Below are 114070 nucleotides of genomic sequence, written 5' to 3'. Positions count from 1 at the left end.
TGCTACATGCTCAACAAAACAAACACCTTCTCATAATCAGAAAATGGGGCAAATTAACCCAGGACAATGATCAGACAGAAAAACAGATCTCGAGGTCAATTGATGTGCCTGTTGGCAAATTACATTTTTAGGACTTTTCTCAGATAGCTCAACGAAACAACTCACAGAACAGTCAACTCAATCGGCAGTAAAGACGCAATCAAGCTTAAAGAGCAGCATCAGAGTCACAAATTGAAAAAAAAAATATAGTATCATTTCGATATCTAAGAGCATATTCTACCGGTCAACAAGTGCAATCCGATTTAATAAGCACTTGATCTAATCTGCCCCTATATTCTACCGGTCAACAAGTGCAATCCGATTTAATAAGCACTTGATCTAATCTGCCCCTAACCCTAGGAAGTGAGTAAAGGGGAGGGAAAGATAAATATGGATAAAAAGAATTTTTTATACTTATTTGAAAGAGAATGAGTCATGGAGGGAAAGGGGAGAGAAGGATAAAATTCCTCTTGCATGTTCGGAAATCAGTAAAATTTCTTACACCTGAATTTAAGGTGTAAGAAAAGGGAAAGAGAAATTATTCTAATTTTATTTTTATTTATTTATTCACATGTAGATTTATTAAAAACATAAGAGGATATTTTTATAAATTTCTATATTTAATCTTTATTTTCATCCCTTTCTTTTTAAATGAACTTTCTCTCCTTTCCAAATAGATAAAATAAATATATTACTTTTCCATTCTTCCCCTCCTTTCCCCTCTCTCTCTCTCTTCCTCTTCCATTACTAAACCTGGCCTCACCCATCCATCCAAACAGAGGGTAAATCGATGCCATAAATCCAGGTTGCAGGAGCGAAGAAGATGCATCAGAACACGATCCAAATCAAATAGATAGAAACCAGGAGACGAAGGAGGAGGAAGACCTGGAGGCACGGCGGGAGCTCAGGTTGGTACTCGGTTCGCTTCTTCTGCAGCTCCGACAGCTCCCTTAGTACTCCGTTATCCGAATCCATCGCTACCTTTCTCTCCTCCTCCTTTCTACTCCTCTTCCTCCTTCGATCTCAAGTCTCGTCGTCTTCTCCGATCTCTGTTTTTTTCTACCTTTTCGTCGACCCACTTTATCAATATCGCTTCCGATGTCGCGTCACCATTACCACATGGCGCAAGGTCGACGGCGGTAACCAAACCGGTGACAACGCCGCCGGTTTTAACGCTCCGTCGCAGTTTGACGCCCACGACAACGCTCCGTCAACCTGCGATCCGTCGACCTGCGACCACTTCCGATTGTTTCGCATGTTCATTCTCGGCCAAGTGCTGACTGGGCCTTATGTAATGGGCCTTTAGCGGCCCAAAACTTGTCCACGATTTTCCAAAATTACGAGGGCATTTTGACATTTCGAAACTAAAAGGTATGCAGTGAAAAAGTAAATTTCCCTATTAATTATAGTAATTTATTATTTTTAAAAAAATCAACATCTTAAATAAAAATTACTTTTAGTCAGCAAAGATATTTATTTATAACACATGCAGTCTCATTGCTAAACAAAATTGTATATATAATCTTTATTCATTACAAATTTTTATTTCCACTCCCTAATCAAATATATGGGTGGACATTTATGAACGCTTCCTTATTTATCTTATAAGTAATAGAAAATTTTTATGAGGCCCAATCGATTTCCTTCAGGATTAGGTCAAAATTTAGTACTAAGGTCAGTAAACAAAATTATTTGGAAAATTTTAAAATTATGGTTACTCTAATGATTTCCAGGTCACTTATCATAGCTTAGACGTTTATCCAAACAATGTTGTTTATTAAATCCAAAGATAAACTTAAATCTAACATAAATTAAACTAAATTTTAAAATTTAACTTAACTTATCTCATAAAATTATAAAATTCCACGATTAAAAATAAATAAATAAGGATTAGATTATAATTAAAATTAAATTAAAGTAAAATTAAATTAAATTAAATAAATTAAACCAAATTAAAATAAATTAATCAAAAAAATATTATAAGTTAAAATTTAAATCAAGTTAACACTTGAACTGGTCTTTTCTCCTACTCTTTGTAGAAATCTAAATAAATGTTAGACAGTGGTTACTCCCAACATATGATTGGAGATCAAACAATGTTCATAAAATTGACTTTCAAAAGAGTAGAAATAGTTGCCTTTGGAAATGACGCAAACTTAAGACAATTGGAATAGGTAACATTAAACTAGAATCTAATTTCATTATCCATAAAGTACTAAATATTAAAAACTTCAAATTCAACTTGTTGGGACTGAAATGTAGCTAGAGACGGGGGGGTGAATAGCTCTTCGCAATCTCGTGCTTGGCGTTGCTTGCTTCTTCAAAGATATGTGCAGTGGAAATACAAAGAAACAATCATAACGACGCTAACTCGAGGATTTACTTGGTATCCACCTCACAAGAGGTGACTAGTCCAAGGATCCACACACTCACGCACCCTCCACTAATAACACACTCCTTTATAGTAACTACCGAAGGCGCAGAAGCCCTACAAGCTCACAATAAAACAACAAGAAAAAAGGAAGCAAAATACAAATGAATCTTACAAGATTATAATAAAACTCTAACTCCTTCTTCTTGTTGTATTCTCGCCTCTTGACTTGGACGTACCTCCAAGAACCTTCAAGATCTGGCGGTGAAAGTTGAAAAATGCTGTGGAGAAGCTGCTGTGAAGATCGGAGCTGAACAGTGCAAGTGTTAGCGAAGAAAGAGCTCGACAACGGCTATATACGACGCCAACAGTTGAATCTCAATCGATTGGATTGCTCCCAATCGATTGGGGAGGCTTTGGATCGATTGGTCGATCGATTTAGAGCGCCTCTGTGCTCTCGGAAATTGCCTGGATCGATCGACCGATCGATCCAGGCCTTATTGCGCAGAATCGCGACTCCCAATCGATCGGCCGATCGATTGGGGGCTCTGAATCGATCGGCCGATCGATCCGAAGCCATTCTGTGTGATCAAAAACTTCTCCCCAATCGATCCACTGATCGATTGGGAGAAGACTTGTCGCAGGGACTCACCCAATCGATCAGCCGATCGATTGGGCATGAGCCAATCGCAAAACCGAGTCCAAAGTCTCCTAAACCAACATCCGGTCAATCATGACCTGTTGGTACATCATGCCTAGCATCCGGTCACCCTTCACCTGCTAGGACTCTCTCACCAAGTGTCCGATCAATCCCTTTGACCCACTTGGACTTTCCAACACCAGATGTCCGATCAGCCTTGATCTATCTGGATTTCCTCGTGCCTGGCTTCACTCACCAGGACTTTCCCAATTGCTTGGCTTCACTCACTAGGACTTTCTCTTCCTGGCTTTACTCACCAGGACTTTCACACTGCCTAGCTTCACTCACTAGGTCTTTCACCTGACTTCACTCACCAGGATTTTCCTTCTGCCTAGCTTCACTCACTAGGTCTTTCACCTGGCTTCACTCACCAGAATTTTCCATTTGCCGGGCTTCACTCACCAGGACTTTCACCTAGCTTCACTCACTAGGACTTTCACTTGGCTTCACTCACCAGGATTTTCCTTCTGCCTAGCTTCACTCACTAGGACTTTCACCTAACTTCCCTCACTAGGATTTCCCAGTCAGGTATCCAGTCAACCTTGACCTACTTGACTCTCCTTCACAATCTCCCCACATGAAACAATTGCACCTGCAATCATCATGTATTGTCTCCATGTATTGTCAAACATCGAAACTCAAACAACAAGACTCAAGCTTAAGCCAACTAAAGCTTAGTCAACCAAGTCAACCTTGACCTAGGGAATATTGCACCAACAATCTCTCCCTTTTTGATGTTTGACAATATCACTTTTAAGTTAGGCTAATCTCATAGCCTAAACTCCTTTCATGCCAATAAGAATGAGGGTTCCCTTCATTCTTCTCCTTTTCTAGAGGGCAAACTCCCTCTTAGGTAATATAGGCCTAACTTAACCACACATTCTCCCCCTATTGATACACATCAAAAACTCTCCCCCTGAAGAGTTACCCAACGTTGTTTACAACTTCACTCATTGTTCACAACACAATAACGAAGATCTCATACCCTTCATTATTCTTAATATTCATCCTTGATCATATACCACTTGGTATATTCACACACGATTCAAATGAAAGTCTTATACCCTTCATTATCTTCAAATGCTCATCCGTGAGCATACACCACTTGAATAATGAAGATATCCACTCTCCATTATATTCAAATGTCCAACTTTGAGCATTGTCACTAAAGAAGGTTAATCACCTTCCAAGGTGTATGAAAATTAAATTTTCATGTCCTTAAAGAGTAACTCCTCCTAAAGACATACACGTAACTTCTGTCATTGCACCAACAATGACTTGGAATTCCTAAACCTTTAGGAAACCCAAATTTAGAAGTTTTGATATTCAAAAATTCAATATTGAAACCAAATATCAACCTAAACCTCTACTTAGTCTTCCTTGACCAATTCATCCTTGTTTTTATCATAAAAACTCCCCCTAAATGTATACAAATATGTTTTAAGGGGTTAGGAATGGTTACCTAGACTAAAGGTGGTTCAAAATGTTAAAATCAGGCTTTCCCAGCCAAAATCAGCATTCCCAATCGATTGGAGTTGAGTCCTAGTTGATTGAACCTGCTTGAATCGATCCACTGATCGATTCAGCTAGTGTGGATCGATCCAGTGAGCTTCTGTTTGCGAGAAGCTCACTCTCAATCGATCGCCCGATCGATTGAGACACTTCCATCGATCGGGTGATAGATTGAAGGTCTGAAGTTGCTAAAATTTCATTTCAATCAACTTCAGAAACCCCTAGAAAATTCTAAAAAAATTTTAAAAATCATGAAAATTCATGTAGACATTCCTTAGGGCATATACTATCAAGGAAAAATAGTTTTCTATGAAAATACTTTCTATTTTCAAAGATTGACACAAACTTGAAAACTTGTAAAAAGTTTAGTGTTTTCTTCTAAGTTTGTGTCTAACTATTCAATGATGATTACTATTAAAAGATAGTTTTCACCAAGGTTTTCAAACGACATTTTAAAATCATTTTCAAAACCAATATCCAACCATATTCTTTGGGTTCAATGTACATGACTTGTACATTAGCTTTCCCAATGATTAGAAAACACATAACTATGTGCTTTAATGAACTTAAAACTCAAAAGAATGCACTAAATCAACATCTTGAGTTTTGTTCATCATCCTAACATCTCACTTGTATTTAATGTGTACGAAAACACATACAAGTCACCTTATAGTTCTTTAGTGAGATGTAAAATTTTGGTTTTGCCCTAAACTAGGGATCATACATATCTATCTAGACATTTGGAAATATGAACATCCATCAAGGATGTTACTTGTTGATAAATGTCATTTGTCCTTAATTGCAAGGAATTAAAAATAATGCATGATGTGCTGTGACATACATCAAAATAAATAATTTTCAAAAGAAAATTTCCTATAATTACATGATGTATGTATAGCATGACATAGTATTTTTTTTGTGTTTTTCATAATAAGGCATTAATGCAAAAATAAACATGATGCCATGACATATGATGGGCAAGCAAAATGTGGCAAATTTGCATAAATAAAATATCTAGATTATATATCTAAGTATTCTTAACATTACCAAACTTAAAATTGAATCCTAAATTGTCCACTATTTCCCAAGAGAATGCCAAAATCTAATTTTGACATTTCTTTTGTTTTTCCTAATTTATGCCAATTTAAATTTAGCATATTCATCAAATTTTGACACATTTTACTCTTTCAAGAGTAGCAAATTAAATTTAAGGCTTGAATTGTCTTTAATTCCTTAAGAACATACCACAATCCCAACTTGGTAGTTCTTATGATTTTCCCAAATGTGCCAATTTAATTTTAAGATTAAATTTCTCACATTATGGCACATCTTACGCTTTCCAAGAGTAAACTATTAATCCTTATCATTTTCAAAGGTTAACAATAACCTTGAAAATGCTCTTAGAGTGTCAACTTCATTATGATTGGGTTAACTACCCGTTCAATTAGAGTTGACCCTCTCTAACCCATCTAAGAGGTAGAGAAAATGCTCCTAGGAACCCAAATCCGATTGGTGCTCCTTGGATGCTCTAGGTACTCACTAGGGATAACCTCCCTAGATATCTTCATAGTGACCTTGTTAGGCTTCTCAGAGGCCTTGGTCACATTTTCTAGGCCAACCATAAGGATTGCTTCCCTTGTGACCTTTTTAGTGACTTTCTTAGACTTCTTAGAAGTCTTAGTCACGTTTGTTGCACTTAGGGATAACCTCCCTAGTATTTTTGGCTTGACCATTTGACCTAGGGTTGGTTCCATAATTATATGAAACCATATGGTAAGAAGGCACATCCCTTTTGGTTTTAGGTTTGTATCCCAAATCTCTATGGCCCTTGTATGACCCTTGTTGTGCTAAACCTAGGTTTTACTCATTTTGCCATTTTAGGATATTTTCCATCATTTTTAGGGGTTTTTCTAATTTATCAAGTTTTGACCTCAAGACTTGATTTTCTCTCATTAAATCTTTAGATTTTGATTTTTCCTTAAATCCTTGAGCATTTTTATTTCTAGGCTTATAACTATGGTCCTTAGTGTTATTGCCTAAACTTTTGCCTAACTTCCTAACCCTAGGTGTGGTAGTCTTAGCATGAAGAGTCATATGTTTTTCTTTAATGCTATCATGCTCCCTATTTTTATGGTAAATAGCATTAAAATGATAAAAATTGGAATTAGCATGCTTTCTACCATTATTTAAAGGGGTGGGCTCAATAAATGATACATTTCGTTTTACCTTGGAGGCTCCCTCTTGACTCATGCTTCCTCCCTTAGGTTTGGCCGTTTTCTTCCCCTTAGGACATTGACTTATATAATGTCCTTTTTGATTGCAAGAGAAGCACACAATGTGCTCATTGCTCTTCTTTGTTCCGGGAACGGTCTCCTTGGGCTTCTCCTTGCCCTTTAGTGCCACTTGACCCTTCTTCTTGGTCAATTTGGGGCACTTGCTTTTGTAGATTTGACTTGACTTGTGGAGGTGGAAGCTTCTTCATCCTCTTCTTCTCTTGACCCGGATATGGAGACTTCTCCTTTTTCTTGATCCGGTGTCACGAAAAGTTGCTCTCCCTCAATCCTAGAGGTGGAGGCTTCTTCATCTTCATCTTGTATATGGAACAAAGAGTATGCTCCCTCTTTGCCCTTTTCATTGTACTCCTTTGAAGATGAGGCTTCTTGGACTTCTTCTTTTGAAGTTGAGTATCTCTCAACCTCGTAGTCTTCCTCCTCTTGATCTTGCTCCAATGAGTCGCCCTCTTTGGATTTATCTTGACTTGGTACAGTGGAGGATTTTTCATGAAGCAATGCCAATTTGGTCCATAGCTCTTTGGCATCTTCAAATTCTCCAATTTTCTCCAAGATGTTTCTCGGCAATAGATTAACCAAAAGCTTGGTCACTTTGTCATTGGCCTCACATTTTTTGGATTTGTTCTTGGCTCCACTTGCTCCTCTTGAGAATTTTCCCTTTGAACTCTTTGGAGCTTCGAAGCCTTCTATGAGAGCAAACCATTGCTCTATCTCCACCATCAAGAAATTTTTGATCATTGATCTCCAAAGATCGAAGCTCATCATTGTGAATGGTGGAGGCACCCTTGTATCGAATCCAAGACCATCTTGGAATTCCATCTTGAAGTTGAGCCTTTTGATAAAGTCTTTGACTTGTAGAATTGCTCCAACTTCTTCACCCTCTAGCTTTTTGCCCCTTCAGGCGATGATTCCGGTGAAGAGCAACCTCGCTCTGATACCATTTGTTGGGACCGAAATGTAGCTAGAGGAGGGGGGGTGAATAGCTCTTCGCGATCTCATGCTTGGCGTTGCTTGCTTATTCAAAGATATGTACAACGGAAATACAAAGAAACAATCACAACGACGCTAACTCGAGGATTTACTTGGTATCCATCTCACAAGAGGTGACTAGTCTAAGGATCCACACACTCATGCACCCTCCACTAATAACACACTCCTTTACGGTAACTACCGAAGGCGGAGAAACCTTACAAGCTCACAATACAACAACAAGAAAAGAAGGAAGCAAAATACAAATGAATCTTATAAGATTACAATAAAACCCTAGCTCCTTCTTCTTGTTGTATTCTCACCTCTTGACTTGGACGTACCTCCAAGAACCTTCAAGATCTGGCGGTGAACGTTGAAAAATGCTGTGGAGAAGCTGCTGTGAAGATCGGAGCTAAACAGTGCAAGTGTTATCAAAGAAAGAGCTCGACAACGGCTATATACGACGCTAACGGTCGAATCCCAATCGATTGGATTGCTCTCAATCGATTGGGGAGGCTTTGAGTCGATTGGTCGATCGATCTAGAGCGCCTCTGTGCTCTCGGGAATTGCCTGGATCGATCGGCCAATCGATCCAAGCCTTATCACATAGAATCGCGACTCCCAATCGATCGGCAGATCGATTGGGGGCTCTGAATCGATCGATCGATCGATCCAGAGCCATTCTGTCTGATCGAAAACTTCTCCCCAATCGATCCACTGATCGATTGGGAGAAGACTTGTTGCAGGGACTCACCCAATCGATTAGCGGATCGATTGGGCATGAGCCAATCGATCGGCTGATCGATCCAGCTCAGGTTTTTTTCCAAAATCAAGTCTAAAGTCCCCTAAACCAATATCTGGTCAATCATGACTTGTTGGTACATCATGCCTAGCATCCGGTCACCCTTGACCTGCTAGGACTCTCTCACCAAGTGTCCGGTCAATCCCATTGACCACTTGGACTTTCCAACACCAGATGTCCGACCAACCTTGATCCATTTGGATTTCCTCGTGCCTGGTTTCACTCACCAGGACTTTCCCAATTGCCTGACTTCACTCACCAGGACTTTCTCTGCCTGGTTTTACTCACCAGGACTTCCACACTGCCTAGCTTCACTCACTAGGTCTATCACCTGACTTCACTCACCAGGATTTTCCTTCTGCATAGCTTCACTAACTAGGTCTTTCACCTGACTTCACTCACCAGAATTTCCCATTTGCCTGGCTTCACTCACCAGGACTTTCACCTAGCTTCACTCACTAGGACTTTCACTTGGCTTCACTCACCAGGATTTTCCTTCTGCCTAGCTTCACTCACTAGGACTTTCACCTAGCTTCACTCACTAGGATTTCTCAGTCAGGTATCCAGTCAACCTTGACCTACTTGACTCTCCTTCACAATCTCCCCACATGAAACAATTGCACCTGCAATCATCATGTATTGTCAAATATCGAAACCCAAACAACAAGACTCAAGCTTGAGCCAACTCATGCTTAGTCAACCAGGTCAACCTTGACCTAGGGAATATTGCACCAACACAACTTACTCAGTGTTAGTCAATTGTGTGATTTAGAGTATAAGGTTAGGTTTTAATCCACTAAGTGTTTAATTAAACATATAAAAGACCCTATAATAAAATTAAAAGGATTTAAGGATAATAACATTTATACAATTAACCTAGTTAACTCCAAACTTAAGTGTCACTTGACACAAAAGAAGGAAACATATCTATGACATAGAAGATTGTCTCACACTTATTTTAAAAATCTCACGAAACTAAATGGATTAGTTAGAGGACTACCAAAACTATCCAACTTAGACTCAACAATTTGTAATGCATGTCAACAGGGAAAATAGACCAAATCAACCCACAAATCAATAATCAAACTCAAATCAATTCAACACTTGAATTATTATACTTAAATTTATTCGACTCACATGGAATTAAATCCATTAATGAAAAATTATGTTGTCTAGTAATAATTGATGATTACTCAAGATTATCTTGGATAAAATTCTAAAAAATTAAAGATAAAATATTTAAAATATTCAGTAATTTTTGTAAACAAACTGAAAATGAAAAATACATAAAGATCAAAAGAATTAGGAGTGATAACGGTGGAAATTTTAAAAATCATAGGTTCACTAAATTTTACTTAAAAAATGGGTACCTTCAAGAATTCACGTGTCCTAATACACCTCAACAAAACGAAATAGTTGAAAGAAAAAATGAAACCCTCCAAGAAGCCACTAGGACAATGCTTAACGAATACCAACTACCTAACTATTTCTGGGTGGAAGCTATTAGTACAGCCTGCTATTAGAACAACAATAAACAAGAAACCTAAAAAAAACTCATTTGAAATTCACGATAATAAATTACCAAATATTAAATATTTTAAGATATTTAGATGCCCTGTTTACATATTAAACACAAGAGAATACTTAGGAAAATTTACTTCAAAAGTAGAAAATGAAATCTTTATATGGTATTCCCTAAACAGTAGAGGATATAGAGTTTACAATAAAATTACTCTAAGAATTGAGGAAACAACCAATGTAAAATTTGATGAAATTACTAAAAAATCTAATTCAACTCAACCTCAATACCAACCAATTGATTTCATTAGATCTAGCACTGATCTTTGGGGAGCAAGTGAAATCCAATAGACGAATACGAAGATGAACAAAATCAATCACAAGGAAATGAATAAACACAAACTTAGCCTAGAATAATAAAAGTTAACTAACCACCCAATTGACCAAATAATAAGTGACCCAGAACTAATGGTTCAAACTAGATCAATCATTTAGAAGCCTAAGCCAAATATCCTTAATTTCTAAGGTTAAACCCAAAGCAGTAGAAGAATCCCTTCTTGATCCAGACTAGGTTATTATCATGTAGGAAGAACTAGCCCAATTTAAAAGAAACCAAGTCTGAGACTTAGTTCCTCTACCCAAGAATAAAAAATTCATTGAGACTAAGTGGATATTTAGGAATAAGTTAAATGAAAAGGGGGAAATTGTCATAAATAAAGCTAGACTGGTAGCTAAAAATTTTAGTCAGGTAGAGAGACTTGACTATGATGAAATCTATGCCTCAATAGTCAGACTTGAATTCATTAGAATTCTACTAAATTATGCAACCCATAAAAGTCAAGCTCTACCAAATAGACCTCAAATGAACCTTCTTAAATGTATTAATAAAAGAAAATGTATATGTAGGTTAAGCACCTAGATTTTAAAACCTAGAACACCCTAATTATGTTTTCAAATTAAAGAAAGCCCTATATGGTCTAAAATAAGCACATAGAGCTTGGTATGAACGATTATCTACTCATCTAATTTCAAAAGAATTAAAAAAAGTCAAATTGATCCATGTTTGTAAAAACCTTTAAATCTGATATTTTCGTTGCCTAAGTTTACGTCGATGATATAATTTTTGGATCTATAAACTCAAACTTTTTACAAGAATTTATAAATCTAATGAAACAAGAATTTGAAATTAGTATAGTAGGTAAGTTAATTTTTTTCTTAGGATTATAAATTAAACAAACTAATGAAGGTAATTATGTATATCAAGAAAAATATACAGAGGAATTACTTAGAAAATTTGGAAATAAAAACACTCATGGAAATAAATGAAAACATAACTAGTGATCCAAATGAAACACCAGTAGACCTAAAGTATTATAGAAGTGTCATAGGCAGTATGTTATACCTAACTGTAAGCCGACCTGATATACTATTTGTAATTAGTATGTGTGCTAGATATCAAACCTGTGCTAAGGAATTCCATCTGAAAAATATTAAAAGAAGTTTTTTAGATATCTAAAAGTTACACAGAATATATGAATGTAGTACCCTAGAATACCTAAATTTGACCTTTTAGGATATTCTTACTCAAACTATGCTGACTATAAATTAAATAGAAAAAAATACAAGTGGTGAATGTCAGTTACTTGGACCATCACTTGTCAATTGATTTAGTAGAAAATAATATTGTATTGTTTTATCTACAACTGAGGCAAAATATATAGCTATGAGTGAGCGTGTAGCATAATTATTATGGATGATGCACACATAATTGATCATTGTTATATAGGTATGTATGTTTTACATTGCAATTGAGCTATTGACGAGCTATTTTGATTCCAAACTAATGTTGTTATCTTCAGGTGTGAGCATGTCTGCCCGTGTTAAGTGTGCTACCGAGCTATAATGAGACAGTAGAAGATGCACAATTTGTAGCATATCTTATTCCTAGCCCAGATTGATGGAGTAATAGCTTGAAGATATATAAGAAGAGACTACAAACATTTAATAGCTGAAGTGATTTGTTCCATTTCTCAGAACATCGAACCCTTATTAGAGAGAATCCATCAAATAGCATTAGGATTTAGATTAGATATCTAGTTAAGACGGTACAGAATGAGAAAGCATACTTAAATTGTACAACGGAACAACTAGTTCAGAGTGATCATATGACCTAACCACCGAAGAAAATCATAGTTCATCATCCATAGCTAGCTGACTATGATTTTCTTAGGTTACTAACAACATTTCACCTGTTGAAATTTGATTTCAATAATAATTATAATATTTTTTTTATGAATTGAGATAATCATTTAATATCTCTCATTGATTTAAAGATTTTAATAATTTTATCACTAACTTAAATTTTAAGTAAAATATCACACACTTTTAACTTTAACTTAATTTGTAATAACTCTATCACAATATTATTCTTGCCTTTACAAATTAAATGACACTCTTTTATGAATATAAACATAATTTGTGAAAATAAGTAATTTTTTTAAAAAAATCTCTTTGAAGAATTTATTAAATTTTTTCAATTTGTTTTCACAAATTTATTGTAAAATTAAAAGTATCTGACGTATTTGCTAAAAGTGAAAGTTCCTTAATTATAGATCGAGTGTGATGCTTTGTCTCAGTCATGGCTTCCTTGTTCCACACCATAATATAATATAGATAAGAAATATAAAATTGTATATCTCACCTCAACTTGACCCACATTAAATTTAATTTAAATTTCAAACCATGCAAGCAGTTTATAAAATATCATATTAATTTTTTACTGAGATTTTATTATTTAGACCCCAAGCGGCCAAGGCCCCAAGACCCCAAGTCCCCAACCCAACTCAAACAAGATGCAAGGCAAGGCAAGGCATAAGGATGGTGTCAAATAATACATCCTATGACCCACCCATCCCGCCTGGCTCTTTCTATAATTTTATATTTCCGATCGAAGACAAGTACCTCTAATGTGTCTGTCTTGTGCTTGGCCATGGTTTAACATAGTCGATATTTCATCAAATTAGAGAAGTGATAATTACATTCAAGTTGAAATATCATACACCTGAGAGGCTGATCTTGCTGAACAAGCAAATGATCGATGTAGAATGCAAATTTAGTTACCTCACTAGTTAGATATAATTGTTTAAATCTTGAAAAAACAGAAGCCGGGGATCAATGTTTAGCTGATGTGGATAATGTCAACCATAACTCTATAGAACCTCTCATAGCTGAGATGCAACCCCATGAGGATATAAACATTTCATCAGTTGCATGGGTGAAACCAGGATGTAATGTTCCCACTGCATGCATGTGACACTGGATTATAACAAGCAGTGCAATTTACATGATGATTTGAACAGCTATTAACAACTATTATTTCAGTCTGATTTTCAACTTATGATGTTCCCACTTACATGAACGATGAGGAACTTTTAACAGGCAGGCAGTGCTCCAATGGCTTGATGATTTGCAGGCATGATGGCAGTGCATAGTACTAGAGATAGATGACAAACGAGTATAGTAACTGCCATGATGATTTACAGGCATGTAGAGCTTCCTTGAATAGTGAGAGAAGTAATGGCTGCTGCTCAAGAAACTTGACTCACGGTGTACGTGAGGACATGTGTTTCTCCGACGTCCATGAGCTCCTCTCTTCCATTCCCTCTTGCACGGTCTTTCACTGCATATACTCCTCAGGCCCTGTTTTTGGGCGTTTCTTCTTCAACATCTATGGTGACACCCTTGATGCCATTCTCTTCTTATGGGGCCGCCGCCTTGATGGCAACCAACTCCTCACCCCTCTCATTAAAGTCGTCTTCGACGCTCCATATGATAAATCCGAGGAGGAGATTCTTTTAAAGACTCTATATTGTTAGTCACATTAGAGGACTTCTTTATTATATAGGAGTAAAATTTTCAGAGCAGAAGATCAGCGAGCTCTCAATGAAGATCAATAATATTTCAGCTCATCATACTACTCTTCTGAGGTTTAATGAACTGAGGAGCGAGAGAAAACACTTGAGAGATCAACTACGGAAGTTCAGGGCTGCCATGAGATGCCTTCTTGTTAAACTTGGGGAGCAAGTAAAGGACATTCACTTTGATTTGCATAAAGAGATGAACAATTGGGATGAACCAGTTGAAATTTTTTATCTTGGAGATGAGTTTGACTAGAATCAAATTCATCGATTGACGATGAGAGAGTGCCAACAGTTAGAGGATGGGTTACCTGTCTATGGATGTAGAAGGGAAATTCTTTCCTATATTTTTTCCAATTAGGTAATTCTTTTTGCTTGCCTTTTTATATATTACTTTTTAATATTCTTTTGATTTAATATATAAAAAGATGTACAATCGGACTTCACTCTGTTAATGCAAACCTAAGGTTCGATTGGATTGAGTAGGTTCAGGGGTTTGTAACTGCGTGCAACAGTTGTCCAACCATAATATGCATAGGAAATACTCAAAATGCTCCTGTCTACAACATTATTTCCCAGCCTTTTGAACCCCTATAGCACTCTTCTGAAAAAAAGTCACACCAGGCCTCTGAAATTGTTGATGTTGGATGTTATACAATTGATTACCACACCTCTGAGATAGGAAGATAGTGTTGTTGGATAGCTATATTGTATGAATATTTTCAATGTATCAGTAGCTAGCAAAGAGATGACATCAAAAAGACACCATTGAGAGGATAATCATGAAGTTCACAACCTTTGGTTTTCTAATACTGAAAGTTTCCTAACATTGTGCCAGCAAGGTAAGCATCTGGAATAGGGGAATATAATTATTAGTGCTGATGAATGAACAGATTGTTGATCAACTGGCAAGTGGAACAACTGATGTTGATCAAGATATCGCCAAAAGTAGGGGAAGATTTGACTGGCTTATTCACTTTAAATTTGAAAAGATGATTCATTGAAGTTCTTTCAGACTTTCAGTTACCAATTACCGTTTGTTTAGACCTTTTTTAGCTAGTGTGTGTTTGTAGATAAACTTGTTTTCTTTTATGCTCATTGAAGTTAACTGGAGGCATTTTTGTCCATCGATCCAATAGGGCCCTTGTCAATTATCATGGAGTAAGTTATTCAACCGTCTTTTGCATGCACAACATGATCAATTGAGCTACTAGCTTGGGTGATGATTTTATTCTTATCTTGCATAGCTAGTGCTAACTTTTGGTTTTCTAATTGTTCAATGAATGCGCTAGACTCTTATTTTAGTTATTGCCCATTATGTTCTTGCGGCTTTTAGGATTTATGGTACATTTATGCTTTTTGAGGTCCTCTTAACAATATAGTATCTTTAGAATCATGGTCTTCTTTGTCAGTGCATGTTGTGTAAAATAATTCATCCTATGACCCACCCGTCCCGCCTGGCTCTTTTTATAATTTTATATTTCCGATCGAAGACAAGCTACCTCTAACGTATCTATCTTATGCTTGGCCATGGTTTAACAAAGTCGATGTTTCATCAAATTAGAGAAGTGACAATTACATTCAAGTTGAAATATCAGACACCTGAGAGGCTGATCTTGCTGAAGAAGCAAATGATCGATGTCGAATGCAAATTTAGTTACTTCACTAGTTAGATATAATTGTTTAAATCTTGAAAAAATAGAAACCGGGGATCAAAGTTTAGCTGATGTGGATAATGTCAACCATAACTCTATAGAGCCTCTCGTAGCTAAGATGCAACCCCAAAAGGATATAAACATTTCATCAATTGAATGGGTGAAACCTGAACGTGATGTTCCCACTACATGCATGTGTCACTGGATTATAACAGGCAATGCAATTTACATGATGATTTGAACAGCTATTAACAACTATTATTTCAGTCTAATTGTTCAACTTATGATGTTCCCACTTATATGAACAACGAGGAACTTTTAACAGGCAGGCAGTGCTCCAATGCTGTGATGATTTGCAGGCATGATGGTCGTGCATAGTACTTGAGAGAGATGACAAACGAGTATAGTAACTGCCATGATGATTTACAGGTATGTAGAGCTTCCTTGAATGGTGATAGCAGTAATGGCTCCTATTCAAGAAATTCACATGTTGGTTGAAATATCAATTCATTTCTCTTTAGGTCACTCTTCTTTAATTATTGCACCCCGATCTTCTATCCAAAACAGGCGACCACAATTGCCACCGCAGACTAGCTCTTCATTTCATTTGCATGTGTTTGATCTCCAATAGCTAAACCATTATTGCTAACTAGACCTAAACCTATTTCTTTTTCTCTGGATAAGTTCTCAATCTTTTCTCGTGGCTGCTTCCCTCAATTGTAACTTTCCCTTCTTCAGTTTCCTACACATTTCTACGACTGAGGATAGAAAAATGTAGGGCAGCGACCTGCCATTTTTCCTGACATACCATAAGTAGGGAACTGGGGTTCTCCACGAGTTCCAAGTTCATTTCCCTGACACACCATAAGTATGAAAGGGAGGGCAACAACCTGCCATTTCCCCTTAAATTGTCATTTTTACTGGTCTAGTTAACCATTCATCAAAATTGCAAAAAAAAAAAAAAATACAGTGATCAATGTCCAGTTTGACAACATTGGCAATTCACTAAATCCATATAGGCATGACCATATATTATTTATATGATAATTTGAAGCAACCTACCTCACTCCTCTCCCTCCCTCTAGGTTCACCAACTTCCTCCACCAACATCATCAAATGGAGGATTATCCGCCGTGGCCACCCTTCGTCGTCGTTCTCTATTGCTCGACTCACAATGTACGTGAGGACATGTGTTTCTCTGACGTCCACGAGCTCATCTCTTCCATTCCCTCTTGCACGATCTTTCACTACATATACTCCTCAGGCCGTATTTTTGTGCGTCTCTTCTTCAACATCTATGGTGATGCCCTTGATGCCATTCTCTTATGGGACCGCCGCCTTGATGGCGCCCACCTCCTCACCCCTCTCATTGAAGTCGCCTTCGCCGCTCCATATGATAAATCCGAGGAGGAGATTCTTTTGAAGGCTCTATTTTGCGGTCACATTAGAGGACTTCTTTATTATATAGGAGTGCAATTCTTGGAGCATAAGATTAGCGACCTCTCAATGAAGATCAATAATATTTCATCTCGTCATACTACTCTGCTGAGGTTTAATGAACTGAGGAGCAAGAGAAAGCACTTGAGAGATCAACTACGGGAGTTCAGGGTTGCCATGAGATGTCTTCTTGTTAAACTTGGGGAACAAGTAGAGGACATTGTTGGAGTGTATACTGAAAGCCTAAGCTTTGTAAACATTCATTATGAATAAAGAATCACATTTGGTCTAATTATCTACATTTGTTTGTAGTTGTTCATTTAATTTATATTGTAGATAACATAGTATGTGGTGTCACATACAGAAGATGATGTTATCAGTACCTTATAAATTATAAACAGTAGCTCACGACCAGAATGGAAAGGAACAAACCATTAGAAGGTCGTAGTGTAATTAGGTATTAGTTTATCTTGACTATATAATTACACTAGTACACTCAGAGTATATTGAGTAGGACCATTTGAGGTCGTTTCTTTTATACTGACTTTATAAAGGAACAAAGACCTCGCTTATTATGGAAGTGTGTGCTTAATCCTAATATAATAACAAACACATATGTTTGATATTTATTTCTTTAATTTATCAATGGGTGAGATTTAGTTCGATGAATCAATAAACCCGATAAATTGGGAAATGGTATCACTCATAGTGTGTGTTGTTGATTATAGAAGGAAACTGTGTCCTAGTGATACTAGGTTGATAATGTCCTCAAGAGGAGCTCATAAAGATTGTCATGTTAAACCCTGCAGGTGGACTTAGTCCGACATGATAATAAGGTTGAGTGGTACTACTCTTGGACTTAGATATTAATTAAATGAGTTGTCAGTAACTCACTTAATTAGTGGACATTCGATATCTTAAACACAGGGAGACTAACACACTCATAATAAGAAGGAGCCCAAAAATGTAATTTGGGATTGGTGCGGTAGTTCAATGATAGTTCTCTAGTGGAATGAATTATCATTGATAAAATTAAGTTGTGTGTTCGGGGCGAACATGGGATGCTTAATTTTATCGGGAGACCAAAACCAATTCCTCCTCTCGGTCCCTATCGTTGTAAAGCCCGAAAATTCTCAAAACTGTTTTAGAAATATAGTATGATATTTCTGGGATTTTTAGATATTATTCCGGAATTTTTCGAGTAGCGGAAGTAGCAAAAATAATTAGAACCGTAAAATAGCTTAGGCGGGAATCGAACCCGAGACCTATGGTTTACGGATAAGTTTAGTAACCAGTGAACCCAGCAGGGCCGTGCTGAAAGAAAGAGGAATCAGTTATATTTATATTAGAATTGGGCCTAGTTACCCACTCAATATAAATAGAAGAACTTAAGTTGGGTTGGTTTATTTTAGGATTGGTTCGGCACCTCCTCACCTCACGCCACTTTTCCCTTCCAAAACCTCACCGCCGCCTCTCCCTCCTTCTCCTCTTCCTCACGCACGGCACACCAAGGCAAGGGTCCATAGGTTCAGCTTCCGGCGACGACTCCAACACGAAAGAGGTTCTTCTCCGCGAGAGGAACGCGAAGACGTGATCGGATCGTCGAGAGGATCATCTCCACCGGAACTCTAGCGAATAGAATCGTAAGAAATTACGATCAAGAGGTAAGAAACCCCTCACCTGCAGTATAATAGCTCCGGTTGGTTTCCTATGCATTAGTTTTAGCTATATGCAGGTTTTTCCGGCACATAGGGTATGTTAAACCCTCCTCGAGGATTTAGGGATCTAGTTGAACACCTCTAGACGGGCCGGACACGTTGTTCTCCTTTAGTTGGAGATTCTAGACGTTGTCGGGTGCCTAGAGGTGATCTCCCTATTAGAGGAGAGAGTTGGAGCACACCAAGTGTTCGGTAAAATGTTAGTGTAGCTAAATACCACCTCAGTTATGTTTAATAGCTCAATTAAATGCATTAGAGGCATTTAAACCAGCACATTAGTTTAGTTCAGTTTTTATGAGACTACGGTCCAATGGGTGGGCTCCCACAGTCGCCTCTGGGTTCAGACAACCTAGCTCTAGGTTCAGATAACCTAGAAACAGCAATTTAGAACAGTTTAGCTATATTCAGTATTTTATTTTCAGTGGCACTGTACTGGATTAGATATCCATTGGGTTGGACTCCCACAGTCGTCCCTAGGTTCAGATAGCCTAGACAACCCTACTAAATTCGGGACTTGCAACCCCGGGTCTAGTAGGGATGCGCGCACAGCAAGTACGGTTGCCGGGCCCAACAGCATGTTTAGTATTTTCACTTATTATGTATTAGATTTCAAAACTCAAAATCAGTTATGCTAGTTGAGTTTGTTTCCAATTACAGATTCAGTTTCGGTTAGTTAGACTATATTCAGTTCAGTGTTCATTTGGTTGCTTTGCCATGATTCAGTGCTTATGCCATGCTTATATGTTATGCCTTATGATTTCAGTATACCATGTTTTAGTAAGTTCAGTGCATGTTTTCAAATAGCATGATTTAAAAGCATACTGCATCTAATGCATGATTTTGTGAGGTAGATGGTTTCTTACTAAGCGTTAAGCTTACAGATTCTATTTTTCCTTATACTGCAGATAAAGGTAAAGGAAGGATGGACTAGCGGAGGCTGGAGGTCAATGCACTGATAAGGATGTGTGTGGATGGAACCTGGAAGAAGATCTTAGGGAACCTTAGCAAGCTTTATTTCAAACATTAGAACTTTTCAGTGTTTCTTTTTATCATCTTGCACTTTAGTATGTTATTCATTACGAATTAGTTAACCATGCACTTTATTATGCTTAGAACACCTCTTTTATGTTGTTAGAATGTTAGTTGTTGTCATTAGAGTGTTTCTTAGTCATTTTAGTACTTGTAATGTGGTTGAGGCACGAAACAGTGCTGAAATCAGACATTTGGCACGAAATCAGTAACTCGAATCGATCAGCTGATCGATTCGAGGGTTTCCAATCGATCAGCTGATCGATTGGGCAATCTGCTCCGCTAATCGATCACTGGATCGATTGATCAACCTGGATCGATCAGCCGATCGATCCAAATTATCGTCCCGGCCACAGTAGCATGCTGGATCGATCACTGGATCGATCCAACTTATGTCCCGCATACAGTTGCCGGCTGGATCGATCACTGGATCGATCCGACTATTCCAATCGATCCGTGGATCGATTGGGAGGTCTGGTATCAGCATGGAAGTGTCTAAGTCCAGTTCCTTGGCCATGGGGAAGGTAAGACATGTTATGAGTAGTTAGTTACCTTCCTTAGCATGTATAGAACCAAGAAATGTCAGTGTTTTAGTAAAATTTTAATTAGTACAGCTTCCGCATCTAGACTTACTGAATGGTCAGGGAATAGTTTAGCACAGCATAATGTGACGATCAGCCTTACAGCCTAGTGGTAGAAGGCGGGTCGTTACAGAGTGGTATCAGAGCAGTGTTCCATACTTCCTACACACACATCAGCATTGTACCTGCAGCTTCCAAGTAAGAACACCTCTACTTTATTTATGCTTCTTGTTCATTATTACAGTTCATGTTTATATACCTACTGCTTGTTAGTACGTGATAGTTTAAACATGATATCAGTAGTTAGATAACTGTGATAGTGTTAGTTATACCTATGTTCTCTATGTCTTTAGAAATGGCACGAGGACGCCCAGCTAGAAGGGCACTAGCTACTGAGCCCCAGCAAGAGGCAGGCAGTTCAGTGCCTTCCAGCATTGGTGGCTCGATTACAGCAGTAGCTAGCTGAACAGCAACAGGAAATAGCCACCTTAAAGGCTAATCAGCAGAGTACCCCCACAGTCACCCCGGAACCGAACCTGACGACTCCAGAAGTCTTAGAGGTTCCACCAGCTCAGCCTACAGCGCCAACACCAGCACCAGCAGCTGAGCCAAGAAAGGAAGCCTATCTGATCCAGTGGCAGCGAGTCAAGCCAGAGAACTTCTCAGGCGTTAGTGAACCATGGGATGCACAAGCCTGGTTCAAAACACTGGAGAGCACGATGGAGCTTCTGGACGAACACGAGAAGGTGAAGTGTGCCTCCTTCACCGACAGGAGACGCACGCATGTGGTGGGAATGAAAGGAAGCGCCCAGTGAACCGATGACATGGGCCGACTTTGAGAAAGAATTTTTGAGGAGTTCTTTCATATGCGGGTTACAAACCGCTACTATGACGAGTTCACCGAGTTTCGGCAACCTCTCGATTGAGGAAGCCGTGAAGAAATTCAACAGTTGGCTCTGCCTATGCCTAGAGCTAGTCGGCACGGAAAAGGAACGGATCAGTTGATGCTCAAGATGCCGAGGCCGGATAGAGATAGCAGGCATACATAGGCCACAAACCACAGAGGAGTTAGTGAGCGGTGCCTTGACCATAGAGCATTACCAGAACAGCATGCAAGCCTCCTCGAGTCCAAGGGCCAAGGAAACTCTCACACTCAAAACAGCAAGGCCACAGCTACTGGAAAGGGAACTCCAACAAGAAGCGCAAATCGGGAGTGACTCAAAGGAGGACCATCTAGCAAGCGACCCATTATCCAAAGTGTGCCACTTGTGGGAAATTCCACCTGTGGGTTTGTCGCAAGGGCACACGAGGATGCTTTGAATGTGGACAAGAAGGGCACATGGCCAAGCAATGGCCGAACAAGACCGGTCTTCCTCAACCACAGCAGATCCAAGCCAGCTCAGCTACATCACATGCAGGCCGCTCGAAGGTCCACTTATCAGCTAGGGCCGACTAGAAGCCCCTCCACTATGGCGAACGCGAGGATCTACTCACTCACCGGAGAGGACGAGCAAATGCCTCGACAACGTCACAGTGTCGATTAGCATTTTTCAAAGATACACTGCTCTATTTGACATCGGGCAACCCATTCATATATAGCCGTGGTGTTCTCCGAGAAATTAGAAATACCCCAGGTACTCAGTGGTCAGTTTCGACGGCACTACCTTCGGAGAGGTCATGGCATCCACGCATCGGCTCAGAACATTATAGCAGACAGAGAACTCTTCTGCGATCCGATCCTGAAAATGACCGACTACGACGTCATCCTTGGGATGGACTTCGATCAAATACGGTGCTTCCATAGAGTGCCGTAAATGGAAAGTCGTATTCCAACCAGTATAGTTCGAGTATATCGGAGAACCAAAGAGAAAAGCCGAAAAATTTCTCTCACATGAAGGCAGGTTGATGGATTCGGGATGTACGGGTACCTAGCACATGTAGTCAATACCAGCCATGAGACCAACAACTAGCAGAGGTCCGAGTTGTATGTGACTACCCACCATCTTCCCCGAAGAGTTACCAGCCTAGCACCACTGTGAGATTGAATTTGAGATAGAGCTCTTTCCCGGCACCAATCCTATATCCAAAGCGCCCTACCGCATGGCTCCAGCAGAACTGAAGGAACTTCATGAGCAGCTACAGGAGCTACTTGACAAGGGCTTCATACGCCCTAGTCACTCACCATGGGGAGCGCCTGTGCTATTCGTGAAGAAGAAGGATGGAAGCATGCGGCTATGTATAGACTACAGAGCACTGAATCAGGTCACGATCAAGAATAGGTATCCTCTTCCCAGAATAGATGACCTGTTCGACCAATTAAAGGGAGCAGCAGTGTTCTCAAAAATTGACCTCAGATCAGGATATCACCAAGTCAGAGTCAAGGAGGGTGATATATCGAAGACGACATTCAGGACCAGATACGGACATTACGAGTTCGTAGTTATGCCTTTTGGCGTGACAAATGCTCCAGCTACATTCATGGATCTCATGAACAGGGTATTCAGGGAGTATTTAGATAAGTTTGTTATTGTGTTTATCGATGACATTCTTATCTACTCAGAAACTCAGGAAGAACACTCGAGCACCTGAGACTAGTAACCCTTCAGCAGAACCAACTATACGCCAAGTTCACGAAATGTGAGTTTTGGCTAAATCGGTGTCCTTCCTGGGTCACGTAATCTCAAAGGATGGTATTATGGTAGATCCCAACAAGATAGAAGCAAGTAACTGGAGGAGACCTAGGAACGCCAGCGAGATCAGGATTAGCAGGATATTACGAAAGTTTGTAGAGGACTTCTCCAGATAGCCTCACCACCGATACCTCTCACCAGAAGAACAAGAAATTTCAAGTGATGAGGATCATGAGAATTTTCAAATAACTCAAGAGGAGATTGACTAGTGCACCTATTCGACTCTACCACAAATAGCTTTGATATATATAGTGACGCCTCTAAATTGGGATTAGGAGCATTACTGATGCGGTAATCGCCTATGCCTCCAGACAACTCAAGGATTATGAGAAGAACTACCCTACTCATGATCTTGAGCTTGCAGCAGTAGTGTTCACTCTCAAAATTTGGAGACATTATTTGTATAGAGCTCAGTGCAGAGTGTATACAGATCATCAGAGTCTGAAGTACTTCTTCACTCAGAAGGATCTGAATATGCGACAGCGCAGGTGGCTAGAGCTAGTCAAAGATTATGACATAGACATCCTCTACCACCCAGGGAAAGCCAATAGGGTAGCAGATGCACTTAGCAGAAAATCCAGCGCTACCTTATTATCTCTAGCAACCATGTCACCACCCCTACAGAAGGAGATCGCGGATTTTGGTCTCGAACTCATCATCGGACAGCTCTCTACTATGACCTTAGAGTCTACCTTGCTTGGTGATATTCAGTCAGCTCAGGACCAGGACCCTGAAATTCAGAAAATCAAGCAAGGGCTAACAGAATCAGAAAGTAGAGAATTCAGAGTGTCCGATAGCGGGGTGTTGTATTTTGGTGATAGACTCTGTGTTCCAGATCAGGAGGAGCTACGGAGACAGATTTTAGATGAGGCTCACAGGACTCCCTATGTGATGCATCCAGGCTCCACCAAAATATATCAAGACCTGAAGAAACGTTTTTGGTGGCCCAGGATGAAGCGAGACATCGCCAGATATGTTAGCATCTGCCTCACCTGTCAGAGGGTCAAGGCAGAACATCAGCGACCAGGAGGAGTTCTGCAGCCTATACAGATTCCAGAATGGACGTCATAGTGGGGCTACCCAGAACCACAAATGGTTTTGATGCCATCTGGGTAATAGTCGACAGGTTGACTAAATCAGCCCACTTTTTAGCTATCAAGATATCCTACTCCATGGAGAAGCTAGCTCAGTTGTATCTTCAGGAGATCGTCAGACTACATGGAGTCCCACGAACCATCATTTCAGACAGAGATAGCAGATTCACATCACACTTCTGGGAGTGTGTACAGTCAGCATTGGGCACCAAATTGAAATTCAGCACAGCCTTCCATCCTCAGACAGATGGTCAGACGGAGCGAGTAAATCAGGTACTCGAAGATATGCTCCGAGCATGTGCCCTAGACTTCAAGGGAAGTTGGTGCAAATATCTGAGCTTAGCAGAATTTGCATACAACAACAGTTATCAGGCCACTATCGGCATGGCACCTTATGAGGCACTCTATGGGCGGAGGTGCAGATCACCAATCTGTTGGTATGAGAGTGGTGAACAGAAGGAGCTAGAGCTTCAGACAGATCTAGTGGCAGATACCACAGCAGCCATACAGCAGATTCGCCAGAGGATAGAGACAGCACAGAGCCGCCAGAAAAGCTATGCTGATACACGACGCAGACCCCTAGAGTTTTCAGTTGGGGATACAGTAGCTCCCATGAAGGGAGTCATGCGTTTTGGGAAGAAGGGCAAGCTAGCTCCCAGATATGTGGGACCATACCCTATCACGAAGAGAGTGGGCAAGGTAGCATATGAGCTAGAGCTACCTCAGGAGATGTCAGCTGTCCACAACGTATTTCATGTCTCCATGCTGAAGAAGCATATCCCAGACGCCACCCAGGTGATTGAGCCCCAGTTGGTACAGGTCCGTGATGATCTCAGCTATGACAGTCGGCCTATTCAGATAATAGACCGAGCAGTAAAGAAATTACGGAACAAGGAAGTACCATTAGTCAAAGTCAGCTGGCAAAATCACACAACAGCAGAGGCGACTTGGGAGACAGAGGCCAGCATGAGACAGAAGTACCCAGAATTGTTTTAAGTTCGGGGATGAACTTTTTATAAGGTATGGGGGATTGTAAAGCCCGAAAATTCTCAAAACTGTTTTAGAAATATAGTATGATTTTTCTGGGATTTTTAGATATTATTCCGGAAGTTTCCGAGTAGCGGAAGTAGCAAAAATAATTAGAACCGTAAAATAGCTTAGGCGGGAATCGAACCCGAGACCTATGGTTTACGGATAAGTTTAGTAACCAGTGAACCCAGCAGGGCCGTGCTGAAAGAAAGAGGAATCAGTTATATTTATATTAGAATTGGGCCTAGTTACCCACTCAATATAAATAGAAGAACTTAAGTTGGGTTGGTTTATTTTAGGATTGGTTCGGCACCTCCTCACCTCACGCCACTTTTCCCTTCCAAAACCTCACCGCCGCCTCTCCCTCCTTCTCCTCTTCCTCACGCACGGCACACCAAGGCAAGGGTCCATAGGTTCAGCTTCCGGCGACGACTCCAACACGAAAGAGGTTCTTCTCCGCGAGAGGAACGCGAAGACGTGATCGGATCGTCGAGAGGATCATCTCCACCGGAACTCTAGCGAATAGAATCGTAAGAAATTACGATCAAGAGGTAAGAAACCCCTCACCTGCAGTATAATAGCTCCGTTTGGTTTCATACGCATTAGTTTTAGCTATATGCAAGTTTTCCAGCACATAGGGTATGTTTAAACCCTCCTCGAGGATTTAAGGATCTAGTTGAACACCTCTAGACGGGCCGGACACGTTGTTCTCCTTTAGTTGGAGATTCTAGACGTTGTCGGGTGCCTAGAGGTGATCTCCCAATTAGAGGAGAGAGTTGGAGCACACCAAGTGTTCGGTAAAATGTTAGTGTAGCTAAATACCACCTCAGTTATGTTTAATAGCTCAGTTAAATGCATTAGAGGCATTTAAACCAGCACATTAGTTTAGTTCAGTTTATGGGACTACGGTCCAATGGGTGGGCTCCCACAGTCGCCTCTAGGTTCAGATAACCTAGCTCTAGGTTCAGATAACCTAGAAACAGCATGTTATATCAGTTAGCTATAGATATCAGTATTTTATTTTCAGTGGCACTGTACTGGATTAGATATCCATTGGGTTGGACTCCCACAATCGTCCCTAGGTTCAGATAGCCTAGACAACCCTGCTAAATTCGGGACTTGCAACCCCGGGTCTAGTAGGGATGCGCGCACAGCAAGTACAGTTGCCGGGCCCAACAACATGTTTAGTATTTTCACTTATTATGTATTAGATTTCAAAACTCAAAATCAGTTATGCTAGTTGAGTTTGTTTCCAGTTACAGATTCAGTCTCAGTTAGTTTAGACTATATTCAGTTCAGTGTTCATTTGGTTGCTTTGCCATGATTCAGTGCTTATGCCATGCTTATATGTTATGCCTTATGATTTCAGTATACCATGTCTTAGTAAGTTCAGTGCATATTTTCAAATAGCATGATTTAAAAGCATACTGCATCGAATGCATGATTTTGTGAGGTAGATGGTTTCTTACTAAGCTTTAAACTTACAGATTCTATTTTTCCTTATACTGCAGATAAAGGTAAAGGAAAGATGGACTAGCGGAGGCTGGAAGTCAATGCACTGATAAGGATGTGTGTGGATGGAACCTGGAAGAAGATCTTAGGGAACCTTAGCAAGCTTTATTTCAAACATTAGAACTTTTCAGTGTTTCTTTTCATCATCTTGCACTTTAGTATGTTATTCATTACGAATTAGTTAACCATGCACTTTATTATGCTTAGAACACCTCTTTTATGTTGTTAGAATGTTAGTTGTTGTCATTAGAGTGTTTCTTAGTCATTTTAGTACTTGTAATGTGGTTGAGGCACGAAACAGTGCTGAAATCAGACATTTGGCACGAAATCAGTAACTCGAATCGATCAGCTGATCGATTGGGCAATCTGTTCCGCGAACAGTAGGCCTCTGGATCGATCAGCCGATCGATCCATCACCGATCGATCCAAGAAGACTGGATCGATCAGTCGATCGATCGATCATCGCTGGATCGATCAGCCGATCGATCCAAATTATCGTCCCGGCCACAGTAGCATGCTGGATCGATCACTGGATCGATCCAACTTATGTCCCGCATACAGTTGCCGGCTGGATCGATCACTGGATCGATCCGACTATTCCAATCGATCCGTGGATCGATTGGGAGGTCTGGTATCAGCATGGAAGTGTCTAAGTCCAGTTCCTTGGCCATGGGGAAGGTAAGACATGTTATGAGTAGTTAGTTACCTTCCTTAGCATGTATAGAACCAAGAAATGTCAGTGTTTTAGTAAAATTTTAATTAGTACAGCTTCCGCATCTAGACTTACTGAATGGTCAGGGAATATTTTAGCACAGCATAATGTGACGATCAGCCTTACAGCCTAGTGGTAGAAGGCGGGTCGTTACAATCGTAGCCTCTTATTTATAGAGTACTATACCCACATATACCCACCTTCTATACCCACCTAAAGGGGGCCGGCCAAGCTAGCTTGGGAACCAAGCTAGGGCCGGCCTAAGCTTGGGTTTAAGGTGGCCGGCCCTAGCTTGAACCCAAGCTAGTAGGGCCGGCCATAATTAATTAAAAAGAAAATTTAATTTTAATGTTTATTATTATGTGGAAGATTTAATTTAAAAGAGAATTAAAATTAAAATATCTCTCTTGTAAAAGATTTACAAAATATTAAAGAAAGAGATTAGATCTCTTTCCTTATTTGTAGATTGGAGAGATGTTTTATTTTCTCTTTAAAATTATTCACATGTTAATAAAATTAAAATTATAGATATTTCCTTTTATTAACCATGAAGAGATTTTAAAGAGAAATTTTATTTTTAAAATTTCCGGAAACAAATAAGGAAAATTTTAATTGTTGATTGAAACTTGTCCAATTTGCTTCCTATTGATTTGGCCGGCCATCATTGTTTAATTGGGGAAATATTATTTTATTTTTCTCAATTAAATCATGTCAAGGAAATTAAGGAAAATTTATTGTAATTAAATTTCCTAATTTACCTAGGCCAAGGAATATAAAAGAAGGGGTGAGGTGCCTTCACAAGATACAACATCTATTATTCTCTCCTCTTTTGTTCCTTGGTGTGGCCGGCCATCATCTCCTTCTCTTCCTCTTGTGGTGGCCGAACCTCTCTCTCTCCCTTGGAGTTCTTGTGGTGGCGGATACTACTGGAGAAGAAGAAGAAGAAGGAGAGAAAGCTAGCATCTCTTGGAGCTTGGTTAGTATTTTGGTTTTTCTCCTTGGTAAAGCTTTTCTTTTGTGGCCGAACCTTGCTTGGAGGAGAAGAAGGTGGTTGGTGGTTTCTCATCTTGGAAGATCGTTGCCCACACAACGTCCGAGGTTAGAAGAGGAATATGGTAGAAGATCAAGAGGTTTTTTCTACAAGGTATAACTAGTAATTTCTATTTCCGCATCATGCTAGTTATTTATGGAAATAATACCAAATACAAGAGGCTTACATTCTAGTATTTCGAATATGTTTTTTCGAAGTTGTGTTCTTTTGTTTCTTTCTTTTCCTTGTGATTTGATTGTTCTCTTTGGTTAACCTAAAGTTATTTTAGGAAATTAAATATTAGCTTTCTATTAAAGGTTTTGTCTAGTCGGTGGTGGTTGCTCCCATATCCAAGAAGGCCATGTGCCTCTCCACGTCAGTACTGGGAACCTTTTATGGAAATTAATATTTAATGGAATTAATAACTTAAGGAGACTTGGGTCGAACGTGTTAAGTTCCGCAGGAGATCCAAGTCAAAACCTAAAAGAACAAATAGATTAAGTTTTGGATCAAACGTGTTAAGTTCCGCAGGCGATCCAAAATTTAATTTAAAAGAACACATGGTAGCTAGGAAAAGGTTCAGACCTTTGTACAAAATTTTTGTACAGTGGAACCTATAGGTTTTCCGAGTAGCAACCAACACATTATCCCTTACACCATAGGTCTCGGGTTTGATTCCCGCCTAAGCTATTTTGCGGTTCTAATTATTTTTGCTACTTCCGGTACTCCAAAAATTATGTAAAAATATCCTAAAAATCTAGAGAAATCATAGGATATTTCTGAAATAAATTCGGGAATTTTTCGGGCTTTACAATCCCCCATACCTTATAAAAAGTTCGTCCCCGAACTTAAAACAATTCTGGGTACTTCTGTCTCATGCTGGCCTCTGTCTCCCAAGTCGCCTCTGCTGCTGTGTGATTTTGCCAGCTGACTTTGACTAATGGTACTTCCTTGTTCCGTAATTTCTTTACTGCTCGGTCTATTATCTGAGTAGGCCGACTGTCATAGTTGAGATCATCACGGACCTGTACCAACTGGGGCTCAATCACCTGGGTGGCGTCTGGAATATGCTTCTTCAGTATGGAGACATGAAATACGTTGTGGACAACTGACATCTCCTGAGGTAGCTCTAGCTCATATGCTACCTTGCCCACTCTCTTCGTGATAAGGTATGGTCCCACATATCTGGGAGCTAGCTTGCCCTTCTTCCCAAAACGCATGACTCCCTTCATGGGAGCTACTCTGAGGAAAACTGTATCCCCAACTGAAAACTCTAGGGGTCTGCGTCGTGTATCAGCATAGCTCTTCTGACGGCTCTGTGCTGTCTCTATCCTCTGGCGAATCTACTGTATGGCTGCTGTGGTATCTGCTACTAGATCTGTCTGAAGCTCTAGTTCCTTCTGTTCACCACTCTCATACCAGCAGATTGGTGATCTGCACCTCCGCCCATAGAGTGCCTCATAAGGTGCCATGCCGATAGTGGCCTGATAACTGTTGTTGTATGCAAATTCCGCTAGACTCGGATATTTGCACCAACTTCCTTGAAATCTAGGGCACAAGCCCGAGCATATCTTCAAGTACTGATTTACTCGCCCCGACCATCCGTCTGGGATGGAAGGTCTTGAATTTTAACCGGTGCCCATAGTGATCGTATACACTTCCGAAGTGTGAAGTAAATCTGTCTCTCGATATAATGGTTCGTGGGACTCCATGCACCGACAATCTCCTTGAGATACAACCGAGCTAGCCGCTCCATGGAATAGGATATTCGATAGCTAAGAAGTGGGCTGATTTAGTCAACCCGTCGACTATTACCCGATGGCATCAAAACCATTCGTGGTTCCGTAATCCCACTATGAAGTCCATAGAGATATCCTCCCACTTTCATTCGAACTGGATCGCAGAACTCCTCCCGTCGCCGATGTTCGCCTTAACCCTCCGACAAGTTAGACAGATGTTGACGATTCTGGCGATATCTCGCTCATCCTAGGCCACCAAAATCGTTTCTTTAGATCCCGATACATTTTGGTGGAACCAGAATGCATCGCATAGGAGTCCTGTGAGCCTCGTTTAGAATCTGTAGTTCCTCCCGATCCGAACACAAAGTCATCACCACAGTACACTACCCCACTCGCGGACACTCTGAACTCTCCACTTTCTGATTCTGCTAATCCTTGCTTGATTTTCTGGATTTCAGGATCCCGCTCCTGAGCTGTCTGGATATCATCAAGCAAGGTAGATGCTAAGGACATGGTGGAGAGCTGCCCGACTATAAGCTCGAGACTAAAAGCTGTGATCTCCTTCCTTAGGGGTGGTGACATAGCTGCTAAAGATAATAAGGTAGCACTGGACTTCCTGCTGAGTGCGTCTGCTACCTTATTGGCTTTCCCTGGATGGTAGAGGATATCTATGTCATAATCCTTGACCAGTTCTAACCATCTGCGCTGTCGCATATTCAGATCCTTCTGAGTAAAGAAATACTTCAGACTTTGATGATCTGTATACACTCTGCACTAAGCTCCGTACAAATAATGTCTCCAAATCTTGAGAGCGAACACCACTGCTGCAAGCTCAAGGTCGTGAGTAGGATAGTTCCTCTCATAATCCTTGAGTTGTCTGGAGGCATAGGCGATCACCTTGCCCTGCTGCATCAGTACTGCTCCTAATCCCAATTTAGAGGCGTCACTGTAGATGTCGAAGCTGTCTGTGTTTTCTGGTATGGCTAAAATAGGAGCACTGGTCAATCTCCGTTTTAGTTCACTGAAGCTCCTCTGTCCACTGAAATTTCTTGTTCTTCCTGGTGAGAGCTGTCAGTGGGGAGGCTATCCTGGAGAAGTCCTCTACGAATTTCCTGTAGTAGCTTGCTAATCCCAGAAAACTTCTGATTTCACTTGCGTTCCTGGGTCTCTTCCAGTTACTTACTGATTCTATTTTGCTGGGATCTACCATAACACCATCTTTGGAGATGATGTGGCCGAGAAAGGCTACCTGGTCTAGCCAGAATTCACATTTCGTGAATTTGGCGTACAGCTGGTTCTGCTGAAGGATCTGCAAAACTGTCTTCAGATGCTCTGCATGGTCCTCCTGAGTGCCTGAATAGATAAGAATGTCATCGATGAACACGATGACAAACTTGTCTAAGTATTCTCTGAATACTCTGTTCATGAGGTCCATGAAAGTAGCTGGAGCATTTGTCACGCCGAAAGACATGACTACGAACTCATAATGTCCGTATCTGGTCCTGAAGGCTGTTTTAGGTATATCACCTTCCTTGACTCTAACCTGGTGATATCCTGATCTGAGGTCAATCTTAGAGAACACTGTGGCTCCCTTTAGCTGGTCAAACAGGTCATCTATCCTGGGGAGAGGGTACCTGTTTTTAATTGTGACCTGGTTCAAGGCACGGTAGTCGATGCATAGGCGCATGCTTCCATCCTTCTTCTTCACGAACAACACAGGTGCTCCCCATGGTGAGTGACTAGGGCGTATGAAACCCTTGTCAAGAAGCTCCTGTAATTGCTCCTGAAGTTCCTTCAATTCTGCTGGAGCCATGCGGTACGGTGCCTTGGAAATTGGATTTGTGCCGGGAATGAGCTCTATCTCAAATTCAATCTCCCTGTCTGGTGCTAAGCCTGGTAACTCTTCAGGGAAGACTGCTGGGTAGTCACAAACGACTCGAACCTCTGATAGCTGTTGGCTCTTGTCTTGGCTAGTGTTGACTACATTTGCTAAAAATCCCATGCATCCTGAATCCATTAGCTGCTGTGCTTTCAATGCTGAGAGAAACTTCCTGGCTTTTCTCTTTGGTTTTCCCATGTACTCAAACTGTACTCCTGCTTCAGGTTGGAATATGACCTTCTATTTACGGCACTCTATAGAAGCGCCGTATCTGATCAGAAAATCCATTCCAAAGATGACATCGTAGTCCGTCATTTCTAGCACTATCAGATCACCAAAAAGTTCTCTGTCTGCTATAATGACTGGCACTGCTCTGAGCCAGTGTGTAGATGCCATAATGTCTCCTGAGGGTAGTGTTGTCAGAAACTGACTATTGAGTACCTCTGGAGGTGCTGCTAATTTCTCGGCAAATGCCCTGGATACATAAGAGTGGGTTGCCCCAGTATCGAATAATACAGTTGCATTATGCTGTAAAATGCTAATCTGACCTGTGACAACTGTCGAGGCATTTGCTACGTCCTCTCTGGTCAGTGAGAAAATCCTGGCATTTGGGATAGCTGTGGGGGCTTCTAATCTGCCCTGACTGATCTGTGGACCATCTAAGGCAGCATACATCTGGTGTAGTTGCGCTGGCTGAGCTCCATACTGTATCGGCTGAGGCTGAGGAAGACTGTTCTTGTTCGGGCACTGCTTAGCCATGTGCCCTTCCTGTCCACATTCAAAACAACCTCGCGTACCCTTGCGGCAAACTCCTGGATGATGTTTCCCACAAGTCACACACTTGGGATGTCTGGAATGTTTTCCAGCTGGTCCTCCTTTTGGGTCACTGCTTGCCTTGTGTTTCCCCTTCCAGTTGGAGCTATGTCCCTGTTGTTTCTGCTGAGTACCTGAGCTAGCTTGTCCCTTGGGCTCTGTGGAAACCTGCTTCTGCTGGATGATATTGTGCTGATAGTGCTCGGTGATCAGAGCACTACTCACTAACTCCTCTGTGGTTTGTGGCCTATGAACGCCACCAGCCACATTCACTGCGATCTCTGGTCTGAGCATCTTCAGCATCAAGCGTACTCGTTCCTTCTCTGAGCTGACTAGTTCTGGACACAGACGGACCAACCTGTTGAATTTCTTCACGGCCTCCTGAACTGATAGGTTGCCTTGACGAAATTCTGTAAACTCGTCATAGTGTCGGTTCGTGACTTGCATGTGAAAGAATTCCTCGAAGAATTCTTTCTCGAAGTTGGCCCATGTCATCTGATTTATTGGCCACTTCGATTTAATCCGCTCCCACCACATACGTGCGTCTCCTGTTAAGCAGAAGGAGGCACACTTCACCTTTTCGTGCTCTGGCCAGTCTAGAAGCTCCATCGTGCTTTCCAGTGTTTTAAACCATGCCTGAGCATTCCATGGTTCGCTGGTGCCTGAGAAGTTCTCGGGCTTAATTCTCTGCCACTGGATAAGGTAAGCTTCTCTCTTAGTCCCTGCTACTGGGACTGGTACTGCAGGCTGAGCTGGTACTACCTCTGTGATTACTGGAGTCGTGAGGTTTGGTACTGGAGTGACTGGGGGAGTAGTCTGCTGGTTAGCCTTTAAGGAGGCTATCACCTGCTGCTGTAGCTGAGCCACTAGTGCTGTAAGGTCTGGGGGAGGCACTGAACTGCCTGCCTCATGCTGGGGCTCAGCCGCTGATGCTTTCTTAGCTGGACGTCCTCGTACCATTTTCTAAATAGCAGAGAACACATATATATAACTAGGCTATCATGTTATAGTTAACTACTGGTAACATGTTAAATACTATCACTGTAAACATGAATTAATTAACTACCAACATGAGAGCAAACATGAAAGCACATATAACTGATATGAAAGCTGAAAACAAAACTGAGTGAGAGATGTTCTTACTTGGAAGCTGTAGGCACAATGCTGATGTGTGTGTAGGAAGTATGGAACACTGCTCTGATACCACTCTGTAACGACCCGCCTTCTACTGACTAGGCTGTAAGGCGAATCGCTACAATACTGCTGTACTGACTGTGCGGAAAACTGAGCAAATTTGAAATTTGCTAAACTAATTACTGTAAAGTCTTAACCTGACATTCTAAGAGTACCTAAGTGTTGTACACATGCTAGGAGAGACAATCTATGCCTCTTGGATGTCCTGCTAGCTGTAATTAGACATTTCAACCGATCCGTGAGTCGATTGAGCCATCGGAACGATTCACAGATCGTTCCAGCTGATACTGGCACGGAGGCACCCTCTGGATCGGTCGGAAGACCGATCAGTGAGCCTCCGTGCTTCTGCTGCGTTCTGTTACACAACTGGATCGGTCTACCGACAGATCCAGATGGTCCCTGATCGGTCAAGGAGACCGATCGGTGGCCATCTTTCGCGACCCAGCAATTCTGTACGCCACTGGACGTAGCTGGATCGGTCTACCGACCGATCCAGGGGTACCCTGATCGGTCGGTAGACCGATCAGTGCACTTCCTATGTTTCTGTTCGCCTCTGGATCGGTCGGCTGACCGATCCATAACTCTTGTCAACTCTCTGTTCGTGCCTGGGTCGGTCGACTGACCGATCCAGTGGCACCAACCCATTTCTGATCGGTCGACTGACCGATCAGGGTTTCTGATTTCGAACCTGACATTCTGAATTCAGAAACTGGGTCATGCCAACTCCACATATGAACTATCTAATGCCTAATAAAAATTCTAACCACTTGCAGTTAACATTCCAACTTGGTTACTGACATTTTAAAACATTCTTTCATAGTTCAATGCGTTCCAAATCTAAATTGCATGGAAATGAAAATATCAAAACTAATAAGCTGAAAGTGCTGAATGTAAATGCTAACGAGTTCTAATGCATAAATAAAGCTTGTTAGATCCCTGAGATCTTTCATTCCAGTTCCACACACACATTCTCATCTGCATTGACCTCCAGCCTCCACTGCTAGTCCATTTTCCTTTTTCCTGTATCTGCAGTATAAGGAAAATAGTATCTGTAAGCTTAAAGCTTAGTAAGAAACCATCTACCTCACTAAAACATGCAACGATGCGATTATGTTTTAAATCATGTTGTTTGAAACATACTGAATATGCAAGCATGGCATGGCATGGTATCATACAAAGCATAAACTGGAACTGAAACATAGCATAGCATATAACTGAACATGAAACTGAACTAATCATGCATATCTCTAAATCTGTACATGAACTCAACTCATGTAAACTGAACCTGAACTGAACTAAAAGCTAAATTAGTGTTCTCATCACTGGTTTCAAATTTGAAAACTATACATATAATAGATGAAAATACTAAACATGCTGCTGGGGCCCTGGCAACTGTACTTACTGTGCGCGCATCCCTACGAGACCCGGGATTGCAAGTTCCGAATCCAGCAGGGTTACTAGGTTATCTGAACCTAGGGACGACTGTGGGAGTCCAGCCCATGGATATCTGATCCGAGTACAGTGCCAACTGAATAAAAGTAAAATACTGAATACTGTTTTATTTTACTTTGCTGTTCTAGGTTATCTGAACCTAGAGCTAGGTTATCTGAACCTAGAGGCTACTGTGGGAGCCCACCCAATGGATATCTGATCCATATAGCTGTAATAACTGATAATAAACTGAATAAAATGTTTCTAATACATTTTACATGCTGTTAGGACGCCTACTAGTGCATCCTTCTGAACTGGGCATTCTACCGAATGCTTGGTGTGCACTGAAAGCACACCCTAAAACTGAAAACTGTAAAACTACTGAACTAACGCTAAAACTAACAAGCGAGAGCAATTATACTGCAGGTGAGGGGTTTCTTACCTCAATCGCAAGGTTTTCTTACGATTCTATTCGCTAGGTTTTCCGGAAAACTGCTCCGTTCGACGAACCGCTTACGTCCTCGCGTTCCTCTCGCGGAGAAGAACCTTTTTCGTGTTGGAGTCGTCGCCGGAAGATGTTCCCTTGACCCTTGGCTTGGTGTGTGGGTGCCGTGCGTGAGGAAGAGGGGAAGAAGAGAGGTGCGGCGGTTTTAGGTTTCGGGTGAGGAAAAGCTACGGTGAGAAATAATCTAAAACTTCTCACTTAAATCCTTATTTATATTTACTAATTACTTCATCCAAAATCAATTATAAATATAATTGATTCCTTCTTCCTTCAGCACGGCCCTGCTGGGTTCAACTGGTTACTAGCATTATCCCTTACACCATAGGTCTCGGGTTCGATTCCCGCCTAAGCTATTTTGCGGTTCTAATTATTTTTGCTACTTCCGGTACTCCAAAAATTATGTAAAAATATCCTAAAAATCTAGAGAAATCATAGGATATTTCTGAAATAAATTCGGGAATTTTTCGGGCTTTACAGCATGTGCTTTCAGCTTTGTATTTGTATTCAACTGTGTACTTATATTTATCTTCCTCTATATTCGTGGGAGACGGGAAATCGCTTATGTGGAAGTTTCATATTTTATTTATATATAATGTTTTTTAATATTTAACTTATTAACCTGGTTTAAGAAATCTCAATAATCATACTGTATTCACTGACTGTGTATACGTCCAAATGTACATTACCGAATGACGCGCTGATGCTTTGACATGTGATACAAGTGAGTTTATGAATTTAAGCTCGAGCTCGGCTTAAAATACTGAATTACAGCGGGAAAAAAAAGACAGTGCTAGAAATTCGAACCTTCATCCAGTAGGAGTACCATCTAATCACAAACACCTCCTCAACTAATTTATTAAATTTAAAATAATAATAATTTTAAATATTAAATTAACCTGGCTTGAATAAGATTATTAAATGGATTCGAGATCAGCTTGAATCTTAAATGAGCCGGTTCGAACTGATCAACTCCGAGCTCGAGCCAAGCTTTGATCAAGTCACTCGTAGGCAGCTCACGAATGACTTGACGTATTTCATGTGACAAAAGACGATGATAAATGACAAATTATTTAAATTTAGATTATATCGTGATCTAATTTTTTTTACTAAGTGTGTAGAATATGAGTTTGATGGGTCTAGAGGACCATACACCAAGCAACTTCAATTGGGTTAGGAGGACCATATGAAGATTGGTTGAGATCTGACAAGGAAGTCCTGGTGGGCTAACCTTATGATGTGGGAAAACCAAAGACTGTCAAATTTATTACTCATTTTTATATTATTCCTTGTCGGCTTAACCTTATGATGCAGGAAAGCCGAGCTCAAGCTCAAGAAAATTAAAGAGGCAAGTGAGTTTGTGAATTTAAGCTCGTGCTCAGCCATCTAATCATGGGCTCGAGCTCGGCTCGAAATATTGAATTAAAATGAAATAAAATAGTGCAAGCTCAGATTCAAACCTTCGACTATTGGCAAACCCAATGAGCCCTCAAGCCGTAAACACTTCCTCAACTTATTATTTAATTTTAAAATAGTAATTATTTTAAAATTACAACATTGAATTAGCTTGAACCATCGATCCAGTATTAAATGGGCTTTAGATCAACTCAAATATTAAATGAATCGGCTCAAGCTCAATCAACACCGAACTCGAATCGGGCTTGCTCATGACTGTTTAACTCATTTATACTCCTATCTCAGATGCCACACATTCCACGAAAACAAATGCGTGACGTTAACGACAACATATTATCTAATTTTAATACGAGACAACTTTAACATTAATGGTATAATATTACCATTGTACTCGCCATGTCATAAGACACAGTTTGGATATCTCACGCATTCCTCAAATGCATGACATGAAAACTATAGCATATTAACTCATTTTAATATGAGACAACCTTAACATCAATTGTAGAACTTTGTCATTGTATCGCAAGTGCTTGGATATCATGCATTCCTTTATTTGGATACCTGTGTACCTGCATGAACCTCCCTCCATATTCGTGGGGTCGGTACTAGGGGGGCCGCTAAGGTAGCGGATCTACCTTTTTTTGGATATCATGCATTCCTTTGGATCGCTGACCTAAACTACAACGTGCACTATTTTTAATATACGACAAAACTATGGTCACAACTAATATGCAATATATTGCAGGATCCTGAGCCCTTGCCATACTAATATTCAAGGCTTGCTCTATCCATCTATCTATTGATAACATACATTTTTTCCTTAAGGTCTGGATCAAGCCTGCTGGGCACGAACATCCTATGCTTGTCACATCTAGCAATTTCAGTAATATGTAAGAACAGTAAACTTTTGCTATATATATATATATATATATATATATATATATATATATATATATATATATATTTATATACATATCCAATCGTGTCACACGATATTGTTATTTTTTTGTCAATTCTGCTTTTGCGTGTTAATAACTGTGGAAATACCTTCGGGATTTGAGATCAACACTTTCAATTACATGATATTTGCTGAACCGTTCAGAAAGCAAATGTAATATCTTTTCTAAATACCTCTCTTGCAAGATCTATTACCCTGTTGTTGGAAAAACTATGATCTTTTTTGTGTGTTTACTAGTATTTGTTATGTTCTACAAACAATCTAGCCAAGCAGGGGATATGTAGCCGACCGGCCATCCCGCTCGGCCAGGCAGAGAGGTTGCGAACGTATCACAGCAGTCTCTTGGGAGATAGTGTCGCTGACACCAAACATGGTTAATAGGTAGATTGTACGACGAAAAGTTCCATTGTCACATCAGATATATGCTTGCCCTGTTAAGGTATAGTGTCAGGGATACTTTACTGACAAGTACTTGTTGTGCGGAAAGTATCCGACGATCGAACCCGAGTTTTGATAATAACAAATGGTTCAAAGTTCAGGTTATTTGTGATCTAACATGTGTGAATGAGTTTACAGGAAAGACCGAAATGTACTTAGGCAAAAGTTATTTATAATCTAACATGTGTCACTTGTTCTGTACTCTCATCACTAAAATATGGGAACATAAGTGAGCAAATTCACATTATAGATGTGATATCCACAACCCCCAATAGTGATATCTGATACTCATTGGTCTTATATGTGACATCAATAATAAACACAAATGAAAAGTTGACAGACAGCTCTAAACCTTTTGGATGAACCCAAAGAATATTTGTGATTTTGTTGGTGTCTGAATTCGTATGGTAATTATGGAGGTATTCTTTCTTGATTAATTGCTCCAAGACATACTGAATAAAATTTAGGTCGCCCCGTTTAGCGAATTTATTTATGAAAATGGCTTTATAATGCTTTCGATCCTTGTAGTATTTGACGAATCTCTTTCCTTCAAAATACTAAGAATTTCATAAGGTATGGTGCTTTTGGCCATGTCAAGTACAATTTTTTTTCTATTGGTTTTAACCTACACGAGTACTCATGGCCATCAATATATTTTGCTAATTGATGATTATGAAAATCATAGACTGTAACGACCCGCCTTCTACTGACTAGGCTGTAAGGCCGATCGCTACAGTTATGCTGAGCTAACTGTGCGGAAAACTGATCTAATTTAAATTTTAGTTGCTAACTGATAACTATTCTTGGTTCTACATGTACTGGTGGATGTAATCTAAGGTATACCTAACATATACTACATCCCCTATGGTCAAAGAACTGAAATATATGTTTCCCGGCTGTTATCAGACCTCCCAATCGATCTGTTGATCGATTGGAACGTCGGATCGATCCAGGGATCGATTCAGCCGGCTATTGTACGCGTGACGTAGGTTGGATCGATCCAGTGATCGATCCAGCACGCTACTGTGCCCGGGACGATATTCTGGATCGATCGGCTGATCGATCCAGACTGACCAATCGATCCAGTGATCGATTCCCGAACCTTCTGTTCGTGACAGAAATTGCTGGATCGATCGGACGATCGATCCAGAAACCTACTGTTCGCGGAGCAACTTGCCCGATCGATCAGCTGATCGATTGGGACCCTCCAATCGATCCACCGATCGATTGGGGTTTCTGATTTCGCACTGAAACTCTGATTTCAGCACTGGTTCGTGCCAAAACCTCACACTACAACTATCTAATGCATAATAAACATTCCAATAACATAGGACTAGCAATCTAACTTGTTATAGTGCATGGTTCTTTAATTTCTAGCATTGAACAACTTAAAATGCATAAAAAGCAAAATACTAAAAGTTCATATTTCTAAGCGAGAATGTTAAAGTCCTCTAAAGATCTTTGATTCCAGTTCCTGCCACACACATCATCTTTGCATTGCCCTCCAGCTTCCTCTGTTAGTCCATCTTTCCTTTACCTTTATCTGCAGTATAAGGAAAAGTAGGATCTGTAAGCTTAAAGCTTAGTAAGAAACCATCTACCTCACAAAAACATACATTCGATGCAATATGTTTTTAAAACATGCTGTTTGAAATATGTACTGATTGAACTAAAACATGACATATATCATACAATACATAGCAATCAAAGCTAGTCATGACATACTATCATCTAAAGCATGTGAACATGAACTGAACATAGAGCTATCATACCCAATCATAGAAAAACTGGTTGAACATATAATAAGCTAAACTGAAGCTAAACTGATACTGAATTCAAACTCAACTAACATAACTAATTTTGAGTTTTGAAAACTAATTCATAATAAGTGAAAATACATAATCATGTTGTTTGGGCCCGGCAACTGTACTTGCTGTGCGCGCATCCCTAACTAGACCCGGGTTTGCAAGTCCCGAATTTAGTAGGGTTAACTAGGTTATCTAAACCTAGGGACGACTGTGGGAGTCCAACCCAATGGATATCTGATCCAGTACAGTGCCACTGAAAATAAAATACTGAAATAGCTAATACCTGCTTATTCTATTGTTTCTAGGTTATCTGAACCTAGAGCTAGGTTATCTAAACCTAGAGGCGACTGTGGGAGCCCACCCATTGGATATCTGATCCATATAAGCTGTAATAAATTGAGAATACTGAATAGATACCTCTAAAGTATCTAACTGAGCTGTTAAAAATGCCTATGGTGCATTTTTACTAAACTAGCTATTCTATCGAACACCTGGGATGCTCTAACTCTTCTCCCTATTAGGGAGACCACCTCTAGGCACCCGACAACATCTAACCTCCTATCTGAAGAGGGAAGACATGCCCGGCCCATCTAAAGGTGCTCAACTAAGTCCCTAATCTGCGAAGAGAGTTAAATACACCCTAGATATCGATAAAAATCCGCATACATCCTAACTAAAGCATAAAAACTCAAACGGAAGCTATTATACTGCAGGTGAGGGGTTTCTTACCTCGTGTGCTAGATATCTTACAAATCTAATCGCTAGAAATTCCGGTGGAGACGACTTCTCGACGATTCGCTCGCGTCCACGTGCTCTACTCGCAGAGGGAAACGTCCTTGTGCTGAAATCGTCGCCGGAAAGTGACCTTAGGACCCTAGGGGTGGAGCCCTAGTGTAGGTTGGTGTTGGCACCGAGAGAAGGAGAAGAAAAGAGAGGTGTCGGCGTGAGGCTTTGGAGAGGAAGGATTTTGCCGAACCAAATTCTAAAATAAACCAAACCCAACTTAAATTTCCTATTTATACTAAGTAATTAATTCGGCCAAACTAATTATAAATATAATTGATTCCCTTTCCTTTCAGCACGGCCCTACTGGGTTCACTGGTTACTAGCATTATCCCTTACACCATAGGACTTGGGTTCGATTCCCGCCTAAGCTATTTTGCGGTTCTAATTATTTTTGCTACTTCCGCTACTCGGAAAATTTTGGAAAAATATCTAAAAATTCCAGAAAAATCATACTATATTTCTAAAACAGTTTTGAGAATTTTCGGGCGTTACACAGACAACCCTTAAATCTCACATCACACCATTTGGAGGTATAGGTATACCTCGCAGCTCAAATGGTTCACATTTTTTAGTCCAAGTTTTTTTAAGGATTGTGCATCAACTAGATATCATGACAGTTTGTACTTTCCACCTCTTTTACACATGTCACTTTGCAAGCTTGTCACCTTTTAAATTAGTAGAATTTTTAATAACCACTATAATATTATTCTTCAGACCAACTACCTTTACCCAATTTATCATATCTTCTCTACTTTTAAATATCTATATAAAAAAATATAACAAAGATGTATAAGTATGACATTATCCAATCTTAACATAATTTCTCTACTTATAAAATAAATAACGAATATGCATAAAACAATGATAATAACTAACCTAATTTGTGATAAATTCGATTGTCTAATCGCGACTGGTGTTGGAGATACTCTCTCCACTGGAAACATCATTCTTAATTGACCAACTATTTGAAAATAAACTCAAATAGTCATCCATAATGTTCTTCTATGAATTATGAAAGGTAATGGCTAAGAAGATAACTATGTTTCAGGAAGAGAGGAGAGGCTGAGAGGGAGATAGCAGTGGAGGGAGGTGTCACTAAAAATGAAGTGCGAGAGGAGGATTTAAAGGGGGAGGTTTTGACATGTGTCAAGAGTTGAAGTGCGAGTAATTTAAGGGGAGGGAATGTTTTAACATGTGTCAAGGATTTGAGGGGGTAATTTAAAGGGAGAGGGGTATTTTGACATGTGTCAAGGATTGAAAGGTCAATAATTTAAAGAGATTGAGAAGTTATGGCATGTGTCAAGAGTTGAAGGAGAGTAATTTAAATTGATGAGAGATTTTCACGTGTGTTAAGAGTTGGAAGGGGTAAATTCAAGGGATGAGAGATTTTGATATATGTCAAGGGTTGGAAGGAGGGTAATTTAAAGGGAGGAGAGATTTTGATATGTGTTAAGGGTTGGAGGGGGTAGTTTAAAGGGAGAGTGGTGTTTTGACATGTGTTAAGGATTGGAGGGTAGACAATTTAAAGGGAGGGAGGATTTGACATATGTTAAGCGTTGAAGAGGGGTAATTTAAAGGGGGGTGTTTTGACAGATGTCAATGGTTGAAGGATGGATAATTTAAAGAGAGTGAGAAGTTCTGACATGTGTCATGTGTCAAGGGTTGGAAGGAGGGATAATTTAAAGAGAGTGAGAAGTTCTAACATGTGTAGAGAGTTGGATGAGATAATTTAAGTGTTGAATTAGGAAGGTAATTTAAAGCAAAGAAGAGATTCTGACATATGTTAAAAATTATATAAAATAAAAAAATTTGATAAAAAATAATAAATAAAATTGTTTAAAAAAATAAAACTAAATAAAAATTAAATAAAATTGAAAAAATATTACAAAATAATAAATAAAATTAATTAAAAAAATAAAATTAAATAAAATTGAATAATAATAAAGTGTTGATAAAAAATAATAAACAAAATTGATTAAAAAAATAAAACTAAATAAAAATTAAATATTTTTTTTTTAAAAATACAAGTATTGGTGAAAAAATTAATAAACAAAATTGATTAAAAAAATAAAACTAAATAAAAAATTAAATAAAATTGGGAAAAAAAATCTAAGGAAGAAAGAGGATAGAAGTGTCATTTGAAAGGGAGAGAAAGAGGGGGAGCAATTTGCTTCACTGAAGGAGGGTATTTAAAAGAGATATTTCTCCGAATATCCTCCTAGTCTAAATATTCTTACTGTGGAAAAAAAGAAAATGTGGATATTATAAATCACTGCAGGGTGGGCCTTGTAGCGGGGCCCACCTACTGTAGCTCTTTTTATTTTATATTTTTTTATTATTTTAATTGTTTTTAATTGAAGAATTAAAAAAATATAATTAAGAATTAAAAAATATATTTAATTTTATTTAAAAGGTAAATTAATAAAATAATAATTATATTTTATGGGTGAGATATTTGATTATTAAATGTGAGATATTTAAAAGTGAGATATTTTATGGATAAAATCATAAGTATTTGGTTGGTAGAATATTTTATTATATGATTAGAAATATTTGAAAAGTGAAATATTTGATCGATGATGTGAATATGGAGGTGAAAAATATTTTGAAAAACTATTCAATACAGTCAGCATTGATTTGTGAGGTGTTAGGCATAATATTTAAAAAATAAAAATAAAAATATTATTTTTTAATAGGTAGTCATGACTAATTAGATCAAACAATAATTTTATCTTATCTTCATTTCCCACGGATTGACATAGTTAGTAATTATATGGGTCATTGTAGCAATAGGTCATGAGATCAATTTTCATTGAATGTAAAATGTCTCATTGAGTGTCATATCTTCCCTATGTAAAGAGCAATGTGCTAGAATAAAATATCCCATAATTTATCTGTTTATATCTAATCAGGGTATGCAGATATTGAGCCACTTTGTCCTCCAAAAGTTTACTTCTATACTTATTTACTAGTAAATTTAATAAAAAAATTATGTTAAATAATATTTGTTTGGTGAAAATTTTTAATTAAATAAATAAAGTTAAATTTTACTAATAAAATATTAATTAATTTGGGCAAATAATAAATTATTGAAATACTATTCATATATATTACTATTTTTTATTAATTAATAGTAACTCAAGGGAAGTCTTAATGGAAAAATAAAATTATTATTAATATGTGATCTAGAGTAGCAGATATAATCCGTTGTAAAGAAAGATAAGATTGTATATAATATACTTTTATCTAAGATGTTATATTGACAGAGCTTCATATACTGAATTATTTTTTTTTATCAAATTTAATTTTGATAAATTATCAATTAAATTTATTTAATAAAAAATATTTAGTGGATGAACCACATCGATGAATTATAACAAAAGTGCGCAGAATAACTTCTAATAATACAATATTAATATATTTTTATTTTTAAAAATATTTTTATAAAAAAATTACAAACAATAAATATTTCTTATTTATTAATCAAAATCAATAAAACATTAAAAATTATGAATCAAATTTTAATAAAAAAATACCAACCAAATCTATCTTCCACAATATAAAAAATTTATTGCCTTGGTGCACTAACAGATAACCAAGAGATTTAATATTCGAATTTCAACTATGGTGTATTACAAGGGATTTTTTTTCTAGTGAAAAATGGGTTTAAGAATGTTGACCATCTGGGTGGGTATTTATGAACGCTTCCTGATTTACCCTATAGCTGGTGGGAAATTTTTATGGGGTCCAACTGATTACCTTCAGGATTAGACCAAAATTTAGTACTAAGTTAGGACAAAACTATTTGGAAAATTTTGAAACCATGGTTATTTTAATGATGTCCAGGTGACTCATCACAACTTAAACGTTTATCTAAATAATGCTTGTTTGTTGAATCCAAAGATAAACTTAAATCTAACATAATTTAAATCAAACCTTGAAATTTAACTTAACTTATCTCATAAAATGATAGGATTCTATTATTGAAAATAGATAAATAAGGATTAGATTAAAATTAAAATTAAATTAAATTAAATTAAAATTAAAGTAAAATCAAATTAAAATAAAATAAATTAAACCAAATTAAAATAAAGTAATCAAAAAATTATTATAAGTTAAAATTTAAATCAAAATAAATCAAGTTAACACTTGAGCTAAAGTCTTTTCTCCTACTCTTGGTAGGAATCTAAATAGATGTTAGACAGTGGTTGCTCCGAACATATGATCGGAGATCAAACAATGTTCACAAAATTATCCTTCAAAAGACTAGAAATAGTTGCATTTAGAAATGACGTAAACTTAAGATAATTGGAATATGTAACATTAAACTAGAATCTAATTTTATTATCCATAAAGTATTACTTATTAAAAATTTCAAATTCAACTTACTCAGTGTTAGTCAATTGTGTGATTCAGAGTATAAGGTTAGGTTTTAATCCACTGAATGTTTAATTGAACATATAAAAGACCCTATAATAAAACTAAAAGGATTTAAGGATACTAACATTTATACAATTAACCTAGCTAACTCCACACTTAAGTGTCACTTGACACAAAAGGAGGAAACTTATCTATGGCATAGAAGACTGTCTCACACTCATTTTAGAAATCTCACCAAACTAAATGGATTAGTTAGAGGACTACCAAAACTATCCAACTTAGACTCAATAATTTGTAATACTTATCAACAAGAAAAATAAACTAAATCAACCCACAAATCAACTAATCAAACTCAAACTAATTAAACACTTGAATTATTACACTTAGATTTATTCAACTCATATGGAATTAAATCCATTAATGAAAAATTATGCTGTCTAGTAATAATTGATGATTACTCAAGATTCTCTTGGATAAATTCTAAACAAATAAAGATAAAATATTTAAAATATTCAGTAATTTTTATAACAAACTGAAAATGAAAAAGACTTACAGATCAAAAGAATTATAAGTGATAACGGTGAAAAATAAAAATCATAGGTTCACTAAATTTTGCTTAGAAAATGGGTACATTCAAGAATTCACGTGTCCTAATACACCTCAACAAAACAGAATAGTTGAAAGAAAAAATAAAACCCTCCAAGAAGCTACTAAGACAATGCTTAACGAATACCAGCTACCTAAATATTTCTGGGCAGAAACTATTAGTACAGCCTGCTATTAGAACAATAATAAACAAGAAACATAAAAAAAAAACCCATTTGAAATTCACGATAATAATACCAAATATTAAATTCTTTAAGATATTTAGATGTCCTGTTTACATATTAAACATAAGAAAATACTTAGGAAAATTTATCTCAAAAGTAGAAAATAGAATCTTTGTAGGGTATTCCCTAAACAGCAGAGGATATAGAGTTTACAATAAAACTACTCTAAGAATTGAGGAAACAACCAATGTAAAATTTAATGAAATTACTAAAGAATCTAATTCAACTCAACCTCAATACCAACCAATTGATTGCATTAGATCTAGCACTGATCTAAGGGGATCAAGTGAAAACCCAATCGACGAATACGAAGATGAACAAAATCCATCACAAGAAAATGAATAAACACAAACTTAGCCTAGAATAATAAAAGTTAACTCAAACCACTCAATTGACCAAATAATAAGTGACCCAGAACTAATGGTTCAAACTAGATCAATCATTTAGAAGCCTAAGCCAAATATCCTTAATTTCTAAGGTTAAATCCAAAGGACTAAAAGAATCCCTGCTTGATCCAGACTAGGTTATTATCATGCAGGAAGAACTAGCCCAATTTAAAAGAAACCAAGTCTAAGACTTAGTTCCTCTACCCAAGAATAAAAAATTCATTGAGACTAAGTGGGCATTTAGGAATAAGTTAAATGAAAAGGGGGAAATTGTCATAAATAAAGCTAGACTGGTAGGTAAAGATTTTAGTCAGATAGAGGGACTTGATTATGATGAAATTTATGCCCCAGTAGTCAGACTTGAATTCATTGGAATGCTACTAAATTATGCAACTCATAAGGTCAAGCTCTACCAAATAGACCTCAAATGAAGCTTCTTAAATGTATTAATAAAAGAAAAAGTATATGTAGGTTAACTACCTAGATTTAAAAACCTAGAACACCCTAATTATGTTTTCAAATTAAAGAAAGCCCTATATGATCTAAAATATGCACATAGAGCTTGGTATGAACGATTATCCACTCATCTGATTCCAAAAGAATTCAAAAAAAGTTGAATTGATCCATGTTTGTAAAAACCTTTAAATCCGATATTTTTGTCGCCTAAGTTTACATCGATGATATAATTTTTGGATTTATAAACTCAAACTTTTTACAAGAATTTATAAATCTAATGGAACAAGAATTTGAAATGAGTATAGTAGGTAAACTAACTTTCTTCTTAGGATTACAAATTAAATAACCTAATGAAGGTAATTATGTATATCAAGAAAAATACACAAAGGAATTACTTAGAAAATTTGGAAATAAAAACACACATGGCAATAAATGAAACATAGCTAGTGATCCAAATGAAACACCAATAGACCTAAAGTATTATAGAAGTGTCATAGGTAGTCTGTTATACCTAACTATAAGCCGACCTGATATATTATTTGTAGTTAGTATGTGTGCTAGATATCAAACCTGTGCTAAGGAATCCAATCTGAAAAATATTAAAAGAATTTTTTTAGATATCTAAAAGGTACACAGGATATATGAATGTAGTACCCTAGAACACCTAAATTTGACCTTTTAGGATATTCTGACTCAAACTATGCAGACTATAAATTAGATAGAAAAAGTACAAGTGGTGGATGCTAGTTACTCGGACCATCACTTGTAACTGATATAGTATAAAATAACATTGTATTACTTTATCTACAACTAAGGCAGAATATATAGCTATGAGTGAGTATGTAGCACAATTATTATTGATGATGCACACATAATTGATCATTGTTATATAGGTATGTATGTTTTACATTGCAATTGAGCTATTGACGAGCCATCTTGATTCTAAACTAATGTTGTTATCTTCAGGTGTGAGCATGTGTGCCTGTGTTGAGTGTGCTGCCAAGCTACAATGAGACAGCAGAAGATGCACAATTTGTAGCATATCTTATTCCTAGCCCAGATTGATGGAGTAATAGCTTGAAGATATATAAGAAGAGACTACAAACATTTAATAGCTGAAGTGATTTGTTCCATTTCTTAGAATAGCGAACCCTTATTAGAGAGAATCCATCCAATAACATTAGGATTTAGATTAGATATCTAGTTAAGACAATACAGAATGAGAAAGCATACTTAAATTGTACAACGGAACAACTAGTTCGGAGTGATCATATGACCTAACCACCGAAGAAAATCATAGTTCATCATCCATAGCTAACTGATAAACTATGATTTTCTTAGGTTACTAACAACATTTCACCTGTTGAAATTTGGTTTCAATAATAACTATAATATTTTTTTTATGAATTGAGATAATCATTTAATATCTCTCATTGATTTAAAGATTTTAATAATTTTAACACTAACTTAAATTTTAAGTAAAATATCACACACTTTTAACTTTAACTTAATTTGTAATAACTCTATCACAATATTATTCTTCCCTTTACAAATTAAATGACACTCTTTTATGAATATAAACATAATTTGTGAAAATAAGTATTTTTTTTAAAAAAACACTCTTTGAAGAATTTATTAAATTTTGTCAATTTGTTTTGAGAAATTTATTGTAAAATTAAAAGTATATGACGTATTTGCTAAAACTGAAAGTTCCTTAATTATAGATTGAGTGTGATGCTTTGTCTCAGTCGTGGCTTCCTTGTTCCACACCACAATATAATATAGATAAGAAATATAAAATTGTATATCTCACCTCAACTTGACCCACATTAAATTTAATTTAATTTTTGAACCATGCAAGCAGTTTATAAAATATCATATTAATTTTTTACTTAGATTTTATTATTTAGACCCCAAGAGGTCAAGAGCCCAAGTCCCCAACCCAACTCAAACAAGATGCAAGGCAAGGCAAAGAATAAGGATAGTGTAAAATAATGCATCCTATGACCCACCTGTCCCGCCTGGCTCTTTCTAGAATTTAATATTTCCTATCAAACACAAGTACCTCTAACGTGTCTGTCTTGTGCTTGGCCATGATTTAACAAAGTCGATGTTTCATCAAATTAGAGAAGTGACAATTACATTCAAGTTGAAATATCAGACACCTGAGAGGCTGATCTTGCTGAACAAGCAAATGATCGATGTCGAATGCAAATTTAGTTACTTCACTAGTTAGATATAATTGTTTAAATCTTGAAAAAACAGAAACAGGGAATCAAAGTTTAGCTGATGTGGATAATGTCAACCATAACTCTATAGAACCTCTCGTAGCTGAGATGAAACCCCATGAGGATATAAACATTTCATCAATTGCATGGGTGAAACCAGAACGTGATGTTCCTACTGCATGCATCTGACACTTGATTATAACAGGCAGTGCAATTTACATGATGATTTGAATAAATATTAACAACTATTATTTCAGTCTAATTGTTCAACTTATGATGTTCCCACTTACATGAATGACGAGGAACTTTTAACAGGCAGGCAGTGCTCCAATGTCGTGATGATTTGCAGGCATGATGGCAGTGCATAGTACTTCAGAGAGATGACATACGAGTATAGTAACTGCCATGATGATTTACGGCATGTAGAGCTTCCTTGAATGGTGATAGCAGTAATGGCTCCTACTCAAGAAACTCACGTGTTGGTTGAAATATCAATTCATTTCTCTTTAGATCACTTTTCTTTAATTATTGCACCCCGATCTTCCATAACAGGCGACCACAATTGCCACCGTAGACTAACTCTTCATTTCTTTTGCATGTGTTTGATCTCTAACAGCTAAACTATTATTGCTAACTAGACCTAAACCTGGTTCTCTTTCTCTGGATAAGTTCTTGATCTTTTCTTGTGGTTGCTTCTCTCAATTGTAACTTTCCCTTCTTCAGTGTCTCACACATTTCTACGACTGAGGACAGAAAAGTGGAGGGCAGTGACCTGCCATTTTTCCTGGCATACCATAAGTAGGGAACTGGGGTTCTCCACGTGTTCCAAGTTCATTTCCCTGACACACCTTAAGTATAAAAGGGAGGGAAACAACCTGCCATTTTTCCTCAAATTGCCATTTTCACAGGTCTGCTGAAGCTTTCATCAAAACTGCAAAAAAAAAAAAAAAAAAACAGTGATTGATGTCTAGTTTGACAACATTGGCAATTCACTAAATCCCTGTAGCCATGACCATATATTATTTATACGATAATTAGAAGCAACCTACCTCACTCCTCTCCCTCCCTATAGGTTCACCGACTTCCACCACCAACATCAACAAATGGAAGATTATTCATCATGGCAGCCCTTCATCGTCGTTCTCTATTGCTCGACTCATGGTGTATGTGAGGACATGTGTTTCTCCGACGTCCATGAGCTCATGTCTTCCATTCCCTCTTGCACGGTCTTTCATTGCATATACTCCTCAGACCCTGTTTTTGGGCGTCTCTTCTTCAACATCTATGGCGGCTCCCTTGATGCCATTCTCTTCTTATGGGGCCACCGCCTTGATGGCGCCCACCTCCTCACCCCTCTCATTGAAGTCTCCTTTGACGCTCCATATGATAAATCCAAAGAGGAGATTCTTTTGAAGGCTCTATTTTGCAGTCACATTAGAGGACTTCTTTATTATATAGGAGTGCAATTCTTGGAGCAGAAGATCAGCGAACTCTCAATGAAGATCAATAATATTTCAGCTCGTCATACTACTCTTATGAGGTTTAATGAATTGAGGAGCGAGAGAAAGCACTTGGGAGTCAACTACGGGAGTTTAGGGTTGCCATGAGATACCTTCTTGTTAAACTTAGGAAGCAAGTAGAGGACATTCACTTTGATTTGCATAAAGAGATGAACAATTGAGATGAACAAGTTGAAATTTTTTGTCTTGGAGATGAGTTTGACTGGAATCAAATTCATCGATTCATGATGAGAGAGCGTCGACGGTTACAGGATGGGTTACCCGTCTATGGATGTAGAAGGGAAATTCTTTCCAATATTTTTTCCAAACAGGTAATTCTTTTAGCTTGCCATTTTTTATATATTACTTTTTAATATTCTTTTGATTTAATATAAAAAAAGATGTACAATCGGACCTCACTCTGTTAATGCAAATCTGAGATCCGATTGGATTGAGTAGGTTCAGGGGTTTGTAACTGCGTGCAACAGTTGTCTAGCCAGAATATGCATAACAATTATTCAAAATGCTCCTGTCTCCAACATTATTTCCCAGCCTTTTGAACCCCCATAGCACTCATCTGAAAAAAAGTTACATCCGGCCTCTAAAATTATTGATGTTGGATGCTATACAATTGATTACCGCACCTCTGAGATAGGGAGATAGTATTGCCGGATAGCTGTATTGTATGAATATTTTCAATGCATCAGTAGCTAGCATAGAGATGACACCAAAAAGACACCATTGAGAGGATAATCATGAAGTTCACAACCTTTGGTTTTCTAACACTGAAAGTTTCCTAGCATTGTGCCAGCTGGGTTAGCATATGGAATATGGGAATATAATTATTAGTGCTGAAGAATGAACGGATTGTTGATCAACTGATAAGTGGAACAACTGATGTTGATTAAGATATTGCCAAAAGTAGTGGAAGATTTGACTGGCTGATTCACTTTAAATTTGAAAGGATGATTCATCCAAGGTGTTTCAGACTTTCACTTGCCAATTGCCTTTTGTTTAGACCTTTTCTAGCTAGTGTGTGTGTTTATAGATAAACTTGTTTTCTTTTATACTCATTGAAGTTAACTGGAGGCATTGTTGTCCATCGATCCAATTGGTCCCTTGTCAATTGTCATGGAGTAAGTTATTCAGTCGTCTTTTGCATGCACAACATGATCAATTGAGCTGCTAGCTTGGGTGATGATTTTATTCTTATCTTTCACAACTAGTGCTAACTTTTGACTTTCTAATTGTTCAATGAATGCGCTAGACTCTTATTTTAGCTATTGCCATTATGTTCTTGCGACTTCTAGGATTTCTGGTACATTTATGCTTTCTGAGGTCCTATTTACAATATAGTATCTTTAGAATCATGGACTTCTTTGTCAACGTATGTTGTGTAAAATAATTCATCCTATGACCCACCCGTCCCGCCTGGCTGTTTCTATAATTTTATATTTCCAATCGAAGACAAGTTACCTCTAACGTGTTTATCTTGTGCTTGGCCATGGTTTAACAAAGTCGATGTTTCATCAAATTAGAGAAGTGACAATTACATTCAAGTTTGAAATATCAGACACTCGAGAGGCAGATCTTGCTGAACAAGCAAATGATCGATGTCGAATGCAAATTTAGTTACTTCACTAGTTAGATATAATTGTTTAAATCTTAAGAAAATAGAAACCGGGGATCAAAGTTTAGCTGATGTGGATAATGTCAACCATAACTCTATAGAACCTCTCGAAGATGAGATGCAACCCCATGTGGATATAAATATTTCATTAGTTGCATGGGTGAAACCAGAACGTGATGTTCCCACAGCATGCATGTGACACTTGATTATAACATGCAGTGCAATTTACATGATGATTTGAACAACTATTAACAACTATTATTTTAGTCTAATTGTTCAACTTATGATGTTCCCACTTATATGAACGACGAGAAACTTTTAACAGGCAGGCAGTGCTCAAATGTTGTGATGATTTACAGGCATGATGGCAATGCATAGTACTTGAGAGAGATGACATGCGAGTATAGTAACTGCCATGATGATTTACAGGCATGTAGAGCTTCCTTGAATGGTGATAGCAGTAATGACTCCTGCTCAAGAAACTCACATGTTGGATGAAATATCAATTCATTTCTCTCTAGGTTACTCTTCATTAATTATTGCACCCTGATCTTCTATCCAAAATAGGCGACCACAATTGCAACCGCAGACTAACTCTTCATTTCTTTTGCATGTGTTTGATCTCCAACTGCTAAACCATTATTGCTAACTAGACATAAACTTGTTTCTTTTTCTCTAGATAAGTTCTCAATCTTTTCTCGTGGCTACTTCCCTCAATTGTAACTTTCCCTTCTTTAGTTTCCTACACATTCTACGGCTGAGGACAGAAAAAGTGGAGGGCAGCAATCTACCATTTTTCCTGGCATACCATAAGTAGGGAACTAGGGTTCTCCAGGAGTTCCAAGTTCATTTCCCTGACACACCATAATTATGAAAGGGAGGGCAACAACCTGCCATTTTCCCTCTAATTGCCATTTTCATAGGTCTGCTGAAGCTTTCATCAAAATTGCAAAAAAAAAAAAAATACAGTGATCGATGTCCAGTTTGACAACATTGGCAATTCACTAAATCCCTGTAGGCTTGACCATATATTATTTATACGATAATTAGAAGCAACTTACCTCACTCCTCTCCCTCCCTCTAGGTTCACCGACTTCCACCACCAACATCATCAAATGGAGGATTATCTGTCGTGGCCGCCCTTCATCGTCGTTCTCTATTGCTCGACTCACGGTGTACGCGAGGACATGTGTTTCTCTGATGTCCATGAGTTCATCTTTTCCATTCCCTCTTGCACGGTCTTTCAGTACATATACTCCTCAGACCCTGTTTTTGGGCGTCTCTTCTTCGACATCTATGGCGACGCCCTTAATGCCATTCTCTTCTTATGGGGTCGCCGCCTTGATGGCGCCCACCTCCTCACCCCTCTCATTAAAGTCACCTTCGATGCTCCATATGATAAATCCGAGTAGGAGATTCTTTTGAAGGCTCTATTTTGCGGTCACATTAGAGGACTTCTTTATTATATAGGAGTGCAATTCTTGGAGCAGAAGATCAGCGAGCTCTCAATGAAGAACAAAAATATTTTAGCTCGTCATACTACTCTTATGAGGTTTTATGAACTGAGGAGCGAGAGAAAGCACTTGAGAGATGAACTACGATAGTTCAGGGCTGCCATGAGATGCCTTATTGTTTAACTTGGGGAGCAAGTAGCGGATATTCACTTTGATTTGCATAAACAGATGAACAATTGGAATGAACAAGTTGAAATTTTTTGTCTTGGAGATGAGTTTGACTGGAATCAAATCCATCGATTCATGATGAGAGAGCGTCGACGGTTAGAGGATGGGTTACCGGTCTATGGATGTAGAAGGGAAATTCTTTCCTATATTTTTTCAATCAGGTAATTCTTTTAGCTTGCCATTTTTTATATATTACTTTTTAATATTCTTTTGATTTAATATATAAAAAGATGTACAATCGGACCTCACTCTATTAATGCAAATCTGAGGTCCGATTGGATTGAGTAGGTTCAGGGGTTTGTAACTGCGTGCAACAGTTGTCTAGCCAGAATATGCATAGCAAATATTCAAAATGCTCCTGCCCCCAACATTATTTCCCAGCCTTTTGAACCCCCATAGCACTCATCTGAAAAAAGTCACAGTAGGCCTCTGAAATTGTTGATGTTATATGCTATACAATTGATTACCGCACCTCTGAGATAGGGAGATAGTGTTGCCGGATAGCTGTATTGTATGAATATTTTCAATGCATCAGTAGCTAGCAGAGAGATGACACCAAAAAGACACCATTGAAAGGATAATCATGAAGTTCACAACCTTTGGTTTTCTAACACTGAAAGTTTCCTAGCATTGTGCTAGCTGGGTAAGCATCTGGAATATGGGAATATAATTAATAGTGATGAAGAATGAACAGATTGTTGATCAACTGGCAAGTGGAACAACTGATGTTGATCAAGATATTGCCAAAAGTAGGGGAAGATTTGACTGGCTGATTCACTTTAAATTTGAAAGAATGATTCATCCAAGGTCTTTCAGACTTTCACTTGCCAATTGCCTTTTGTTTAGACCTTTTCTAGCTAGTGTGTGTGATTGTAGATAAATTTGTTTTCTTTTATGCTCATTGAAGTTAACTGGAGGCATTGTTGTCCATTGATCCAATTGGTCCCTTGTCAATTGTCATGGAGTAAGTTATTCAGCCGTCTTCTGCATGCACAACATGATCAATTGAGCTGCTAGCTTGGGTGATGATTTTATTCTTATCTTTCACAACTAGTGCTAACTTTTGACTTTATAATTGTTCAATGAATGCGCTAGACTCTTATTTTAGCTATTGCTCATTATGTTCTTGCGACTTCTAGGATTTCCGGTACATTTATGCTTTCCGAGGTCCTCTTTACAATATAGTATCTTTAGAATCATGGACTTCTTTGCAGTGCATGTTGTGTAAAATAATTCATCCTATGACCCACCTATCCCGCCTGGCTCTTTTTATAATTTTATATTTTCGATCGAAGACAAGTTACCTCCAACGTGTCTGTCTTGTTCTTGGCCATGGTTTAACAAAGTCGATGTTTCATCAAATTAGAGAAGTGACAATTACATTCAAGTTTGAAATATCAGACACCCGAGAGGTAGAATTTGCTGAACAAGCAAATGATCGCGGTCAAATGCAAATTTAGTTACTTCACTAGTTATATATAATTGTTTAAATCATGAAAAAACAGAAACCGAGGATCAAAGTTTAGTTGATGTGGATAATTTCAACCGTAACTCTATAGAATCTCTCGTAGCTGAGATGCAACCCCATGAGGATATAAACATTTCATCAGTTGCATGGGTGAAACCAGAACGTGATATTCCCACTTCATGCATGTGACACTGAATTATAACAGGCAGTGCAATTAACATGATAATTTGAACAACCATTAACAACTATTATTTCAATCTAATTGTTCAACTTATGATGTTCCCACTTACATGAATGACGAGGAACTTTTAACAGGCAAGCAGTGCTCCAATGTCGTGATGATTTGCAGGCATGATGGCAATGCATAGTACTTGAGAGAGATGACATGCGAATATAGTAACTGCCATGATGATTTACCGGCATGTAGAGCTTCCTTGAATGGTGATAGTAGTAATGGCTCCTGCTCAAGAAACTCACATGTTGGTTGAAATATCAATTCATTTCTCTTTAGGTCACTCTTCTTTAATTATTGCACCCCGATCTACTATCCAAAACAGGCGACCACAATTGCCACCGCAGACTTGCTCTTCATTTCTTTTACATTTGTTTGATCTCCAACAGCTAAACCATTATTGCTAACTAGACCTAAACCTGTTTCTTTTTCTCTGGAATAGTTCTCAATCTTTTCTCACGGCTGCTTCCCTCAATTGTAACTTTCCCTTCTTCAGTTTCTTGCACATTTCTACGACTGAGGACAGAAAAAGTGGAGGGCAGCGATCTGCCATTTTTCCTGGCATACCATAAGTAGGGAACTAGGGTTCTCCAAGAGTTCCAAGTTCATTTTCCTGACACACCATAATTATGAAAGGGAGGGCAACAACCTGCCATTTTTCCTCTAATTGCCATTTTCACAGGTCTGCTGAAGCTTTCATCAAAATTACAAAAACAAAAAAAATAATCAAGTGATCGATGTCCAGTTTGACAACATTGGCATTTCACTAAATCCCTGTAGGCTTGACCATATATTATTTATACAATAATTAGAAGCAACTTACCTCACTCCTCTCCCTCCCTTTAGGTTCACTGACTTCCACCACCAACATCATCAAATGGAGGATTATCTGTCGTGGCCGCCCTTCGTCGTCGTTCTCTATTTCTCGACTCACGGTGTACGCGAGGACATGTGTTTCTCTGATGTCCATGAGCTCATCTTTTCCATTCCCTCTTGCACGGTCTTTCAGTACACATACTCCTCAGGCCCTATTTTTGGGCGTCTCTTCTTCGACATCTATGGCGACGCCCTTAATGCCATTCTCTTCTTATGGGGTCGCCGCCTTGATGGCACCCACCTCCTCACCCCTCTCATTGAAGTCACCTTCGACGCTCCATATGATAAATCCGAGTAGGAGATTCTTTTGAAGGCTCTATTTTGCGGTCACATTAGAGGACTTCTTTATTATAAAGGAGTGCAATTCTTGGAGCAGAAGATCAGCGAGCTCTCAATGAAGAACAAAAATATTTTAGCTCGTCATACTACTCTTCTGAGGTTTTATGAACTGAGGAGCGAGAGAAAGCACTTGAGAGATGAACTACGGTAGTTCAGGGCTGCCATGAGATGCCTTATTGTTTAACTTGGGGAGCAAGTAGCGGATATTGACTTTGATTTGCATAAACAAATGAACAATTGGAATGAACAAGTTGAAATTTTTTGTCTTGGAGATTAGTTTGACTGGAATCAAATCCATCGATTCATGATGAGAGAGCGTCGATGGTTAGAGGATGGGTTACCCGTTTATGGATGTAAAAGAGAAATTCTTTCCTATATTTTTTCAATCAGGTAATTCTTTTAGCTTGCCTTTTTTATATATTACTTTTTAATATTCTTTTGATTTAATATATAAAAAGATGTACAATCGGACCTCACTCTATTAATGCAGATCTGAGGTCCGATTGGATTGAGTAGGTTCAGGGGTTTGTAACTGCGTGCAACAGTTGTCTAGCCAGAATATGCATAGCAAATATTCAAAATGCTCCTGCCCCAACATTATTTCCCAGCCTTTTGAACCCCCATAGCACTCATCCGAAAAAAGTCACAGCAGGCCTCTGGAATTGTTGATGTTAGATGCTATACAATTGATTACCGCACCTCTGAGATATGGAGATAGTGTTGCCGGATAGCTGTATTGTATGAATATTTTCAATTCATTAGTAGCTAGCAGAGTGATGACACCAAAAAGACAACATTGAAAGGATAATCATGAAGTTCACAACCTTTGGTTTTCTAACACTGAAAGTTTCCTAACATTGTGCCAGCAATGTAAGCATCTAAAATAGGGAAATATAATTATTAGTGCTGATGAATGAACAGATTGTTGATCAACTGGCAAGTGGAACAACTGATGTTATGTTGATTAACATATTGCCAAAAATAGGGGAAGATTTGACTGGCTGATTCACTTTAAATTTGAAAAATGATTCATCCAAGTTCTTTCAGACTTTCAGTTGCTAATTGGCTTTTGTTTAGACCTTTTCTAGCTAGTGTGTATGTTTGTAGATAAATTGTTTTCTTTTATGCTCATTGAAGTTAACTGGAGGCATTGTTTGTTAGGACCAAAAGTAGCTAGAGGGGGGGTGAATAGCTCGTCGCGTTCTCTCGGTGCTCGGCGTTGCTTGTTTCTTCAAGAATATGCAGCGGAAAATACAGAAACAAATGCAACAACGCTAACACGGTTGGTTTACTTGGTATCCACCTCACAAGAGGTGACTAGTCCAAGGATCCACACCACGCACGCACCCTCCACTATGAAAACACTCCTTTTCGGTAACTACCGAGGGCGGAGAAGCCCTACAAGACTCTCAGTACAAGAAGAAAGGAAAGGGAAACAAAATACAAGCGCAAAGCTTACAATGAGTACAGAAAACCCTAACCCTAGCTTCTCTTCTTGCCTTTGATCCGCCTCTTGACTTGGAAAGCTTCCAAGATCCTTCAAGAACTGGCGACTGGGGAGGAGCTGTGAGGAATCTGGAGTGAATCGGTGAAGTTCTTTTTGCAGCCATCGAACGCCTGCAGCTATAAACGACGCCAACGGTCGGATCCCGATCGATTCGAATGTTCCCAATCGATCGGGGAGGTTTTGGATCGTCCACGGATCGATCCAGAGCGCCTCTGTGCTCTGGAAACGCGCCTGGATCGATCCACGGATCGATCCAGCGCTTATCGCGCGAAGCAGCCGCGTCCCAATCGATCCACTGATCGATTGGGACCTCTGGATCGATCCACTGATCGATCCAGAGCCTGGATCGATCCACTGATCGATCCAGAGCCTGGATCGATCCACTGATCGATCCAGAGCCTGGATCGATCCACTGATCGATCCAGCACTTGGTTTTTGTCCAAAACCAAGTCCTAAACCTCCCAAACCAACATCCGGTCAACCTTGACCTGTTGGTATGTCATGCCTAGCATCTAGTCACTCCCTTGACCTGCTAGGACTCCCTTACCAAGTGTCCGGTCAATCCCTTTGACCCACTTGGACTTTTCTCTGTGCCAAGTATCCGGTCAATCCCTTTGACCTACTAGGACTTTTCTCTGTGCCAAGTATCCGGTCAATCCCTTTGACCTACTTGGACTTTTCTTTCATGCCAAGTATCCAGTCAATCCTTTGACCTACTTGGACTTCTCAGCACCAGATGTCCGATCATCCTTGATCCATCTGGATTTTCCCTTGCCTGGCTTCACTCACCAGGACTTTCACCTAGCTTCACTCACTAGGGTTTTCATCTGCCTAGCTTCACTCACTAGGACTTTCACCTGGCTTCACTCACCAGGATTTCCATCTGCCTAGCTTCACTCACTAGGACTTCCACCTGGCTTCACTCACCAGGATTTCCATCTGCCTAGCTTCACTCACTAGGACTTCCTTCTGCCTGGCTTCACTCACCAGGACTTCCTTCTGCCTGGCTTCACTCACCAGGACTTTTCTTCTGCCTGGCTTCACTCACCAGGACTTTCATTTTGCCTAACATCCCAGTTAGGACTTCCCAGTCAAGTATCCAGTCAACCTTGACCTACTTGACTTTTTTTCAATCAATATCTTATTGTCAAACATCTAAACCCAAACCAAGACTCAGCTTGGTTACCCAGGTCAACCTTGACCTGAGGGATATTGCACCAACATTGTTGTCCATCGATCCAGTAGGACCCTTGTCAATTGTCATGGAGTAAGTTATTCAACCGTCTTCTGCATGCACAACATGATCAATTGAGCTGTTAGCTTGGGTGACAATTTTATTCTTATCTTGCACAACTAGTGCTAACTTTTGGTTTTCTAATTCTTCAATAAATGTGCTAGACTCTTATTTTAGCTATTGCCCATTATGTTCTTGCGACTTCTAGGATTTCTGGTACATTTATGCTTTCCGAGGTCCTCTTTACAATATAGTGTCTTTAGAATCATGGACTTCTTTGTCAAGTGCATGTTGTTTTCTCTTTTCTTTTAGCAGGTCGTAGTCTTGATTGGAGAGACTGGCTCAGGAAAAAGTACTCAATTGACACAGTATATTGCTGATTCGGGATTTGCCGCTCGCAAAGCTGTTGTGTGCACACAACCTCGCAAAATTGAGACAAACACATTGGCACAAAGGGTTAGAGAGGAAGCCAATGGGTGTTATCCTAACAACTTTGTGCGTTCTTATCCCAGTGATTCACCCTTTCAAGAATTTAAATCAGGCATAATATTTTTGACAGACCACTGTTTCCTTCAGCACTTTATGAATGGTACAAGTTGGGAGGGCGTTTCATGCATTATTATAGATGAAGCTCATGAAAGAAGTTTGAACACTGATCTTCTTCTGGCATTGATTAAAAAGGAGCTGCTTAAAAGGCCAGAATTACATGTTATAATCATATCTGCGACAGCTGATGCAACCAAATTCTCATATTATTTTTATGGTTGCAGCACCTATTATGTCATGGGAAGAAATTTTCCTGTGGAAATCAAATATGTAGCTGATGTATCTGCTAGCCCTTATGATTCTACTAATATAAAGGTCCCTTCTGAAAAATGTGCGTCATATGTCTTGGATGTCCTGAAAATGGTAAGTTATATTCACAAGACAGAAGAAGATGGTGCCATCCTAGCATTTTTGACTTCTCAGATTGAAGTAGAATGGGCTTGTGAAATCTTTACCGATCCTACTGCTTTGGTAATGCCTATGCATGGAAAACTTTCTGTTGAAGAGCAAAGAAAAGTTTTCCAGGTTTATCCTGGCAAGAGAAAAGTTATTTTCTGCACGAATATTGCTGAGACATCTCTTACTATCAAAGATATTAAATACATTGTCGATTCTGGAATGGTTAAAGAGAGCAGGTTTGAACCTAGCACCGGGACTAATGTGCTTAAGGTCAGTCCAGTCCGTCAAAGTTCTGCTAACCAACGAGCTGGCCGAGCAGGTCGAACAGAACCTGGCAAGTGTTACAGACTCTATTCAGAGTCCGATTTTCATGCAACGAAAATGCATCAGGAACCTGAAATCCGGAAATTCCACCTTGGTATTGCTGCTTTGCGAATCCTTGCTTTGGGTATTAAGAATGTTGATGACTTTGAGTTTGTTGATGCTCCGTGCCCTAGAGCAGTTGAAATAGCAATTCAGAATCTAATACATTTAGGCGCTGTCACACGGAAAGGTGAGGTCTTTGACCTTACAGAGATCGGTCAATATTTGGTGAAATTGGGCATTGAGCCACTGCTGGTGAAAATAATTCTTGATTGCTTTGACTGTGGTTTAAGGAAAGAGGGTGTTGTCCTTGCTGTTGTAATGGCTAATGCTAGCAGCATATTTTGTAGGGTGGGAACCGAAGAGAACAAACATAAAGCTGATTATCTTAGGGTTCAGTTCTGCCATCATGACGGAGACCTGTTCTCTCTTCTCTCAGTTTATAGAACATGGGAAGCTGAACGAGAAAGTAGGAACTGGTATTGGCAAAATAGCATCAATGCAAAGTCAATGAGGAGATGCAAGGAAGCAATATCAGAATTGGAAAGTTGTATCCAACATGAGCTCAATATTATCATTCCTAGTTATTGGCTGTGGAATCCTGATATACCTAATGCCTATGACAAATCGCTGAAGAAAGTCATTCTTTTTTCCCTTTCAGAGAATGTTGCAATGTTCTCTGGACGTGATCAACTTGGTTATGAAGTGGCTATTACTGGTTAGTGCATTGAACTTCATCCATCAAGCTCTTTGCTAGTATATGGGAGAAAGCCAGATTGGGTGGTATTTGGGGAGATATTGCCATTATCTAATGATTACTTAGTTTGTGTAACTACTGTGGACCTCGGTGATTTACTCATGATTCAGCCTCCTCTTTTTGATGTCTGCCAGCTTGAAAGTCGTAGGATCCAGGTGAATGTGATTACTGGAGTTAGCAATAACATTCTTAGAAGATTTATGGAAGGCTAAACCAAAACTTACAGAGGATGGTTTCACATCTTCAAAATGTTTGTTCGGACAACCGTATCAGCGTCGATATTGACTTTGTTAAAAATGAGGTTTATATATATTCCTCAAAAAAAGATACGAAGGAGGTGTCTGTTTTTGTTAAGGATGTCATGGAGTATGAAACAAGACTCATAAAAAATGAGTGCATTGAGAAACGTTTATTTTCCGGGCCGGTCAGATAGTTCTTCTTTGGTTCTCTTTGGCTCTGGTGCTGAAATTAAGCATCTAGAGCTTGAAGGACGATTTTTATCAGTGGAAATACTACATTCAAATTCACTTGCTCTAGATGATAAGGAACTTCTAATGATGGCTGACAACTGCGTCTGTAGAATAGCTAACTACCATAAGTATGTGGGAACAAGACAAGAGGGAGCAGATGAAACTAAGTGGGGAAGGATAACATTCCTTTCTCCTGACATGGCTGAATATGCTATTAAGAAGTTGAATTTGCTAGAGTTTGGTGGGTCTATCCTAAAAGCCCTGCCGATTAGGACAGCTGATCAGAAGATGAAACCTTTTTCTGGAGTTAGAGTAAAGCTTTGTTGGCCAAGGAAGCCCAGTAAGGGAATTGCACTTGTTACATGTGCACCCGGAGAGGCTGAATATGTTGTTGAGGACTGCTTTTCTTTAGCAATTGGAGGCGGATACATTGATCCTCAGGTCAGTGAGAAATTTAAAAACTGTGTGTTTGTTAAAGGAATTCCCATAGATGTATTAGAAGATGAACTTTATGATGCTTTTCAAAGTCTGGCAAAGAGGAAAATCTTCAACATTCACCTTCTTAGAAGAGAAGTAATTACTGACCTGTCAACTTCCACCTTTGAAGAAGCACTTATAAAGGAAATTTCTCCTTTTATGCACAACAAACATTTCTCTGACAATAGTTTCCGTGTCGAAATCTTCAGACCTGCACCCCAGGATTCAATCACAAGAGCTATGATTACATTTGATGGAAGTCTGCATCTTGAGGCTGCTAAAGCTTTGGAACACATTCAAGGGAAAAGTGCTGCCTGGTTGTCTCTCATGCAAAATTTTCCTTCCAAAAGCTAAATTTCTGAGCTTGCAAAAGGTCTGTTATAAACTTGTAGACAGGAGTTGTTGTATACAAGATCTTTCCTGCACGAAGTAGGCTATAGTGCATGTGCCTCTGTTACCAAATATTGCCCTCCTGTATCAATATTATAGTTGCAGATCTAATTGGTATTGGCCTCTTGCAACCATTCACAATTTCTAGTCATCTTAGTTGGATGATAGTGATGTAAATTATCTAGATATTTTCAAATAGCTAAAGTCAATCTCAAATAGTTGAGACTAACATGGCTATGAGGAAGATGATGATATTAATTGGATGATAGCTTCCTCATGCAAAACCTCGATATGGTTGTTATCTGCATCTGTTTTTAAGAACTTCTTACAACCTATTGCTATTTCAAATATTAATGCATCTTGGACATGGAAAATTTTTGTCAGCGACTTTTATAATATCCCCTGCAACCTTCTAGATTTCTCATGCTTGAAAATGGCGGAAAGAACAATCAACAATTTATCATCATCAAAAGATAACAATTTACCTACCATTTTTTATCAAGCATATTTTTTATCATGCAACCTTCTGTGCTAATGCAGTTACATTCTGTTATACAATCTTACTCATAAGTGAATAAATAACTATTGTTCTGAAGTTTTGACCATTTTATTAAATTATATGTGCCTGTCATTTTATGTTCATAGCTGGTTGTTTTTTTATCAGGTGTATAACTTAGAGAAGAATGATAATAGATTTTATCGTATAAAGATATCTGCAAATGCCACAAAAACCATTGCAGATTTGAGGAGACTTCTGGAGCAGTTGATAAGAGGCAAAATAATTTCTCACCCAAGCTTCACCCCGACAGTCCTACAGCTTATCTAGTCTCGTCATGGCATGACATGCATAAAAGCTCTCGAGCAGGAAATGGGAATTCATGTTTTATCTCACCTCAAATTGACCCACATTAAATTTAATTTAATTTTCAAACCATGCAACCAGTTTATAAAATATCGTATTAATTTTTTACTTAGATTTTATTGGTTAGACCCCAAGAGGCAAGACCCCTAGTCCCCAACCAACTCAAACAAGATGCAAGGCAAGGCAAGGCATAAGGATGGTGTAAAATAATTCAGCCTATAGCCCACCCTGTCCCGTTGGACTCTTTCTATAATTTTATATGTCCGATCGAAGATAAGTACCTCTAACGTGTCTGTCTTGTGCTTGGCCATGGTTTAACAAAGTCAATGTTTCATCAAATTAGAGAAGTGACAATTACATTCAAGTTGAAATATCATACACATGAGAGGCTGATCTTGCAGAACAAGCAAATGATCGATGTCGAATGCAAATTTAGTTACTTCACTAGTTAGATATAAACATTTCATCAGTTCCATGGGTGAAACCAGAACATGATGTTCCCACTACATGCATGTGACACTGGATTATATGTAAAATATTGAAAAATAGCGAATAATCATAAGGAAATTTTTAGAAATTTTCTGAAAATTTTTCGAAGATCGTATGGTGTAGGTTACGGGGATAATATTGTGTCAGGAAAACTTGTTTAATACACCTGACAAAAAAAAGTTTTGTTTTCTTTTATTTTTCTTTTTCCTTTATTTTCTCTTCCTTCGTCGTTTCTTCCCCCAATCCCTTCCTCCTCTCCTCTAAGCGACGCCGAACCGATCATCTCCCCCAAACCCGTCGACGCCTCGCTTCCCCTTCCCCACGAGTACAAAAGCTTTGAGCGCGAGCCTTCCCCTTTTGTCAATTCCTCTTTCGGAATCGCCGGTGGATCTAACCTAGGAGCTCCAAGGGTGAGCGATTCTTCTCTTTTCGGGTTCTCGCAAGTTTCAACGTCAAGTTCTTGGCTACCTAGCGGCCTATCCTTTCTCTTCCCCGACTCTCTCATTCTCTCTCGCGGACGAATCAAAGCCGACGGATCTTTGGCGATTGTCGACATCGCTAGAGGAGCTCGTCGTCGGAGGTAGCCAGAGGTCGAACAAGGAGGTCAGATCGTCCTGATCTCCTCTTCTCAAGCCTTCCCCGAGCCTTCCTCTCGCATTTGTCGACTCTTCTTCCCCGACGCTGACACCAAGGGAGCTGATCGCCACGTGAAGAGGCATTTAGGGCTCCGAGGGTAAGCAACAGAACCTTCTTCTCGTTGTGGTCTCGTTCTTATTGCGATTCGTACCCTAGATCCATTGTGTTCTTGTTACGATCCGTGCCCTAGCTGCGATCTTGGAGGTAAGGCATCGAGTTCTGGTGATTGTTGAGATATTGTGTGATCAAGTCCTCTTTTCCTTTATCATCCGAGATGTTTTCCTAATCTAATCGGAGGGGAAGAATTCCAGGAGGTGAGGTTCCGTGTACTGTGGGGTATTCGGTTGGTAGACAGCAGCTTGATCAAGGCAGAGAGGTAGATTCCAGCAGCGTCTCGTTTCCGGCAGCAACCTTTTCGGCTGTGACTTGAGGTAAGGAGTAGGTAATTGATCTTAGTTTTAGATCATAGTGAATTTGGATTATTAGACGGTTAGTATGATTGATTAGTTGAATTTAGATAATGGATCTTTGTGGTAGATCATGTTGTAATTTGGATTACATGATTAATTGTTCATGTGAAGTTGGATTTAGGTTTGGATTTTTAGTCTAATGGATGATTAGGGATTAGGTAACTAACCATAATTAACCATTAGATTTGACTAGGTAGAGTGATGTTTATGTTGATTAGGGTTTTCCCTAATTAGGTTAGGCATTTTCTCTAGCTACTTAATTCATTTGAATTTAGCTAAATAAAATTATACATGTACGATTGATTACAGGACTCTGATTTGCGACGAGTGGCCTTACGTGAGATTACCTTTGGCACGCGCGATATCAGAGGCGGGTACCTTGACTTATATTTTAAATAATGTCATGTTGATATACTTAGTAGATTTTTAATAAGTAGTAATAATTATGTTTATATCTACATCGATATGTCAATATTTGTTTCCGAGCATGTTTTGTTGTTACCTGTTTAACATTCATGCCCCTGTTTATTATTTATGTTATAGAGGTAGTGACATACCATGCCATGTGATATACCGGACTAGTCATTTACCATATCTGACCTGTATACCTAGATCTGATTATTTGATCCACGTATTTTGGTACATATTTTTGGAGGTAGATATGGTCAGGATTTTTCATGTTTAGTGTCATGCACCATCTCGCATGATTACATGCTGAGTGATTGACAACTCCATTATTGTTGAGGACATTGCAGTTACATGGATCTGCACACACAACCACTCATGGGTTAGTGGTTTTTATTTAGCCAGAGTGTGTTGCAGCAGGTTGCTCTGTCAATGCTCCGCTAGTCTGCTCATGGGTAGTGTGACTGCAGCATGGTAGCATGTCAGGGATCCCTCCTCTGGACTGACTTAGGGAGATGAGAGCATTGAGCTCCCCCACTTATGATTTGGAGTAGGAGGATAGGTGTACTCCGACAGCATTATGTCCACTCGGTCACTCATCAGGAGCAGTGATGGCAGAGTGCACAGTTGTCACAGCCCTACCAACTCGGTCTCACCATCGTGTGTGAGATGGTTGACTGGCGTCAGGGGTAACCAGGACATGTCATTGGCATCATATGCATGATGCATTTATTGCTTGTGTTTGTTGCACTTTATTAGTTGTATATTGGATGGATGCATTGTTAGGACCAAAAGTAGCTAGAGGGGGGGTGAATAGCTCGTCGCGTTCGCTCGTTGCTCGACGTTGCTTGATGTTGCTTGGCGTTGCTTGTTTCTTCAAAGATGTGCAGCGGAAATACAAAGAAACAATCACACAACGCTAACACGGTTGGTTTACTTGGTATCCACCTCACAAGAGGTGACTAATCCAAGGATTCACACCAACACACACACCCTCCACTAAGTAAAACTCTCCTTTATGGTAACTACCAAGGGCGGAGAAGCCCTACAAGACTCAATACAAGAAGAGAGGGAAAGGATACAAGAAATACAAGCTTACAAGCTTACAATGAGTATAAACCCTAACCCTAGCTTCTCTTCTTGGCTTTGATCCGCCTCTTGACTTGGAGAACTTCCAAGATCCTTCAAGAACTGGCGATCTGAGCTTTGTAAGTGCTGTGGAGGAGCTGGCGAGAGATCTGGAGTGAATCGGTGAAGAGATGCCGAAGGAAATGAACGCTTGCGGCTTAAATCGACGCTAACGGTCGAATCCCGATCGATTGGAATGCTCCCAATCGATCGGGGAGGCTTTGAATCGATCCACGGATCGATCCAGAGCGCCTCTGTGCTCTGGAAAAACTTCTGGATCGATCCACGGATCGATCCAGCGCTTATCGCGCGAAGCAGCAGCGTCCCAATCGATCCACTGATCGATTGGGACCTCTGGATCGATCCACGGATCGATCCAAAGAGGTTCTGTTCGCTGGATCGATCGGTGGATCGATCCAGATCTGCTGGATCGATCCACGGATCAATCCAAACCTGCTGGATCAATCCACGGATCAATCCAAACCTGCTGGATCAATCGGCTGATCAATCCAGATCTTGGTTTTTGCCCAAAACCAAGCCCAAAGCCCCCTAAACCAACATCTAGTCAACCATGACTTGTTGGTACATAAGACCTAGCATTCGGTCACCCTTGACCAGCTAGGACTCTCTCACCAAGTGTCTGGTCAATCCCTTTGACCCACTTGGACTTTTCTCTTCTTGCCAAGTATCCGGTCACTCCCTAAGACCTACTTGGACTTTTCTTTCTCGTGCCAAGTATCCGGTCAATCCCTTTGACCTACTTGGACTCTCACCAGATGTCTGGTCAACCTTGACCCATCTGGATTTCTCTTGCCTGGCTTCACTCACCAGGACTTTACCAATTGCCTAGCTTCACTCACTAGGTCTTTCACCTGGCTTCACTCACCAGGATTTTTCTCCTGCCTAGCTTCACTCACTAGGACTTCCCAATTGCCTAGCTTCACTCACTAGGTCTTTCACCTGGCTTCACTCACCAGGATTTTCCTCCTGCCTAACATACCAGTTAGGACTTCCCAGTCAAGTATCCGGTCATCCTTGACCTACTTGACTCTTCTTCAATCAACCTTGCATTGTCAAACATCGAAACCCAAACCAAGACTCAAGCTTGGTCAACCAGGTCAACCTTGACCTGAGGGATGTTGCACCAACAATCTCCCCCTTTTTGATGTTTGACAATACCAACACTATCACTTACAATACCACATGTAAGTTAGGCTAATCCCATAGCCTAAACCTTCTTCATGCCACTAGGTAATGAATACATAAGTTAAGCCCTTCATTCTCCCCCTAAGAGGGCACACTCCCTCTAGGTAACGAAAGCCTAACTTACACCCATTCACAGGTCCTTTCATTCTCCCCCTATTGGCACACATCAACCCATCTTTGGACACACATCAACCCATGCCCCAATTTTGGTTACACATCAACAAATCCATTTGTTGACGACTCTCCCCCTGAAGAGTTGTTCATCGTTGTTCACAACATCACTCGTTGTGATCAACACGATAATGAAGATCCCATACCCTTCATTTATCCTTAACTTCTCCCTCAATGTAGACAAATACCCAACCTTGAGCATTTTCTAACCACTTGAGTTCCCACTTGAAATAATGATGATATCCACTCCCATTTTCAAGTTCAAAAGCTCATCCATAAGCATTTTCTTTAAAGAAGGTTAACCACCTTCCAAGGTTCATGAAAAATCATTTTTCATGTCTTTAAAGAGTCCCTCCCCCTAAAGACATGGTGGTAACTTCTGTCATTGCACCAACAATGACTTGGAATCCCTAAACCTTTAGGAAACCCAAATTTAGAAGTTTTGAGGTTCAAATATTCAAAGTTTGAAACAAACCTCAACCTAAACTTCAACTTAGCCTTCCTTAACCAATCCATCCTTGTTTTCAACATGAAAACACCCTTTGTATGTATACAAATGTATTTTAGGGGTTTGGAATGGTTACCTAGACTCAAAGAGGTTCAAAGATGCTGAAATCAGGCCTTCCCAGCCAAAATCAGCAACTTGGATCGATTGGAGTTGGGTTCCAATCGATTTAACCTTTCTGAATCGATCCACTGATCGATTCAGACTACCTGGATCGATCGGCTGATCGATCCAGCGAGCTTCTGCTCGCGGGAGACTTGCCTTTTGAATCGATCCACGGATCGATTCAGGCACTCCAATCGATCCATGGATCGATCGAAGCTCTGATAGTTGCTGAAATTCCATTTCAGTCAACTTCAGAAGCCCCTAGAAAATTCTACAAAAATCCAAAAATCATGAAATTTCGTGTAGACATTATTTAGGGCATACTTAATCATGGAAAAATAGCTTTCTATGAAAATACATCATATTTTCAAAGATTGACACAAACTTGAAAACTTACAAAAACTTTAGTGTTTTCTTCAAGTTTGTGTCTAACTATTCAATGGTGATTACTATCAAAAGATAGCCTTCACCAACGTTTTCCAAAAACATTTTAAAAACATTTTCAAAATTAATATCCCATCATGTTCCTTGGGCATAATGCACATGACTTGTACATTAGCTTTCCCAATGATGGGAAAACACATAACTATGTGTTTTGATGAACCTAAAACTCAAAAGAATGCACTAAATCAACATCTTGAGTTTTGTTCATCATCCTAACATCTCACTTGTAACTAATGTGCACTAAAGCACATACAAGTCACCTTATAGTCTTTGTGAGATGTAGATTTTGGTTTTGCCCTAATCTAGGGATCATGCAAATCTATCTAGGCATTTTAAAGATATTAGACATCCACCTAGGATGTCACTTGTTAATAAGTGTTGTTAAATGCCATTTGTCCTTAATTACAAGGAATTAAACTAATGCATGATAATGTTATGGCATACATCAAAATAAAATAACTTTCAAAAGAAAGATTCCTATAACTACATGATGTATGAATGTCATGACATGGTATTTTTGGATTTTGCATAATAAAACATGAATGCAAAAATAGACATGATGTCATGACATATGATGGGCAAACAATCATGGCAAGATTTAGCATAAATAAAGTATACCTAGATTAACTATCTAAGTATCCTTAAAATCTTAGCTAAACTTACAACTTAAACCTAGATTGCCCTAAAGTGCTTCAAGAAAATGCCAAAGCCTAAATTGGCATTTCTAATTCCTTGATTAATGTATGCCAATTGAAAGTAAGCATATCCTCAAATGTTGGCATATTTCATTTTTCCACAAGAGTAGCACTTTTAAATTAAGGCCCGGATTGCCTTAAATTTTCTAAGAACATACCAAAATCCCAACTTGGTAGTTCTTATGAATTTCCCAATATGTGCCATTTAAGATTAAAATCAATTCTTCCACCATTAGGCACATTTTACTCTTTCAAGGAGTAAATAATAATTCCATTTCATTTTCAAAGGTTAACAAAACCTTGAAAATGCCCCTTGAGTGTCAATTTCCTCAAAGTTGGGTTAACCCTTCTAATTGGAGTTGACACTCTCTAACCCATTTATGGGGTAGAGAAAATGCTCCTAGGAACCCAACACCTATTGGTGCTCCTTGGATGCTCTAGGTACTCACTAGGGATAACTTCCCTAGATACCTTCCTAGTGACCTTGTTGGGCTTCTTAGAAGCCTTGGTCACATTTTCTAGGTCAACTCTAGGGATAGCCTTCCTTGTGACCTTGTTTGTGACTTTCTTAGACTTCTTAGAAGCCTTAGTCACATTTATTGCAAAAACACTCTTAGGGATGACCTCCTTAGTATTTTTGACTTGCCCACTAGACCTAGGGTTTGTTCCATAACTATATGGAACCCTATGATAACTAGGCACATCCTTCTTAGCTTTTGGTTTATATCCCAAACCTCTATTGCTATTGGATGGCTTTGATTTTCCTAACCCTAAGTTATGCTCATTTTGCCCTAATAGGATATTTTTCATCCTTTTTAGGGTCTTTTCCATTTTATCAAGTCTTGACCTCAAGACTTGATTTTCTATCATTAAGTCCTTAGGTCTTGATCCATGAGCATTTTTGTTTCTAGGCTTGTATCTAAAATCCTTAGAATTATTGCCTAGATTTTTACCTACATCCCTAACCTTAGGTGTAGTAGTCTTGGCATGTAGGGCCACATGCTTTTTCTTAAAGCCCTCATGCTTCCTATTCTTATGGTAAATTGCATTAAAATGATAAAACTTAGAACTATCATGCTTTTTACCATAATGTAAAGGGGTAGGCTCAATAAAAGATACCTTCTTCTTTACCTTGGAGGCTCCCCCTTGACTAGTGCCTCCTTGAGCCTTGACCACCTTCTTCCCCTTGGGGCATTGACTTCAGTAATGCCCCTTTTGATTGCAAGAGAAGCATATAATATGCTCCTTGCTCTTATTTGTGTTAGGGGTAATCTCCTTGGGCTTCACCTTGCCTCTTTGTGCCACTTGGCCCTTCTTCTTGGCCAATTTAGGGCACTTGCTCTTGTAGTGCCCATGTTCCCTACACTCAAAGCATATAATATGATTTTTATTATTAATTGAAATATTTATACCTTTGCTTGTAGGGGTGGCATCTTTTCCTTTGGATCCGGAGGTAGAAGCTTCCTCTTGATCGGACCTTGATTCTCCTCCATTTGATTTTTCTTGACTTGTGGAGGTAAAATCTTCTTCCTCCTCTTCGTCTTGCTCCAAAGAGTCACCCTCTCTGAATACTTCTTGCTCTTGTACAGTGGAAGGGATCTCTTCATGAAGCTTGGCTAATTTGCTCCATAATTCCTTTGCATCTTCAAATTCTCCAATTTTGCAAAGGATGGTGCTTGGCAATAAATTGACCAAAAGCTTGGTCACTTTGTCATTTGCATCGCACCTTTGGACTTGCTCCGAGCTCCATTTGCTTTTCTTGAGAAGCTTGCCCTTGGAGTTTGTTGGAGCTTCAAATCCTTCCATTAGAGCAAACCATTGCTCTATCTCCATCATAAGAAAGTTTTCGATTCTTGATTTCCAAGAATCGAAGCTCGTGGAAGTGTATGGTGGAGCCACCTTTGTGTCAAATCCAAGTCCATCTTGGAATTGCATCTTGAAGTTGAGCTTCTTAAAATCTTTGACTTTTGATGAATTTGCTTCAACTTCTTCACCCTCTAGCTTTTCTTGTTATGCTTGACCCTTCCAGCGATGATTCCGGTGAAGAGCGGTCTTGCTCTGATACCACTTGTTAGGACCAAAAGTAGCTAGAGGGGGGGTGAATAGCTCGTCGCGTTCGCTCGTTGCTCGACGTTGCTTGATGTTGCTTGGCGTTGCTTGTTTCTTCAAAGATGTGCAGCGGAAATACAAAGAAACAATCACACAACGCTAACACGGTTGGTTTACTTGGTATCCACCTCACAAGAGGTGACTAATCCAAGGATTCACACCAACACACACACCCTCCACTAAGTAAAACTCTCCTTTATGGTAACTACCAAGGGCGGAGAAGCCCTACAAGACTCAATACAAGAAGAGAGGGAAAGGATACAAGAAATACAAGCTTACAAGCTTACAATGAGTATAAACCCTAACCCTAGCTTCTCTTCTTGGCTTTGATCCGCCTCTTGACTTGGAGAACTTCCAAGATCCTTCAAGAACTGGCGATCTGAGCTTTGTAAGTGCTGTGGAGGAGCTGGCGAGAGATCTGGAGTGAATCGGTGAAGAGATGCCGAAGGAAATGAACGCTTGCGGCTTAAATCGACGCTAACGGTCGAATCCCGATCGATTGGAATGCTCCCAATCGATCGGGGAGGCTTTGGATCGATCCACGGATCGATCCAGAGCGCCTCTGTGCTCTGGAAAAATGCCTGGATCGATCCACGGATCGATCCAGCGCTTATCGCGCGAAGCAGCAGCGTCCCAATCGATCCACTGATCGATTGGGACCTCTGGATCGATCCACGGATCGATCCAAAGAGGTTCTGTTCTCGGGGACTCACCGGATCGATCGGTGGATCGATCCAGATCTGCTGGATCGATCCACGGATCGATCCAAACCTGCTGGATCAATCCACGGATCAATCCAAACCTGCTGGATCAATCCACGGATCAATCCAGATCTTGGTTTTTGCCCAAAACCAAGTCCAAAGCCCCCTAAACCAACATCTAGTCAACCATGACTTGTTGGTACATAAGACCTAGCATCCGGTCACCCTTGACCAGCTAGGACTCTCTCACCAAGTGTCTGGTCAATCCCTTGACCCACTTGGACTTTTCTCTTCTTGCCAAGTATCCGGTCACTCCCTAAGACCTACTTGGACTTTTCTTTCTCGTGCAAGTATCCGGTCAATCCCTTTGACCTACTTGGACTCTCACCAGATGTCCGTCAACCTTGACCCATCTGGATTTCTCTTGCCTGGCTTCACTTACCGGGACTTTACCAATGCCTAGCTTCACTCACTAGGTCTTTCACCTGGCTTCACTCACCAGGATTTTTCTCCTGCCTAGCTTCACTCACTAGGACTTCCCAATTGCCTAGCTTCACTCACTAGGTCTTTCACCTGGCTTCACTCACCAGGATTTTCCTCCTGCCTAACATACCAGTTAGGACTTCCCAGTCAAGTATCCGGTCATCCTTGACCTACTTGACTCTTCTTCAATCAACCTTGCATTGTCAAACATCGAAACCCAAACCAAGACTCAAGCTTGGTCAACCAGGTCAACCTTGACCTGAGGGATGTTGCACCAACAATCTCCCCCTTTTTGATGTTTGACAATACCAACACTATCACTTACAATACCACATGTAAGTTAGGCTAATCCCATAGCCTAAACCTTCTTCATGCCACTAGGTAATGAATACATAAGTTAAGCCCTTCATTCTCCCCCTAAGAGGGCACACTCCCTCTAGGTAACGAAAGCCTAACTTACACCCATTCACAGGTCCTTTCATTCTCCCCCTATTGGTACACATCAACCCATCTTTGGACACACATCAACCCATGCCCCAATTTTGGTTACACATCAACAAATCCATTTGTTGACGACTCTCCCCCTGAAGAGTTGTTCATCGTTGTTCACAACATCACTCGTTGTGATCAACACGATAATGAAGATCCCATACCCTTCATTTATCCTTAACTTCTCCCTCAATGTAGACAAATACCCAACCTTGAGCATTTTCTAACCACTTGAGTTCCCACTTGAAATAATGATGATATCCACTCCCATTTTCAAGTTCAAAAGCTCATCCATAAGCATTTTCTTTAAAGAAGGTTAACCACCTTCCAAGGTTCATGAAAAATCATTTTTCATGTCTTTAAAGAGTCCCTCCCCCTAAAGACATGGTGGTAACTTCTGTCATTGCACCAACAATGACTTGGAATCCCTAAACCTTTAGGAAACCCAAATTTAGAAGTTTTGAGGTTCAAATATTCAAAGTTTGAAACAAACCTCAACCTAAACTTCAACTTAGCCTTCCTTAACCAATCCATCCTTGTTTTCAACATGAAAACACCCTTTGTATGTATACAAATGTATTTTAGGGGTTTGGAATGGTTACCTAGACTCAAAGAGGTTCAAAGATGCTGAAATCAGGCCTTCCCAGCCAAAATCAGCAACTTGGATCGATTGGAGTTGGGTTCCAATCGATTGAACCTTTCTGAATCGATCCACTGATCGATTCAGACTACCTGGATCGATCGGCTGATCGATCCAGCGAGCTACTGCTCGCGAGATTTGCCTTCTGAATCGATCCATGGATCGATTCAGGCACTCCAATCGATCCATGGATCGATCGAAGCTCTGATAGTTGCTGAAATTCCATTTCAGTCAACTTCAGAAGCCCCTAGAAAATTCTACAAAAATCCAAAAATCATGAAATTTCGTGTAGACATTATTTAGGGCATACTTAATCATGGAAAAATAGCTTTCTATGAAAATACATCATATTTTCAAAGATTGACACAAACTTGAAAACTTACAAAAACTTTAGTGTTTTCTTCAAGTTTGTGTCTAACTATTCAATGGTGATTACTATCAAAAGATAGCCTTCACCAAGGTTTTCCAAAAACATTTTAAAAACATTTTCAAAATTAATATCCCATCATGTTCCTTGGGCATAATGCACATGACTTGTACATTAGCTTTCCCAATGATGGGAAAACACATAACTATGTGTTTTGATGAACCTAAAACTCAAAAGAATGCACTAAATCAACATCTTGAGTTTTGTTCATCATCCTAACATCTCACTTGTAACTAATGTGCACTAAAGCACATACAAGTCACCTTATAGTCTTTGTGAGATGTAGATTTTGGTTTTGCCCTAATCTAGGGATCATGCAAATCTATCTAGGCATTTTAAAGATATTAGACATCCACCTAGGATGTCACTTGTTAATAAGTGTTGTTAAATGCCATTTGTCCTTAATTACAAGGAATTAAACTAATGCATGATAATGTTATGGCATACATCAAAATAAAATAACTTTCAAAAGAAAGATTCCTATAACTACATGATGTATGAATGTCATGACATGGTATTTTGGATTTTTGCAATAAAACATGAATGCAAAAATAGACATGATGTCATGACATATGATGGGCAAACAATCATGGCAAGATTTAGCATAAATAAAGTATACCTAGATTAACTATCTAAGTATCCTTAAAATCTTAGCTAAACTTACAACTTAAATCTAGATTGCCCTAAAGTGCTTCAAGAAAATGCCAAAGCCTAAATTGGCATTTCTAATTCCCTTGATTAATGTATGCCAATTGAAAGTAAGCATATCCTCAAATGTTGGCATATTTCATTTTTCCACAAGAGTAGCACTTTTAAATTAAGGCCCGGATTGCCTTAAATTTTCTAAGAACATACCAAAATCCCAACTTGGTAGTTCTTATGAATTTCCCAATATGTGCCATTTAAGATTAAAATCAATTCTTCCACCATTAGGCACATTTTACTCTTTCAAGGAGTAAATAATAATTCCATTTCATTTTCAAAGGTTAACAAAACCTTGAAAATGCCCCTTGAGTGTCAATTTCCTCAAAGTTGGGTTAACCAGCCTTCTAATTGGAGTTGACACTCTCTAACCCATTTATGGGGTAGAGAAAATGCTCCTAGGAACCCAACACCTATTGGTGCTCCTTGGATGCTCTAGGTACTCACTAGGGATAACTTCCCTAGATACCTTCCTAGTGACCTTGTTGGGCTTCTTAGAAGCCTTGGTCACATTTTCTAGGTCAACTCTAGGGATAGCCTTCCTTGTGACCTTGTTTGTGACTTTCTTAGACTTCTTAGAAGCCTTAGTCACATTTATTGCAAAAACACTCTTAGGGATGACCTCCTTAGTATTTTTGACTTGCCCACTAGACCTAGGGTTTGTTCCATAACTATATGGAACCCTATGATAACTAGGCACATCCTTCTTAGCTTTTGGTTTATATCCCAAACCTCTATTGCTATTGGATGGCTTTGATTTTCCTAACCCTAAGTTATGCTCATTTTGCCCTAATAGGATATTTTTCATCCTTTTTAGGGTCTTTTCCATTTTATCAAGTCTTGACCTCAAGACTTGATTTTCTATCATTAAGTCCTTAGGTCTTGATCCATGAGCATTTTTGTTTCTAGGCTTGTATCTAAAATCCTTAGAATTATTGCCTAGATTTTTACCTACATCCCTAACCTTAGGTGTAGTAGTCTTGGCATGTAGGGCCACATGCTTTTTCTTAAAGCCCTCATGCTTCCTATTCTTATGGTAAATTGCATTAAAATGATAAAACTTAGAACTATCATGCTTTTTACCATAATGTAAAGGGGTAGGCTCAATAAAAGATACCTTCTTCTTTACCTTGGAGGCTCCCCCTTGACTAGTGCCTCCTTGAGCCTTGACCACCTTCTTCCCCTTGGGGCATTGACTTCGGTAATGCCCCTTTTGATTGCAAGAGAAGCATATAATATGCTCCTTACTCTTATTTGTGTTAGGGGTAATCTCCTTGGGCTTCACCTTGCCTCTTTGTGCCACTTGGCCCTTCTTCTTGGCCAATTTAGGGCACTTGCTCTTGTAGTGCCCATGTTCCCTACACTCAAAGCATATAATATGATTTTTATTATTAATTGAAATATTTATACCTTTGCTTGTAGGGGTGACATCTTTTCCTTTGGATCCGGAGGTAGAAGCTTCCTCTTGATCGGACCTTGATTCTCCTCCATTTGATTTTTCTTGACTTGTGGAGGTAAAATCTTCTTCCTCCTCTTCGTCTTGCTCCAAAGAGTCACCCTCTCTGAATACTTCTTGCTCTTGTACAGTGGAAGGGATCTCTTCATGAAGCTTGGCCAATTTGCTCCATAATTCCTTTGCATCTTCAAATTCTCCAATTTTGCAAAGGATGGTGCTTGGCAATAAATTGACCAAAAGCTTGGTCACTTTGTCATTTGCATCGCACCTTTGGACTTGCTCCGAGCTCCATTTGCTTTTCTTGAGAAGCTTGCCCTTGGAGTTTGTTGGAGCTTCAAATCCTTCCATTAGAGCAAACCATTGCTCTATCTCCATCATAAGAAAGTTTTCGATTCTTGATTTCCAAGAATCGAAGCTCGTGGAAGTGTATGGTGGAGCCACCTTTGTGTCAAATCCAAGTCCATCTTGGAATTGCATCTTGAAGTTGAGCTTCTTGAAATCTTTGACTTTTGATGAATTTGCTTCAACTTCTTCACCCTCTAGCTTTTCTTGTTATGCTTGACCCTTCCAGCGATGATTCCGGTGAAGAGCGGCCTTGCTCTGATACCACTTGTTAGGACCAAAAGTAGCTAGAGGGGGGGTGAATAGCTCGTCGCGTTCGCTCGTTGCTCGACGTTGCTTGATGTTGCTTGGCGTTGCTTGTTTCTTCAAAGATGTGCAGCGGAAATACAAAGAAACAATCACACAACGCTAACACGGTTGGTTTACTTGGTATCCACCTCACAAGAGGTGACTAATCCAAGGATTCACACCAACACACACACCCTCCACTAAGTAAAACTCTCCTTTATGGTAACTACCAAGGGCGGAGAAGCCCTACAAGACTCAATACAAGAAGAGAGGGAAAGGATACAAGAAATACAAGCTTACAAGCTTACAATGAGTATAAACCCTAACCCTAGCTTCTCTTCTTGGCTTTGATCCGCCTCTTGACTTGGAGAACTTCCAAGATCCTTCAAGAACTGGCGATCTGAGCTTTGTAAGTGCTGTGGAGGAGCTGGCGAGAGATCTGGAGTGAATCGGTGAAGAGATGCCGAAGGAAATGAACGCTTGCGGCTTAAATCGACGCTAACGGTCGAATCCCGATCGATTGGAATGCTCCCAATCGATCGGGGAGGCTTTGAATCGATCCACGGATCGATCCAGAGCGCCTCTGTGCTCTGGAAAAACTTCTGGATCGATCCACGGATCGATCCAGCGCTTATCGCGCGAAGCAGCAGCGTCCCAATCGATCCACTGATCGATTGGGACCTCTGGATCGATCCACGGATCGATCCAAAGAGGTTCTGTTCTCGGGGACTCACCGGATCGATCGGTGGATCGATCCAGATCTGCTGGATCGATCCACGGATCGATCCAAACCTGCTGGATCAATCCACGGATCAATCCAAACCTGCTGGATCAATCGGCTGATCAATCCAGATCTTGGTTTTTGCCCAAAACCAAGCCCAAAGCCCCCTAAACCAACATCTAGTCAACCATGACTTGTTGGTACATAAGACCTAGCATTCGGTCACCCTTGACCAGCTAGGACTCTCTCACCAAGTGTCTGGTCAATCCCTTGACCCACTTGGACTTTTCTCTTCTTGCCAAGTATCCGGTCACTCCCTAAGACCTACTTGGACTTTTCTTTCTCGTGCCAAGTATCCGGTCAATCCCTTTGACCTACTTGGACTCTCACCAGATGTCTGGTCAACCTTGACCCATCTGGATTTCTCTTGCCTGGCTTCACTCACCAGGACTTTACCAATTGCCTAGCTTCACTCACTAGGTCTTTCACCTGGCTTCACTCACCAGGATTTTTCTCCTGCCTAGCTTCACTCACTAGGACTTCCCAATTGCCTAGCTTCACTCACTAGGTCTTTCACCTGGCTTCACTCACCAGGATTTTCCTCCTGCCTAACATACCAGTTAGGACTTCCCAGTCAAGTATCCGGTCATCCTTGACCTACTTGACTCTTCTTCAATCAACCTTGCATTGTCAAACATCGAAACCCAAACCAAGACTCAAGCTTGGTCAACCAGGTCAACCTTGACCTGAGGGATGTTGCACCAACAATCTCCCCCTTTTTGATGTTTGACAATACCAACACTATCACTTACAATACCACATGTAAGTTAGGCTAATCCCATAGCCTAAACCTTCTTCATGCCACTAGGTAATGAATACATAAGTTAAGCCCTTCATTCTCCCCCTAAGAGGGCACACTCCCTCTAGGTAACGAAAGCCTAACTTACACCCATTCACAGGTCCTTTCATTCTCCCCCTATTGGCACACATCAACCCATCTTTGGACACACATCAACCCATGCCCCAATTTTGGTTACACATCAACAAATCCATTTGTTGACGACTCTCCCCCTGAAGAGTTGTTCATCGTTGTTCACAACATCACTCGTTGTGATCAACACGATAATGAAGATCCCATACCCTTCATTTATCCTTAACTTCTCCCTCAATGTAGACAAATACCCAACCTTGAGCATTTTCTAACCACTTGAGTTCCCACTTGAAATAATGATGATATCCACTCCCATTTTCAAGTTCAAAAGCTCATCCATAAGCATTTTCTTTAAAGAAGGTTAACCACCTTCCAAGGTTCATGAAAAATCATTTTTCATGTCTTTAAAGAGTCCCTCCCCCTAAAGACATGGTGGTAACTTCTGTCATTGCACCAACAATGACTTGGAATCCCTAAACCTTTAGGAAACCCAAATTTAGAAGTTTTGAGGTTCAAATATTCAAAGTTTGAAACAAACCTCAACCTAAACTTCAACTTAGCCTTCCTTAACCAATCCATCCTTGTTTTCAACATGAAAACACCCTTTGTATGTATACAAATGTATTTTAGGGGTTTGGAATGGTTACCTAGACTCAAAGAGGTTCAAAGATGCTGAAATCAGGCCTTCCCAGCCAAAATCAGCAACTTGGATCGATTGGAGTTGGGTTCCAATCGATTGAACATTTCTGAATCGATCCACTGATCGATTCAGACTACCTGGATCGATCGGCTGATCGATCCAGCGAGCTTCTGCTCGCGGGAGACTTGCCTTCTGAATCGATCCACGGATCGATTCAGGCACTCCAATCGATCCATGGATCGATCGAAGCTCTGATAGTTGCTGAAATTCCATTTCAGTCAACTTCAGAAGCCCCTAGAAAATTCTACAAAAATCCAAAAATCATGAAATTTCGTGTAGACATTATTTAGGGCATACTTAATCATGGAAAAATAGCTTTCTATGAAAATACATCATATTTTCAAAGATTGACACAAACTTGAAAACTTACAAAACTTTAGTGTTTTCTTCAAGTTTGTGTCTAACTATTCAATGGTGATTACTATCAAAAGATAGCCTTCACCAAGGTTTTCCAAAAACATTTTAAAAACATTTTCAAAATTAATATCCCATCATGTTCCTTGGGCATAATGCACATGACTTGTACATTAGCTTTCCCAATGATGGGAAAACACATAACTATGTGTTTTGATGAACCTAAAACTCAAAAGAATGCACTAAATCAACATCTTGAGTTTTGTTCATCATCCTAACATCTCACTTGTAACTAATGTGCACTAAAGCACATACAAGTCACCTTATAGTCTTTGTGAGATGTAGATTTTGGTTTTGCCCTAATCTAGGGATCATGCAAATCTATCTAGGCATTTTAAAGATATTAGACATCCACCTAGGATGTCACTTGTTAATAAGTGTTGTTAAATGCCATTTGTCCTTAATTACAAGGAATTAAACTAATGCATGATAATGTTATGGCATACATCAAAATAAAATAACTTTCAAAAGAAAGATTCCTATAACTACATGATGTATGAATGTCATGACATGGTATTTTTGGATTTTGCATAATAAAACATGAATGCAAAAATAGACATGATGTCATGACATATGATGGGCAAACAATCATGGCAAGATTTAGCATAAATAAAGTATACCTAGATTAACTATCTAAGTATCCTTAAAATCTTAGCTAAACTTACAACTTAAACCTAGATTGCCCTAAAGTGCTTCAAGAAAATGCCAAAGCCTAAATTGGCATTTCTAATTCCCTTGATTAATGTATGCCAATTGAAAGTAAGCATATCCTCAAATGTTGGCATATTTCATTTTTCCACAAGAGTAGCACTTTTAAATTAAGGCCCGGATTGCCTTAAATTTTCTAAGAACATACCAAAATCCCAACTTGGTAGTTCTTATGAATTTCCCAATATGTGCCATTTAAGATTAAAATCAATTCTTCCACCATTAGGCACATTTTACTCTTTCAAGGAGTAAATAATAATTCCATTTCATTTTCAAAGGTTAACAAAACCTTGAAAATGCCCCTTGAGTGTCAATTTCCTCAAAGTTGGGTTAACCAGCCTTCTAATTGGAGTTGACACTCTCTAACCCATTTATGGGGTAGAAAATGCTCCTAGGAACCCAACACCTATTGGTGCTCCTTGGATGCTCTAGGTACTCACTAGGGATAACTTCCCTAGATACCTTCCTAGTGACCTTGTTGGGCTTCTTAGAAGCCTTGGTCACATTTTCTAGGTCAACTCTAGGGATAGCCTTCCTTGTGACCTTGTTTGTGACTTTCTTAGACTTCTTAGAAGCCTTAGTCACATTTATTGCAAAAACACTCTTAGGGATGACCTCCTTAGTATTTTTGACTTGCCCACTAGACCTAGGGTTTGTTCCATAACTATATGGAACCCTATGATAACTAGGCACATCCTTCTTAGCTTTTGGTTTATATCCCAAACCTCTATTGCTATTGGATGGCTTTGATTTTCCTAACCCTAAGTTATGCTCATTTTGCCCTAATAGGATATTTTTCATCCTTTTTAGGGTCTTTTCCATTTTATCAAGTCTTGACCTCAAGACTTGATTTTCTATCATTAAGTCCTTAGGTCTTGATCCATGAGCATTTTTGTTTCTAGGCTTGTATCTAAAATCCTTAGAATTATTGCCTAGATTTTTACCTACATCCCTAACCTTAGGTGTAGTAGTCTTGGCATGTAGGGCCACATGCTTTTCCTTAAAGCCCTCATGCTTCCTATTCTTATGGTAAATTGCATTAAAATGATAAAACTTAGAACTATCATGCTTTTTACCATAATGTAAAGGGGTAGGCTCAATAAAAGATACCTTCTTCTTTACCTTGGAGGCTCCCCCTTGACTAGTGCCTCCTTGAGCCTTGACCACCTTCTTCCCCTTGGGGCATTGACTTCAGTAATGCCCCTTTTGATTGCAAGAGAAGCATATAATATGCTCCTTGCTCTTATTTGTGTTAGGGGTAATCTCCTTGGGCTTCACCTTGCCTCTTTGTGCCACTTGGCCCTTCTTCTTGGCCAATTTAGGGCACTTGCTCTTGTAGTGCCCATGTTCCCTACACTCAAAGCATATAATATGATTTTTATTATTAATTGAAATATTTATACCTTTGCTTGTAGGGGTGGCATCTTTTCCTTTGGATCCGGAGGTAGAAGCTTCCTCTTGATCGGACCTTGATTCTCCTCCATTTGATTTTTCTTGACTTGTGGAGGTAAAATCTTCTTCCTCCTCTTCGTCTTGCTCCAAAGAGTCACCCTCTCTGAATACTTCTTGCTCTTGTACAGTGGAAGGGATCTCTTCATGAAGCTTGGCCAATTTGCTCCATAATTCCTTTGCATCTTCAAATTCTCCAATTTTGCAAAGGATGGTGCTTGGCAATAAATTGACCAAAAGCTTGGTCACTTTGTCATTTGCATCGCACCTTTGGACTTGCTCCGAGCTCCATTTGCTTTTCTTGAGAAGCTTGCCCTTGGAGTTTGTTGGAGCTTCAAATCCTTCCATTAGAGCAAACCATTGCTCTATCTCCATCATAAGAAAGTTTTCGATTCTTGATTTCCAAGAATCGAAGCTCGTGGAAGTGTATGGTGGAGCCACCCTTGTGTCAAATCCAAGTCCATCTTGGAATTGCATCTTGAAGTTGAGCTTCTTGAAATCTTTGACTTTTGATGAATTTGCTTCAACTTCTTCACCCTCTAGCTTTTCTTGTTATGCTTGACCCTTCCAGCGATGATTCCGGTGAAGAGCGGCCTTGCTCTGATACCACTTGTTAGGACCAAAAGTAGCTAGAGGGGGGGTGAATAGCTCGTCGCGTTCGCTCGTTGCTCGACGTTGCTTGATGTTGCTTGGCGTTGCTTGTTTCTTCAAAGATGTGCAGCGGAAATACAAAGAAACAATCACACAACGCTAACACGGTTGGTTTACTTGGTATCCACCTCACAAGAGGTGACTAATCCAAGGATTCACACCAACACACACACCCTCCACTAAGTAAAACTCTCCTTTATGGTAACTACCAAGGGCGGAGAAGCCCTACAAGACTCAATACAAGAAGAGAGGGAAAGGATACAAGAAATACAAGCTTACAAGCTTACAATGAGTATAAACCCTAACCCTAGCTTCTCTTCTTGGCTTTGATCCGCCTCTTGACTTGGAGAACTTCCAAGATCCTTCAAGAACTGGCGATCTGAGCTTTGTGAGTGCTGTGGAGGAGCTGGCGAGAGATCTGGAGTGAATCGGTGAAGAGATGCCGAAGGAAATGAACGCCTGCGGCTTAAATCGACGCTAACGGTCAAATCCCGATCGATTGGAATGCTCCCAATCGATCGGGGAGGCTTTGGATCGATCCACGGATCGATCCAGAGCGCCTCTGTGCTCTGGAAAAACTTCTGGATCGATCCACGGATCGATCCAGTGCTTATCGCGCGAACCCCCAATCGATCCATCGATCGATTGGGACCTCTGATCGATCCACGGATCGATCCAAAGAGGTTCTGGGGACTCACCGGATCGATCGGTGGATCGATCCAGATCTTCTGGATCGATCGGGATCGATAAACTTCGGATCAATCCACGGATCGATCCAAACCCCGGATCAATCCACGGATCAATCCAAACCCGCTGGATCAATCTGATCAATCCGGATCTTGGTTTTGCCCAAAACCAAGCCCAAAGCCCCTAAACCAACATCTAGTCAACCATGACTTGTTGGTACATAAGACCTAGCATTCGGTCACCCTTGACCAGCTAGGACTCTCTCACCAAGTGTCTGGTCAATCCCTTGACCCACTTGGACTTTTCTCTTCTTGCCAAGTATCTGGTCACTCCCTAAGACCTACTTGGACTTTTCTTTCTCGTGCCAAGTATCCGGTCAATCCCTTTGACCTACTTGGACTCTCACCAGATGTCTGGTCAACCTTGACCCATCTGGATTTCTCTTGCCTGGCTTCACTCACCAGGACTTTACCAATTGCCTAGCTTCACTCACTAGGTCTTTCACCTGGCTTCACTCACCAGGATTTTTCTCCTGCCTAGCTTCACTCACTAGGACTTCCCAATTGCCTAGCTTCACTCACTAGGTCTTTCACCTGGCTTCACTCACCAGAATTTTCCTCCTGCCTAACATACCAGTTAGGACTTCCCAGTCAAGTATCCGGTCATCCTTGACCTACTTGACTCTTCTTCAATCAACCTTGCATTGTCAAACATCGAAACTCAAACCAAGACTCAAGCTTGGTCAACCAGGTCAACCTTGACCTGAGGGATGTTGCACTAACATGCATATGATTGATATACATACAGGGACATGTTATTTTCGGTCTGACGACCTATCCTGATAGGAGGTCCTGGTGAGTGCAGCTTCTCCCTTCTCTTTCAGTTTTGCATTGTAGATTATCTCAGGAGGCTGCAGCATATTTATTACTATTTGTTATAGTTTGCTATGTATGTCAATTTGGTATCTGTTGAGGAGTTGACTCACTCCGTTGATATTACCATTTCAGGTTGATGCTGTCAGGAGGTTCCAGTCGCTAGTCCCCCACTACTTGTCGTGACGGGTTTTCATTTTGGACATTGGGTTTATGTGTTTTACCTTTTATATACTTGTGATATATAACTGTACTGGTGGACTTTTAGCGAGTTTTAGTGTACTGTCGTTGTTTTTCGCTGTGTTGGATTTTCTGTCGTGGGCTTACGTTTTCCGTTGTTGTAGTGGAGTAGGTGACTTTCAAATATAAACTGCATGGTTGTGTCAGCCAGAGACTGAAAATATATAAACTGTGTGGATTGTTTGTTGTATTTTATTGTTATTGTTCCGACCGTGTTGACCGAGATATATGTGGCCCTTGAGGGCATTGTAGAATAATCTCATATTGTCACCCGTACAGGGGAGATGTTGTCGAAATTTCTTCTAACAAGGACTACCTGGGACGTGACATTATAACAGGCAGTGCAATTTACATGATGATTTGAACAACTATTAACAATTATTATTTCAGTCTACTTGTTCAACTTATGATGTTCCCACTTACATGAACAACGAGGAACTTTTAACATGCAGGCAGTGCTCCAATGCTGTGATGATTTGTAGGCAAGATAACAGTGCATAGTACTAAAGAGAGATGACATATGAGTATAGTAATTGCCATGATGATTTACATGCATGTAGAGCTTCCTTGAATGGTGATAGCAGTAATGGCTCCCGCTCAAGAAACTCACATATTTGTTGAAATATCAATTCATTTCTCTTTAGGTCACTCTTCTTTATTTATTGCACCCCGATCTTTTATCCAAAACAAGCGACAACAATTGTCACCGCAGGCTAGCTCTTCAATTCTTTTGCATGTGTTTAATCTCCAACAGCTAAACCATTATTGCTAACTAGACCTAAACCTGTTTATTTTTCTCTGTATAAGTTCTCAATCTTTTCTCGTGACTGCTTTCCTCAATTGTAACTTTAGGATAGTTGATGAAAAAAATAATAAAAAATGAAAAATAATGAAAATTTTAGGATAGTTGATATAGTGTGTAATGAAAAATAATTATTTAAATTGAATAAAATGAATTATTTATTTTAAATTTTAGATGTAGCGATAAAAAAATTGATATGGATGATTTATATCTAATCTACGCATAACTTTAATGATATATTTACAATAAAAAATTATATTATTTTAACAAATAAGAATTGGTGCAGCGAGTTTAATTAGAGCAACGATGAAGGCTATTGAGTACATGAATATCTTGCTAGCCAATGTCGCAGTTTGTATCAGAAGGCGATCAATTTATATTTGGAGAATGAGTGACATCTGAAATAAACCGTATCACATGACAAACAAGCGCAGGATACTGTTTTATAATTATTGTTGAAATGATCATATATACTACTGAAATTAGTATATGTGAAATTTAGCTAGTTAGGATGAGTTGCTGACATCTTTATCGAGATTTCTTTAATGAATATCAAAATTAGTTGATATAAATATTATTAAATTTTTATTTGACTGAAGGCAATAAATTTGATCTAAAAAATATAGTAATTATAACTTAATTTAACCGTATCACATTGATAAGTCTAGTACCCCGTCACATTCATTGATCGCCAGATACATATTGCCATTGATTCAGTCTCTGCTCCATCGTCCATCAAACTGCGTGATTTTGATGGTGATGCGGAGAAGAGGAGGCGAGTGCGGATCGGCGGCGGCAGCAACGCCGGGATGGCTGGGGAGGTTGATAGAGGAGAGCTTCTTCGTGGGATGCGGCTCCCATGGAAGCCGCAAGAAGAACGAGAAGAACATCTTCTGCCTGACTGCCTCGATTTCTTGCCGCACCAGCATTTGCCCCCACTGCGCCCCTTCCCACCCTTCGCAGTTCGCAGGTTGGACGCTCATCGGTAGTCTCGGCAGACAGCAGTCTGCTCATGGTTGGGGCTCCGTCGCTCGGTGAGGGTGAAGAGCAGTCAGCCCCACCGCAACCCCATAGCTTCTCCTTGTCCGGCAGATTTTGACGAGGGCTTAGCCCACTCCAGCCCTCGTCTAGATCCGCCCCTAATTTATCACCAACACTAACTACTCGAGAAAAATTCCAATACTAATTAGAACATACAGAAAAAAAAGAACTGTGATCACCAAGGCAAAATAGATCGTGGTGAAGCAGCGAATCTTCCTCAGACGGCAGCAAAGCCTCGGTGGCATGATCTGTAAACGATTCTTTACCTTGTTAATCATCTTCTTCATCCTCGCCTCTAACGAGAAAGCACAGCTTCGGTGGCATGATCTGTAAAAGATTCCTGGACTCGTTAGAGGCAAGGAAGAGGAAGATGATCATCAGGCATCAGCAGCACCAAGAAAACCGTTTTCATTTTGAACGGCCGAGGATAAATTTTCAAGTGAGTGAACGATTGATTTATAGGCAAAATTTTGGAGATTAAGTTTTGTTTGGATCTGCTTTTTGATCCATTATGATGGTTAAATTGTAACAATAGAGAAGCTATTTTATTAATCCCACCAAATCCATCAATTTATTAATTTCGAATTTTATCCTACCTTCAATATTAATGTACAGTCCTGACACATACTTCTTTGACTACCTGATTTCTTAAATAGGATCGGCCATAAATTAAGATCCACTCGAACCATAAATAGTAATGGTGCACCCGTGCTCATTCTAATAAAAGATAACTTTAACATAATAGTAAAGTATTAATTTCGATGCACCAGTGCTTGTCATCCTGTATTCATTCTGACACAGCTAATATTGACCTATCATTCATTAACCTGTCATACATAAATGTGCTGTGATTTATATTATTTTATTAATAAAAAATGGGCATATTAAAACTTGAGCTGTCACTAGCAGGCAGTATATTCGTGTCGTTCGGAGAAGCCTGTATCTTCATCTCATCTCATCTCATCTCATCTCATCTGATGAGACTATAGTAAAATGGTACTGCATATGATGATATCAGACTATGAAGAACTTTAATGATGTGCCGAGGTTGATCGGACTCAGCAAATAAGGTGTAAGACGTAGCAACGGTTAAGGTGTTGCATGATCATTATTTTTGGAGCAATTTTACACAGAAATCATAATTTTACAAAACAATCTAGTCTCTTTTTTTTGTCAAAATATTTTAATTTATTTAATAATTTTAGTTTGAAATGCTAAATATATCAACAGTTTATTCTAATTTTAAAAAACAAATAAAAATAATATTAGTTTTTTATAAAGAATTTTAAAATTCAAATCTAACCTTAATCTTTTATTTTGTAATATTTTAATCTACTAGCTTTAGGTAACAATACCAATTATCATAAAAAATAATTAAAACCTAAAATTGAATAAAAATATCATTCTTTAACTATTGATAGTATAAAATTATACTTTTTAAATTTATGCTATAAATATTTTTACAATAAAAAATTATATCATTTTAACAAATAATATATCATTTGAATGCCACAATTAGATTTTTAAAATGCAATTGTATTATCATGGTAGAAAATTACATCGTGTGCTAATATATTTTGTAATTAGGAACAAAGAAAATATGTAATTAATAAAATACGTTGAACAAAACTTTTCGAGAGACTTTATAAAGAAATTTTCTATCTTACAAAATAATATAGTACTTTTTAATTAAAAATATTTTAATTATTTAATAGAAATATTTTAATCCACTTAGGTTGGGTCAAAATAGCACTTAGTTTTTTTAAAAAATTTTAGTGTTGCTCTTGTTAAGTGGATCAATGAATTTTATTTTAGTTTTTTATTTAAGGGTAAGAATCATGAATTTATTCCATGCCCTCGCACTATCAATGGTAGAGTATTTATACAGACTTTTAAATATCCACGGTATGATTTTTAATTATAGTGTAAAGAGAGGATTAAACAAGAGTCGTGGTACGTCACCAAGTTCAGATAGACCTGGGTGTCATTAGGGGGACAGCAAATCCTCACGTAATCTCGGCACCAAAGCCTCAGCAGCCGGATGATCTCGGCACCAAAGCCTCAACAGCCGGATGATCTGCAAAAGACTCATTACCTCTAATGAGTCAAGGAGAATGAGGAAGATAATCGTCAGAAACAAAACACCAATTGCTGTTTTCATTTTTGGAGGAGTGGGTATTAAGAAGGAAAAGGTTGATTGACAATTTATAGATGATATTAACAATTTATAGACGGAATCTTAAATGACTATCTCCTCTTTCTCTATATATCTCAGTCTTTTTTTCTCCTATCTAAATCATGGATGAAAATAATTAATGATAATATATATATATATATAACCGTCCTTATTTATTTATTTATTTTTTCAGATTCCTCCGTGAATGATAATCATGAATTCAAAATGAAACGCACCCTAGCTATCCTAGATTCCTCAAAAGTTGTACGCTTCCACATTAATATTTTTGCCACTAGTATACTTGTCATTCTCGGGAAATCATCAAAAATCATGCATTCATGATCACTTTCATGCATACATTGTCCCACTCATTGTATCATGTTATGAATGGATGATCACATCACTATCTCCTCAGCGATTATTTTCTTTACTATTCAATGACAAACTTTGTTTTCTTACCATCCACGACAACTTTAAAAAGGTGTATACACAATGCATGGCAAGTAATTGACCATCGGACTAGCTGCAGCTTTTACCGTGATGATCTTTATAGAGTAAACGAAAAAAAATCTATAATTGAAACCTATTGTCGTGAATGGGAATGCATAGGTAATAATTAAACCCTATTGAGATACATAATTAATAATTATATGAGTGGTTATTCAGGAAAATTTACATGCAGTCCCTATTGACAAATATAATTTTGTATACACTTTCTACCGGAAAAATTCTTTGTTTTCACTCTCTAGTCTAATATACTTACCTAATTGCCCCTGATATTTTAAGTATAAAAAATCTAAAAATAAGTATAAATCCTCTTAAATTCAGTACATTAAACTAGAATCTAGTATATTTTCTATCAAGTACGATTTTTTTCCACCTCGATGGAAAATATACTAGATTTTCTTTAAATGATATTCAATTGGATGGAAAATATACTAAATTTTCTTTAAATGATACTCAATTAGATAAAAAATATACTAGATTTTTTTCAAATATTACTAAATTTAAGAGGAATTATATTAAATAGGGAAAAAAGCGTACTCAATTAAATAGAAAATATACTCAGATTCTAGTTTAAAATACTGAATTTAATAGAAATTATATTCATTTTAAGACTATTTATACTTAAAAATATGAAGGACAATTTTAATAGAAAATTTACTCGAATATACTAGATTTTATTTAAATGATACTCCATTGGATAGAAAATATACTAGATTTTCTTTAAATGATACTTAATTGGATAGAAAATATACTAGATTTTCTTTTTATATGGTGCTGAATTTAAGAGAAATTATATTAAAACAGAAAAAAAATATACTCAATTTAATAGAAAATATACTCGATTCTAATGTAAAGTACTGAATTTAAAAGAAATTGTACTCATTTTTGAACCTTTTGTACCTAAAAATCTGAGGGGCAATTACGTCACAATATTTGCATGAGGTAGTTGAAGCAAATAAAACTTTATATGCAAGGAGTGGAAACAAAAATTTTTATGAGTGGGGATTATATATAAAATTTAAATTGTCATTGGGGATTTTTCTCTACTTTATCGTTATTCTAAATGGGTGTGAAGTAACTTATTGGATGTTTGACTTTTCCTATGCAAAGAGCCAGTATATTAAATAAAATTATCTAACTAGGCGATCATGGTACTAAATTACCTGACATAAGTATTATCATCCTTTACTCCAAATGAAATGCATAGATAAGGTTTAATTTTAAGATAATTTTTAAAATTGTTTATTTTCCATGTTGTACTATTTAAGATATAATTGTTGTTGAAGTACTATCTATAAATTCTTCTCAGGTGTTGTTAAAATAATGTTAAAAAGATGAGGTATTTATTTCTTGATCAATTAATTAATAATAATAGTATTTTATTTTAGTTTAATTTGATGAGTTAAGAAGTTAATTATTTAATGTTGGATGTGGGCCACGTAAAAAGATGTTATATCAATTTCTCTTTCTTCTTCTGTTCTATCGTGCGTAGGTGTTGACCAGCGGACCATGATTGTCTTGGGTAGGGGTGAGTAGTCAACCCGTCAAATCACCAACCCGCTTATACCGACCCGAACCGAATCGAAAAAACAAAATCCGCCGGATATAAGACCGGATGTAGGGTCATGATATTACATTATCTGATCTAGTAGGGCCGGATAATTTTTTATCCCAATAACCGAACCAACCCGATCCGCGATCACCCCTACTCGTAGCAACTAGTGTCGATAAGTTGTTACACGAAATAGTAGTTACTGCGGATAAGCGTCTACACGTTATAGTAGCTACTGCCGATAAGTTATTACACATTGTAACAACTATTGACGATTAGCTATTACAACGTGTAATGAGTAATGTCTATTATCATTTTAAAATATTTTATTTTTTATTATTTTATATTTATATTTTATATTTCATTGGATATAGGGTCGGATATCCAAATAACTGACAACCCGTCGGATATTTAATACATAATAATCGCCGGATATAGGGTCGGATGTAGGGTCATATATTACATTATCCGATCTAGTCGGGCCGGATAGTTTTTTATCCCAATAATCGAACCAACCCGATCCACGATCACCCCTAGTCTTGGGAATATAAATGAGGCAATTGCCAGCTAGCCATCGCAATTTGGATATGGGCCAAGCGGTATTTTAATTATTGTATCTCAATTAAAAAATAAATATAAAAAATTTCATTCTGACTCATCTGACTATTTAATATTGTCCATGATTATATTCTTTAGTATATTTTTATGTTCGTGATTCAAAGTAGAATATTATTTTCTTTAGACCTTTTTTTTATTTTTAAGAGTATTTTAAAAAATATATCAAGATTAATTAATTGATAATGAGTCAATATTTAACAAATTAAATAAATATATAATTTTTATTGTAATTATTTTAATAGCATCAAAAATCTAATATATGAAATAATCATATATTAGTTCAACCACAAGGTCGATGCTCGGCCTAGATTCGCGTGTGATTCATTGTAGATTCATGAGGTTGGTGTTAATTTTACCTCAGTTTAAATTTTTTTTTTTTTCAAAAAAGCTATTCATCTATGTACTTTCATAAACAAAACAAAACAAAAAAAAAAATGTAAGATTGAATAAAATTTCGAGAAAAAATTTGGTGCTTGCTGTTCGCTGCCATGGGTGTATATGATCGGTGAGAAGACAATGGTGTCCATATGGTCCACATCTAAACCGCACAATCATGGTTTACTAGCTCGGGAATCACAAATTATAATAATTTAGGTGATTTATCATTCGTAACCTTAGTTATGAATTAGGTATGAAATAATAGTTGATAAAGGTTTGACGATGAACCCATGAAATAAGGATTCGAATCCCGTTAGACATACGTCTACATTCGAACTTCTCAAAATGTGGCCACCAACTCCGAAACTACTCATGCTTCCCTGGTTTAATTATCACTTTATCATGTGTACGAAGAATGAGGTCAAGTCGTACACCTTAGGATTAATCAGTGTAAGTCCGACACCTATCAAAAAATAAATATGAGATAATAATTTGGACAATCTATCAACATTTGAGAACGTTAACACATTTGAGTCGACCATAAACATTATTACCTCAAGTGAACTAAATAAATTTAGATGATTCAAGTCCAATGATAGCTGGAAGAGTTAATAATAATTTTGGTACCTTATTTTTTAAAATTTAAATTGAGGTATAATTAATTAATTAAAGGCATTAGTGTTTAATGACTAACTCTACAACATAACGTTGTGTTGTTGGTTTGCAACATCATTCATCTCACCCCATGATTTCTATTTAAGAATATTAATTTAATTTTGATAAATATATAATATTACTATTTGTCGATTAAAATTTGATAAAGACGATATTATAATTATAGTAATTAGCTAGTATAGTAATTATCCATATATAATCTAGTCCAATATTAGCTAATATAGTAATTATCCATATATAATCTTACAATTAAAGTTTAAAGTTCTCTCTGTTTATTTGTTTGTTTGTTTTTTTTGTTTGTTTTTTACATTCTAAATTTCCATCACACTAAAATTGAGATTTCAATTAACGACTTCAAATTACATATAGCTGAAAGACATTAACTATCTAAATTATTACTATATATATTTTTTAAATTGAGTTTCTTGCCTTTTTAAATTGAATGATTAAATTGAATTGAATTATATTCACTAACCATGACATATACCTCCAAATGCACATTACACGTGCCCCTCGATGCTTTGACATGTGATATGGCAAATTCCAGATTAGTGGTGCAAATGAGCTGAGCTCAAGCTTGGTCAGCTCGAACTCGAACTCGAGAGAATTAAAAAGGCGAGTGAGCTTGTGAATTTAAGTTCGAGTTCGGCTCAAAATATTGAATTAAAATGAAATAAAAATAGTACAGCTAAGATTCAAACCTTCAATCATGGGCAAATCTAATGAAATCCTTTAGACATAAACACCTCCTCAACTTATTATTGTACCGTCCTGACACATACTTCTTTGGATACCTGACATATACTTCTCAGTCATAAATTGGCCAGAACCCTAATGACCCGATTGCCAACAGTAAATTTTGTTAGTCAGAATTTACTTAACTAGAAATGATTTGTAATGTATGTATATACATACATGTAATTAATATATAAATATAATATTACAAATATATATATATTTTGATTGATTAGATTATGATCATTTAGTACTATTCATATCTTAATTAGGGGCGGCCATAAATTGGGATCCACTCGAGCTATAATGGAGAAACATCAGAAGTATTAATGACTAACTTTTAAATATATATACATAACTGCAAGAAAAATAAGAAAAACTAATCACTTTTTCTTGAAATTAGCCATTAATGTACATATAGCACTGAATTCATCGTTAGAAGCGGGTGGAAAAGAAGAAAAATTAATAATAATAATAATAATATCGGAATCCAAGTTTATCTTTTAACTTAATGGTAAATTTAATTAATTATTAATATAGAGAGATAATTTTACTTGAATATTTTTAATAATAATTTTAAGTGTATTTCAGTTGATCAGATTCTAATCATTTATGATTATCTTAAACTTAATCTATAAGCTATCAATCAATCTATCATGTAGTTCAACATACACTTCAACTCCATAAAAATTTCTTTCTTCTCCCTCATCCTCGTAATGAAAATGACTATGAATTTTATTGTACTACGGGTGGCGTTGATCTTCATTCTCCTTGCCTCTAGTGAGGTAAAAAATTTATTACAAGCAAGATGACTAAGTGAATCAGGGCAACCACAAAGCTTTTGTTCTCGCCACATCAAGATCATCTAAACACATGATTTGATGAGAACAGTGGAGATTGTCATCCTCTAGTTATGTATTTTTGTGTATACGTGCATGCATTGTGTTTAGGACATTTATAAGAGGGGATGATATCATCTTATAAGCTTGTTTTTATAAAAAATGATATCTTATTTGGTTTTTTTTTACAGAATTCAACGGGTAAGTACATAGTTTGTTTTATGATTTTAAACTAATCTGAATAGGTGGTCAGATTTTAAAATATATAAATATTTATTGTTTGCAAATTGAATTTTAATGTTATTCAATGTTATTAATTAGGTGGTCAGATTTTAAAATATATAACTATTCATTTTTTATTAGTTAATATATATAAAGGATAGATATATAATTTTATAACTGTTTAATGTAACCATATGTTAATTATAATATAAAATCATATATTATCTTTTACATTTTGTATAATTAAAATAATTAAGCATTTTAATTTTATTTAAGCTTCTTAAATTAATTATTATGTAGAATTATTTACATAATTAAATAGATCAATACGCATGATTGATCTCATCTATTTATAACAAATGGCCTCCCATTTTTGAGTTTTTTTTAAACTTTTCAATAAGATTAATTAGAATTACTTTTTTTTTGAGAAAAATATCACACACTTTTAAGTTTTAACTTTAACTTAATTTGTAATAACTCTATCACAATATTATTCTTGCCTTTACAAATTAAATGACACTCTTTTATGAATACAAACATAATTTGTGAAAATAAGTAATTTTTTAAAAAAAAACTCTTTGAAGAAATTATTAAATTTTGTCAATTTGTTTTGACAAATTTATTATAAAATTAAAAGTATCTGACGTATTTGCTAAAAGTGAAAGTTCCTTCCTTAATTATAGATCGAGTGTGATGCTTTGTCTCAATCGTGGCTTCTTATTCCACACCCTAATATAATATAGATAGGACATATAAAATTGTATATCTCACCTCAAGTTGACCCACATTAAATTTAATTTAATTTTCAAACCATGCAAGCAGTTTATAAAATATCATATTAATTTTAATTTTTTACTTAGATTTTATTATTTAGATCCCAAGAAGCCAAGATCCAAAGTCCCCAATCCAACTCAAACAAGATGCAAGGCAAGGCAAGGAATAAGTATGGTGTCAAATAATGCATCCTATGACCCACACCCATCCCGCCTGGCTCTTTCTATAATTTCGTATTTCCGATTGAAGACAAGTACCTCTAACGTGTCTATCTTGTGCTTGGCCATGGTTTAACAAAGTCAATGTTTCATCAAATTAGAGAAGTGACAATTACATTCAAGTTGAAATATCAGACACCTGAGAGGTTGATCTTGCTGAACAAGCAAATGATCGATGTCGAATGTAAATTTAGTTACTTCACTAGTTAGATATAATTGTTTAAATCTTGAATAAACAGAAGCTGGGGATCAAAGTTTAGTTGATGTGGATAATGTCAACCATAACTCTATAGAACCTCTCGTAGCTGAGATGCAACCCCATGAGGATATAAACATTTCATCCGTTGCATGGGTGAAACCAGAACATGATGTTCCCACTACATGCATGTTGTTGGAGTGTATACTAAAAGCCTAGCTTTTATAAACATTTATTTTGAAATAAAAGAATCACATTAGTCAATATCAACACTTATTTGTTAAATGTTATTGTTCAATTAATTTATATAGTAGATAACATGGAGTGTGGTGTCACACTCAGAAGATCATGTTGTCGGTTCTTTATAAATTATAAACAGTTGCTCACGACTAAGATGGAAAGGAACAAACCATCAGAATAGTCGTAGTGTAATTAAGTATTAGTTGTCTTGATTAATAAATTACACTGGTACACTCTAAGTGTATAGAGTAGGACCATTTTAGGTAAGTTTTTTTTGTACTGACTTAGTAAAAGAACTAGACCTTAGTTATTATGGAAGTGTGTGCTCTTAATCCTAATATAATAACAAACACATATATTTAATATTTATTTCTTTGACTTATCAAAGGGTGAGGTTTAGCTCGATAAATCAATATGCCTGATAAGTTGGGAAATGATATTACTTATAGTGTGTGTTGTTGATTATAGAAGGAATCTGTGCCTTAGTTATCTAGGTTGAGAATGCCCCCAAGGGGAGCTCATAAGGATTGTCATGTTAAACCCTGCAGGTGGACTTAGTCCGATATGACAATGAAGTTGAGTGGTACTACTCTTGGAGCTAGATATTAATTAAGTGAGTTGTCAGTAACTTACTTAATTAGTGGACATTCGTTATCTTAAACACAGGAAGACTAACACACTCATGATAAGAAGGAGCCCATAATGTATTTGGGATTGGTGCGGTAGTGCGATAATAACTCTCTAGTGGAATGAGTTATTATCGATGAACTTGAGTTGTGTGTTCGGGGTGAACACGGGATACTCAAACTCATCGGAAGGCCAAAACCAATTTCTCCTCTAGGTCCATGTCGTAGCCTCATTATAGCCTCAAGTCCATCTAAATGTAAGGCTCTTCTTGGTGTCCAAGAAGGGGGCCGGTCCAATGTTTGGTGACCAAGCAAGGGTCGGCCACATCCTCTTCTATAGGGGCCTGCCCTATTGCTTGATGACCAAGCTAGTAGGGGTCAGCCACAATATTCAAACAAGGAGGGTTGTTTTTGAATTTTTAAAATCTTCTCTTTGTAGAAAACTAGAAGTTTTAAAGAGATATTTTAATTTTAAAAACTTTTCTTATTTGAATTAAGCCACATGTTTTAAAAGAAAGTTTAAAAGTTTTAAAACTTTCATTTTTTAACCATCCTCATGGTTTAAGGAAAAAAAAGGAAGATAAGTTTTAAAATTTAAATTTTCTATCATCATGTTAAAAAAGAAAATTTTATAAAAGAAATTTTAAATTTTAAAATATGGTTTTAATTTTAGAACTTTCCTTTTTTAACTCTTACTTTAGGAGAGAGAGCTTGTAAATTTTATAAGAGGATTTCTTCTTGTAATTTTTTTTAAAAAAATATATTTCCTTATTCTTGATGTGGTGGTCGGCCACCTTGCTTGGAGCTCAAGCAAGGGGCCGGTCAATTATAAAAAATAAAATCATCATCATTTGGTGATTGATTCAGTCAAGAGGAAAGGAAAGGAAAATTAAAAGGGAAAAGGAAAAGCTAGAGGAAGATTTTAATTTTTGTAAAAATTCTTCCCTTATTTGCCTTGGGCAACTAATATAAAAGAAGGGGTGAGTAGGCTTCATGAGACAATTCTTATTCTCTTGCTTGGAGATCATCAAGTGGCTGACCCTCTCTCTCCCTTCTCTTTTCCCTTTTCCTCTCTTCTCCTTGGTGGTGGTGGTGGCCGATTTTTAGAAGAAGAGGAAGGAAGCTTTTGGGTAGTGTTCATCTTGGAATTGTTGGTGCGGTTAGCACTAACGGTCTAACTCAGGTTTTGATGAATGACAAATCAGGTTAAATTAGATTTGTCGTGATCTAACACTCTGACTGAGTGTGCAGGCTAAGTCCAGACAGGTCGACGGGCTGACCGGATGTCTGGCATGAAGTCCAAGCGGGTCGACGGGCTGACCGGACGCTTGGCGAGAAGTCCAGCTAGGTCGACGGGCTGACCGGATAGCTAGCGAGAAGTCCAAGCGGATCGAAGGGCTGACCGGATGCTTGACGAGAAGTCCAACTAGGTCGACCCGGATAGCTGGCGAGAAGTCCAGACGGGTCAAAGGGCTGACCGGACGTCTGGCAGGTGAGTAAAGGTAAGTCACTGGAAGGGAGTGACTGTGAGGATGCGTTCCCAGGAAGGGAACATTAGGCGTCGATCCGACTTAGATCCATTTCGGATATCTTAGTCGAGATCCTGAATAGATTCCGGTCTCGGAAAGACGAAATCTAAATCATACTTCTTATATTGAACTTATAAACTGTGCTAACACTTTGTTTTGCAGGATATACATTATCTATTTACCTCGTACAAACCTTGTCTTGCAAGAAAGAGGTTCCTTGGAGAAAGGTGGTCCGGGCGCCCGGGAGGCAACTTTTATCCCATCGCATCGTCGCCATATGGAGATCACTGGTTGAACCTGCCACGTCTCACCAGGACCCCCGGAAGGGATCCGGAGCGCCCCGAGCATCATATAAAAAGAGGGTCAGGGGTGGAGCTCAAAACAACAACTGAAAAAGAAGATCTTCTACTGCTTGCTCTGCTGCTCTGCGCTCCTACGACGCTAACGAAGTTCCGACAACACAATTCTCCTTATCGATTTATTTCTTTGTCGGTATTTCTTTTTCATTAGCATTTCCTGTACATAGTTTGTAATAAATTTCCAATTGCTAGTGATTGCCCATTGAAAGTACTGAAAGAGTGCGGGCCTTGGAGTAGGAGTCGACACAGGCTCCGAACCAAGTAAAATTGGTCTGTGTTAGCATTGCTTAATTTTTCCGCTGCGTTTAACTCTTATCGAAGAATTTTTCGTATTCGATATTCACCCCCCCCCCTTGTATTGAAACATCACGATCCAACAGGAAGATCGTTGCCCACACGACGTCCAAGGTGAGGTGAGGAATACAGCAGAAGATCTCGAGGTCATTAGCTTACAAAGAGAAGGTATAACTAGTAATTTTATTCTACATCATACTAGTTATTTTCTTTGTAAGAATTCCAAACACAAGAGGCAATTAGATCTAGTTTTTCGAATTAGTTTTTTGAGTTTGTATTTTCTTCTTTTTTGAATTTGTAATTCGATTGTTCTTTTTAGTTAACCTAGAGTTATTTAAGGAAATTAAATATTAGCTTTCCTTAAAAGGCTTTGTCTAGGCGGTGATGGTTGCTCCCATATCCAAGAAGGTTATGTGCCTCGTCATGCAGTCCTGGAAGCCAATTTTGAAAATTAATATTTAATGGAATTAATAACATAGGTGGATTTGAATCAATAATGTTAAGTTCCGCTTGCAATTCAAATCTAAACCATTAAGAACAGATAAGTTAAATTTGGAATCAACGATGTTAAGTTCTGTCTGCGATTCCTAATTTAACTTCTAAAGAACACAATAGGTTATTTAAGGAAAAGTTCGACACTTGTACAAAAAAATTTTGTACAGTGGAACCGGTACGTTTTTCTAGGACTAACCAACACATGTGACACTGGATTATAACAGGTAGTGCAATTTATATAATGATTTGAACAACTATTAACAATATTAACAACTATTATTTCAGTCTAATTGTTCAACTTATGGTGTTCCCACTTACATGAACGACGAAGAACTTTTAACAGGTAGGTAGTGCTTCAATGCCGTGATGATTTGCAAGCATGATGGCAGTGCATAGTACTAGAGAGAGATGACATACGAGTATAGTAACTGCCATGATGATTTACAGGCATGTAGAGCTTCCTTCAATAGTGATAGCTATAATGGCTCCTGCTCAAGAAACTTGACTCACGGTGTACGTGAGGACATGTGTTTCTTTGACGTCCATGAGCTCATCTGTTCCATTCCCTCTTGCACGATCTTTTACTGCATATACTCCTTAGGCCCTGTTTATGGACGTCTCTTCTTCAACATCTATGGAAACACCCTTGATGCCATCCTCTTCTTATGGGGTCGCTGCCTTGATGGCGCCCACCTCCTCACCCCTCTCATTGAAGTCGCCTTCGATGCTCCATATGATAAATTCGAGGAGGAGATTCTTTTGAAGGCTCTATTTTGCAGTCACATTAGAGGACTTCTTTATTTTATAGGAGTGTAATTCTCAAAGCAGAAGATCAGCGAGCTCTCAATGAAGATAAATAATATTTCAGCTCGTCATACTACTCTTATGAGGTTTAATGAATTGAGGAGCGAGAGAAAGCACTTGAGAGATCAACTACGGGAGTTTAGGGCTACCATGAGATGCCTTCTTGTTAAACTTGGGGAGCAAGTAGATGGCATTCACTTTGATTTGTATAAAGAGATGAACAATTGGGATGAACAAGTTGAAATTTTTTGTCTTGGAGATGAGTTTGATTGGAATCAAATTCAGCGATTGACGATGAGAGAGTGCCGACGGTTAGAGGATGGGTTACTCATCTATGGATGTAGAAAGGAAATTCTTTCCTATATTTTTTCCAATCAGATAATTCTTTTAGCTTGCCATTTTTTATATATTACTTTTAATATTCTTTTGATTTAATATATAAAAAGATGTACAATTGGACCTCACTTTGTTAATGCAAACCTGAGGTTCGATTGGATTGAGTAGGTTCAGGGGGTTTGTAATTGCGTGCAACAGTTGTCCTGTAATCCCCCGGTTATGAGATTCTGGTTAAGTATGTCTTATAAAGTTAGATGGTACTATACATATCACCAAGGTGCACATTCCTTTTCGGAAGCCCAAACTTAAGAATTCCAAAGTTAAGTGTGTTTAGCTTGGAGAAATCTGAGGATGGGTGACTTCCTGGGATGTTTTCCAGGGTGCGTGCAAGTGAGGATAAAACACGCTGAGAGGACCTCCGATGGTCTGTGGAGCTAGTTGTCAACCTGATGGACAATTCTGGTGGCGTTCCCGGTTCAGTCTGGGCGGGGCTCGCCCGGGCCGGGGTGTTACAAATGGTATCAGAGCGACCTTGCGACAGTGAGTGTGCTTGTGGGAGGAGCACCCAGGGCACCACCTAGTGAGGGAGATTCTGGGATTTGTCTATGGTGTGATTCGTGGTTACACAACGAGGATGTTGTGTCTTTAAGTGGGGGTGATCGTAATACCCAGGTTCTGAGATTCTTGTTAAGTATGGTTTAAAAGGTTAGATGGTACAATCCATATCACCAAGGTGCACCTTTCTTTTCGGAAGCCCAAACTTAAGAACTCTAAAGTTAAGAGTGCTTAGCTTGGAGAAATCTGAGAATGAGTGACCTCCTATGAAGTTTTCCAGGGTGCGTGCGAGTGAGGACAAAGCATGCTGAAAGGACCTCCGATTGTCTGTGGAGCTAGTCGTCAACTTGATGGGCAATTCGGGTGGCGTTTACGGTTCAATCTGGGTGGGGCCCGCTCGGGTCGGGGAGTTACAGTCCAGACATAATATGCATAGCAAATATTCAAATTGCTCCTATCTACAACATTATTTCCCAGCCTTTTGAATCCCCATAGCACTCTTTCGAAAAAAAGTCACAGCAGGCCTCTGAAACTGTTGATGTTGGATTCTATACAATTGATTACCACACCTCTGAGATAGGGAGATAGTGTTGCCAGATAGCTGTATTGTATGAATATTTTCAATGTATCAGTAGCTAGCAGAGAGATGACACCAAAAAGACACCATTGAGAGGATAATCATGAAGTTCACAACCTTTAGTTTTCTAACACTGAAAGTTTCCTATCATTGTGCCAGCTGGGTAGGCATCTGGAATTAGGGAATATAATTATTAGTGCTGATGAATGAATAGATTGTTGATCAACTGGCAAGTGGAAGAACTGATGTTTATCAAGATATTGCTAAAAGTAGGGGAAGATTTGACTGGCTGATTCACTTTAAATTTGAAAGGATGATTCATCCAAGTTCTTTCAGACTTTCAGTTGCCAATTGCCTTTTGTTTAGACCTTTTCTAGCTAGTGTGTGTATTGGTAGATAAACTTGTTTTCTTTTATGCTCATTGAAGTTAACTGGAGGCATTGTTGTCCATCGATCCAATAGGGCCCTTGTCAATTGTCATGGAGTAAGTTATTCAGTCGTCTTCTGCATGCACAACATGATCAATTGAGCTACTAGCATGGGTGACGATTTTATTCTTATCTTGCACAACTAGTGCTAACTTTTGGTTTTCTAATTGTTCAATGAAGGCGCTAGACTCTTATTTTAGCTATTGCCCATTATGTTCTTGCGACTTCTAGGATTTTTGGTATATTTATGATTTCCGAGGTCCTCTTTACAATATAGTATCTTTAGAATCATGGACTTCTTTGTTGGTGCATGTTGTGTAAAATAATTCATCCTATGACCCACCCGTCTCGCTTGGCTCATTCTATAATTTTATATTTCCGATCAAAGACAAGTTACCTCTAATGTGTCTGTCGTGTCCTTGGCGATGGTTTAACAAATTCGATGTGTCATCAAATTAGAGAAGTGACAATTACATTAAAGTTGAAATATCAGACACCTGAGAGGCTGATCTTGCTGAACAAGCAAATGATCGATGTCGAATGTAAATTTAGTTACTTCACTAGTTAGATATAATTGTTTAAATCTTGAATAAACAGAAGCTGGGGATCAAAGTTTAGTTGATGTGGATAATGTCAACCATAACTCTATAGAACCTCTCGTAGCTGAGATGCAACCCCATGAGGATATAAACATTTCATCAATTGCATGGGTGAAACCAGAACGTGATGTTCCCACTGGATGCATGTGACACTGGATTATAATAGGCAGTGCAATTTACATGATGATTTGAACAACTATTATTTTAGTCTAATTGTTCAACTTATGATGTTCCCACTTACATGAACGAAGAGGAACTTTTAACAGACAGGCAATGCTCCAATGCCGTGATGATTTGTAAGCATGATGGCAGTGCATAGTACTTGAGAGAGGTGACATACGAGTATAGTAACTACCGCAATGATTTACAAGCATGTAGAGCTTCCTTGAATGGTGATAGCAGTAATGGCTCCTGCTCAAGAAACTCACATGTTGGTTGAAATATCAATTCATTTCTCTTTAGGTCACTCTTCTTTAGTTATTGCACCCCGATCTTCTATCCAAAATAGGCGACCACAATTGCCACCGCAGACTAGCTCTTCATTTCTTTTACATGTGTTTGAACAGCTAAACCATTATTGCTAACTAGACCTAAACCTGTTTCTTTTTCTCTAGATAAGTTCTCAATCTTTTCTTGTGTTTGCTTCCCTTAATTGTAACTTTCCCTTCTTCAGTTTCCTACACATTTCTACGACTGAGGATAGAAAAAGTGGAGCGTAGCGACCTGCCATTTTTACTGGCATACCATAAGTAGGGAACTAGGGTTCTCCATGAGTTCCAAGTTCATTTCCCTAACACACCATAAGTGTGAAAGGGAGGGCAACAACCTGCCGTTTTTCGACAAATTGCCATTTTCACAGGTCTGCCGAAGCTTTCATCAAAACTACAAAAAAAAAAAAAAAAAAAAAAATACAATGATCGATGTCTAGTTTGACAACATTGGCAATTCACTAAGTCCCTGTAGGCATGACCATATATTATTTATACAATAATTAGAAGCAACCTACCTCACTCCTCTCCCTCCCTCTAGGTTCACCGACTTCCACCACCAACATCATCAAATGGAGGATTATCCACCATGGCCTCCCTTCGTCTTTGTTCTCTATTGCTCGATGGTGTTGGCCATTTTGATGTCACGTGGCACATCAAATTAATTAAAATTGAAACTCATTAAAATTAATACAAGCGTTGTAGCAACGAGTCCCAAGTCGTATTTTTCTTTCCAAGGGTAGCTAATAAATGTGTGAGTACTCTAGAATTGATTCACATAGCAAATTGAATTCTTCTTCAATTGAAACTAAAATCAAATAAGGTTTACTCTTCTCTACATATCACTCTCTTCTTTACTTGATCACCTTTCTTCCAACCAAATGAGCATCACTTAAGTGAGGATTTTTATGCATCATTGAATCAAATGGTTCAATTCCTATCTTCACAATTCACAATCTCATAACAAGGTACACAATCAAATCTCAAGTTAAGTTTTCTACAATTAAGCTCATTCACAAAAATAGATGAACTCATAAACTCCTTAAACAGAGGTAACAATCAAAACTAAAGTTGATCCATCTTAATTTAAGCAAGATCACAAGTTCAAGAACCAAAATCAGAGCTAAGAATTACTAACTACATTACAAGAGCCTACAACTATCAGCATTAGTAGTAAACCTAACAGCACTAAGGTCAATATCAATATCAGTATCAGGTCAATAATCTGGGTTTGAAAGCAAGAATTCGGAATCAAAAACATAAAATCTCAACAGAAATTGAAATTGCAAAGGTAAGTATCAGATCTGAAGATCTGAGAAAAGTTTGAGCACAATTCAAAGACAAGATAAAGAAAAACAAAACCTAAACATTCCACAAACCAAATCGGAACAAATCTTCTCCACTTTGCCGAAACAAAGGTGCTTTCGGAAACCTCCCCTCAAACACCCAATAAGCAATCTCCAAGCGCTCTACTATCACCAGATGATGTTCATAGCTATTGGAAACCTCCCCTCAAGCTCGCATCTGACTGGTATCACCATCAACCGAAGAAAATAGAGCTTGACTCTATGAATGCGCAAATCAGATCGATCGGCCAAATCTATCCAATGTAGCTGAGGAATGGAATGTGGAAAAGGTACAGAAACTCCAAGAAACCTCCCTCGAAGCTCTGGTGGATGCGGAAATCACTAATCGGAAACCTCCCCGATCGGCAATGTGGCGGTGGACAGAATCAAGGCGCGGCTAAGAAACCTCCCTCGGCTGCTCTCTGATCGCCGGAAGATGAACGCCGAAGCTTGATGATCGTTGTCGGAGAAGAAGCTACGCTCACGGATCTGGAATCGGAGAATGGGATTCTCGACGTCGTGCGACGAAGAGGATGACACTGTAGCACAGAATCGCGACCGAGCTCATCTTCTGCACTGTAGCTTCTCGCTATTTAAACAACTCCCTCTCTGATCGGACGACTGAGAAACTTTTGAGCTAAATCAACGGTGAAAGTTTGCCCAAAATATGATCTGAAGGTACTGATGTTAATCTAGGGTCTGGATCTACTCTCCTGTAGGTCGGATCAATCAGATCATCACTGGATGGTCCAGATCCGCCCAGTCTTCAATGAACGGTCCAGATTAATCCGGCTGGGTCAATGGCTGGATGAACTCAGATCTGGGTCAAAACTTCTGGATCTTCATAAATGGCTCAGATCTACTTTCTATTAAGTTGGATCGGCCAGATCTTCAACGGATGACTCAGATCTGCTCAATCTTGGATGAACGGCCTATAATGCTCCGAGACTTCATCGACTTGATTAGCCCTTGATTTGAGCCTAAATGCAGCCTGATCTGATCGGGTCCACGACCCTTTTGATGCCTACAAAATAAGAATCAAATATTAGCACCAAATACCATGAAAATTAGCTAATTCGCAATTAGGTCCAAAATCAAATGCAATATTGAGATATGATGCTAATGTGAGATTAAACTATGAATAAACCAATAAAAACATGCATTATGATTCAAAATAATATAGTCAAAATCATGGTTATCAAATCCTCCACACTTAATCTTGGACGTCCCGTTCAAGTCAAGAAAATCTAAAATCATCTCCACACAAATTCCCCTAGCAATACCTAGAAGATAGTAAAAAGAATTTAATTAAGGTCATCTTAAAGATCACAAACAATCATGAATACAATCCAAACAATAATCAGTAGGTATGGTAGTTTCAATCCAATTGAAAAATTAAGCAAGTTGCATTCTCACAAGGTATTCACCTACTCTAACCCTCACACTCAAAAATGCACATAAGTGGAGTTCACTCAATGTCACTCACAACATTTCACTACCATAAGCTTGCTTAGTTTCTAATTCTCCACCACTATAAACATAGCATACATGAATCAAAAGGATTTTATCAACAAGAATTGAAATGGAAGCAAAAAGAACAATGGAAGTGAATGAAAATAGAAAAAGAAAAATATTTAATGAATAAAATGAGAAGATAAGAGTATTGGAGGAATATACTTGATGAGTTGACCATTTTGATATGAAAAGAGATGAATACCATTTGTTTTAACCAATTCAAAATATCAAGCTAACCTCCCCTTCAATTTGATGACCAACAAATAATCTTGATACTCTATCTCCACCTTTGATACATCTTTTGATTTGCCATTTTTTTCTCTTTTCTTCTTCACTGTTTTTACACTTCAATTTCAGCATTTTAAAACTAAAACAATTCAATATCACCTTATAGAGAAAAGCTCCCTCCCCCACACTCAAACTTTGGCCGTCTCGGACAATGAAACTCAACAGCTGCACAACTAAGTTAAGAATTTCTGCAGTTTTCTGCAACTCTGCAGAATTTGGCACAATATGGCATCAAGTTCCAGCTCCAGAATTTTTGGACTTGAAAACTGAGTTCTCATATTTGCAACTGAAGATATGCGTTCTGTCCAGATTTTGAAAATACAATATGGCACACAGATTTTGAAAATCTGAAATTCTGTTCTGTCCAGATTTGTTTTCAAAGCTTATGATACAATCTTTATATTGATACAAACTTGAATGCTTCTTGAATATAATTCAATATTTTCAACTCAATTTCCAGCAAAGCAGAACTTTTAAATACATCTCTGTAAAATGAATTCGCATTACTGATTCTCAGGAATTCAGATTTGAAGAAGTTTCAAATTCTTAAAACAAGAAGGCTTGAAAGGATGTTACCACTTGATAATGATCAAACAAGAACTTCATTTTAGTTCCTTTGACCAGAAACCTATTTTCAGAGTTGAACATAAGGAACCGAGAAGAGTAGAACATCAAAAGGCAATACAAACCTTACAACTTTATTTTGCTTCTCACTAATTAAGAATCTGCAAAGAGATCTTGCTTAAATCAGATATAGTATAACTCATTTCCAGCACTCCAATAACTTTGCACAGAACATGATACATTCACGTTCCAGATCACTCTTATTGCAGAAACATATATGAACCTCCTGGACTAAGCTCAGCACTGCAAAATTGTGATGATTTCAGCTTAAGGTAAATAGATAAATGTGAGCTGTTGTGAGAATTTTCCAGCAATGTAGTGAAGCACTTAAGCATGAATACTACTCCCAGTATTTGATACATCATTTGATACCAAACTAGCTGAATTTGCTTTCTTTTTTGTTTCTGCAATTCCTGCAGCCTTCCATTTCTGTATTAAGCATATCATTGTATATTCCATTCAACTCTGAATTCTGCACTTTAATGCTATCAGCATCCTGTGGTCTAACAATTTAAACTTCAAAATACTCACTTAGCAACTTCTGATCTCTAGTAATTCTAACAAAATCTGTTATAGAAATCAACTTCTCAATTCCTGCACAAGAGAGTCACTGATTCTTACTTTTTTCTTCTCTGCAATAGGCATTTGTTAGCTGATCATCTTAAATGCTTGCATTCATATCGCATAAGTAAATAATCAAAACAAGGTTTAATAACTAAACTGATCAGTAACCCTTGAATTAAAATCTGTTGTGGCAATTATTTCCTTCAAAATCTGAAATCAGCAATTTAGAAAAATCCCTACACAACAGCTTAAATTCTCTTCCAGATCTATAGCTACTCCACACCAACTGAAAATGAAGTGTCTTCCAAACAGATTCAGAAATTTGTATTCAAATTCAGACTTTTATTTCCTGCTTTCAGCCCTTTGCAGCTATCAACATTGAAGTCCCTATACAGTTTTAACCGAAAACTTCTCTTTTCATTGTCTTCCTTTTGCAATTGCTGACTTCTAGTTTTTCAGATTCAGAAATTAAGTCGAATCAAATTTAAATTGGATTTTATTCATATTCAGAGAACTGCATGAGCACTCCACAGATTGGAATTAGTACAAAACACTTTCAATTGATACACTTTTTTTTTTCACAGTTCATTGAATGCTTTTTGCACCTGATGCAAATTAGCAACTTCCACAATCTGCAACTACTTCATGTTTTCAGTCAAACACATCTGACCTTTTCACATATTCAGCTCCAAAATATGGCTCTAGGGTCTATTTTCACAGATTCTGCACATTTCTGTAAAAATCTGTACTTAAGTATCCATAATCCTATACAATGAAATTTAAACACTATGCGAAACATTGAAAGATAGTCAATTGACAACGAATCGAGATGGCTTTAATATTAGTCATTTCAGATCAGCAATAGCCAGCATACTTGGCACACATAAACAAATTCTGCTCATATCTATCACTACAGATTTCAATTAGCACACAACATCTAACTTCTGATCCGCCCTAACAACCTTATTTTGAAAGCGTATTCCTCATTTCAGCAATTCAATTTCTTGTAATCGTTGCTCCTTGGCACAAAATCCTGCATCTTCAACAAATTCCTACACATTGACAGCCTCAAAAACCTTGCTGCAATTTCTGATTTTAGACTCAATGAATCTTCAGAAGATACTCAATGAATTGCCAAGGTTTCAGAAATTTCAGAACTTGCAGAACACATAGATAATCATACAGCAACAGATTTCTCAAATTTCTGCATTTCAGGATTCAGATTCAACTTTGTTTTACTTCCTTCTTGAAAGACTTGAGAAATTCTGATTTCAAATTTAAGTCACTGCTGTTTTAACTCTTAGTAAGTTGCATTTGTCACAAAAATAAAAATTCAAAGTTCAGTAACACTTCTAACTATCAATGTTCAGTTTCTACAGATTAAAATCTGTTTCCAGATTCAGCTTCAAAGTTAGAGTTCAGATCCTGAATCACCCCATACATTGAATGGATTCATTGAATGCTCTTAACTCCATTCATCCTTGATCATCAATAGCTCATCTCTGACAACTAGAAATCACCATTCCTTGCTTTACTTTTCAGACAACACCTGATTTCTGCATATAATCTTTCCTTAAGCTTCCCATTGTCTAGAGAATTCTGCAAGGGAAAATTGGCACATACTGCACATCAAAATCCAAGAATTTAGACTCAACTTCACTGGACTTCATTTGAGAATTGCAATAGGAATTAGATTCAGTTCCTGAAAACTCAGAATCTGTATACTCAGTTCCCAGCTTCAAAACTATCCAGCATTTTGATTTCAACAAGATGTTGAACTGAAATCATGGAAGAATGATTATGACTACAGCTTCAGTGATGTACCAGATTCATCTTGAGCCCAATGTCTTGATACTCTTCTTTGTATCACTGTTCTGTACTTCTTGCTCCAGCAAAATCTCCTTGGTACTTCAGATCAAGTTTTGAGCTTTAATCCCTCTACATTGTATCATTTAACATTGAATCAGATCCAACTTGTCTTCATTTGGTTCAGACCATAGCTTCACTATTTTTCCTCATTATTTTGAAAGCTATTCATAGCATTTTGGTACACACTTGACAGCAATCTGAAATTGAATTCTGATTTCCAGCATAAATAATCTGTAGACTTCAGATTTCAGATTTTGGAATCTTAGCAATTTCTAGCTTAATTCTGTTCATTTCTGTTTTTGTACAGATTTACAGATTCAGAATTGATTTTCTGTCCAACAGCTACCATTTCCAGCCTTCTTCAAATTCTTCCTCAATCTTTTGTAGCTAACAACTGAAACTTGTCATTCTAAAGTCCCATTTGATACTCAACATTTATGCTACTGAACTCAGCTCCACCAATCAGTTTTCAGAATTCAGATTCATCAAAATAAACTTCACAACTTGAGCTATGAGAAAGTTGGGCTTGTATCACTTATGAACCTAAGCAAAGTTCTGGAACATAAATAGCTCTTTTTTTTTTTCTTGATAGTTTTACAACACAGCACAATTCTGAATTCAAAATCAGAATTTTCTGATTTTTTTCAATTACATGGATCCACAACAGATTATGCAAACCCTTTTAAATTCTGAATTTCTGAATTTCTCATGATCTCTAATCCGTAACTCTTAGACAACTAGTATAGTTGCTGTGAAGTAATCTCTCCAGCAGATTCCAATTGCAACACAGAAACTGCACAGCAGCAATCTCCAATTTTACAGAATTCAACACAACAGTCTACAGCTAGTTGGGGAGACAACCAAAATTGACTCTTTTGCCAACAAATCATGGCATTTTGCAGATTCCTTGTTAATTCCGAATTTCCCTATCTCTTTACAACATTCTAATACCTCAACTACCTCTCAATAGATCCAGAAGGTGAACTTAATGGCTAACTCTGGTTTCTGAATTAATGGTTCCAGAATTCCAGTTTCAAAATTTCAGAAATATGCTTTTTATGCTGTTACATTTCAAAATCCATCAACCTAATCAAATTTCAGTAGCTACAAGAAATCACTATCTCAGTTTTGTTTCTGCATTTTGTGTCCCTGCAGATTTCTTGCAATGATCACTGCAAATTCATTCTGAATTTCTGTCATGTAAATTTCAGCCTCATTCTCATATCTCTAGAATATAGCACATCAACCACTTCTTCCAACAAATGTCTCCTAGAGCTTAAAATGTATCAACATAGTATCAAGTCTCTAAATCCGAAGCTAGTGTAACTTGTTCTTGACATGATAAAACTCAAAAATTGAATTCATTTGGCATACACTCTTAAGAATACTTCATTCACAACATCATTCCTCCAAAACTCCTTCATTAGCTTAAATGAATCCAAAAATTCAAATACACTGTACGCTTCCCCCACACTTAATCCTTTGTCCATCTAGTCAATTCAACTCACCAAGATAGTCAACCATAACTCTCAATGAAATAGAGCAAGCAAAGGTAATTAAGAATTAAAATGCTAGATGAGAATGTATAAAGAAAATTGTGAGGAAAGGAATTGGAATTTATGAGGGATCAAGAATGAAAACAATCCTTCATTTCCATGCACACAAATGCTATTGTGACTTTGAAAAGAAACTAAGCAAGTTCTAGAGTTTAATTTGCTATGAGTGCATGTCACACAAAAGAAAATAATAGTGTATAGGCTTTAAGTGGTCCTCTCTAGGTATTTTCATGCAATCAAGCTAAATCGATCAACATGGAATCCACTACCATTTTAACCAATATCATGTAAGCAAAGCATCCAATCATGTCAAATGACCTAAAATCGATGATCAAATTTAAGAGACTTTTACCGTCTTAAAAATATTACTTAGAAAATTCCCATGGAGACTTTTATTCAAATGAAATGCTATATACTAAACAAAATGTAAAATTTGGAAGCAAAGTGTGGAAGTAAAATGCAAATGCAAAGTATGAAACTAAAGAAAGTTGCACAAAAAGAATTTATTAACACAGCATGAATTAAAATGCATAAGAAAACAAAATTGGAAACAACTCCCCTTAAATTCCGGTGGTCGAAGAAGATTTAGCAATAAAATCCACACCGGTAGAGGTGTAATTATGGTTCCACTAAAATTCTTTTTATTCTTCATTTTTCCTTTCAAAAGTCTTTCTGGAGGACGAAGGCGGTTCAGTTCAAACATCCACTCCGGAAGCTTATGTTCTCCTACAACATCATTAAAAGAAGACACCTCCCACATGCATGTAGGATAAAAAGAAAGTAGGAGAACTTTAGTGTGGGCATAAAATGTATCAAGAAATAAATCACAACTAATAAAATTAACAAATGGTACCTTTATTGAATTTTCTAATAAATCACAAGAAATGCTCACCTTGTCATTTTGAACGGTACCTGGAGTGGTGATTGTTACCTCCTCTTCATCAAGATATCGCACAAGCTCTGGTTCTATTGAATGTTCATCCTCATGTAGTGATTCTTGGGTGCTTGGCTCCATAGCACAAGTCCCTACACTTACATCTTCAACGTCATCAGGTGATTCTTGGGGTAATACTTCCAGTAAACGCTCCCCTACACTTAAATCATCTTCAAAGAAATGTTCAGAACTTGAATCACTAACAACATCTTCAACAACAATATCAGTAGGATCAGAAATTTGCATAATTACGTAATCATCACAAAAAATACTAGAAAAATCATGTGAAGTAATGGGAGTAGGGTCAGGCCTGACAGAATCGCTACTTTCCATCTCTTCACAGGAGTTTTGTGCTTGCGGCTGATTGATGGATGATGTAATTTGATCTAACTAAATCTGTAAGTTCTGTATCCTTGAAAATTGTTGCTCTTGATGTTCGATCATTTGTTGCATTATCTCTCTGAGTTTCCATGTTGACTCATCCATCTGAAATTCATTTTGTTGAAAAGGTTGTGGGATAAAATTTTGTTGAAACTTCCTGAAACCCATATAAATTCTGGTAGGCTGGATATGGCTCAATAAATGATCCTTGTGTATTTTCATACCTGAAACACGAATTATCCACCCAATTAGCATTAAAACCATTAGAAAATGACTCATACCTATTTTGTTGATCAATGTTTGGGTAATATTGATACTCAGGCTGAAAATACTGATTCTCCATTCCTCCTCCAAAATTCTGAAAATATGGATCCATGCTAAAGAAATCTCCTGTTCTTCACTACAACACTAAAACTCAATGTTAGAAGATTCAAGAGCATAAAGTTTCAAACTCATGAAATTGTGAATAGTAACAACATTTAAAAATTCAAGAATAAACCAACATGAAAATACAAAAAGAATAAGCAATCAAATCAATCAAGAAAGATGCTAACAAAATAAAATCAATCAATGCTCAATCTAAAATAAACACACATTTCTAGTTATTTCCCCGGCAACGGCGCCAAAATTTGGTGTTGGCCATTTCCATGTCACGTGGCACATCAAATTAATTAAAATTGAAACTCATTAAAATTAATACAAGCGTTGTAGCAACGAGTCCCAAGTCGTATTTTTCTTTCCAAGGGTAGCTAATAAATATGTGAGTACTCTAGAATTGATTCACATAGCAAATTGAATTCTTCTTCAATTGAAACTAAAATCAAATAAGGTTTACTCTTCTCTACATATCACTCTCTTCTTTACTTGATCACCTTTCTTCCAACCAAATGAGCATCACTTAAGTGAGGATTTTTATGCATCATTGAATCAAATGGTTCAATTCCTATCTTCACAATTCACAATCTCATAACAAGGTACACAATCAAATCTCAAGTTAAGTTTTCTACAATTAAGCTCATTCACAAAAATAGATGAACTCATAAACTCCTTAAACAGAGGTAACAATCAAAACTAAAGTTGATCCA

General features: G+C 38.2%; 1 pseudogene; it reads left to right on the top strand.

Annotated features, from left to right (window-relative positions):
* The first annotated feature begins 16890 nt into the window (after positions 1–16890).
* LOC122043526 lies at positions 16891–63683 on the top strand (annotated as a pseudogene).
* Positions 63684–114070: the final 50387 nt, after the last annotated feature.

This window comes from Zingiber officinale, chromosome 2A (genome assembly GCF_018446385.1).
Source record: "Zingiber officinale cultivar Zhangliang chromosome 2A, Zo_v1.1, whole genome shotgun sequence".
Lineage (NCBI taxonomy): Eukaryota > Viridiplantae > Streptophyta > Magnoliopsida > Zingiberales > Zingiberaceae > Zingiber > Zingiber officinale.
The sequence above is the reverse complement of the archived record's forward strand: the minus strand, read 5'-3'. Positions and strand labels throughout refer to the sequence as shown.